The sequence below is a fragment of the Plectropomus leopardus genome, chromosome 22 (genome assembly GCF_008729295.1).
Source record: "Plectropomus leopardus isolate mb chromosome 22, YSFRI_Pleo_2.0, whole genome shotgun sequence".
Classification (NCBI taxonomy): Eukaryota; Metazoa; Chordata; class Actinopteri; order Perciformes; family Serranidae; genus Plectropomus; species Plectropomus leopardus.
Window position 1 is genome coordinate 4,336,805 of NC_056484.1, and position 121,896 is coordinate 4,458,700.

At 37.6% G+C, this 121,896-nt stretch overlaps 3 protein-coding genes across 3 annotated transcripts in view; 1 reads left to right on the top strand and 2 right to left on the bottom strand.

The window, feature by feature from the left end:
- Nucleotides 1–3,607, bottom strand: part of syt10 (synaptotagmin X) — a 13,390-nt gene extending 9,783 nt beyond the window's left edge. Inside the window, exons 1-2 of the mRNA XM_042511433.1 lie at nt 3,406–3,607; nt 1,510–1,903 (exon numbers count right to left, since the gene is read on the bottom strand). Of these exons, the coding sequence (XP_042367367.1) occupies nt 1,510–1,903; nt 3,406–3,607 (596 nt within the window). The remainder of the gene's footprint in view (nt 1–1,509; nt 1,904–3,405) is intronic.
- Nucleotides 3,608–55,475: 51,868 nt separating this feature from the next.
- LOC121961393 (liprin-beta-1-like) lies at nt 55,476–92,762 on the top strand. Its single transcript, XM_042511370.1, has 25 exons — nt 55,476–55,581; nt 66,209–66,288; nt 68,508–68,713; nt 70,152–70,232; nt 71,426–71,539; nt 72,264–72,374; nt 74,518–74,610; nt 77,508–77,625; nt 79,515–79,576; nt 79,681–79,747; nt 80,457–80,575; nt 80,792–80,865; nt 82,021–82,066; nt 83,047–83,191; nt 85,239–85,374; nt 85,458–85,580; nt 85,778–85,928; nt 86,642–86,750; nt 87,277–87,365; nt 87,515–87,637; nt 87,766–87,891; nt 89,502–89,690; nt 90,498–90,656; nt 90,816–90,881; nt 91,433–92,762. The coding sequence occupies exons 2-25, from the start codon at nt 66,225–66,227 to the stop codon at nt 91,508–91,510; spliced, it is 2,649 nt and encodes an 882-aa protein (XP_042367304.1). The 5' UTR covers nt 55,476–55,581; nt 66,209–66,224; the 3' UTR covers nt 91,511–92,762.
- LOC121961396 (NADH-cytochrome b5 reductase 3) lies at nt 92,763–121,652 on the bottom strand. Its single transcript, XM_042511375.1, has 9 exons — nt 121,529–121,652; nt 121,127–121,252; nt 120,905–120,977; nt 119,921–120,027; nt 119,714–119,843; nt 119,533–119,616; nt 118,265–118,350; nt 118,013–118,112; nt 92,763–93,584 (listed from the first exon to the last, which is right to left on the bottom strand). The coding sequence occupies exons 1-9, from the start codon at nt 121,547–121,549 to the stop codon at nt 93,412–93,414; spliced, it is 900 nt and encodes a 299-aa protein (XP_042367309.1). The 5' UTR covers nt 121,550–121,652; the 3' UTR covers nt 92,763–93,411.
- Between the last annotated feature and the right edge of the window lie 244 nt (nt 121,653–121,896).

The window sequence follows — 121,896 nt, forward strand, 5'->3', positions numbered from 1 at the left end:
TGTGGGCTTGAGCAAAGAGCATATTGTAGGTGTTTTTGTCATTATAAGGAAATAATCAGTGAGATCAAGAATCACTTTCCAAAGAGCAGCTGGAAGACAGTAGGCGTTGTAATCTTTAACCTTGCCTCTCTGTATCCCTGGTGGGTGTATAGGTCATGAAAGACATTGGTCTCAATATAATTTAATTAATGAGCCTAACGACAAACCAAAGCAATTGTCAATAACGGCCTCCTCTGAGAAACTGAGCGCAGCTGCCTGGTGCGTCTCACCAGAAACCAACCTTCCACCATGACAGCTCCCACCCCACAGCAGTGCTAATTATGGACGTTCTAGTTTAAACACAGTGCCGGAAAACAAAGGGAAGCGAGAGCTGGTTGTTTTAATTACTGTGGCTGCTTCCCACCATTTCCACATCAGTTTGTCTCTCGGACGTAAAAGAGATTATAGGGTTCTAGCTGAAGCGAGGAAATATATCAGGAGTCCCGATGATGAGATTTTGTGCGGTCAGAGAAAAATGCTGGAATGTTACAACGTACATTTACTCAAATAATGTATTATTGTATTATAGTATTTTCTTTCATTCTACTTTATACTTTTACTGCACTATATTTCAGAGGGACATATTGTACTTTCTACTTCACTGCATTTAACAGAACTCTTTAGTTACTTTACAAATTAAGATTTTCGCATAAAAATAATTTAAAATAAGATTTAAATGCCGTTTTGTAATAAATTACATATAAACGTAATTACCACTTTGTCCAACTACAACAATTAGTTAATTTATCAGTCTACTGACAAAAAATTAATTGCCAACTATTTTGATAAATATTTAAAATAATATAATAATGCCCCCCCCCCCCGTTTTTAAATCATTACATTTTTGTTGTTTTATTTATAATTCAATTTTTTTGGGGGGGGGGTGTTACTTTTTTTTGTTTTGAATTTGGGTGGTGTTTTAATTTTTCTCCAGTAATTTTTATTTTTAAATTTTTTTAAGGGTTTTGAAGTGTTTTTTTGTAATAATTTTAAGGTTTTGGTGGGCTTTGTTGTTGTTGTTGTTGTTGTTGTTTTTTTTGTTTTTTTTTTTTACAATTTTTCTAAATTGGGTTCTTTTACTTTTAGCACATTTTTATGATTATATTCACTGTGTAGTATTAGTACTTTTACATAAGTAAAGGATCTGAATACTTTGTCCACCACTGTCAGAAAGTGCAGGAGGCACACAATTCATCATGTGCAACTGTGTCTCAAGGTCAGCGTTAAGCCCCTGCTGCTCTGTAACACGTGCCAAACCATGTCGAGGACAGCGTCACGAACTGTCAGGACTGTTTTTGCATTTGTGTGTGCTCCTGTTGCATGGATTGAGGACACAAACCAAAGGAGGTTGAAAAACGCTGCCATTGTCCTGTGATTGTCTGCACCAGACAAATAGCTTTTGATGATTATGTCCTCATTGTATGAGCAGACAGGGAGGGGTTGTGACTGCGGTGGGTTCGTGTGAGGTACCTGGAGGAGGAGGTTGGCTCTGTGGTCTGCCTCTGGATCTTTGCCTGCTGGCTGAGCTTCTCCCTCAGGGCTGTTTGCACCTCGGCGGGGATGTCCGGAGACGTCTGGCTTATCTTCATGGCCGCCTCCAGGAGCTTTACAGTACTCCGTCCGTTCACCTTCACCTCCAGCGGGTACTTCTTCTCCACCTCCGCCGCTTTGCACTCATTGACCGGCGGGGAGCTGGGCGGAGGCACGTCGGGGAACCCCACGTGCAGGCCATTTTCAACGTGGGCCGACAGAGCCTTGCTCCTCCAAATGGGCCAGCACAGCTTCCAAAAGACAAAGAGAGAGACTACCAACAGGGCGAGGCCACAGAAACCCACGACCACAGCAAGGAGACTAATAGAGATGTCTACATGTAACCATGGAGAGACCCATAGAGGAGGACAGAGACACAGAAAGGGAAGAAGCAAGCAAAATATGACGGACAAACATGCAAGGGAGAAAGAGAAAAAAGGAGAGAAAGCCAGCTGTAAGAAAGAGGGGGCAGCATGTGCACCTGTTTGTAAAAGCAGGACAATATAAAGTCATTTAAACCTTGTCAAAGAGCTGCAGCATCAAGAGAATCACACATTCAGAAAAGAAAGTGGGAAAAAAATCTGCCCCCGATATTTCCTCCAGTTATTGACATTTAAACGCAAAGTTTGCACAGTCATATGCAAAGAAGATAAATTCATGCAGCTTTTCAAAAACCTGTTAAAGCGGAAAGCGATAAGATTTCAACTTTTCACCTCTACCCCCACCAAGCATCCTCATCTCGTATTATGGTCGACACCACTGTCGCAAAACTGGCGAGATCACGCTTTCCTCAGAGCTGAGCACAGCATCGAAGAGAGAATTAAAAAAACATGTTTACTGGAGAGGTTAACTAATTTTGTAAACCGATAGCTTATGTTACGTAGCATTACTTGATTTTGACCGTTGCTATGGACTCCATTCGTCACTGATCACCAACAGTCAGCTGCTTTGAGTAAGAACTCAGCCAAAATATAGGTTTGAATTGCAGGGTAGGGGTTTTACGCAATATGGTTGGAAGATTTTAGCTATGTGGCAACTTTTTACCTAACTTCATGGCATATAGTATAATTGCTTATATAAATGTGACTTTCATTTTATATTCCCTACAATAAGTCATAAAACAGATCAATCAACCTGTTATCGGGGCTCTTTTTCTTTTGCTATGCAGAATTTCTGCAGTTATGCTACTTGTGCCACCCTCTGCCATTTCCACTACTACTATGTACAGTAATGAAAACTGCAAAATCACTAGTTAATTAGTTAAAATTACTCCTCTGCCGCAGTTTGCTTCCTGCTTTTGTTGTGCAGTGGTTGACACACTTCCTTTTGTGCCATAAATCAATCCTTCATTTTTCCCAGGAGATCGTACCAGGTGGCTGGCTGAATTACAAAGTGAAAGCTGAGCTAATGGCAAACCAGTTTCAATGCAGCCTTTTCATTGTTCTGTAGTCATTACATTGTGCAATTAACATTATATTCCCAATTACATGTTCAAGCAAAAAACAATCTCTGGAGACTTTAATTAAACTGACATTGACTGTAAAGTGAAGATTGGAAAGGAGACGGGAGAAAGCAGAATATCACATCTGTTTTCCACCTGTTGCTGTTTCATCAGTCTAGACTGAACTGCAGCAAGATGCGTAACAGGTAGAGAAACACTTTTTCAACAGTTTAGCGCGAAAAAAATACAAAGAACTAAGTGGTGTGATAAAGTTTCAACAAGTGAGAGCTAATGTCTCCTTTTTTCCAAACGCTGCAACAACTCATTCTTTTCGAAAGGAAAAGTGTTAATTTAGGGGGTTTGGGGGAGATAAATAATGACTTTATTGCATTTACCTGTGTGTCCTTTACCTGGTATGTTGCTCTCCAGAGGAAATATGTCCGCGCATTTCTCCCGGTCAACGTGTCCCGTGAGACAGAGTTCCGTTACGATCTGGAGAGCCCTTTGGCACAAGGTGATGCTGTCCTCCGTCCGGACACTCATGTCTCTCCTGTTAAGCCATTGCACGCCGGAGGAGCCGGGAGGGCGGTGGTTCATTTGGGCACCTTTTTTTTTTTTGGTTTTATGCACTGCAGAGTGCAGCCCGTCCGCGCGAGACAGCAGGGAGGCGCGCTGCGTCCTGATCCATATCCAGCGCGCAACGAGGAGCGACTGACCACACGCGCTCCCGGTCACTGCGTTTGAGGAGCAGGCGGCGGGGTGTGGGAGTCCACCCCTGGCTGCGTCCAATAGCGACGCGCATCAAGTGAATCCGGTTGGTTGATTGCAGTAATGAGATTACTTTTCTACTAACGACTACAGAGTTTCCCCCGTGGCGACCTGTGCGCGTGTGTCCGCCCTTCGTCCAGCACACGCTGCTTTATAGACTCCGGTCCTCCCAGCCCCCAACAGTCTTTGTCCCCTGCGACCCTGCAGAGTGTGAAGAGGGTGATAAATAGAAGATAAAAGGTGGAAGGAGTGCAACAGGTGCTCAGAATAACTTTTATTTTGCAAACATATAAAAGCATCCAGTGTTTTTATCATTGCCTCAGTAAATCAGGTCGAGTTTCACCAGTCATCAGAGCCTTATTATTCTGTTTTCAAAGAGCCACGTGACAGCGATATCCCCTAAAGTGACATAACACTTTATGTATTGCTTATATATATGTGGAGTGTATCTCTCTATCTGTATTTATATATACAGTATATAGATAGATGGATGGATGGATGGATATGTTTTACTCTCATTTTTCACAGGTTGAAGTTAAAGATCTAAGACATTTTTATACTCCAAATAGATATATTACACTCAAATTTTGGTACAAAACCCCCCGAAAAAATAGACAAAGTTAAAGTTATTATAGATTTGACTGATTTTTCTTGTTATAGATATCACATTAATATTGTTATTGTGAACTTTTTTGGCCATAGTAACCATGTAACCATGAAAAACTGATACCGATGCTTTACATGATATTATACTTACTTTATTTTTTATAAATTTGTATGTATACTTATTTTACATACTTATATGACTGCATTTATATTATGTTTAGCATATATACATACACCACAACAATCTGACTCATTGAAGATTTATTTTTGCAGTGATACTCTTTTATAGTGATACTCACTCAAAATTGTACCCAATAGGGTGCAAGGTGGCCCGCTGACCAGTTTTGTTTGTTGCATCATATAACTAAAGTGACATAACAACGCTTCACCAATCACTGACTTTACTAATAACACTGATGTCACTTTAAACACAAAAGTCATTGATGGTTGGCTCGGACAATTTAAATTACCCCTACCTTATTAAGACGAGGTCTGTCATAACTCCAGATGCATGATGAATTGACTTGTTAATATTGTTGATATTAATTCATTTTAATTTTAGGCCATTTTTCTGTTCTATATGTAAAGAGAGAGCACTGAAATGTCTAATTGGCCTCAGAAAAGAACAATATCACCAAGACTCCAACAGAGAAACATCCTAAATACTTTGATGTTCAATTCATTTTACTTAATTCTCCACCAGCATATAAATATTAGAACATTAAAAACAGCGTAAAACACAAATTACATAACATCATTGTCCCGACAACATTGTTGCCTCCTCTGCAGGAGCACAGACTTTATCCACCCCATTTTCACTGGGTGCTTTTATTATTTACCTTACACTTCATGCCAATGGGGGGCACAAACCCTGTAGCCAAGGGAGGCTGGAAATTGCACTGGCAAAAGAGAGAACAACAACAGCTGCAATGAAAGAGTGATGAATACAGCCATGGTTACACCAAGACTTTTCCCTGAAAGACAGAACAATGGAAATAACCCAGAAAATAAGCAAAAAAACCCACATTCAAACCAGCGCCACATGATAATTTTTTGCACCTTGCATTTCTAAAAATGTTACTTATCCTCACAATGAGTTTTTGTTGTTCATGTCAATGCATTTGAAACAGCTTGATTTTTGCATTTTTAGCTCCAATGTGAAAGCAAATATTAAATATTCTAACCTGGTCAATGGGAAAAATGGAAATCCAGTGGGTCCATACAGCCTTTCCATGCATATAAAGTGATATATACACATGTATGCTGTACATTTTAAATTGATGTCAAAGTATTATTGGGGGTTGGAGCGTCCCTCTGCAGCTTTACGTTCACCTCCTGTGGACTCATTATGTATGACCAGATTGACACATTACGTGTCTCTCCATCTTTTGGAGCATTACCTCTTCTGATACGTGTGTGTCTTCCAGGATTTATGTACCACAACCTCTATTTCTCAGCCAGACCTAAAGACATTCATGATCTCCAGTCCAGAGGATGGATTTTAAAGATATTAGTGATCCCCCTGACTTTTTTTCTATCGACACTGTGAAGTTGACATTTGTGAACCAGAGTGAAATCTGTCAACAGCTGTTGGATAAAGGAAAAACAGGAAAACGAGATCATTGGTGGTTTTATGTAATCAAACCAACAAGTTCTTATCCCAAGTCGATACATACTGCCACTTTGCAGTGGACGTCTGCATTTACATACGATGCTCTAGGTATCCTCCTGCATCTACTTTTAACATTTTGGATTGCTGTGATGTGAACAAAATCACATGGTGGGATGACGCTGCACATGGTTATGTTTAGGCAACAAAAGCACACGGCAACCAACGCCAGGACTTCAACAAAATGCTGGCATGAAGGGTTAGGATTCGGCTACAAGGGCACAGATGATTAGGTTTATGATATAGAGGCCGGACACCGGACTTTTGTGTACAAGTCAAGTTTGTACAAGTGTGGACAAGTTTGAGATCCATCCACAGTCCCTCCTGCCCACCCTATAGAGACCTTAATGCTCCTTATATTTGTGCCAGAGTGCAATCCAGCACTCAGACTGAGTATTTCCAAATGCACCCTCAGAAGCCTCCAGACTACATTGAAAAAAACAGTTATTTTACTTCACTGAACTGGGCAGCTGTGGCTCAGAGGTACAGCAGGTCGTCCTCTAATCGGACTGTCAGTGGTTCGATCCCCGGCTCCTCCAACCAACATGTCAAAGTATCCCTGGGCAAGATACTGACTCCAAATTGCTCCTGATCCTGCATCATCGGAGTGTGAGTGCGTATGAAAGGTTACTGAGTAGCAGGTGGCATCGTGTACGGTGGTTTCGACGACCTGTGTGATTGTGTGAGTGAAAGCACTTTGAGTGGTCATAAAGAAAAGTGCTATACAAGTGCAGTCCATTAACCATTTGGTCTACTGCTGCCTTCTATCAACTATTGTGTAAGGTAAAGGGATGAAAATACTGTAATATAGTGTAACTTAAAGCTGATACTGATGTTTTAGGTGGCTAAAATACATTTTGCTCTGGCCCCTGTATACTACACTACATTGTTTAGCTTCCATGCCAGTAGATTTGGTTTATCCATGATAATAGTAAAGCAACATAATGCATAGAATAAACACAGTTGAAACGTCAGGTAGGTTGGACCACTGTGTTTAACTATATCTCTGAAAAATGTATAGTTACGGCTGAAAATGACAACAGAAATAAACAAGTTTGTAAATTTTACATATCTCCGCAATTGAAATCAACTGCCGTTTTTCTACTCCGAAGTGTGTTGTTGCTCTAAATACTGCAGCCTGGATCTTTAATTAATCAAACCAAAATCAGCCAAAATTATATTGTCATCAAGCACCATCATCAAGTCAAAATTTAAATCTGCCCAATATGTTTATCAATATAAACAGTTTAGTTTTGGCTGCCTGTGTGGCTGCAGACTCTTGTTTCTGTAGGATTTAGAACGACACTGCTGCGTACGTACACAGTCAAAGTCATCACTTCTGCCCACTTTAGCTCGTTTCTGATCACAGATTAACATCCTCCATCAAAAATTGTGCCCACTTTCCTATACGGGGGATGTATCACTTTTTTTTGCACCATGGTGCCTACATCACGAAGCTAAAACCTTAAAGCTGTTTGGCAGACCTTCAAATTTGGGAATTAACCAACAGAAGGGCAAAATAATCAACTGCTGTACTGAAAAGGAGTTGGCTAGGCAGACTCGATTCCACATCATGCTATTGATATGAACCACATGTGCATGCAGCCTGCAGGTTTGGCAGCCCGAACCATGTGGACTATAATGTAATCATTTAATATGACGGTGCTCTTTAGAACACCGAAGGATAATTAAAACATCTGATTGGAAGCCACCTGTGGCATTTTGCAGTCATGGATTAGGTCATTATCCATACTATACCAAGCACTGCGTCGACCTTTCATGAAGCGCTTCTGTGCATTCAACATATCTCTTGTTCCCAGAGTGTTTTATTACCCATGGCAGTTTATTCTCATCCTTGAATGCTTGACATGAGGGACATGAATCCAGAAGGGGCTGTCTCCTAGACAACACTACATGTATTGTCAGTAAACTCTCTGAGAGATTGGCTTAATGTCTTGAGTTAATGTCCTCCGTTTATGTTCAGAGTATTGTGGAGTGAAATAAACAGCATTTGTGCTGCAGCCGAGCCTGCTGGGACATTTGAGTACTGCCTCGAAAATCATCTCCGCTTTAAAATACATCTCAATGGCAGTTATAGGTTACTAATTGGAGTGCTGAAACAAAGGAGGGTGATGAAAGGTTAGTGAGTGATTATGTTAATGTTAACTTGTTAACTCAAAAGCAATCACTGCCCACACGTATTTTCTCCCAAACACAAACGAAAGTGAATTTAGTGCACCAACTGTGCCTCTAAACGATGTGAATTTCCAATTATCCCATCAGGAAGGATTTATGTTATAATCATGTCTGCATTGCAGTGTTGGCATAAAAGGTTTGATCTAGATAACTCAGGGGGAAATGTTACCATTTGTTCTCATTTTAGGGCCTACAAGCCCGGAGAAAAAAGTTCTCTTACATTGAGGTGTATGGTTAATGTTTGTTCGAGTCCAGGCAACTACAACAAGGCTACACGAAGACGTTTAGAGAAATATTAATAATTTAAAAAAAACAAACTTTGTCTGATAGTAAGAGAAGGACATAAAATAACAGAATCTCAGATCAGTCGCCAGAAAAAAATGTTGGTATTATACATAAAATGTCACGGATACAATTTACACTGATACTTACACTGAAACATTGTTTTAACAATGCTGTGTTTGGACACAAAAAACACTTTGTTATTGTGAGGAAAAAAAAACATATTCTTACTTAAAATACCTGATCTTGGGGGCACAATCCCTGCTGGGAAAGCAGTGATGTCTCAGTAAAAAACAACCACTTTTTATGCCACTGTCTTGGCAGGAAGCAATGTCGATGTAAAAAAACAGTGACGACTTGCTAAAAAAACACCCATGTTTGGTGCCCAAGCCACAGCTGGAAAAACAGCAATTACTCGCCAAATCATATTCGGTTTTAATTTTTTGCTGATCTTGAACAACGGCCTCCAACATCGACGGAGGCAGCTCGTGTATTACATCACTTTGATAAATTGATGTAATACATACGACCTGGAAAGGTAATGTTTTTTTGGTTTGCTAAAAGGTGAATTGCCAACATTTTCTTCTGGCAACTGCGCAAAAAGCTCCAGGTGGCATCTTCAGATGTTTTGTTTTGTCCAACCGAAAGTCCTAAACCCCAAAATATTCATTTTACTTTCATGTATGACAAAGAAAAGCATCAAATCCTCTCATTTGAGTTATTTGAACCTCCAAATATTTGACAGTTTTACTTTGAAACATTGCTATATTGACAATTTTGTGACAGGACATATGGTATTTTTATGCTTTAACTTATTTTAACCTAAAGCATGATCTTTTGTCTAAACCTCCAAATAGTTTTGTTGCCTAAACTTAAAAATGAAACAAATCTATGTTAGTCTATGTTAATTTTGAAAATAGACTGTTATGCATTTAACAAGCAGAAATTCTTCATCGACCAAGCGTCAGTAGTTGATGAATTGGGAGTGAAAGTATATTGGTTGTGTGTGAACTTAAGAAGTGGCCCAAAGATTAGCAAGAAATAAGTAAGTAAAAGTATCTAAAATTAAACAAACAAAACAAAAAAACCAAATTGCATAGTAACAAATACTCAAAGATTTAAGAGGTTTGAGTTATTTGTGAAAGGTGCTGAAACTGATGTCGATCCAGGTTAAAGGGTCAAGCACCATTGCAATTGTTTCATAACCTTAATTATGTCATTATCTCAACTTAAACCATGATCTCTTCCAAACCAAGTCATTTTTTAGGCCCAGATATCTCTAAAAACTTAACCATGGCAGACTCCGATCAGAAAACATTTCTGTTTTTTGCAGCTCTGATTTGAATAGAGGGCAAAGACAAATGGAGGGCAATTACAAATGACTCATTTTGTCATTTAATTGTTTGAATTATGTTTTCCTAAATAATGTGAACAGACAAGTGTGGCAGTCAGTCATGTGTATGATAGTCAAACACTTTTTTCAGTCTCTTTTGTCTTTGTGGTGGCCTCAGTAGAGGTTATTTAAGGCTTTGAAATTGATTGAAAGCAACACACTGGCTTTCTTCATGTCTCATAGATTATTACCTCTCTCTATAAATCCTCCGTCTCTAAATCTGATAGAATTTCTCACTGACACTTTGAAGCCTTTATCTTTCCATTGGCAGACGACTTATTAGATAGATGTACTCGGACAGTTTTGTTCAATAATTGGTCGCTAGAAGACTAAATTATCTTGAACTGATGTTCACACAAATCACATCAATCTTGACTGCACCACCGAGTTTTTATACCTATTATTTAATACAGATTGTGGTTTTCTGACAGTTGTACTCTATCTTTTCTCTCCTGGTAAAACACCAGTGTGTTTTTATATGTATGAATACATTCATATTATACATTATACATTCATATCTCTTGGAATTTTAATTGATTTCCAATATTCATATAAAAATTGTGAGAACTCTAATTTGGTCCATACTGAGAATTTCTTTTTAGCAAATTAGATGCTTCCCACACATCATTGAACAAATAACTGGCTAGACAATGAGATTAGGAGACATGGGCAGTGGTGTAACAGGAGCACCAGACATGAATTTGCATCTTATGTAAGATTGTTAAGGTTTTAGAGATGCTTTCAGTGAGTCCAAAATCCACCTCAAGGTTAAATGCAGCAGAAAATATTCAAAACAGTGAAGGTGCCAGTGGAAATTTTGTAAAGGAACCTGTTAAAGAAAAGATTATATCTCTGTTTCAAACTTTGTCTCTGTCTGTTGGGATGTGCAAGGACAGAGTCTGAGAATGTCAAATGTCATGGTAAATGTCAGAGGAGTTGGCCACCAAGATGGCAGTGAGAGTGTTTATATCTCTGATGGAGAGTACATAATGTTCAGTTTCTTCTGCTTACACAGAGGGGTGGATGATATGGACAAAATCTTATATAAAAATGTTATGTCATGGTAACAGTATATATCATACTATAGTAATTGTTTCCCGTAGATGTTTTTTTCAAGTCCAGTGGTAAACACAGTAAAAAAAAAACCCTAAACAGACGCCTGGGATGACTGATGGTGTGGTTGGCTTCAGTCCAACGGCACTGGGAATCAGCAATTTAAATATTTGCGTTCAAATTTTTGTTCACTGTATTTTAAAAACTTAAAGTGAACACAACAAGGAGAGGATGTCTGCACAAGCTATGTAAACCTACAAAATAATAGTACATCATGAGCAAAATGTGCATAAATTACTGCTGCACTTAAGCTTTCTCGGCTTTGAGAAAAATATCACAACATCATTCTCCTTACATGTCTCAGTTAAGAAAAAAGTGAATATATGGGGTTGAATGTTACACATTTTTTCTTTTTGGATGGTGGCACTATGGTCATTTTGCTAACCTACAACCTCCTTTTCCTCACTGCACTCATTTAAACCTGTAATCCCCTATTCTGACAGTGAGAGCAACAACAACACAATCAACACTTGCATGTGTCATAGCTCGCTGTAGTTGATTTAGTAAAGCAGAATTATTGACACAGGGTGATTTATTTTGAAATTTGACTAGGTTTGCTGCCATTGTTTTCTGTGACTTCCTGCGTGACTTGCTTTGCAGCCTGAAGCAGTCTTTGTTCAGTCTTTAAATGCTGCTCTAAAACAGTGGATTAATTGTTTTGAGTGTCACATGACCAACACAAAATGCCTCAATTCACTATCGGGGTTTAATCCATGCACTTTGGAAAGTCTAGAGAAGCATCACAATTATCTTATTTTATCCACGGGTAAGTTAGCAGAGCGCTAATTGAGAGGAAATCTCAGGATGGCAAAAGCATGACTCGCCCTCCTCTGTGTCTGATTGGCTGTCTAATATTCTTTCCCTGAACCTAATCAATTGTTAAGCGTTCCTGCTTTAGCGCCCTGACCGTAGTCAGCGAGCACAGCGGAGATTTGTTTACCTCCAGGGCTGAAGTAACATCAGGGTTAACTCCCTTCACTTTAACCAGCAGCTGGAAAACAACACAGGGGAGCTCCGCTTGGTCTTGAGAAGCAGCAGCGTTTATTAACTGAAAACTGTGACTTGCACTGCACATTTTCTGCCAAGCGGACCACTTTTACTGCTAGACACTCTGTCACTGGACCATTTACATCATACGCTCACACATACACACACTGCCCTGTCACTAAAGGAGCCATGCCACTCTTATAACACAACCTAACTAACGAAGGCACGGAGTACTAGCCAAGGGCGGGTCATGACTTCTACCTCCTAAGTTGAAAAATACAGTGTATTTTGCCGTCCATCGCAAACGTTTAGGCTTGGCGGGGGTCTCGTTGGCCTGGCAGTGTGCCAGTCTTTTACCATCTGGAAAACTCCAGGTCAGGCTCTTAGTGTGACTCTTGTGCCTGCTCTGTGCTAACTTTCAAGGGCGTGGAGGCATGTTACCTCTGATGTTGCTAAGCAACCATAATCAGCACGGTATCATGGCCTAATTACAAGAAATCCTGCGTTTGGAACCGATCATCCTCCAGGCATTCAGTGTGCATTAAAATATTATCTGTGGGACAGACGTAAACCTCTTGGTAGCCCTAAAATGTTCACGTTCTCCACCATATTTACAGTTGCATAATAACTGTAGAAGAAGAAAAGATATATGTCAGCTGTGATTAGTTGTTTCTTGTCAAATGATTTGTGCTGCATGTTGCTGCATTCCTAAAGTTGAACTTTGTCTCCTGGCTTGGGAACACTTTTGTGCTGCAGTGGCTCGGCTCTCGTTCTTGTGAGTTTGCCCTCTGCATTGAAAACAGTGGGTTTAATGCCACAAAAAACACAGCATGGTTATTGGCCCCTAACCACTTAAATCCTAGATTGACATCAGTTTTCTTTTGCTTTGTTCAGACACCTTTCGCAAGCTGTTCGACCCTTCAATACCAAATTCGACCAAATTCAGTCAACACGGAAACCGTAGCAAAATGGTGCGAACCTTTTTCAAGTTAAATGTACCCTTGGATTTGCAGAGTTGCATGAATCACGAGATCATGCAACAGTCCAGCAACATAACCCGCCCCAGTCCCAGGAACAGTTCTGCGCTTTGAAGCCAATTTGTCTTGGTGGCCAAACCTGTCTGATAACATTTTGAAAGTCTAGAAAAGCTGCAATATTAAATCATTTTATCCTGGTTTAAGTTAGCAGAGTGCTAACCCGGTAGTTAGCAAAAACAGCAAAAGTCTCTATGTGTGCTTCCTCTCAACGATGTGAAAGATCGGGTAACTTTATAACTGGGAATTTAAACTTTTCTGGCTGCAAGCGCTACTGAGCACATTTCAAAGGAATAAATAGGCCCTTCCTCAACAGCTGTATTTAAGCTGAATAGGCTGTATTTTCATACATCCACCAGCCTGCCCTGAATAGCTCCTGTAGTAGAAACAATATTGCAAAAGACACATTTCTACCATCGCACTCAACCGTCACATGGTCCAACCCTACTCACACAAGAGGCTGAGCAGCCGGCACACTGAAGTGTCTCTTTTAGTTAAATCAAGCAGAGCGAATACAAGAAGAAACACTGTTTGGATGAACTCATCAGCATTTTTTTTTTTTGGCATAAACAAATGAACACATCAAATTAAAAAGCAGGCTGTTCATCGTCTTCACTGTTATGATGTTGTTGTGATATTTCGGCGAAAGCAGGCAGCCAAGGAGCCTCGTGGGGACAGACATGCTCTAAGAACATGGTCTGTTACGTTGGCTGACATTAAGGGAGCCTGCGAGTAAGAAATGATTTTATCATTAACATTCATGAGTGGGAACATGGGTGGCTTACAGGGTGCTGCGCTGCTGCCTAAAACAAAACACACCCTGCACGCAGCACCCAAACTGCAGCCGTAATTGATTATTTTGGAGACAGTGAGAATACATCAGAAATCTGAATTCATCAGCACAACTTGGCGAGGAGAGCCAGTCCTCTGTGAATGTCAAGCACACTGATTGTGGAAAAGAGAAGCACAAAGAAACACTGGGGAAAGTGTTTGACCCTAAAGAGCTGGATAGTCTCTCTCGGTTGTTTCTTACCAGTTGTGACTTCAGTGTGATAATTTCTCCTGTTTGTTTTTAGTATTTCTTGACTTGCCTCCCTGTGTCAACCACAGAGGCGTGATGTGTTAGGCTGGATCAATTTGTTACTTAACAGTTTGATGACACCCTGGTCTGCACCCGTAGCAGGCTCCCTAAAAAGACTGTTTGTGTTAATTATTCTCACAACACTTGAGGCTGCTGAAGCCGGGATTTGTTGGCTCTGAGAACCATTTGGCAGATTTATGAGCAACATGACAAGGGATTATTTTCTTATGTTTACTCTCTCCAGAGAATGGTTGCCTCCATCTCAATATATTTTTTTTAAATGAGAAAACACTGAGCTGGTTAAATACAAGAAACAAAATGAGGAGTATAAGTGCTTACTCTCAATTGCTGGTGAAAGTATGAAAATGAAGGAGGTTTTTATACAACAAGCAGATGAAAACAACACTTGTAATGTTGTGGACTTTAAAGGGATAGTTTTTAGTAAAGGAAAAGAGAAAAAAATAAAGGTTTCAAGGCTGCATATAATAATGTGCACACAGCGCTTGTGTGGACAGGATTTCTTTTTAGATAAAGGACGAAAGTACTCAGTTAAACAAAAATCAATGTGGACTAGGACATATACTAAACTACAAATCTACCGAGTGGTATGCAAAGTATCTGTAATTCACTCTACATTGACAAACTCCAAAATTAAAATGCTCTTACATGTACTGAATAGTGATAAAAACTGATAAGTACTCTTACCTGATAATAAATCTGTCCTTTTACTTGAGTCACATTTTGAAGTCAAGAATAAGTAAATGAGAATACTTCCACCACAGGCGCATCATATTGAAACATAAGCGGTGAAAAATGTTTGTTTCACACAGTAAAGTTCAACTGTAAATTAATCTACTCACAAACTCACCAGTTATGCTGCAAAAGAAAATAAAATGCATCAGTAGCTTAGTGGTAAAGTGAAAGTCTGACTTGTGGTAAACCTCTTAAAAAGACATTTTTCATTCCCCTCATGAAGCCGGTCTGATTTAATCACGGATTACCTAATGGCTCTTTGGTTTAATTAGGCCATTTAAAGGTTAACTGCCAGGTCTGCGCCCACAACAGTCGGACATCTTTCACCACCGTGAACCTCCTGCACCAGTCCTGTCAGTTAGACCTGCGACTGTTACATGGTGCCTTTTTTTCCCTGTCTGCTCTTTTATACAAATAATGAGTTACCCAACGCCCATTCCCTGCATGTCGCCTTGCACATTAATGCTTACAGACATGTTTTTCACAGCGGGTCTCCATAGAGATGCTCATATTTGTTCTCCCACTTTGTGGCACATGCATCCAACATAGGATTCAATGAAATGATTTTGACTAAAACAAGAAATCAGTACATTTAAGCTCCTTTTTATCTGCTTGCTTTTCACAAAAAAGATATGTCTAGCATGCAGCTATGCAGCTTTGCATCTGTGACATATAAGGAAGCAGTATTTCATACTCCATGTGGGTTTTTTAGACTCTTCTGTTATGTCTCTTATCAGTTTTATTTATTTCTTGTATGGACTGGTATCTGAAATAATGCTGCATTCGATTTATGTCTAAAGTTGGAAGTCTGACCTGGGAATGACTATAGTTGACTATAATCCAGTACAAAAAGCCAGGTTTCAGCCAGGTTATCATCAGCATTTAACTCCAATCACTGCTGCACATAAGTGCTGCCTCACAGAGCTGCTAGATTCACTGTCGACTCTTAGTCTTGTTAATGTCTGACTGGTGAAATTCGATGAAAATTGCATCTGATAGCTGATAGCCACTGATGCATGTGTGTTTTGTTGTCTTTTGCATGCTGTGCTCCTTCATAAAGCTTAGTTTATACAGTATGCAGGTGTTGTAGCAGTTCTTTTTATTTTCTTGTAGCATTTTAACACCTGAAGAGGTAGAATTGAACAAAAAAGAAGATAGCCTTTAAGAATTATGCTTGCCCAGCAGTTAATGTGCCGCATTTCTGTCTCTCTCTAAACTGTTGACTGTGAAAATAAAGCAAACTGGCCAAATCTAATAAAAACTAGACACTTGAAGAGCACAGCCCTCCACCAAGTTCAAAGAATATTTCTTGTTCCTTACAGGGAAAATTGGTTTGCAGCCAGGATTCAAACAAAATACATTAATACTGATGGACAACAACAACAAGACATAGTTTACGGAGTGGCTTCAGAAATCTTTAAGCCTCTAAATCAAAAATACAAAAACAGATGAACAATCTGTGTAAATTAGCAAATGAGCAATTAGTGCATATTGACAGACAATGGTTAACATTGGACATGTAAACAGCCTCAGGGACAAAGGAAATATTATACTGCTTGGTATTCAGAAGGACAAGGCGAAATGTTAAAGGTATTCTTTGCAGGGGTTGTCCTAGGACTGAACCAAACTCAGAATTATGCTAGTCGAATCGGATTTGGCTGTTCATGTTCACGTAAAGTTTGAACAGGCTCCGTGGGGATATTTTCACTGACAGAGGCCTTAATATAATATAGTTAAAAAGCTAAAAGCACTAACGATGGATCCCAAATGCGCAACAACATTTTTTGACGACACTAGATATCAACAAAAGCCAGAGATTAGATCGTATTAACTTACTGTGAGCTGTAAATTCACATATACGGTATTTAACATACTTTAAAAATGGAATAAAATTTCTCCTTAATCCTGCGACATCTTTTGGAGTTTAGGAGTCTCACAGCCTGGAGAATGCAGCTGCTCCATAGTCAGATGGTATAACAGCAGTTACTTCTGTATCTTTGCCAGCAACTGAATTCATTTATGTTTTCCGGATTGAAGTAAATATTTTAAGTTGGTCAACATTTCTCTTCTTTCAGTGTGGCTTCTTGCCTAACTTGATTGATGGACGTTGTTCCTCACACATAAAGTAATAAAATAAAATCCAACTTCCTATAGATCACGCTCAAAGTTCACAATGTTCCATGCTATAATAAGCCAGAGTATGAATTAGTCAGGTGTCTTTTCTTCTCGTTGTCTTTGTGTCACACTGGCGTGCACGCACACACACACATGCACTCTCACTACGGATGCACTCGGGGTAGGCTGTAGCTGATCACGCTGAGAGCTCCTCACTGCGATGTTCGGAACAATTACCTCTGCCTCGCTGCCACTCAGGACCCCTCAGGTGAAGTCATTATCTTAACCAGAGGTTGCTCACTACAGTCACAATTAATTCACATTAACAGTGGAGTCTGGGCCACCGGGGCCATCTGGATCCATGGCTTCAATTATACTCATTAGGTCCTTGAAAAAGGGCTGGTTTTTATTCCAGAGGCTATAAAGCAAGTGGCCACTTTGAGGATGCTTTACAAAAGATAAGCTAGTTGTAGGTGATGTTTGTTGGTAGGTGCTTGAAGTAATCTTCTAATTCAAGAGAGTCATTTGATTCATTTGCTATCTCAAAACCTCTTAAAACCGTGAGGAAGTCTCTGTGTGGCAGAATTGTTTCAGTATGTTATAAGTACAAACTGCACTCAGCCTGTAAAGATAACCATCTTACAGAGGACTGTTTTCTCCTACATCAAGAACATATATCTTCTATCTCTGTGATTCTCATCCCAACCATTAACTTTATTTGATGACATTCATTTTCTCATGTTCAATTATTTATTAGATGCACAGGAAATTTGGCACTGATGGACCTCAAACAATGAATCCTAGGAAGACTAGGTTTCTTGTGTTACCTTTAGACGCCTTTCACGAGCGTTTAAACCTTTGAAACCAGAGAAACATGATTTGAAACATGTTTTATTACTATTATTATGCTGAAGTATAACTGTAATATTATCTTAATTACTCAAAATGTAAAGTTACTAAAAATGGCAACCATCATTTCAGATTCGGCACTTCAAAGCTGATACCTGGTTTCCAGCTTGGCAAACACTTTCTTTGAAATCTAATAAAGAAAATATAGAAAGAAAAGGACCAGCTTGCCAGTTACTCATATATATACATATATATTTTTTTGTTTGTTTGTTTGTTTGTTTGCTTCATATTAATGCACACACAGCTTGCAATGAATAAAGGAGCAAAGAGTCTGCAGCATGCTGTCGGCTCTGTGGGTCTGCTATAGTTTCCTTTGCCATGATATATCCTGCTGTTTAAACACTGTGGTGAGAATCAGTGTTGCTTATCTGTTTCATAGATTTTTCATGGTAGTGTCTCACAGTGTGTGTGTGTGGTCGGCTGAGCACCAGGCAGAAATATTGTCGTGACTCTTTATAGACTGCGGATTTTGGACAGCCCGTTATTTCAAAGTGCAAAGTGTGTAAAGTTTGTAGTTGTCAAAGACTCTTAAAAACAATAAATAGATTAATTCAGAGCAATATGAAGATCTGCTGATGTTTACACAGGCAACGTCCTTTTTCAGGGCCGAGGATAAACTTTATTAAATATTTCCCCGAGCAACGTTAAATACCAAATAAGGGCTGAGCAATATATTGATATTACACTAACATTGTTATGTTTTACAACAAGTAATTTTGGATATTGCAGTATCCTAAGTGTTTTCTTTTCCTAGTTTTAAAAGCTGCATTACAGTAAAGCAGCGAACGATTCCATCTGACGGATTCGAAAATTTTTGTCTTAATTTTTTATGCTTGTGTTTTCGGGCTAGGAAATCTTAAATAATCACAGCTTTGCTTCACCTTAATAATTCATGGGTTTTTTTTTAAAATTAATTTATTTTTTTTATTTTACGTACTTTGACTTTGAAATAGCCAGTCTGACCTCAGATCACTGTATTGGTGATATCAGTGTGCAGTCATGTCTCTGTAATAAAGTCAATCAGCGGGGATGTTATCAGTGAGGCTTAACCTGGCTGTCTAAACAAAGATCCTTATGTTAACTTCTTAAAGAAAAAAAAACATGAAGACTTCATGCACTTTTGTTTCGTCACTGAATTTACCATCAAAAGTGAACAAATTAAAACTTCGCTTGACAAGAGAGAACATGAAATCTTGATCATTCAAAATAAAACCATACATGCTCTTCCCTCCCACACACAGACAGAAGTGTGTGCTTTGCATCTAATGTATTCTCTGTCAGATTAACTAATCAATAACGAGGTGGCCGTGCTTTCACTCCTGCCAGGAGATGGGACTGAAATGTGTTGCTGTATAATTCATGGCATTTGATTTTTTTTTTCTTCTTCGCATTGGTGATTTAATTTTCTAATCACCTCCTGCTACTCTTTCACCCTCAGTCCCTCCAAATATGACTCTCGGGGATACCAGAGCCGCATCTGAGTTCTGTGCAGCATTAATTATTGATTTATAGTGAACAGTAAATGGTGCAAAAGCAGATTTTGCAATTATCTGCCTCCGTTGTTGTTTTCGCCTTCGTAAAAGTGAACGCATACTTTTGTATTTTCCTGGTTTTATGAGTCTGATCATTTCCACTCCTCTGTCCAGAGATTACCTAAGTGCAGACATTCACAATTCAGTGGTCTTTGATTGAGCTGTTGTCATGGTTACCTGGATGTTCGATAGATACGGGGATGGACCGGGGAGTGAATCTCCCCCACTTCTCGCTGAGCTATAATTAAACACAATTTAGAACAAACCGTGGCGTTAATCTCTCTTGGTTGGTGGGCGGCGGTGCGGTTGTGGGTACTGCAGGGATGTTGGAGAGAGCGTGTCAGCCCGCTCGACAAACTCCAAGGGAGATCCTCCGGAGAATAAACCGATGGCATGCTTAGACGAATGGTGCGAAAACCTTGCATCACTGGACACAGTGGCATTAATTGTATCCCCTCTCTCTTAACCCTTTAATGTTCTGCTCAGCTGTTTGGTAAAGCACATTTTGAGTCACTATATCTTAGTGAAAAATATGTTGAATTGAACTAATTAAGCTATTTCTACCATTTGGTTTAGGGACATTATGCTAAGAAAAGCTACAAAAATACGGCCAAGTTCTAACAATAATGTCCAGTTACTTCCAATTACAGTAAAACATATTTCATCTAAAACAAATCTTGATGCTTTTTGGTGGCAAATTCAGTAAATTCTAAGTAACACTAGGATTCTGGCAACTACATTTCATTCAGCAGAAATAATCTTATTTCATCACATATTTGATGAAAGTTATTATATCAGTGCGACTTTTCACCATTTCTTAGATGTTTTCAAAGTAGTGTAATGGTAAATATCTTGAATACATACATGGAAATAATACTAGATGTGGTAATACTGCTAATTCCGTGGTCACAAATTGATATATGTTGGTATACAAACATGCAACAAGCATTATAACAGTACATGGTTTTTAATTTTTTCTTTATGTTTTGCCATTTTCATGAAGGGACATTTCGCCTGTTTTGTAGAGGCCTATAAAAAATGTGGTCTGTAAAAAATAAAAAAAAATAAAAAAGATTTTTAAAAAAACAGTAAAAAAAAAAACTAAAATAAAACACAATAAAATAATATATTGATTGTAAAAAAAAACCATTGACTTTTGTTATTAAAGCCCCAAATAATTAAATAATAATAATAATATGTCATATTTTTTTCTCAGTGAGGACATTTAGGAGAGTTACATCATATAAATGCATTGTTTTCATTGCTGTCTCACACATCATGTGGATAAAATTTGATCAGCTTAGTTAAGCAGTGACGCTCTGAAGAGAAGAAGCATTGTGATACGACAATCTCATGAGTTTTTTCTCAATTATGATGTAACTGTAGACATTTCGGCAGATAAATGACTTGATCAGATAATCCCCGAAAGACCGCAAGAGAAAAGAGACAACAATAACTTGTTGTGTTCAGAGGAGAGCAGACGAGAGAGGAACATATAATCCCCGATAAAGTCACCCAGCCGCTGCGACTTTATTAGAATCCTGAGGAACATTTGACAGAAATCAACAGACACAGAGCTGCTTGCACTTCAGTGTCTGTCTACGCTGACAACCCCCGACGAACACTGACGACCTATTCTTAAACCCTCGCCCACGCTCAAACACAGATCCATGAATGAAGCCGCCTTTAAAGGACTGCTCTTCTTCTCTTGTGTTTTTTTATTTTCCCAAGGTTAATGAAAAAAGGAACTGAGGCGCAGCGTCGGCTGGGTGGTTATTATCAAAAGACAAGGCTAAGATGCACCCTGGCGGTTGCGTAACGGTTGATGCTGTTATGTAACACCTGTTGTGCAAAGTGCAGCACCTGCTGTGATGGACACACATGATGTGAAAACTTTATATTCACTCAGAAAAAAACCACCACAGATCATCTAGCAGTTTGTTCTCTATTTCCTTCCTCATGTATAGTCTGGAGTATGGCATTTAATAAACTGAACAATACTTTTAAGCACAATAAATTGATTGATTTAATTTACATTTAAAGGGTAAGTTCTGTATTTTTCAACCTGGTTCTTATTTTTCCATGTTTTTGTGTCTAATGGGACCAATTTTTGAAATTGGTCCAGTATTGAATGAGAGTGCTGCAGAGGGCAGCCGTGAAACAGGCTGTTATGTAACCACTTGGAGCAATTGCACACGGTCAAATTACGTCCACTAAAAGTTTTTGGCACCGACAGGCTCACAATTATATTCAAAGTGTCTGACAACTTCATGGAAAGGACTCCCACAGAAGAGTTATATTCTTTTTATTTGACCAGAAACAAATTGGTAATGTCCATTTCCCATTCGGGTAGACTCCATTTAAGCAAGTAGTCATTTTAGCGCGTGTAGAGACGGCACGTATTTACACCTAACTGGATGAACTGATTTCAACCAAAGCAGCTGATGGTTGTTGGAACAGTGGAGAGATGAACCAAGATGTTTTATTGTTGGGTTTCTGTTGTTTCTTATAATGATAAATTGCTGTGTATTTAACCCTTTGATGCCTACGTTAATTGGCCTATTTTTCTTTCAAAACATGGGAAAAAGACAATGAGACACAAAAGAAGAAATGACCCAAAAATGACAAAATAGTTTTGAAAGGACAGGAAAATTACCCTTAAAAAAAACATTTCCTTAGCTTTTAAAAACTTTTTTTCTAGATCTACTTATTTCCTGCACTTTGCAGAACTATATACAAACACACACACACACACACACACACACCATACATATGTTTATTTATTTTTGACTAGTGTAAAATATGAACTCTGTCTATTCTCTAGACTCCATACATATTTTACATCACTTGTTGATTCCTGCTTCAAACACACAGCGAGTCTGTGAGACAACCCGATGATGAAACCAGCACCCCGTCTTACCTGAGGCTCGGGCCTCCTGCTGGCAGCCGATGATCCTATCTGGCTGTCTGCACCCTGTGTATGGGCGAGCCGCAGAGATAGCGTGCCTATAGGGAGAAGCAGCTCATCAGCACATCACCTGGGACAAAAGGGCAAGCAGGGGATAACACTGTTGTGTAATCACAGCTAACAGAGACACGCTTCAGTCTCGCTCTATCTCCTTTTTATCAGTCTGGATTATCAGACTCGGGCTAATGGTTTTGGGGAATGGACGAGGCAGGGACCTGAAAACCAGCAGTCTAGGCTGTCAGGTTCTTCTCTGTTTAACTTTCAGGCTTTGGGAGGTTTGAGAGGTGCAGAGACAGAAATAGCAGGTTTAGAAAGGAAAAGTACCAATGCTGCAGGAGATATAAGTTCTTCATGGCTGATTTATTTTATTTCCTTGGTAAAATGGTGCAGATAAAGTAACTGTCCAAATTTGTTGTTGTTTTAAAAGGAATTGAAACTGAGTCCCCGTTAATGACCAACTTTATTCCTGATTATATTTTTGGTGGATATTGCAATCTTCACAGGTGAGGTGAGACATCAGTTTGATCAAGAAATCAATTTTTGCTACCGCCAGACTGCAGGCAAATCAGATGTTTTTCTCAGATCAGATCTTTAGGATGGGCTGACTGTTATTGCATGTTTGGATCAGACTTTTGCGCCCAGACATCACCGTATGTGGTTGCTGTGGTAATGAGTGAAGCATCAGTAACTACAGCTCTTGACGTGGAAGCTCGAGAAATAGAGGTCAATCATTTCACCCCTCAAGAAAAAAAAAAGTTTTTACATGAAACTGCTCACAGCAAAATCTGTGGATTATTTGGACTAACCGGGTTATGATTTCTGGAAAGAGACATTGCTGTTGAATTTTTCAAATGTATGTTTTTGGCGCTTTGAGCACTAAAAGCCGAGTGTCCATTATGTTGCGGAGAATGCAGACATCTCCACGGCCGATATCTCCAACACTCGACAAGCCACACCAGAACAATCTAGACTGATAAACAGCTCTACACGTAAGAGAACAAACTGTCCCTTTAAGTCAAATATCGAAGCACTTCCTCCACCGCTGCACTATGGTGGTTTTGTTTTTTACTTGGAAAGTAAAAGGTTTGTCTTGAATATAAGCTTGAGTGTTTTTTTCCTCTTCATTTTTTCCCTCTCGGCCCGAATCAAACTGTCACTCTTTGAGTCTGACTGACACTTTCTTTGAATTGCCATCAATACAGCTAAGTGCTCCTCGCCTCAAACCTTCTGAGGCAGTTCGGTGTGGTATTAGCAAAATGATGGATTCAAAATAGCCTTTTTGATTACTTTTCCACCATCAGTGGAAAAGTATCTAGCAGTTTTTACACACTGCTACACACAGTGTGCCATAAAATGGAAGAAATGTCATTTGAAGCCTTGCCTGCATATGTGAGAGATCATGCCTTGCTGTTAGATAGGTATGCAGAGCTATCAATTAAATATCTCATTAAGTCTTTAATATTGCCTAGGGCAGGCTTCCACAGAGGATCAAGACATTTGCTCTCCTCATTAACCATTCAAAACGACAATGTCTTTGCCTCTGGCTACCACAGTCCGACCTAGAAATAGCCAGCGGCATGGAAAAGTTCCCATAACGTAGAGCGCACACTACAGATTTTACTTTTCCTTTGCTCCTGACTTTGAAAAGAGTTATCTTTACTCACTCAGACAAACATGAGTCATGCCATCTGGAAGAGGCAACGCAAAAGAATTAAAAACCTCGCCACTATCAGTTTTCATTTCAGGCGTCTTGTTATATTGACCCTGATAGATTTAATTAAACCGTGATGTTATCCCACTCACTGGTGGATTATTACAAACATGAAGCCATTGGCTGTCCTTCTCTCTTGGATGCTTTTACTCTTTCTGATCCAGTCCAAAAAAAAAAAAAAAAACCCCAGCTATCTACATTTATCAAGGTCACACAGGACTCTGCTTGTTATTTTAAATGTTTGTAAGTGTTTGCATGATGCCCAGTTACCAGAAGCAAATGTTGGCATCATGTCTTTCTGCAAACCACAAATATGTTTGCATCTTCAATACTAGCAGATCGACATTTCTAAAGTGACATAGAATAAGAGATGAGTTTGTAATGAGATGACTTTGCAAGGGTCAGCTTTTTAGCCACCAAATGTGGGTGTTTTTAAGGACTTTTCGCTGCTTTTCCAGAGGGGACAAGGGGCATAAAAAGTGGTTGGCTTTTAATGAGACTTTGCTGCGTTTCCTCTGAGGATAATGTCAAGAAAAGCATTTTTCTCCCAAAGACATCACTGTTTTTCCAGATTGTGGCACAAAAAACTTAATTTGTGGAAAAGAGCCCTCAGAAAATTCCTTAGCACTGTTATGAGTGACATGTTGCTGTAAATATGCACATTTCAAAGTGGATTTCAATAGTTTTCTTATTTATGAATATGATGCCATCAAACCAGTTCCTGTGAGTCTGTGACATCCTGTCACAACTTTCACAGCTGGTAGTTATTTTAAAGCCCTTCCCAAATGTCTTAAGAGTCATTGTTAGTGACATTTTGCCTTAAATAGGGGCGTGCATGTCAAGGCTGAGTTCAGTGGCTCGCAAATTTTTGAATTTATTGAACTACTTCTCATGCCTCTGTGACTTCCTGTCACAACTTTCACAGCTGGTAGTTGCAAGAAAGAGCCCTCAGAAAATCCCTCTACATCATAATGGGTGACCTATTACCTTAAATGTGAGCATTTAAGGTTGCAATTTCATTTGCTTGTCAATTTTTGTGTATATTTTTGACATCAAACCACTCCTTGAGTATCTGTGACATCCCGTCACAACTTTCACAAAATTTTTCAGTTTGTGCAACAAAGCCCTTAAAAATCCCTTAACATCATTATCAGTGACCTGTTGCCTTCAGTACTGAAACTTTCACAGCTGTTACTTTGTGAAAAAGAGCCCTCGGAAAATCCCTTAGCGTTGGTATCTGTGATTTATGGCCTTAATATGCACATTTCAAGAGTCTGCAGTGAACACTGAGACATTTTAAGGTTGTGGTTTCAATAGCTTGCTTATTTATGAATATATATCGACATTGGGATGTTTGTCCCCCTCAATACAGCTTATAATTACGGCCAATAAGCTGTCTTCGCCACATTAGTGTGGGTGTGCTTTTTGTGTGTACTTACATGCTGACATGTTTGAGCAGCTTCTCCCTGAATTGTCAGGGACTGCTGGATGTAATTTTGACAGTATGGGTGCAAACACGCCCACAGGCTCTTATAGCTGGTGTCAGCTTGAATCAACGTGTTTATGTGATTTATGTTCTTCTTATAGCCAAATTATGCATTTTGCACTGTAGCATGTGGTAAATAGCTTTGGTCCTGACAATTTCGAGTGTGGCTCAAGAGTTATTGCTCTGTTGTTGTTCTGTTGTGTGTACCAGCTGTCTGCTAGCTGCTGTTAATCAGGGCAAATCTGTGAAAGGAAACTGCAGGATTTTGCTTTTGCTTGACTTTAAAGTTTCAGGGTTTTATTGGTAAAAACTAAGATGTTGTGTACTGCACAATGCACGAAATTCATATAATAGGGAATCTGTTATCAATAGTGAGTCAGTCATTTTCGGAGAGCAAGGTTAAGAGTGCCATTTGGTGGCTGTTTACTGTACTGTAAAAAGCTTAACTAACTAACTACACACAAAAACATCAGATTAAGGATATGTAGTATACAGTCAGACACCAAGGTAGGCTAAAAATATGTGTTCGATTTGTGTATTTGATATATACTGGTAGGTTAATTATTCGTGATATGTTGATATATTGTTAGCATAACATTAGCAAGCTTATCTTTGTCCGGATGATTGATAAGTTGGTATTTGTCTTGTAGATCTAAAGTTTCAGTACACGCCTGTTTGTACCTTAGTATGTACACAGGGGCGCCAAAGTTTGGTGGTAATGCCAAACATCCAGGCCCCTACGGAGTATGCCGGGCTCTGACAGCAGTTTTCTTAGTGGTTGAACAGTGGTATTACGACTTCGAGGTCCGTCATATGAAACCATGTAGTTCAAAAATACTTTTTCCTATAGATTTACATCATGAAAGAGACATTTCTAAATCAAAAGATACATTGTTTGAGCATTACAACCGTAGCGAAATGACTTGTTTTGTTATTTGGATATGATACATTCAGTGCGATAATATTTTGAAAGTCTAGTCTAGGATAAAATGACGTGAAAAAAGTCAAAAGTCAACTTCAGTGTGACATCATTTTGCAGAAACACTTTTTACTTCACGTCAAAAGTCAGGAACAAAAGGGGAGATATTTTGTCAGATACTGAAATGGTGACTATAATCTTGGGTGTCCACCTTGAGACTGTACTGATTGTTATTAAAGATATGGATATAAACTGTAAAGGCTACGACTGGTGTGCGGAGGCATACTACTAGGAGGCGATAATTCTAGTTTTATGAGCCATATCGCAGACAACAATTTCTTTTTTAAAAACTTGCTCATTTGATAATTTGTGCCCTTTGCTGTGTGATGTAGTGTGACTGCTCATCTTGCCTAAAGCCCAAAATGCTCAGTTTTATCAAAATATAATAATTTCTTCTGACATGAGCTGAGGCGCTCTAAATTTGAAGAGAAGCATACGCTTCTGCTATAAAGTCCTGCTTTGTGATGTGAATTTTTTTTCTGAATCTGACTCTGCAGCATTTCATCAACATATCAGCCTTAAAGTCATTTTATCTCTGACCAGTGCCGCATCATCTGCAAAAGCAAACAATTCAGCATCCTCAAATTATTAAAAAAAAAACCTTTGGAGTATGGTGGAAAGGTGAAAGGTCCCAACCTCAGAGATGTCGCCCGTTCAACCACAGTCCAAATACAAACACGCCTGATGAGAACACATACAAACACTTTGGTGAGCTTCAGCAGTAATTTGTGTGTTTATGTCACATATATCCTCCCCCTGCCACTCCTGTATGTCTGCGTGCTTCATTACTCCTCATCTCTCCTAACCTTTAAATACAGATGCACTCGCTCCCCTCCCGGCCAGCTGGGTGGTTCTCCTGCTGCCTTAAAGGTTAATAGATTTCCCACCCCCTTGTGCAGCGGAGGGCACCAGGATGGGAGTCATGGTCATGTCAAATGTACTGTATGTCACATTTGTCCCATTGAGACATATGTAGTAAAAAGCAGTGTGACATGCGTTTGACAGGAGTCTGATTCTTGAAGGATTTATGAACACATTTTTGACAGATTTTACACACACGACAGCACATTAAAATTACTTAAATCTAATGCAAAATTAAACCTAAAAGCACCGTCCAGCTGCTTGAGTATATTTTCTCTTTGTGCGCCTCATTTCACAAAGAATAAACTTCAAACTGTGTGTTTTGGTTTGTGGGCAGGGTGGTCGCCTCACTAACCATGAAACCATGGAGGGACTCCCACTGTTCCCCCGTACAGGCAGGAAAGACCGAGAACACACGCCACAGAGAGAAGAAAGAGAAGGGACTGAGCTATCAGAAAGGGCAAGATGAGAACCGATGGGGCAGATTGATTTCTCTCAGTGAGACAGCCGCGCTGATGATCGTGTATAGTATGTTGCGTTACATGAGCGTCTTGCCACAGCTCAAGGGAACGACAGAAGGAAGCAACGCATAATTGCAAATACAAGCAATCGGTAGTGACAGGGTCAGAGATGTGGGGCCACTGGAAACTGGGGGTGAAAATTCTGCACTGGAGAGTTTCACCAGGAAACCCGGTCGTTCTCTGTGATATGAGTGTCTCACATCACTGAGGGCTTGTTAGCCGTGAGATGCCAAATGACGAAATCAATTTATTTTTTTATCACAATACTGTTATGGCTTTCAAATGGTTTCAGATTGACATTGTTTGGTTGTGACAGCAGACATGAATTTTCATTTCCATTTTGTTCCTTGATTTTTGTCATATTTTGCAGCAGTTCTGCTTTTGCAAAAATCCTTGAGTGTGTGAGTTGAGGCGCTCGGAGAAATGGAGGTGAGAAAAACAAAAGTACCTGAAATTAATTTTATACATATTTGATGAAACTGGCAGACAAGACGATGAGATCATGTCTTACTGACTACATTTTCATCAACGTTAACCCAAAGCTTAAACAACAGAACATTTTGTATCCTGACAGGATGAGAAAGGCAATTATTGTGATGACAATAATGATCAGCCCAGTCGCCAGAAGACAATATTAACCGTATGTTTCTGAAAACCACAAATACGTTACACTTGCACATTTCACACGGTCATATATCAACGTTTCTAAAGTGACATGAAATTTAGGCTGACTTTGGGAGGGGACTGTGGATGGCACATGACTTGGCGAGACACCTGTCAAGCTGCAGACGACTGTTCGAGACCAAAAAAAACCCAAACTCAAAGTAGTTGTTTTTTAGAGAGCCATTGCTGTTTTTCCAGAGGCTTTTTAGCCAACAAATGTAAGTGTTTTTTTAGGTGACAGCACTAAGCATAATATATATATATCCCACCTAAATTTTAAAAGTATTTCAATAGTATTAACAACTCTAGTATTATCAACTCTTTTTTCGTTTGATATCATTTAAAACTACTCCAAAGTTTATAACAACAGATAGATAAAAACATCATGAAATTTGAAAAAGATAATTTTGGATCATATTTCTGCTGCAACATGCCTGTTTATTTGGGAGGAAAAACTAAGAAAATAAGAGTCAAATAAAAGAAAGAAAGAAAAATATGAGACCATCCTAAAGAAGTCCTTAAGAGAAATTGAGCATGCAATATTGTGCACATTTTTAACAGTGATATGGTAATGACATTACAAGGATTCTGTTTTTTTGGTTTTTTTTGTTTTTTTTAAAAACATCACTAATACCTACATTTCTTATAGGATTAATAAATAAAGTGAATGAATGAAAGTTCGGCCAGAAAACCTGGTTATTAGTTTCATTCAAATCTAGTTTGAAAACATCTTTTCACAGGTAAGTGTAAAAGTCAAATCACTTCTTTCGTATGGACACTAGATTCTTCGTGCCATCATTTGTTGAGCTCGTTGTAAAGCAGAATGAGCATTGATTTGTGTGAGTGCCAACTGCTCTGATGGGAAAAATGCACCATTTATTTCAGCGCAGCCATTCATTAGCAGTGGAGCTGTCCTGGCTGTCTCTCTTAATGGCAGCGCTGATTACATTCTTAGCTCTGTACTTTTTTCACGTCATGTTCGCGCTCATGAATCTTGAAAAATCTATCCAGCAGAGTCATTTCTGTGTATTTTGGCGGCACTCTTTATGAGAACTATTCATTTTGTCAGTGGTCGTCTTCGTTGATTTGTGTCTGATTTGATGCTTTTTCTGTTTCCAGACAAATAAAATAAGGTTATGTTTTGGGACATTACAGTATTTTGATTTAAATATGATTACAGACCATCAAGTGGCACAATCGCCACTGGAAATGCAGCCGATATGTTTACAATATTTTTGCAGCTTTACCTTACCCTCAGTGATTTCCAACAGGGAACTGAAGCCACTTTATCACTCGCTTCAAAGCCAGACTCCATTGAGAAAAACAGTAATTTTACTTTGTTGAACACAGGAGCTGTGGACTACTGCTGCCGCAATCAGTTATTTTGTTTGTGTATTTGTGTGACTTTGGTGTTTCAAAGGGTTAGTTTGCGTTCACCAAAGTCACACAATCACACAAACTAACTCACTGATGGAGGCAGCGGTCGACCAGCAGCTCCTGTGTTCAGTGAGGTAAAATTACTGTTTTTCCTCAATGAGGTCTGGTGGCTTTAACAAGAGCATAATTGGAAATTGATGCTGTTAATGGCTCTCACTTTGGAAAGGGCTTTCTGACGGCACATAAAGCATTAGAAATGTCATAAATATAGCATACACTTAATCTAATATCAATTTCTGTAAAATACATTATGCTGCTATACCATAGCAGCATTAGTTTTCTCGTGCTTTGTTCAGACACCTTTCAGCAAGCATTTAAATCTTTGAAATGTGAGCAAATGGTTTGATTTCAATGTCCAGCAAATAATTTAAAAAAAGGTCTTGTTAAAGGTGAATCCAAAATTAGCTTTAAAAAAAAGAGAAAATCATGAGAAATTTATCAGATAACTAAAAAAAAAAGAATCAAGAAATGGTTATACAAAATTAGCTTACAGAAAAAAAAAAAAATTATTGTTATTGTAATTATTATATTTTATCACTTTTTATAAGATATTTTCCATTTTTGTTGTTTTACTTTTCTTGTTTTACTTTTCCTTCTTGTGCTAATTTCAGGTAATTTGCCTGCAAATCTTTTTAGTAAATTGCTGTTAATTTCTGGATCCTTTCTTGATAAGTTCCTCATCGCCTTTTTTCCATGTTTTTGTGAGAAATCAAGCCAATTTGCACAGGTTTCAAAGAGTTATACAACTGAACTATACGCTGTGACAAGCCACAGGGAGTATTGGTAAAAAATAAACATGTCATTTCATCTTCCTTTTCTAAAAGGCCATTCATACAGTGAATACCTCAGTTGCCAGTCAACAAGAAAAGGATGCAGTCCTTACCTGAACTGCACTGAACTGAATTTACTTTCTGATGTTGGGCAGCTTCTCCCAACTCGATTGCACTCAGCTCAAGTTGGTTTCAGCGCTGATTAACATTAGTTGCCAGGCATTCATCTGATACCTTAAAGGTGCTTCAAAAAATTCCAAAATGTTTCATGTTGTGCAAAGTGGCATGACGCAAGACATGCTGGAAATGATTCACACTTTGCCCCGATTATGCCATTTTTACCAACATTTGAAACCCACGTGGCTCTTGTGATCACAGAAGAGGACTCATTATCATATCAGGATCACAGGTTCAAAGCTGTAGGTGAGCAGGAAATGTTCAATGACTTGAAAGCACTCTGGACTGAGAGGCCACGCATGTTTTATTAAAAACTGAGTCATGAGTCACAAAACGGCTTTGTTCGAACGCACTTGTTCTCGTGTCAAGAACATTCACGTCATCATTTGACCATTTGGCTGTGATAAACTTGGCGACGAAGGCGGGGAGCGAGCCCGTGTCTCTGCAAGAGTTCTCTCTGCTCGTAATAAAATTGCTCACTGAGTAGACAAGCCCTCATTATACCCGTGTGCAGTGTACTCGGCTTGATATGTTTTTCTTTGGCCTCTAAAATTACTGTCTAACAACATATTTTGCTATTTTTTAATTATTTTTTTTTTATGTCAGCTCAATGACAGGTGTTGCACTAAGTCAGTCATATCCCACACCTACTAATTTTTGAGTTGCAAATGTGTTTTTTTCTACTGCAATCTGTTTATTGAATTTTTAAAAACAGAACAGTTAAAAGAGACAGTAATAACTGGTCAGTCCATTTGAGATGAAACAAAAGCCTAAGTATTAAGTAAACTAAAATTCATGCAAAACCACAACAAGATGAATACTACAAATCAAATCAGTACCAAGACAAAAACAAAGTACTAGTAATAATTAAAACCAAAAAATTACATAAATATGTGTGTATTATGATAAAACTAACATATTATATTAAAACATAATATAATGGTTGTTGATTGGACAACTGCCTGTCACATCACAATTTCATGTCCCCAAAATACATGTTTAATAATTCAAGGACATCTGCTTGAAAAAGCGGCCCATCATCATGCAAAATTTGTGTTAATTTTGAATTTAATCCTTAGAGCTCAGCCTCTTAACGTCTAGCAAATTCACACTTACCTTTCATCGTGAATCTCTGCTGATTAAAAAATGAGAAAATCTAATGTTATTTCCTTGCCGTTGTGTCGCCTTTGTTTTATTTTGGGAGTTGGTATTTAGATTTATGTGTGTGTGTTTCTCTCTGGCTCTATATCTGACCTTTTAAATACCGTTTTGAGGATGAGAGAAGCCTGGAACAAAAAGTGTAGACTGGAAACAAAAAGCAGTTTCATTCGGTTTTTGAGAAACTAGGCATGTGGGAGTGGGCTGAAACTTTGCGCCGCTAATAGAGAAGTATCAATCATAGCTGTAGTACTTTATGATAGTTAGGGTAGTACTGTCTTAAAATGCCCTGGAGTTTAAATAGATATTCCTTTTGTTTTATTGAACCAAAAGTTAGAAAAAATAACTTTGTAAGTATAACTGTTTAGATGTAAACTTTTAAAAAATGCAGTCAAAATCCTACTCAAGTGGAAGTGCAGAAGAATTATCAGTGAAATGTACATAAAGTACCAAAAGTAAAAGTAGCCGGCCCGATGTCGGCGTGTTGGCATTGCATGTTTGTGCAAAGCCTGGATACGTTACAGCTGCACACAGGGAGCAGATACATTGAAACTTTATTTTTCAACATTTACTTTACATTTTATGTTGAAATAAACTTAAAATTTACTTTACTTAATGATTACTTCATAGTTCAGCATTTACTTAACATTTGATAGCCTGGTAATGAAAACGGCTGGCACTTTATCACATCTTGATTTCTCACACCAGCCTTTTCATGTCAGCCAAGCCAGCTTGTTCTGATTTGGATGTTGTCAAATACCGCCACTTTTGCAGTGCTTTCACCAAAAGATCCTTATGCCAAAATCCACCTTTCGCATCCGAATGTTATGCTGCAGGACTGTGCCCGCTGATGGCACTTGCTGCAGCTGCATGATACACGGACAGGCGTCGCCAGGTCAAAATGCTGCTGGTAACGACATCATTCAAAGAGCAGGTTTCTGTACGGCTGAGGGCGGGAGGGGTGGTGGTTGGACCCAACAAACCTCGGACTTTCACACTTTTCCTGTGTGAATGTGATGGTTTTTTTTTGTGCTTGTTGTCTAAACTGAACCATCTGCGCCAGCATGTGCTTTGTTGACGTCCTGGCGTTGGTTGCCATGTATGTAACCACGTGCAGCGTCATCCCGCCATGTGCTTTTGCTTACATCACAGTAGCAGTATCCCAGAATGTAAAGAGCAGACAGAAGAATACCTGGAGCGTAATATGTAGACACCAAAGCATGAGAATGTGTTGGCCAAGCAAAACACTTTTTTGTGTTTTTTTTTTTTTTTTTGTAATTCTTTTTTGGTAAAGTTTCACAATCCAAAACCACTCCTTTCATCTCCACCAATGCATTGTATTATTGTATGTTGTCTATGTATAATTTTAATCTGCAAAGTAACTAGTAACTCCAACTATATGTCGGGGGAAAAAAAGTACAATATTCCCTTCTGAAATGTTGTGGAGTAGAATTATAACGAGCATGAAATAGTACTCTAGTACAAGTACATCGAAATTGTGTTTAAGCACAGTACTTGAGTAAACGTACTGACTTACTTTCTATCACTGTCCGTGAATCATTTAACAAACAAAACTTTGATTCTGGGACAAAAGGTGGCAGAGGTGGTGTCTTCTCCTTTGTTGTCTCCTGCCAGCTGGACTTTTAAAGAATCACAAGTGCTGCCAACATTCCCGAGCACAACACCAATACAATTACTGGATGTCTGCTCACTTCCCCTTTTTGTCCTTCCAAATTGCATCACAGCCTCCACCACCCAAACCTTTCACTGGACCTGAGAGCTCATTTTGATGGACCAGTTGTCAAGCTAATCAAGGTGTCCGCGCCGCGGTGCTCTCAGTGTGGTGCTGAAGCCGTGACTGGAAATAATGAGCTGAGATTCCGTCTGCGACCCACAACGCCCTTCTCCTTCACAAATGTCAATGTCAGCAAACGAGGACACTTGTTTCCCGCAACAACGCGACATGTTTAATTGCTAAGGAAGTAGCTTTGGAGATTACTAGTTGCCTGGAAAGCTTAGAAAGCTGATACGTCATTGAGGTTAGGGGTTAATTGCAAGGGAGCTGAAATATGACCGAGTACACGTGTGTCTGCGGCAGAATCCCATTAACAGAAGCGAGACGTAAATATCAGTGCTGACATGTTTGAGAAGTTCTATCATTTAGGTGAGATATAAAACGTTATTTATGCCATACAACTTGCGGCATGCAAACACAAGCATATTAAGTAAATTAATGCAGGAACAGCGCACCAGAAGAAAATGAAAACCTGCAATTACAGTTTGTATTAGAAACAATTTTCTTGCTCCTTGGAGGCAAACCTGTATTTGTTCTAAAAGCCCCTAAATAACATACATTTTGAAGGTAACATAAGATGACTTATGACTGTAGACTGTATAAAGAAATAGTGGTCATAGCTGCTGTGACATTACCATTGGTTTTTTGACTATCATTTGCAACCCAATTGTCAAGAATGTTTTTGCGATTGTATGTTTCTGCAGATATGTTCGATGTTATTATATTGTTTATTGGGTGTTAAAGGATCCCCATTAGAAGCACATGAATGTATTCCTAGTCTTTCTGGGGTCCTGCAAATTGAAATACAGTACAAACATAAAATAAAAGTACAAACAACTTCAAATACAAAAACATAACACTAATACCTAAATGAAAAGGAAAAAAAGGAATGAAGTAATGATCGTAATGAACAAAAACACCTACATACATCTTTTCTGGAGCTTCCAATAGTACTTTTGGTTGTCGAAACCTTTTCTCCAGTTTTTTTCCGCCTGGCATTTTGCCTTCATTTAAAAACGTCAGTAGAGCTGCAGACAGGAAATGCAGGGTGAGAAAGAACATGTTGTCCTGTCGACACGTGGTGCCAGATCAGTAGATGCTCATACGTATTACGTGGAAAATAAATAACTTGTTGCTTGTTGGCTCAGTTCAGGTTTTTGGTTGTGAAATCATTCACATTTCTTCACCTTGGCTTCCACACAGTGATGGTAATGAATGTGCATCAGTGAAAAGCACACAGTGAATGAAACACCTTAGACACGGACAAGACTAATATAGAACAGCTGAACACGATGTGCTGAAATCTTTAAGAACGAGTGATTCAGACTGCAAAAGAGTCTGTAGGTCGAATCTTGCTAGATGAGGAGTTTCTTCACTTCTGTGTGTGTGTGTCTGACTTACTGACGTCAGATGTGCGTGTGTGCCAGACATCAAGAAACGGCGAGCCAGAGCTGAACTTTAAAGGTGTCTGTCGAGGGTCTCTGGAATCAAAGTACAGGGTGTTGCTTTTCATTACACAAAAAGAGGCAGGGAGAGACTGGGCATACAATGATATTTCTCCAAAAAACACTTCTTTTTCCACAAGTTGAGACACTTTTCTCTGTATTGATGTGTTGTAACATCACGGCCACCAAGCGTACATTGAATGTCAAAGAAAAAAACAAGGCGTTCCCATGTGTTCACGTCCAAATTCTTTTACACTTGTTGACATGAGAAACCGCCACCATAGCTGGATCACTGCGATTGTAAGCTCAGTGTGATGAAAGTCTGTGGGCGCCAAAAAACAAATGAATACATCCAGCTGTCAGCAGTAGCAGCTCCTGTAACATCTGGGGAACAAACTACAAGTCAGAGATACTCAACATGCTTTGCTTTGGGGGTCACTTGCAAAGTGATAGGAGTAGCCCCATACATGAAAGGATTTTAGGACATTTCTTGGATTTTAGGATGTTTCTCAGATTTGAGGAAATATTTAGGATTTTAGGGTGTTTCATGATTTAAGAAATTTGTAGGATTTTGGGACATTACTAGGATTTGAGGACATTTCAGGGATTTTAGGATGTTTCTCAGCTTTTAGGACATTTCTATGATTTTAGGACATTTCATAGGTTTTAGGATTTTTAGGGCAGTTTAGGATGTTTCTCAGATTTTAGGACATTTGTAGGATTTTAGGTCATTTCACAGGTTTTAGGATTTTTAGGGCAGTTTAGGATGTTTCTCAGATTTTAGGAAATTTGTAGGATTTTAGCATGTTTCTAGGATTTTAAGATGTTTGTTGGATTTTAGGTGATTAGGGGCTTAGCTAGGACCTTTGTGAGGGGGTGCGGAGGATTTTCCTCTAGCGCTTTTCTTGACAAACAAGCTTTATTTTGATGCTTTTTATGCATTCTGGCACCTCATGTATACTAAAAGTACAAAATAATTCCCAGTGTGAATCACTTTATTTTCATTGTGAATTAGAAAATTGTTGGTGGGCCAACCAGCACAATATTGAGCAACTCCAATCAATATTTAATTATTGATTAGAGTCAACAGCAAAATTTTCAAAATACCACTTGAGATGGTTTTTCATACGCCATGCGTAAAATGTGAAACCCCTGTTCACCCTGTCGTATCTGCTGCCTCAGTCCTGAAGCCGCTATAAAGGGAAAAGCCAAAGGGAACTTCAGCAGGCATTGACAAGCTGCCACCGAGCTGACACAGTAAAACCGGAGGCCGATTCTTTAAAGCAATACAGAATGAGAGTGTTGCTGACCCCCGGTCTGTGTGTCAGATGCTGCTGCTGCCACAGGCTGTTAATATATAATTGAAGGATGAGATGAATCAGTGGCTCAACCCATCAATACCACTGCATCTCCAAGTACTATTACTTAAGGATCAGCAGCCAGGCAGGGATACACAGCTGGCAGACACATTGATTTTTCACTGGTTGAGCTCCATTTTTTTTTCTGGTTGTTGTGTTTGAATTAAGAATAGTATTATTGATTTGATTAGGTAATACATTCCTACTATATATCTAATTAAATAAGGATATATTATATATGAAAGTCATATTTTTAAGGGAACCTGTTATGCTTTTTGCTAGTTCCTGTCTGACATTGTAACACTATACAAAAATGAAAACTGAAACTAAACTGATGTCGATCTGGCTGTTAAATTAACTTAAACCAACAAATGTCGCCTTCATGGTGGCCCTGTATTCAGGGGATCGTCAAAGGCAGGATTTATCCTCTGGTTCAGCTCTGCCCCCCAGTCATTATGTTTATATTCAACTAATTTAAAACAGTAAATTTGTTTTGAGATGTCACACTGATTACAAATATTGTTTTTCCATTATCAGAATGAGCAAATTTTGCTGATTAATGCGCCTGGCAAGTTGTAAAAATGTTGATACTCCATGTATTAGCAAAACGTAGCATTTCATTTGTTTTGTTCTTCCCTTTTTTTAAAATGAACATTTGACCAATATCACAATCTTTTTCTTACCTTATCCAAAGTACTTATGTTGCCTAAATCGAACCACAGACAGAAGGTATTCTGGTGTCACAGTCCTGCTCTTTGTATGTCCGCTTGTGTTTAACTCAAAGAAACGTCTCTGAACACAATCCAGGCAACAATTATGTTGTCAGCACAACCTAAGTACCGTATGAACACGGTACATAGATAAAGGCATACTGTAATCATTCTGCATGTCTCCAAATCCTTTGTGAGAAATAATAGTCTCTGGGGAAAAAAGCTTCAGTTGAGTTTTTCAGATTTAATTAAAAAAATGTTTTGAGGAGCACCAAAAAATACTATTCACCATGTGCTGTGTTTACCAGTCTAATTATTTTTATATTCGATTTATTTGTCAGTCTCAGTCTCAGGGTTGTCTACTGCTCAGCCATATAATTGTGTAGCCTTGTTTGTATTCTGTGAGCTCAGCGGTGTTTTGTGGCAGTAAATAAAGCGATGTCTTTGTAAGAAACATTTTATGTGGCAGTATGACCGGTGGAAATGCAGCAATATCTGTAAAAACTGACTGCTTTTTGTAGCAGAATATCAGATAGAAATGCAGCTATGTCTGTGAAAAATAGCAGCTTTTTTATGGCACTGTTCTATTTGAAATGCAGCGATGTCTCTTTAAAAAACAAGCCCATTTGTGGGCGAATTTCAGATAGAAGCGCAGCTATGTCCTGGTGAAAAATAGTAGCTTTTCATGGCACTATTATGTTGGAAATGTAGCAATGTCTGTAAAAAGCAACCGCTGTTTTCCAGCTGGAAATGCAGCTTTTTTTGTGGCAGTATGCCTGGTGGAAATACAGTGATGTCTCAGTATAAACAGCTGCTTTTCATGGCAATATCTGGAAGGAAATATAGCATTATTTCGGTAAAAAACAATCCCTTTTCATGGCACTACCTCCTGCAGAAAGGCAGTGATGTCTGTAAAAATCATCCCCTTATCATGGCAGTATTGTTGCAGGAAATGCAGCAATGTCTCAGTTAAAAACAACCCCTTTTTGTGGCAATATTCCCACTGGAAACACATCAGCAGATCGCTAAAAAACACCCACGTTTGGTGGCTAGATGTTGCTGTTAACACGGTGATTACATGCTAAAACCCAACTGGTTTGGTATTTGTTGGGCTGTAACAGTGGTCTTCAGTGGTCTGCTTTCCACCATCACCTCCTTCTCCCGATGACAAAGTCAGCGTATACACAACATCACTTTAGAAACATTGCTACGATACGTTTAAAATGTTAAAATGTCACGTTCTTGTGGTTTGCCTACAATGCCAACATTTTCTTCTGGTGACTGAGCTGTACATTACCGTATAATGTATCTGATGCGTTGTCTTTTCCCATTTAAAAAGAAAAACTAAAAAAGATACATATCATAAAATAAAGAAACTTAATTTACCTCACTGTGTCAGGGTTAAAAAAACAGCAGCTGCAGTAACACAGGCTTTAGATCAAATCACGGTGGTAAAGAGACGCTGTTTAGCTACAGAGCTATACTCTCAGTTTATTCTTGGCTCCCACCTAATGACACACAAAGCCTGACTGTGACTGAAAGAGAGTTGTGCATACACGCGCCAGCAGAGAACCGCTGGGAGTAAACTCCACAGAGACCTATTACTGTGTCCCAGGCGTCCTCAGTCTGATGTTTGCACTCCATGAATATTTGTGCCAAGACGGACTTCTGAGTTTAGCTGCTTCTGCAACAGGCACCACAACAAATGAGTAGATTTAGGAGTTGATAAAATCTTTGAAAATCCAGAACGGCACATATAACTGTAAATATTATCCCGTGAGTTTTGCTTGAATTGTTGAAAAGAGCGTTTTTACATATCTACTGGAGAAAAGAGACGCCTCTTTTGAGAGAGAGAGGCTGATAACCTGCTGATAAGTTATAAAAACCATGCGGGCTACAAGAGGACATCAGCAGGAATCATGCAGCATTTCTTTCAACACAGTGGTTAGGCTTACTGGAGCTGCGGCGAGCTGCGGCGAGCTGTCTAGACGACGGCTGACCTTTCTGTTGTGACTAGTGTTTCGCTGGATTTCAAAGCTTTGTGCTTGTTTTTGCAAAACGTAACCTGACTGGTCACAAACCCATGACCTTTTTTTAAAAACATTTTGAAACATTTGTAAACAAAGCATGCATAATTTATCCTGTTTATCACATTGTTTTATTTCTTAATTATTTTAAAATAAGAAAGTTATATGATAATGTATTCTATCATTATTATTTAACCCTCTGAAACCTGGACCGTCATTACTTTTCCTGTGCTGCATTTACACACCTTTCACAAGTATGTAAACCTTTGAGCCCTGAGCAAATTGGTTTTAATGTGTTTTAAAAACATGGAGAATAGGAAATAAACAATTTGGCACAATTTGTCCTGTGATTTGGGGATTTATTTTTTAAAAAGCTAGTGAAAAAAACGTTAAATTAAAGTTAGATTTAAGGAATTACAGAATTATTATAATTTTTTAGCACTTTTTTTATCTCATCTCTTTTTGTTTTTTACTTCTCAGCTTTTTGTGTGTTGAGTTTTTTTTTATTTATTTATTTATTTATTATTATTATTATTATTATTATTATTTTGCTAATTTTCAAGGAATTATTTTCTACATTTGATTAATTTTCTTGTGTCGATGTGTCATTATTTTTTCTTAAATTGCACATTGCCTTCTTCACATTTTTCAATGAAATCAATCAATTTGCCCATGTTTTAAAGGGTTAATGTGTGTGGTCTATTTTCTGTTTATTATCCAGCTGAAGATTGACACCGCCTCATAATATTTAATCCTTTGATACAAACTGTCATCAGACAGACCCTGAGCAAACTTTCCAAACTTTGCATCAGAGCACAACCCTGTTTACCGCATGATATTTTCGTACACCTACACCTTCAGAGCTGCGTTTGAGATGCGCACGCTTGGTTTTTTCCCCGACTCCAATCCAGCACCACCTGTCGAGTTTTTCTGAGGAGTTCAAGCTGTCACCAACAACAAAAATTCACACATGTATTGCTGCATTTCACATTTTGAAATGTGCCCCCTCACATTTAGATTATTTCCTGTGCAGGAAATCACATCACTGCAGGAAACAGCAAGAAAAAAAAAGCACATGTAATAATCAAGAACAGATGAAGGACAGAAAACAAACACAAGAGCAAAACTGCTGAAAAGGGTTCATTCCAGTTAAAGTTCCTCTTTGTTGACACAGCCTGTCTGAGTTTGGTCTGGACGCAGATTATTGTGGCCTCTGCCGTCTTGTGAGGCTTTAAAAGCTCTCGTATTACATACATTCTGATTAGCAGCAGCAGTGTTTGTCGTTATGATTAAAGCCCTAATCTGTAATGTGTTCATCATAAAACAAACCCTCCGTAGCACCAGAAATTAATAACCTAGACTGTATAATGTTGACAGAGTTTTCAAAGCCTTGTTAATCATTTTTAGTTTCAGAATAGCAGGTTTCAATGTGTGTACGATGTTATACTACTTTTGGACAAAGTCAGGCTAGCTGTTTCCCCATGTTTCCATCCATTATGCTAAGCTAAGCTAACTGGCGCGGCCTTATATTTTACAGACAGATATCAAATTATTATCAATCTTCTCCAGAGAGCAAATAAGTATATTTCCCAAACTGCTGAACTGCTTTTTTAAAGGAGCTCCACATGACATTCAGAGCATTAATAAAGCAGCAAACACTTTTTTTCTATGTAAAGACATAATGGCATAATGGTGCCCTCACCAGGGAAAGATGTGCTCCACCTGTGTGTGTGTAGTAGTTTGTGCTTCTCTGTTCTTTGTTGTGGTGGGTGGTGTGGCCACTCGTGCACGTTAGTATGTACCCTGTCCCTGTGTGTGTTTCCCACTGGCTTGCTGATACTGGGACAGCATCAGCAGTCAGCACTGTTGCCATTGTTGGCACTGCTGGATACACAGCAAGGACTTGCACAAAAAAACAGCCACGTTTTGGGGCACAAATATTGCTGGAAACACAGCGACAAACAATTAAAAAAGACAGCTGAGTTTGTGAGCAGAAACATCGCTGTTAACATTGCAATGGTGTCACGTTTTTGGGCGTAAATACTGCTGGAAATGCAATGACTAAAAAAGCAGTCGTGTTTGGAAGTTAGCGCTGCTGGAAAGTGCTGCAATAAAACTCGGAGAGTAATAAGATGAACATTGCCAAACATGGCGAACAGAGAAAGGGTTAAAACAGTCAAACTAAGAGGCTAAAACAAAATGTGCATACAAAAGGTCAACAAGATTACAGAAATAAACGAATAAAGAGCGACAGAGCCGGCAGATCTCAAACGATAGTTAAAGAACTGAATTAATCAATTTTAGAAAATTAAAGAATAAAAGCAATAGAAGACATTAAGAATAATATAAGAAGACAACATCACATTGGAGGGAATAAAACAAAGATAAGAAGATAAAAATAGATAAACATGTTGCCACATAACAACAAACATGGCCGTTTAGTAGCTGATAACAGCGTAGCTGTAGGCTTCTAACCTATATCTATAACACTAACCATTACCAATACTAATGCTGAGTTATAACATCGAACCGCATAAACTCAGACAATTTAATCAATGTACTAAATCTACTTCTGTCGTGCACAGTGTTATTTTTCTGAGCTTGTAATGAAACATGCATTATATCAAGAGTAGATTATTGTGAGACAGAAATGAGAGACGGGTTAGTAAAACCAGAAAAAGGACTTTTCTTCTTGAAGAGGTGATTTATTTATTATTCATTCACACCTTATTTAGTCCTCAATAACCTCATAAATCTGTGCAATGCAAAGGAAATATACAAGGTGTTCCACCTTTCTGCTGTTATGTGTTTCAATGACTTGTAGAGGACTAAGTCTCTTTAACAAGAAACACATTTCATCCTGTCAAAGCTAATATCAGCTCTTTATCCCTCTTAGAAATTATGTAATATTATCACAATGGAAGGCAGAGCTGGTGTTTACTGTACACATGGGTTTATCCCTCAGCCGCTCGGAAAAAGAGCTCAGCCTGCAGGAGATTTAGAGCAGAATTCCCAGAGCAGGACGCCGAGGAACACCTACGCTTAACCGATTATTTAAATACAGGGATTTCACAGACAACTATCAGTACTAAATATTCAAACTGAAGCTTTTCAGATCTGCTCTATTTTGTCACTTGTTAGAAAAAAAAACAAATGCTCCCAAAAGAGCCAGAATAGGCGACATTTCTATTTTAAGTGGAAGATGTGTAGTGGCACGGATATTTAAAATGATGGCCCCTGAAGAAATCAGTGCTGCAGTTTAATAGTCAACCAATGTGTTGTTTTTATAGTTTGTTTGTTTTTAAAGAGACTAAATGAATGATTTTAGAACAAAATGTGATTACCGTTGGTGTTAAAACGTAATGGAAAAACTAAGGCGCTTTGGCATCAGGCTTCACTTTGAGGTTTCTTATGTTTACAAAGTGTTCATCTGCAGTGGAGCTGCTTTGAAATGCTTTTTTTGGGTCCAGTGCTACTATAAACACTTTACTGCAACGTATTGTCATACAACAGTTCATATGAATGTCATATAATGTAATGTATATATATATATATATATATATATATATATATATATTATTTGCACATTTATACACACAATGAGAAAATAATGTTAAAATTTCAAAATAAACAAACAGAAAGTAAATACTTAACATAAAGTTACATAATTTAGGCTTAGGAAAGTAAAGTTATGTAGATTAGGTTTAGGAAAAGAATTGTGGCTGGGCGTCGTGTCCTAAAATATTTCAAAGTTTACTTTGTGTTACTTTAATATAACCACTGCTCTCCTGGAGGAAAGTCATGTGTTTGTTTGACCCATCCACCCCCCAATTATCCACTTATAAAGTGGCTGAAAATGCCAGCAAACAGTTGCCTATTTACATTTCCAGTGATAGTAATAAAACATTTATGACGGGGTCTTTAAGTTGTCATATGTTTTTTATTTTTATTTTCAGCCATGAAGCTGCAGCCACTTAAGATTTTATGTTTATCGTAAACATAATAGTTGTTGTGGCAGAATCAGGGTGGGCAAGTTTTATCTACTCCTCCCCTGAAAAGCTGTAATTGTGGCGTTCACCTTCAAGTACCCGTTTAAACAACGCACAAGTGCAAACACATGCACACAATATATGAAGTGTCTCTTGTTTGAAGAAGGACGAATCTTCCAGGATGAGGCAGTAATGTGATCTCCTGTAGTACAGACAGACAGCCCAGTGCAGGCTTGATATAAACATAATTACATTTATGACAGAAACTTGCCACATCTCATCAGTCAGCGGAGGAGAGAGAGGACGGGCTGATCCGTTTTGTTGTGCGTCCAGAGAGTGTTGTGGCGATATCGCTTCATCCACTTCCAACATATTAGGCTTCAGCTAATTGAATGAATTGAATGAGGCTTAAACCACAGCGAGAGTCCTCTCACCACTCCGCCCACTCACAGGCTCATCTGTAATCACATCCTGTAATTACAGCCTTCGCAAGATTGGAGGATTTTCATATTAAATGTTTTGTCCTCTTTAAACACGTCTTCATACGTATGATATTTCTGTTTTACTTCAACAGTTCTAGGTATTTATCAGTGGTGGACTGTAACTATGTGTATTTACTCACGTGCTGTACTTTACTTAAAGTCCGCTGTATTTTTACTTTACTTGAGTATTTCTATTTAATGTGACATTTTACTTCTACTCCACTACATCTCAGAGGTAAATATTGCGCTTTTTGCTCCACGACATTTGTCTGACAGCTTTAGTTTCTTTCCAGATTACAAATTTCCATCCTCTTCCTGTCTTGTGGAAATCATGTATCTCCATGTGTTGATGTTCATGTTAATGTTGAATGTTTGTGGTAAACTGAAGCATAAAGTTTTCCTTAATGTGAAGAATAACTCTGCAGCTTCTTAAGACAAACAAACAATTTTTACCACAAATTCAAGATAAGACAAGGTGAGTTCATGTACAAATGATCATTTTGGTAGTAAAGTACTCCTTAAATTAAATTTTGCTGATATTATTTACAGTACATGGTTAAGTAAAGTTTTGAATGCAGGACTTTAATTTGTATTGGAGCTTTTCCGGTGCAGTATTAGTACCTTTCCTTAAGTAAAGGACCTAAATACTTCCACCACTGGTATTTGGCTTATTACAGACTTGCTTAAGGAGCTAAATTAAGACAGATTCCTAATATTTATCACACATATCCATCACAGTTGCAGTGTTGTTACCTTTAATTACTTCCTTTGGGGAAATAGACCTTAACTGCAGAAACCGTGATCAGGATGATTAATAACAGCTGATTGATGCCCCGTATGTGGTTTCATACTTCATACTAAATCCCTCACCCTTCTGGCACACTCACTGACAACATCCGACGTCTTCATCCCCGACTCTCGTCCAAATCCATTATTCACACAGCATGATGTGGGTGTCGGTTTACTGGTACCAGTACTGAATACAAACAAGCAGAAATAGAACAGAGTGTGGGAAATAGCACTGAGCATATGTACCTTTTGATTTTGCATTTATTGCTCAGAGAGAGAGAGTGGAGGTTTGTTTATCAAGCTGTGCTCACCCTTTAGGTGAGTTTAAACTTAGAAACATCAATCTTGTCCGCCAGGACAGTTTTATTAGATGCCAAATTTAGGGGGAAGTTTTGGCAAGAGTGAGTTTCAGTGAGGAGTCGGAGTGAAAGCCAATTCACTGCTGCCGAACAAGACAAAACGCCAAGTAACTGTAATTATAAACAGACATCGGACAGACCAGAAGCATGAGTGAATCTGTGAGAATTACAAAATATTGACTAACAGGCATTTATAGTCCATTAAATAGCTTTAAGATATGTGAGAATATTTTAAAGAGGCAAACATTTTTTCACATATTTATTTAGCATATTAACATATAAAACTACAAAGAATCTAAGAAATGGAAAATAAGAAAATAAGAAATATGACTTACACAAACTTGAAAAATACAAACTGTAAAAACAAAAGAAGTAAAGTTAACAAAAAAATTAGATATGAACTTTATATTATACATTATACAAAAAAGATGAATGACGTGTCAGACCTGAAAGGGTTTTCCTAATCAAAAGTCGAATCAGAAAGTCTGAGCACAGCGGTGCTGATCAGAAAGCTGCTTTTTGTGTGACAAAGAGAGATGGAGAGAGGACAGAGGAGATGTAAACTGGAATATTGCACAATGTGTCTGTAAATTATAACAACTTAGTCGGAAAGCTTCTTTATCTTCTGATAAGCTCACCTGAGCCCGCAGGTCTACCCACGGGACCAAAAAGCTGTTGGTCACATCATTATAAACTTAGTTATTAATATATGCTGTGAAATCTGAAACCTTACCTACAGACAATCTACACGCAAAACTGATGGAGAAACTTCACATGATGGCAGTAAAAAATGACAGAAGCTTAAAAGTAAAGATTTATCAGGAGAGCTTACCCATGAATTCGGTTCTTTTATGTAAAATAATAACCCAGACCTTGTTTATGTGTGCACATGGTACAGTTACTCACTAATTAGACATTTTCTTGAGACAAAAACATCCGCCTGCTTTATCTCCTGCCAGGTGGAGCGCATGGAAACCTAGCAACAGGCTGCAGCAGTCTTAGCTCAGCTCTGCTCTCAGGTTATCGAGACCCAGACAATGAGACTTGCATACATGTGAGCACGTCAATCGCAACTCTCGGCTGGGTAGACAGGACACGGTGTGCCAATGGAGGCGCATTACACGCCCCATTGACCTCGGCACATTCAACCCTGTTGATCATTCCAGTGCAAAAACCCAGATGAGCGCATTTTGTTGATGTTCCCAAATTGATCCAATTTTCTATGACACTGTGTGGGTTAGAGGAGCCTGGCAAAGCTAACCGGATTTAATCAAAAAGCACGCAAGCAAATGATTCATCTGTTAAACTGTATCCCTTTGTGCTTGAACTAAATATACACCTTCCAAAGCCTTTTTGTTTGTTTGTGTCTGAAGCTTTTATCGCTCCGTCCCCTGTTGGAAAACATTACCTGGAAGGAGACAGATAAAAGATGTTGTTTGGTTTGTTGCTTCTTGGCGAGGACAGCGCAGCACGTTTCTGAGGAATCATGGGAAATGCTTTAACAGCCTCTCAGAGGATGGTAAAAAAAAAAAAATCAAACTGAACAATATATAGGCAGGATGTTTTCTGATTTGTTGTGTGCTTCAAAATACCTTTTACTTACTGCAAGAACAACAGTGTTTGTGCAGAGTTTCGCTCAGCAGCTGGTAATATCAGTTCCTGTACAAAGATTTCATCTGTTCATTACATAAATCAGTGGTTCCCAACTGATGGGTCGCAGTCCAAAAGAGGGTTGCTGGTTCATTCTGAATTTACTGCAAGTGTCATGTGAAACTGTCAAGTTTGTAAAAAAAACACACTTTTCTTTTAAGTACGGTGAATTTCCGGCACAGGGCTTTTATTTTGAAGTGCCGTTTCTGTTTATTCTTGCAACACACTTGATTGCTTTGTGTTCTAAACTAATTTCGAAGTCGTCAAATACCGCCGCTATTGTTGTGCTTCTGGCGTGAGACCCCGATCCCAAAAGTCACCTTTTTTGTCTGCATGATATGCCGCTGGATGGCGTTAGCTGAGAACGTGGCCAGAGAGAGCCGTTCGGGGTGTTATTATATGCCACCGGACAGCCGGATGGCACCTGCCGCGGCAGCATGATGTGCACACGGTCAGCTTCAGTTGTGAACGCAGCCACAGAGTGAGGAAAAGAGAAAGGCTGTCTCAGACAGCGTCTTCATTCAGGATGGTGGTAGCCTGAGGGTATAGAAGCTCTTCCTGAGGCTCTCAGTGTCAGTCAGTTATCCACGCTTTAATGTTGGTTGCATGAGGATGGAAAAGACGGTAAAACTTTGTCACTGGCAAACTTTTTCAGCTGTGGAAGGAAAAGAGTGTCTTCACTGAGCCTTACTGACATTAAGGCAGCTGTTTAGTCGTGGTGATGGAGAGCGGTGGATAGAAAATGCCATCTGCAGAAAAACAGCCTCATGCTGTGATCAGGACACGACGACTAAGTGAACCACAATAATAGTGCGTTGTACGTATCAGAAAAACAGTTTTTTTCACCACTATGAAATCCTGACCACTACCTCCATAATGACTCTTACATAATCATAGATATATAATAAATAGAGCATGAACATATGCATCCTCCCACATACATCTGTTGTCACTTGAATTATGTGATTTTATTGTGCTGTATGTTTTACATTTGCACCTTTTGCCAACTTTTTTTTTCAATAATCTGCATCCTGTGAATTCTGATTTATAGTTAAAAGTTGTTTTTCTTCGTATATACAGAGTTTGTCTTTCAACCGCCTCTTTGCAGGACAGCCATGACTTCATTGTTAGCCTCCTGACAATTGGGATGATTATAGGATGTCAAGAGGCTCTCCCTGGCTGGTGGAAAAGGCTATTTGTGGTGTGTTCCTTTCTTTGTTAGTACAACTTGAACTTAAGAGGCAGAGGCAGAGGGGTCGGCATCTGTAGGGCTGAATGACTCTTTTCAGCAGCCTGGGAATTGAAAAGCAAAGCTCGACGCCTGCAGTCAGTGGTGACAGTTGCTAGCATCTTGTCACAGTATGTAAATCAGTTGTCACATGAGATTAGCCGTGTTTAAATCCCACTTGTGCTTCGTGTAACTCCACATAGGCAACATGTAATGTGCACTCGATTGATGCTCAATGTGCAGAGAGAGATGGTCAAACAGAATCACCCAGTTGTTGAATTTTGGGATTTTGAAGAATGATAATGACCCTTGCAGATGAGTGAGAAAGTGATGATTTGAAGTGATGAACACAGCTTTACCAAACAGGCGTACATTAGACCCTTGATTTGAACCCGTCACTGAGGGGAGACTCGGGACCTTTGGGGACCCTGCCACCTGAGCTTCCATCTCATTAATTATCTGTCGGGTGTGTTACATAAGAACCAGAGTAATAACAAAGGAATGTGATCTCCCGGCCCTCATCAGCAGGGAGCTGCATGATGAAATAAAGCCGTCTGAGCAGCGTCTTTTCCCTCAACTCTCGGCTAATGAAGGGATCACTCATCCTTTCAGAATTGATCTCGGCAAAATCCTGTGGGCTCGATGGCGAGGAGAGTTTGAATGTTGTCACTGCGGCTGCTTTAATTTTTTTATGGTCACTTTCAGACTTAAAGGAGCTCTTCAGTATCCGTTGGTCTGCACTCAGCACTAATACACTCAGCTACATGGGCTGCATGAGAAATTGAAATAGCTGATTGGGGTTTTAAACTGTAAACAGAACGAGCTGCTCAGAATGGATCGCTGGCGTTCAAATCTTGAGATATATAGTGGTTGAAAGCTTTATAAGGCAGCGGTGCAGTGAACTATAACTTTATTTTATTGCACATAAAAAATCTATCATGTGTATTTCAATAACAAGAAACACAATTCATGCAGTACTTAATGATTTGGAAGTTAAAACATTAACTTCAGACAGAAATGTGAAGTTGCGTCAATTTGAAGACACAATGTATGTAAGAAGCTGAAGTTGACATGCTGTTCCTGAGTGTCCAAAACTGACAGTGGAGGGGTACCTCGAGCGTCATGATTTGATGTGTAGGGCCACTGAACAAACGTCAATATTGTTTGGGAAGGAGAATGTATTGCCTTCATTTGTTTAACAACGTAAGTTATTTTTTCAGATTAGTTTTTCATCTCCTTCCTGTCCAGTGAAAACCATGTATCTCCACTTGTGTTGTTTTTAATTTTTTGTTATAAACTGAAAAATAAAATGTTTCTTAATGTGTTGAGAAAAATCTCCTACATCTAGAGCAAAAATAAACTATTTAAAATCCCTCTTGGATCAGCGGGAAAATGCATCCTCACAAAGCTGAAGACAGCGCTGCTTTTCTGACACCACGAAAAGTTGAGTTATTAGAAATATGTCGTTCATGTGATGATCTTACATAACATGATGTATTGCTGTAGATTAAACTAACCAGCAGGATATAAAGTTAAAAACCTTAAGCATCCACAACAGTAAAATACAAGAATATTAATCCAAAACCATCAGATAGAACAGGAAAACACTGACAGGAAACTTTTAAACTTAACTTTTTATACTTTAAGTGCACTCTACTGATTATACTCAAATACTATATATCTTTTGATACTTTGACTAGAACAGACTGACAGACTTTTTTTTTTTTTTTACTAATTTCCAGCTTTGGGGTAATTTTCTTTTCATTTCTGTTTTTGAAAGAATTTAAGCCAATTTGTTCTGATTAAGTAAAGTTTTGAATGCAGGAAGTTTACTAGTAGTGGAGTATTTTTCCAGTGTATAATAATAATACACTGGGAAAATACTCCAATAATAAGGGAATAACATCGTGACATAGTAATAAATAATACGGGAAAAACATACAACACACATAAATAGTTTCTTTCCATTTTCCTCCAGAGAGTAGAGACAGCTCCTGCAGTAGAAATAATATGTAAGGCTTCACATAAAAGCAGAGCGAGAGCTGCAGCAGCAACCGAGAGGAATACGAGGCAGTTATAAAAAGGGAAGACTCTGGATTTACAGTATGTGTCCTCATGCATCCTTTTCAGACTCGAGCTGAGCTTTTGTCGTTATTAGACTTTCTACTCCTGCTGGCAGTAAGAGCGCAGTGAAGGGTCAAACACAAATTGAACCTCTCCAGCTGTCCTGCACAATTCTTATCTTGGTGTGCTCTCAGTATTGTGCTTCGACATTTATCCAACAATATGTCGGCGTAAAAATGGCCAAAACGATGGATTGTTTTCAGTATTTTGATTGCCTATTGATTTTTAGACTCTGTAGATGTTGTGCACTGAAAGCAGTGGTGCAGCTACAGAAAAAAGAGCCCACTGTGAGATCTCTCACACAACTCACCATGTGGAGGATTCAATGCAGCTTTCAGGACTGACTCAGATATGAAGTATAATTTCTATTTGCTCTGCTGGTTATTAATGTAACCTGAGTGCTTCCAAATCCATTAATGTGCACTAACAGAAGCACTTGACCTCAACCTGGTACCTCATGCTTCAGTTCACTTCAGCCATGTTGGTTTTTAGTCACTTCTGGGTCTCTCACCACGCAAAGAAATTGAGCAGATTTTCAGGATTTCATCATCAGTAAGTGCTGTACTCGAGAAGATCATAAAAGACTAAAGGAGGCTGTAAAAAACGACTTATTGCTCTTACTGCTTTGATCGCTGTATGATGAGGTGCGGGAATATGTCTTATGAGAGTCATTTGTGAGATCAGTTAACATACGTGGCAGCAGACATACTGACACATGTATCCACAGAGAGGTACTGAGGCTGCTATTACTGCAACATACTGTGTATATGGCAGTGGTTCTCAACTGGTTGGTTTCACGGGCCCATTATGAATGGACCACAAATGACTCCATGTAAAGTTTGTGACAAAAAAAACTCTACTAGTTTAGAATTTATGAGTGAATTGCAGCACAGAGCTTTTATTTTGAAGTGTGGTTTCCTGCTGTAGAGTGAGAAAGGTTTTTTGTATTTAATTGCTTTTTCGTGGTATTATTTAGCCTGTTTTATCTTTTTATTATTATTTTTTTATTTTTCAAAGATAATTTATATTTACATACAGTCCAAGAATTATAAAGGAAAAGAAAAGAGTCAAAAAAAAGAGTCAAAGTAAAAAAAAATAAAAAATAGGGAATAAGAAAACCACCAAAAATATTTTAAAAAATTCCTTTTTTAAAAAAAAAGAAAAAAAAGATTTTTTTAAAGATAAACATTGGCCAAGAGTTTTTAAAACTCAAAAACAATTGTAAAGGAAAAAAAAATCAGAAAAAAAAGAAAAAGAAATGCCAACTTTTTTTCAAAAAGAAAGCATGCCAGTGAGTTTGGAGGGCATGTTTAAAAAATTAAGCGTTTCTTTCCCCTCACAGAGGTCCGGGGTAAGCCCCCAATGTCCTCAAATTCTAGAAACACCCCTGATTTTAACTAATCGCACTTTATCTTGCAGTATGTTTTATTTCATTCTGTTTTAAGCCCACGTGTTGTTTACAGTTTGTGAAATAAAATTGAATATGTCCTAATTTCTCTTATGTGTGGACCGTGGACTAATGACGAAGGAGAAATCTGGACCCAGTGGCTAAACCAGTTAGGAACCATTGCTATATATACCATTATCAGTTTGTTTCTCAGCGAGTCAGTGCTGTTTAAGCTCATACTGTCATGCCCTGTTTTCTGCAGACTGCAGTCACGGAGACAAATTTCCTTTAGTTATTCTGCTTCAGGGACAGCCGGTTACATCATGTCTATCGTAGTGCACTTGTTGTATTATGAGGCAAAGTCAAGGCAGCTTCCTCTGTACACACTCCAGAGATCATGAGCACACCTCTAACTCCACCTGCTGGTCTGTGTCTTTGTCTCAGCCCCCCACGTTGGCCTCTAACTGATGGAGACACTGTGTAAGAAAAAAAAGAGAGTTACAGCGATATTTTTCTGAAATACATCAGCTGATTATTCTCTAATAGACTCAAAATGACTATGACCTTTCTTGCTAAGTACAGGGCTTTTAATTCACACCCTGTGTAATGTGATTTACTGTCAATTGGCTCCCACCAAACCCACCCACACACTGGACACTTTATTATAGCTCCACTAACTCCTTTGTGAACTGCCCTTCAATTATTCCATCACTCCTTTTCTTGTTCTTGCTGAGGCTATAAACACGGTAGCAGCCGTTTATTCCTGGTACTATAATATGTTTACTTTTATATGTAGTTTGAACAATCAGTTGATTCAGTTTCTCCTTTGTAAGCCTTTTGTTGTCCATTATGTTTATATACTGTCCTGTATGTTGTGTATTTACTGTATTTTGTATGCTTTTTTTTGTTTGTTTGTGTTGCATTGTAGACACAAAACAAGACAAGAACGCTTTATTAATCCAAGAGTCCACTTAGGAGTTAAGATTAGATCATGTAATCTTGGTTTTGATCTATATCAAACCTTAAGTGTGTGATATTATTTTTTTTTTTCAATTAAAAAAACCCCAAAACAAGACAACAAAATTATCCTGATCCCAGCCCAAGGGTGAATTTGGATTTCAGGAACAAAGTCTAAAAATGTTTTTAAATTGGTCTGATATATATACATTTATTTATATTTTTCACTTGATAACAGTTATTTTGATAAAGAAGACATTGAGCTGCCTATTAAGCATTCTACTACAAAAATATAAAAATAAAAAATAAATACATCCCATAAAATAATTCCCAAATAGCTGTCAGTATCAAACAAAAAAAAATTTAAAGTTACAATCGGGAAGATCGCTGTTTTGGTCCTTTTGGCAGCAATTATGGTGGTAATTGCAATGTGTTTAGTGATGGACTGCCTACATGTGACCACAGGTTATTTGTTTTAGGTAAAAAACAAATCACCAGTTTTCACAGATAAAGAAAAAAAATTCAAAAAAAAATAAAAAATTCTGGAAAACCTTTTATTTCCACCTGATTTACTGATGGAAAAAAATAATGAAACTTAGGAAAACAGGAACTTGTAAAAGCCTTCTACTTTCACCTGCCAAAAACACAGGATAAAAGAAAAAAAAAATCAGACTTAGAAAATGGATGACTAGATTTTTTTTTCTTATTTGCGTCTCAGGGTTTCCATAAAACGGACTAGAAAAAGATGTAAAAATGCTCAAACTGAAAAAATAAAATCGAAGATTAGTCATTCTTCACATTGATGAGATTACAGTTTATATCAATGTTAACCTGAACTTTTATCAGTTATGTGATGTCTAAATATATTGTCTTATTTTCATTATTTTTTTAAATAGGGAGCAAATACTAAAAGTCCATCACTGTGAAGGTTTATTGCATATTATTATGTTTTTTTCCCAGTGTTGGAAGAAGTATTCAGATCAGATTAGATGTAATTTGCAGGTGAACTGACATTTTTTGGATGACATCTGAATATGCAAAGAGGATAATGACTATAGCAGTATTTCCTTTTGAAAAGCGGTGAAGTGAAAGTATAAAAGATAAAATAGAAATACTTGCTAGGTAAATGTACTTAGTCACTTTCTACCACTGGTTTTAACTTGTGTTATATGAGGTAAGACATAGTCTACATAAACAGATTCCTTTTACACAGTGTCTAACTCAAACCATCAAAATGCAAGTGAAAAGATGTGGAGAAAAGAAGCATCTTAATTCAAATTTAAAGCATTGAACATTTGAGAGGAGCCACATTTAAGATGTCACCACCTGTTTTTTGTCTTAGTTGTTTTTTCGAATAATTTATGGAAGCCCTAAGCGGCCATACATTCATACATTTTTTTTCCCCTCTGTTTTCTTGAGATAATGGAATAAGTTCTTGAAATATTGAGACATAGAAACTGTGTTTTCCCAAGATAACAACATAATAAATTTGAGATTGTCGAGACAACAAATTAATAACATAATAGTAGGATATTCATTTGGAGAATTTATTTGAAACATCATACAGTGTAGCAATGTGAGAGGAGCAGGAGAAAATCGATCACTGCATCACATGGGTGTTAGTTAGCTGGACAGACAGCTGTTGTAACACTGATATTTTTTATTAGTTTTTATATCAGCAGTACTTAACAACATCAACGAGGCTACTGTGTCCAGGATTTTATAGTTTTATTGGTCTTGTGGATTGGTTCACGTTTGTTTTAAACAGTGCCAAATAAGTGAATTGTGAATATTATACATGTGTAGCTTATGGCTTTTTTTTTTTTTTTTTTTTTTAATTAAAACGCATGCGCAATGAAAAGTGTGTGAAATAACAAATATTGTTTCCGGTGTGGACTTTCAAAATAATGCATATATTAATCCTAAATTCTAAAACCTTATATAATTTAGATAAATTTAACAAAAACTCTCAAACTTTGTTTGCTAATAAATAAAAATAAAAACGACAGAATTACTGTCCAAAATGTACAGGTCTTTATGAGGGTGTCCGAAACGAAACAATAAGAAAAAAAACTGAAGTTCAGTCCGTAGAAACAATAGCCTATATATCAGAAAATAAAGAGAGAAGATAACAAATGATGATGTGCTTTGTTCTGTTATGTTTATGTGTTATGTGTTGGTATGTATGTTGTTGCTTTTTTTGTGTGTTTTTTTTATGATGGTTGTATTGTTTATATTGAGGTGTCTGTTTTTCTTTCTTCATATGATGTTTGACTAATCCAAAGACTTAAATAAATACTTTAATGAAAGTAAAGTTTGAGGAGAATCAGAATAAAATAAATATATTTTTTATTCGCTCCTTAACCCCTCAGCACCTGGATCAACATCAGTTTTCCAGTGCTGCATTCAGATGTAGATTCAGAGGCTTCATGAGCAGTTAAACTTTTGAAACTTGAGAAAATTGGTCTGATTTCTTTTGAAAACACAGGGAAAAAGGAAACAATCAAAACAAAAAAAGAAATGTCCTGCAAAATGTTAAAAAAAAAGAAAGAAAAGTAAAAGGTGACAAGGACATGACTTTTTAAGATACGTACAGAAGAAAATATATATAAATCTTATAATTATATTTTTGAAATTATGTTACAGAAAAAAAACAAAGAATATAAGTAATATTTCTTTGTTTTTGTTTTTCACTTTTTTAAAGGTAATTTTTTATTTTTTATCTTTTGGTCATTTCTTGTTAAGTTTGTCAGTGCCTTCTTCCCATGCTCTTTAAAGGAAATCAAGTAAATTTATTATCAAGGGGTTACATCTGCTTGTAACCCCGCCAGTTTTTCTCAGGACCTGTCGTGGATCCGCTACCAACATTTTTCTGCTTTTATTTTGAAGGATCGCTTCCCGGAAGTGTCGCCGCCGTGTTTCCAGCTTGACGCCGCTCTAAAAACGGCTCTTCCAGTTTGGATGAAAACTTCAGTTCACAGACAAACTCAATGGGAAGGTGAACGCTAACCATGACGCTCCTGTGAAAAGTGGCCAAAGTGTTTGGAGTAAAGCCGCCGGAGACTGCAGGATCCCAGATTCAACATTTCTCGGTCGAAAACTGTAAGTTTAACCGAAGTTTAAGTACACTTTGGAAGCAGAGTTGGTTTTAACCGTTTGTTTGTCCAAGTTTCGTCGGGCTGCTAGCTTAATTGTGTTGACGTTACTCTTGTTAATTGAAGTTGGATTGATAGGAAGTGTTTATGTAGTAAACATAACTCAGGTTAGCTTAGCTGAGTTTTGCATGTTAGTAATGTTTTGTATGGGCAATGTTACCAACAACATTTACAGAAACTGTGGTGACTTTAAAGAGATTAGTTGTTGTTATTGGGGTTCATTGTTTGAATTTTATTGACGTTTTTTAAATTTAATTTTCTGGCTTTGGCATCAGAAGAAATTCCCATAGCCAGTATCATTTGGGGTTTTTATTATTATCTTATGGTTTTGTTTAAGGCAGAATCACTCAACTAATGTTACTAAACAGCTGCATTACATGGGTTGTAATAATGACAAAAATATTAAATAAAATGAAAAGATACATGACATTATACATTAATTATACATATATATCATATACAATCCACAGAGAAGAGCAGAGAGGAAAAAGCTCATTTTTACTTATATGTAATATTTCAAGTTAATGTTTTTTAATAAAAGGTTATATACGAATGGGCAACGGTACTTACAATATTTACAGTAGTTGTGGGGATTAAAAAGAGATTAATACATGTGTTTTTGGATTGCTATTTCATTTTTGTCAAAATTATTATTTAATTGTTTTGCTTTAGTATCAGAAGAAATTGCCATAGCTGCCATTGTTGTCATATTTTTTATTTAATATTTTATTACTATTATTTATTATTATTATTATTATTATTTTATTTTTATTTTTTATTTATTTTTTTTTTTTTTTTTTAGATTTTTCTGCATTGGATACTTTTAATTTTGATTACTTCTTCCTGATTTTACTTGCTTACTTTTACTTAACATTTTCAATATAGATATTAATACTTTTACTAAAGTTAGGAAACAGGGTACCTCTTCCACAACTGCTTTTAATGGTATAGTAGTTTGTCCCATTAAGTTGGATTACGTAGTTTAGCTTTGTATGTGGAAACGTGTTTTTTTAATTTAGCCACAGCTAATTTATGCATCACATGTCCATTAAGCCAAACCATGAATCACTGCGGTGAACCTCGAGTTTGGCTCCCACCCACATTTACTGCATAAAAGGCAGTAGCAGTCAACACAAAGCTAGCAGTTTAAAGCTGCTTCTGATCCAGTGTCAGCTCCTTTTATTATCAATCTCAGACTTCTGCTGCCTCCTTTGTTTGGGTATACCTCTGTAGCATAAAGCTGTTCAGGAAAAGCCTCCCTCCTGAGGCGCTGCGTGACCTGCTGACAGCCTTCCTCCCTGCATACGTCTGATGATGTCTTGGCTTCCGGGCAGAAAACTGAAAGCATAACAAAGGATTTTATTTCCCTCTCTGACAATAACCATATTTGTATCTTGCCACACTCTCATGGTTAATGGTTGGCTGCTTGGAAAGTCCATGCTGTTGCACACTTGCTTGCACAGCCATATCAGATGTTACACTGGCAGGGCTAGCATAATAAACATTTTCTCACAAATCTAATCGCCTTGCACCGATGAATGTGTTTCCCCAGGCAACAGACATTTATTTGTTGCTCAGTAAGGCAAAGAGGAGCGCAAAGTCCATTATTGGCATTTAGGGATGTCCCGATCAAGTTTTTTTGACCCCGGTCTCGATCAGAGTCATTTGATTTTGAGTATCTGCCGATACCAAGTTCTGATCAGTTACTTGCACTTCAAGTACTTTGAAGTTATTAAAATCAATTCAGTGTATGTGCTTGGCAGTTTATTAGCTCTGTAATGCAATATAAGAAAAAATGTCTGCATCCAAACAGTTCCTTAGGGTTTTTATTTCATTATTACAAAAATAACAAAGTGAAAAATATCATTTTTTACGGCTCTTATCACAATTTCACTTAGTGTAGCATTTGTTTTTTTTTCCCAGTAAAATAAGAAAATAAACAAAGTAAAATATGTCTTTAGATATAGATTTCAAATTCACTTAGTGCAGCATTGTAATAGAAGCACAGAACACATATACTCATATAAATGAGTAATATAATCACAATTCCACCTCAAAGAAGTGTTTTAGCTTAATTTGAACATTCTCAGTAACAACAAATAAAAATCAGTCACAATTCACGGGGCTTGATACCAGTCCTTTCAATCCGATTGGGACATGCCTATCGGCATTATTTAGTAGCAGTAAACCTGTAATGACATCAACATGGAACAGACCCCAAAGTTTTCTATTTTTAAGATGTTTATTTTTCTTAAAGTGATGTGTCAATGACCTTTTTATCTCAGCCACCTTTTTTTGACATTTGCATTCCTTGCATTCTTGGTACAGTACTCTTGTGGTTTTATTTTGAAAGAAGAGAGCTGTCACATGATATATAGGGATGTTTACAAGCGCCTTATTGAATTAAAATCTGAACTTAATCTGAAACATTTGTCTCACAGGGATATAATTAAAGGGTCCAGTTTTAAATATGAACTGTACACGTGGCTTTTGGAGTATTTTGGTTTTGTTGGTGCAGTCAGAGCAAAGGCTTGCTGGGAAATGGCCATTTCTAACTAAAAGGGAGACATTTCTCCAGAATGTGCCAGGAAACGCTTCCTGACAGGGCTGAGTGACGGTTTTCCTGAGTGTATGGACGCCTCTGTGTTTGTGGTGTCACTCTTTTTAGGCACTATTGTAGATCTCAGACTTCAGAGTCTCAGTTTAAGGCAGCAGCTGTGAAATTATGCCCAAAATAAGACTTCATACCCAGAGAGGGCTGCTTCTGTGCTCAGACCTTGATAACAAAAGCTATGAAAAGTCAGTTTTTCTTGGCTTGTTGTGATCTCTTACTCAGTTCCTCCTGCCCATTTCCACAATCCCACTTTATTATTTTCCCCCTCTGATGTGATTTTTGACTGTGATGTAGTTAAGGGCCACATGGAAAAAACTGCAGAAACTTGGGATCAGTGTTGTGGTGCTATCATGTGAGTTTTTGAAAGACAGAGAGTTGTTTGTGCAGTGTCTCAATGTGACCGCCGCTGCACCAGTTTAAAGTCTAGCCCGTCGTTTCTGTCAAACAGTCAGACCTCACAGCAGCAGCCCAAACTAAAAGTCCACTGGACCATCTCTCAGGGGGGAAGTGTAAACAAAGGCAGGGTGTTTGGCTGGTGGTTGGGTTTCACGTGGGATTAACTTCCACAGGTCACGCTCTAAATCCACGTTACCTCTCAAAGTGCTACTGTAACTATGACCAAAGTGATGCAAATAATTGAAGTTAGAGCTGAAACAATTATTTGATGAATTGATCAACCAGTATTTTGATGGCAGTCTTAGTTGAAATTATTTTTTGCCAATCAAAATAATCTTCTCTAGTAAGAGAATTTGCTGCTCTTCTTTGTTTCACATGATATTTGATAATGTGACAGCATTGTAAGGTTGGCTATTGGTGCTCTCACAAAATCGCAACATAATTTTGTTGTTATCAGTGTTGTGGACATAATAGTAAAGTTGGTAAAGGCAAATAAGACCTTGTTCATGCTGCCAGCCTGAATCAGGTTTTTGGCATATTCAGATTGTATCTAGCTAGATTTCACAAAGTCTGTACAGCAAAATACCCCCGAAATTCAGTTTTTTGCAAATTGGATCCAAACCACATTTGGAGCCTTAAATGCGATTCTAATCAGATTTCTACAGATGCGTCTCAGTATGCAGTCTGGCTGCTCAAATTGAATTTCAGTGACTTTTGTGTGGCCATAATGTATTTATTCACTGAAGGGGAGCTTATCCAGCTACGCTTAATAAAGTGAAATATATCTGGAATATGCCCAAAAGTTAACGCTAATCGTCTTGCAGCTTCATTGAGGGCTCCAGTGCTATTGTGTCCCTTTCAGAAGCGATGTCCAAAATCTTGGATAATATTTAGTCTCATATCACAGCACGCTGCTAATTTAATGTCAATATATTGCAAGGCCCTGTATAATAGTAAACTACAATAAATATTTTTGGGTTTTGGATGATTTAATGGACAAAAGTAGACATTTAAAGACATAGCCTTGTCATTTTCCCCAACATTTAACATACAAAACAATTCATTGAGAAAAAAAAGCGGATTATTCAGTAATGAAAATGAACCCTAGATTAAGCTCTGCATAGTGTACTATCTGCAAATGCTGTGATTAAAACTATGCTACATAATCACTACTGTTTATATTACTGCAATCACTCCTACTGCTACTAAACAACTAGGAACTATTCTTGCTAATACCACTGACAGTCATCTTAAATTAGGTTTATTTATTCATAAATTCTTACAGAAAACAGGATATGTCTTGGAAGAAAGAGCATAGTGTGTGGGGGTCTTAGGATTGTGTAGAAAACTTTGAAATAACTTATGGTGCTATCCAGTGTCTTGTTATTGCCTGTAAATTCAGCAAAGGATTGTCAATATCTCAAACTTTTTAAATTGAAACACGAGTGCACCACCGGCTTCTGGATAATGAAATCTGACTTTTTCATATTTCTCTTGATTAGTTTGTGAGCTGGATTGAGTAACGGATCCAATGTCTCTTTAATCAAATGCCACTGGAGGCCAGTGGTTAAAGACTACTGGCAGCATCAGAAGCACACAGTTTATCTTCATAACCGAGCAGAAATAGAGAGCACATTATTGAAAGTTGTTTTGATTGAGAGTTGTGGTTAACCTTAGACGGAGGAACAAACGATGCGAGAGAATTTAACTATTTATCCAGCAAGCGCTGATGTAGTCCTCCATACTATGACCAGTTACTTTACTGTAACAATGCTGCTTCTCTTGCTGCTTTGAGCCAATTAAATTCTGAAATGCACATCTGTACCACAGCTGGAAGTGAGCTATTGTAGCTCAAGCACCAGCAGAGGCATGTGTTTGTGTATATACATATGTGTGTGTGAGTGTGTGTTTGAGCCAGACCACTCAGCATAGGGTCAAGTAATCCCAGCCTACTTTTCTTTTCTGAATGTATTGTCCCTCCCCCTCCCCCTCCATATTATTGGTTCTCTACATCTGGTTGATGTTAAAACCACCTTACAGCAAAGTCCAGTTTGACTTTCAGACTGATTTGTCTTTCTGTAAAATAGACTTGGAAATATTACTTCTGTCAGATACATTTAGAAAGATGGCATTGATGCTTTTTGTAATAAGCTTGGATGAATGCTCTGTCGGGAACAGAGCCACGAGTGAATGTTGAGCCCCAAGCCTCAAAGTTGGACAAAGAAGTCGGTTTGAAGAAGCTGTCACTTGTCCTTTTTATTCACCACGTTTGTAGAAATGTCCTACTTGGCACCACAGCAAGCTCGTGCTGGCTAATGAGAAGTCACTTTGTCTTGACAGAGAGATGCGGGCAAAGCTTTTTCAGAATATGAAATCTGTTCACCCATGTGGTTTCCCTAAAGCGTATTTCTTGTCAGAGTTAAAAGAATTTGAGTGAAATGCACAACCTCTGTACAGTATCAGTTAAAGAATAGTGGTGGCAATATGTTAGTCCATCTCTCGGTACTTTTTGACGCGACATATAGGTTTTCGCTTTCATCGCGCCGTCCGGAATGAATTCGCTTTTATTTGCGTCTTTGCATTGACTTTGTTTGTAAACTTGCTGCGCAAAACACTCGCTTTGCATTCGGTTTGAACGCGTGATTACAAGTTTGCTCTCATTTGCCTCGTCCAACCACAAACTGATTGACTGATCATTTATTCACTTTAAAACTCAAACTTAACAAACTGTTGCTGAGGGGAAAAAAATCTTAATGAGAGTTCCTCCTGTGCTGCATTCATGGACCTGCAAAAAACTCCCAAAATCAGTTTGGGAGAGAGCAACCACACAGATAAGAACTATTTTATGTGGTGGATTAGTATTCATTTCATGCTTTAGTTGGTAATTGTAGCAGCATGACAAGTCAAAATAACAGTCACCCTGAACATAGTTATGATGTCACTCTGTCTTGTTGTGTCTTTAATAGTGTTTGAACATCGGCGCTCTGTGGAACAGATGAATTAGATGTATCAGGCTTTGGCTGCTCACTCAGCACATGTTGTAGGATCTATTAATTGTCAGTTTTGGTCTTTTGAGGATATTAGTGAACAAACGGAAAAATGCCAGCAGCCTGATAGGAATGAAGTCCACGGGGTGTTGTCTGAAGGATGGAGGGAGGGAGGTCACAGAGGTCAGCGGGGATGTCAGTACCAGGCATTAGTGTTTGGTTTTTGGGATAAGTAACCTGCCTAGGAATGTGTGTAGAGCTCACTCCTACACTCGGGCATTATCAATCATTGTTACAGACACTTCTTCACATGTGTGGAGAGATGGACCCTCATCTGTAGCTGGGCTTTTTCTCTTGAGGTTTTGGTCATAAAATTCCTCATGGATGACCTGCTCATCACTGATGCGAAAAGAGGTGGAAAATACCCCAGCCTGGCATTTTAAAGGGTCTGGTTTTGTGAGTCTGAAGAATGGGCAGACGAGTTAACGTGGCAAGTTTCAATGCCATTTTCTGCCACATGACCAGCCTAAGAGTACACTCAATTGCTGTTTTGATCCTTTTTCAGACATAAATTGAACCTGGATTCTGAATTATTGCGTGGGCTGATAAGATGCTCTACTTTCCACTGAATTGGATTTCTCATGAAACTTGTAATACCAGTTTTGATGTGGCTTTTATCACAAGACTGCAGAGGCAGAAAGACAGAGAGCTTCAATTATGGTAACACACAGTGATTTGTTTTATCTTTTAAAATGCTTTCATCCTATTTTTCTCTACAACCCGTGGTCGCATCATGACCGGAAGACTGCACGAGATAGTTGAGTAGAACATAAGATACAGCGCGCACTGCTGTTTCTTTCTCCGTGTCATTTGTTGTTTTCTGCATTCACACGGAGAGAGAAAATATTTGTATTCTCAACAAAAAAACATCTCTTTTTGGAAAAAGGAACAGGCTTTAGGTTTCTCCCAGGGGTGAAACAAGCAGCTGACCAAACACAGCTTCCACCCTGGTGAGAGTGAGTGATGGTTTCCCGTTAAACTCTGGAAATACCTGTGGAGGAAAAAGTATTATTTGAATCCCCCACGAGAACTGTAAAATTTAATAGGAAAGCTGTTGTTGTATTATAAAAATTAGGGTATTGGCATGCTTCTTGACCAAAAGTCCTGCTTTGTCCTTGAAATTACATCCATGTGTGTAGTTACATCCCCAGAATTCAACTGAGATGTGATAATAAGGGTTCAATATGTAATTTTCTGCCCGCGAGGGGTTTCTCATTGAAATGACAATAACAAAACAAAAAGTGACTCTATTATTGCAGTCAGTTTCTCCCGGCTAAGATTCATTCGTTCTTTATCATTTAGGAGGCTTTCACTGGAAGTCGAATGATCCGCAGAGGTCTCCTCCCCTCCAGAATAAACAAACCCAGTGACTTAAACTGGTGAAGACACTAAATAAAGCACATTAAAAAATCAGTTTTTTAGTGATGCTGTTCAGCATGGCAGGTGCTGGAGCCGAGCTGCCGCTGACGTTTGCTCCGCTTGTTTCTCTGATAACTTTAGATCCAGACATCTCATTGCTAAAATCCTTTATCCAGGTAAAACATCTTGTTAAAAACAACCAATATTTTAAGTATATTGCACAAAGCAGTATTTCTCAGGCGCTGTTCGGTACTTCACAGATGGGCCGCTACCCCACCACCAGCTACTGTGTTTTGTTTTTTTTTCTTTTATAACTTAAAATCTGGATGTTCAGGAGGTTTTTACACAAAACTGAATTATCCACAGAAGTCTCCTCTCCAAAATAAATGGACCTGGTAATCTAAACAAGTGAAAAAAACACTGAGTAGTGCAGTTTTATGTTAAAAATAAGTGTTTCTCCAATGCTGTTTGGCACGACAGGGGCAAACGTTTGTTCAGCTTGTTTCTCTCATAACTGAAGATACAGACTTCCAACGACTAAAATCCTTCATCTGGTCAAAACAGTTAAAAAAATACTTAGATCTAAAAGGTGTAAAAAAAAAAAAAAGGCTTAAAACTGGATAAAAAGTCAGTTTATGACAGCTGCTAACAGGCGGCCAAATGACACAGACCATTTCCTAGATTAAAAGTAGATTTCTCTGGGTTTGAACTTTGTTGGAAATTAGGGTTACATATTGTAAGCATTTTCCCTGATTGGTTATTGGTAAAATAATGATCCATTAACCATTATTTGAAAAAAGAATGCTTATATTAAACAATACCAAATGGTTTTTTTCCCTCAATCAAAGCTCAAAGCAACGTATTGCATACACTGTGACAGCACTGTATGCAAATGATCGATTAAATTAAGTTTGGGATAATGCACACAACTAAAAAAAAAAACGTATATCTATGTATAAAATTGGTCTAGCTGTTTTTGGACATTGTAATGCAGAAAAGTTACATATATCTTAAATGAGATGTTTATGGAGTAATGAATACAAAGCCCTGTGTGTGATGTTTTGGAAGAACTTGCTAACCTTTCTGTGGAGTGTGTCGTTGAAATTAAGCATCAGACTTAAGGCCCCTTGTTTTAACAGCAACCCCCAGCTCATATTGAGGCCATTGGTTTAATTACGCTTTTAATGCCCACGATGTTTTACCCTGCTGGGTGTGACACTGTGACCCCTAAGAGAGAGGAAATGAAGTAAACTCTGCAGCCCCCCCCCCCCCCCCCCTTACCATGGGACCTCTGAACAAGTACAGCCACTGTTTTTATGTTGTTAGTTCTGGGCTTCAGCTGCCCTCTCCTCACACTGTATACCATCTCAACCCCTTTAAATCAGATTTGGTTTGAAGTGATAAGTGGTCAGTGCAAGTAAAGTGAAGGCATGTGATAAGTGTTTGAATACGCCAGGCATGGGGATACTGTCCAACTTTGTTATGGAAGTTTGAGATGCCGAGCATGCCAATGCTACGAGGCCTGAGACCCCTGGGAGAATAGTGCCATTATTCCGGATAGGAGCCTGCCCATGAGCACCCGTGACCGCCGGAAATAAGGCTTGCTGGGTAATAAGTCCTGGAGATCACTTTGTTTTTTGTCTCTGAGGGAGCTTGTTTTTTGTGGCACAGACTGCAGGGTTAATTTGATGCAGCACTCATTTGAAAGGGAAGAATGAGAGCTTGTATTACAACAGGATTACTGATAAGGCTGTTATGTGTTTTTCAGATGGAAATGTTAAAACATGTCAGCAGGCTGTGTAGTTTAAAACTGATGCTTGTACAGGAGTGAACAGTAAATATAAAAAGGGATTAGGCCTGGCTGCAGCTAACGCTTATGTTAATCGTCGATTAATCTGCTCTGTTTCTTTGATGAATCAGTTAATTGTTTTCTGTATAAATATCAGAAAATGTTGACAGTCATGATTTCCTTAACCAGCTGTTTTTGCAGGGAGTGTTTGAAACTGGTGTGACTTGTTGAGGGATACTGTCATTATGCGCAGCTGAATATCCTGTTAGTCACTTGTGTCGACTGCTGCTTTTGCATGTTGGTGTCACAACATTTCTGGATTTTGTTCTTGAGAATGTTTGTAGATACTGTTGACTGAGCTGGCCTTAACTTTATCTTATTACGCTTTTGCAACACCTCTGTCGTCATTTTTAGCAGTAACTGCCGTAAGAGTACGCTCGTGTTGTCACAATACAGGAATTTCTAACTTCAATACAGTACCTTAAAAAATATCTATATCCGATACTATTTTTAATACCACAGGAAAAAAAAATGGCATTGAGGGCATACATTTTTAGTTTTTATTCATAAAGATAAATATAACGAGACTATAACATGACAATGACTAATTTCTCAGTTAGTAGCAGAGAATAGAAGAATGACTGTAGCAAAGAAAGAAATGAGAAAGTGGAGCTACTGTTGGTGTATCGATACCATAAAAGAAGAGTTTTAAAACCAATTCTGTTAATCAGTATCAATATTTATCAATACGTCTTTATTATAGCGATTAGCTAGCCCCCCAGGACATGCACACAGGGACATGAACCTGCAGCTATACCGTCTACCACAACAACAGTCAGAGATGCTGTGATTACAACACGTACAGACGCAGCACGACATCATTCTCTTCTGTTGTTTGCTGCTATATTAATACTCTGATTGTTACTAAAATTTCCTCAGAACATATAATTTAATGAGATGATCTCATCACAAGGCTCCTCTGGTGGTTGTTTTGGAGCTTTTGATCAAATCACAGAATCATTTTTAGCACATGGATGTTGCCCAGCAGTCATGAAAATACACTGTGGATGATTACATTTCTATTTGTCAGAGCACTTTAAGGACACATTGGAATACTTGTACCTCATCCTGTTTTAATTTGAAAGACTTCAACCTTTCAGAGGAGTTTTCTTGCTTCCATAGACACATATTTTTGGTTTATTTAGGATTTGGTTAAAAAAAATAAAAATAAAAAAAATAGAGGGAAATCCCCTTCCCCTTATATTAACACTTGTTAAAGCGGACTCTTTAATGTCAGAGCTTTGGCAAAGTTCTTTATGGACCCTTCCCATCTTCTTTCTCTTAGCTCTCTTCTTCTTTTCTCTTTCAGATTCATTGAGCACAAGATGATGTCTGACGCCAGCGATATGTTGGCAGCAGCCTTGGAGCAAATGGATGGGATCATAGCAGGTAACCACACTGTACACTTGGACTTTAAGACCATAGCACTTTTTAAAGTGGGCATGGCGTACTATGGGGTCTTTCCACATCTGGAAATCATTGAATTGCAGACTGGGAATACTATGTCCAGTGGACACAACGTGCCCTTCTCCTTCCACTTCTGCCTGCAGTTTAATGCAATCCGCCTGAATATACATAAAAGTTCAGAATAATGCTGAAATTGTGCTGCCGGATCGCTGGGCCTTTCTGCCTGGAGTGCATTCCTCCACCATGAGAAATGAAAGAAAGTTTCCATTGTCCCCGCAATGACGGAAACTAATGATTATTCAAGCTCTGTGAGTTTGGAATACAAACTGAAGCTTGGGAAGTTTTGGCCGCTCCGTGCTTGTGCCGCTGCAGATGAGCAGAGCAGGCTTCACTTTCAGAGTCCCTACTTTTCCGCTGATGTGTGTAATTATAGCGCTGACCTTTCCAATGGGAGCAAGGCAGCTGATCACATGACACCCCCTCACCCCCCCCCCAAGTCCCCGCTGTTTCCGCAGATACCACGGCCGTCATCATGCCCTCCTCCCTCGCTACTGCGGGGAAGCCATGATTGTTTGGATATTTATTTATCTAGCTCCCTTTTTGAACTGATGGACATCTTCATTATGGCTGACATTTAAGACAGATGACAGATGGTGCGGAGTCGGCAGCACTCGATCAGTATGCAGTTCAGTCAACACGCTGCATTTGCATCCAAGAAAAATCTGAAAATATGGTTTCCACAGAAACAGACGAAGATTTAATTGGCATTAATTGGTTACACTGTGTCACATGATGTTTGGTAGAATTCCTGTTAACATTTGTTTGTTCAGGATGTCTGCATGAGTGAGTGAGTGTGTGTGTGTGTGTGTGTGTGTGTGTGTGTGTGTGTGTGTGTGTGTGTGTGTGTCTGTCTATGTAGGGATGGAGGGAATACCAATGAGTACCAAAGTATTAGTATATCATGCTGTTATTTTGCTGTAATTGCAAACTTTAGTAAGAATAAAAATCATTAGTAAAATATGCTCAGTGTGCTCAGTACCTAAGATTCAGTGCCCTCAGCAGTTTACCTCTGAAGTTTTAATGCAATATATAGATTTTTTTTATCATAGATTAGGCCATACATTAGATCATGTTTACTTGATCTAATGTAAAACAAAAATGAGATGAGGTCACGGTTATTTAACTCGATTACTCATTGACTTTGAAAACATCATCTACTGAACTTAACAAGCAAACTTTCTAACTGGATTTTCTTGAACTATAAACACAGTTCAACTAAATAGCACATTTTAAAAAATGTAAAAAAAAAACCAACAACAACAACCCCGATACAAATACATAATGTATAAATAGAAATACAGTGCAAGAGGAGTGAGAGACACCACGCTGTTGGCAGAAGAGCCTTGGGCTGCAGTTACTATAAGCAGCAAGCATGAGAATAAATTAAAGTATAATATATTTGAATATATTGATTGATATATCGATTTTTCCCTGATGGTTCGAATGAGTCACTAAATTTGTCACCTTTCAGTCACTCAAAGGGTCTGAGATGTTGCTAAATCTCATGAGAGAGTCGCCAAGTTGGCCCCACTGAGTTCACAGCTGCAAAGGAAAGGGGGGGGGGGGTTTAAGTGGCTAATGCTGTGTGCAACAACTGATAAAATTGTGTGAATTATTATCAAAAAACTTGTGCGTTTAGGTATTTATATGTAAATGTATAACTACTGGAAGGGAAATCAGGCTTTCAATATACCAGTGTTTGAGATTCATGAAACAAAACCCTGAGTATGCATGTTATAAATCCAAGGAAAAAGAATCCGTTTGCGTGTTTTGGTTGTACAGTCATGAACCTACACACAGTTTTGTGTATCTGCTCTGTTTGATTAATGGCACTCACAGTGGATGAAGTGTGGTAACATGTGGCGACAGACATCATTTAAATGTCAGCTCTGGCTAGTCATTTCGCTCCCACCACACCCACAGTTCAGCACCAAAATGTGGCTTAGGCCATAAATCCTTCCTATATTGTCAAAGCATGACATTTTTATCACATTTTAAACACACTGGATTTTGTTTTGAATCACATGGCAGCCCTATGAGTTAATATAATTTCACAACTTCAGTTTATGATTTGTGTGGCATAAAGAATGTTTCTAAGTGTCATCTCACATATTATTAACTCTTCATCTCCATCTCCCCAGGCTCTAAGGCCATGGACTACTCCAACGGGCTGTTTGACTGCCAGTCGCCCACTTCACCTTTCTTGGGTGGCCTGCGGGTGCTGCACCTGTTGGAGGACCTGCGGGGAGTGCTGGAGCTCATGGACAATGAGGAGAGGGACAACCTGCGGTGTCAGATCCCTGACTCCACTGCAGAGGGGCTGGCAGAGTGGCTGCAGGGACGAATGGTAAAAGTCCATTTTGTGTAGCTTTTTATGTGTTTTAAGTGTTTGAAACAAAAGATAAATATGCATATTTTTATGAACTTACATTTCTCACAAAGGCGTCATTTACACTTGTCATTTTAAGTGCTTGAAAGCCAGATGAGATTTAATATGGCCCAAACTTCTGTACTTAAACAGTTAATAACAGTTACGCTTGCAAGCTAAAAACTATCCATAAACTAACACAAACACAGGAATGAATTGTATTAAATGACAAGTCAAGGCAGATTTATAACACAATTTATCTACAAGGCAGGTTTAAAGTGCTCTACAAACAAACCTTAAAAGATTCAGACTTCAGTGTAACTTCAGCTGTTGTTATCACAGGCTGTTGACATAGTTGCACCTTAAAAGAGTTTAACAAATACTTTGATCCCCGAGTGACCATTTGTATGTCAGGTACTCACCTTGTGCTACACTGTCTTCAGTTTGTGGGAGAAGCTTTATCTTGCATGCCTCCACAGTAAGTGAAGAATCAAAAAATTGGGATTTTTTTTTTTTTAAGTAAAAAGGGGTCAAATTTTACAATAGCAAAATCTATATCAAAACATCTGTTTACAAGCTCTCATAACACCTGCATTAACAGAACTGAAAGTAAAACTCCTTCCTCTCTTCAAAGCCAGACTCCCATTTACAAAAGCAGTCATTTTTACCTCACTGAAGTGGGAGCTGCTGCGCTTACACTGCCTCAATCAGTTTGTAGGTTTGTGTTTTTGTGTGACTTTGGTAAAACCAAACTTTATTTTTGTGCAGATCTCATAAATCATTTTATACCTTTTTTGTTGCAGCATGAGTGTGTTTGTACAGTCCAGATTCATGAGACAGCCTGGTATGAATTATCCTCTGATCTGCTTTGCATCTCTTTATCATGCTCCACATCTCATACCGTGACTCTATTTATTGTAAAAGTGCTGTTACGGCATGCTTTGTGAATGATGGAGTTTCTATAGGAGACCTGCTGCAAATAGTTTCCATCCTCCAAACTCACTTCGATTCAGGCTGAGGCTCTTGTTTTTCTTCCCTCACGGCCTCATCTCTCCATGACTGATATTTGAGAGTTTGCTTTTGATTCAATTTTCAAATCACTTTCATGTGAGCACATTATTGACCCTCACATGTTTCTCTGAAAACCCTCCAAAGAACAAACCTTCTGAGTTCATTGTCAGCGAGGTTATATAGTTATACACTTCAGTGGTATGCCCTATTAGAATATCTATGTGGCTCGAGGCTGGTGTGTATTTTCATTTGGACTCCTCATCCATATTTCAACATGACAGCTGAAGGCCGCCCCCTCTTTTTTCATGAGCTTTCCACTAAAAAGAAAAACATTATTTAACTGATGCAACAAATGTAGTAATTTGCTCAAACAACACAAATCATCACATATTGTTTCTCGTTTCAGACTAACGGCCACAGCTCAGAAGCAGTCTACCAAGAACGTCTGTCACGACTGGAGAGTGACAAAGAGTGTCTTATTCTTCAGGTTTGTGAGCACAAGTCCTCATTGTAGCTGCAATGTAGAAGAATAATTCCTCTTGAATAGGCAATTGAGTGGTTTTGTACATGGCTACTGTTGAGTAATTACCATGTTCTCAATGCTTTTTGTTGGTTTGCATGTTTGTTAGTCTCTCAAAAACTACTCAACAGGCTCTTAAGACAATTTGCAGAAAGTTTGGTAGATTTCAGCAAATGATTAGTTTTGAATGCAGATTTTGAGTCATATTTTAGCAGTAAACAAGCCCCTTTTACACCCCCCCCCATACTGCAGCAACAAAGTGCTTTTTTTACACAGAAGCAAACATCTTCTGCCTAATACCACCCCAGTGTGTGATTTTAGATAGCATGCTGGCATAGGGAAGTGAAAGAGGTGCGACAGGTGTGACGCATAACTCAACAGTGACATAATGACATAGGCATCAGCAACACCTTCTATACAATAACAATGGCATAATATATGTCAATAACAATCATTTACTGATCCTTACATTATATAGTGGTTAATCTCGTCCTCAGCTCAGGTATAAGGAGCTTTAAACTGACCACCTTGTGCTAATGCAACCAAATTAAGATGATACGCACATACCTATTCAAAGTGAATCTGTAAAAAAGGGTGTACTTCTACCAAAAGATGATGCAACAGCAATTTGATAAAATGAAAGGTCAAGGCTACCGTCACTCTCCATGTTTCTGTATGTCAACAAATACCATGAAAAAAGCAAAACCAGCAATTTAGCAGTCCGTCTCTCAACACATTGAAACTTCCCTGCCCTGTCTGTGGCCTCACAGTCATTCACTCAGACTGAAGATGTAAATCTCGAAAGAGAGGTCACAAGAAGTACATAGTTGTGAAATGTAAGCGTAAATGTCTATCCGTCGCTATTTGTCAGCCCTGAGGTAGTCTGGCGACCTGTGCAGGGCCTCTCGCCCACTAACAGCTGGGATCATCTCCAGCTCCCTTTCCCCAATGACCGTCAGGAGGATAATTGGTCACAGAAAACAGGTGGAAGGATATAGATGCTGACATCAGCTATTCAGCATGATTGTGTTTTAGTATGAAAACATTTTCTATTGTCAAAATCATATTTTTTAGGTGATTATGTGGCCTGCTGTATTTGTCCTCTAAGTGCATTCTGGTTTAAAACGGGTTTTTAATATTCATGTCTTACTATTGTTCAGGTAAGCGTTCTAACAGATCAGGTGGAGGTGCAAGGTGAAAAGATCCGAGACCTGGACAACTGCCTGGATCATCATCGGGAGAAACTAAATGCTACTGAGGAACTGCTGCAACAGGTACAAAGTTACTTTACCTCGGTACTGCAGTTAAATCAGTCAGTATGTTTACACAATGTTAGAAAAATACAAGTTATTGTGTAAGTCCGACAAAACTGGACTTTTAAAATACATGTCAACGTTTTAGTCCAACTGAAATCTTACAACGTCGAATTTCTTGAAATCTGACTAACATACCTGGATAATGCAGTTTGGGGTTGATTTACTCTGTCATGTATGCGCCTCAATTGGACCTGAACTGGCTGAGGCATTCTGCGCTTTCTCCTAGTCGCTGGGTCGTGACCTGGAAGTTGAACAGCATAAATTCATAGAAAAAAGCTGTGAAAAACAAAAGAGGATGAAGGGAAGAAAGGAACCACGTAAAACCTAGAGTACATACAAAATGTACAGCACGGAAAAGTTATCCATTTTGTCCCTGTTTGACATACAACCTTTTTGCCGCTTATAACTTGTAGGGTATGTGATGTAATAGTTCAACCAGAAGACGGTCTGACAGCAACTACCTGAAAAGGAGGCGGTGGAGTCCTTCAATAAATTGATTCTCCCCGGTGCTTGTATACTGGGACAAGGACAGTAATCCAATTTAATGGCCTAATCGAGCTATAACAGTAGCTTGACTAAACTGTCCATGTAAACAAACTGAGTCATCCCAGCCCAATTCAAAACTCTGATCTTTCCATGTGATGTTCTAATGCAGCTTTATCAAGTGAGCTTTGCTCTACAGGAGTTGCTGAACCGGTCAACACTGGAGACGCAGAAGCTGGAGCTGATGACCGAGGTGTCCAGTCTAAAACTGAAGCTGACGGCTGTGGAGAGAGATCACAGGGACAATGAGGTACGACCCCCCCGTCCATAACACGAGACAGCTGAAGGTCTCAGATGCACCTGCATCTTGTTTCATGTGATGTGTGACTCTGAATCCTGGAAGCCTCCCAGTCATTGTTTTAAAGTCACAAAGGTCTGTCTCACTCCACTGGAGGAATCTGTCATGTGGTGCAGGATGAACTTCTTTAAGGGTTACAGAAGAGGCTTAAACACCCCTTGTGCTCCAGCAGCTGCTTCCTGCCAGAACCCCCTCCCCCACCCACACCCGCACCCACCCTCTCCCCCTCTCCCCCCTCTCCCCTCTCCCCTCTCCCCTCTTTCCTCTCTGAGGGGCTAAAAGTCTGTGAGAGTGTAAATCAGCTGATACAGTTTAAATAAATACAGCAATCCGACTTTGTCAGCATTTTATGTGGTGTTTCCAGACAGTAAAGGTCTGAGGGGAGTCGACTGAATTTAATGCAGCTGAATGTGTTTGTTTTCCTTTCCATTTAGCCTCCATTAAGTTTTAAATCAAACCCTAAAAAACACACCATGTCAGTCCCAGCTAAGCAATGCTGACAAAGTCGGATTGCTGTATTTATTTAAACTGTATCAGCTGATTTACAAGTCAGAAATCTCAACTTTTCTTGTCATAGTCACAATTCAGTTTTCACATACATACTGTTAGAGTTGTGTACAGTGATAGCAGTTGGTCTGTTTAGGTTAAACATTTATAAACCTGTATTGAAACGGTATTAAAAAGTGCTCCAAATCTGCATCATGATCATCAAATTCAGATTTTTTCATTATTAAAAGTAATCCAGGTGATTTTTGTCTGAAATCAATGGTTACAGTGCAAACAGGAACTGCCAGCAGCTGATGCAGCATCACTGTGGTGGTCTCATGAAGCCCACAACTCAAACACACTTACAGACCACACATTGTAATTTGCAGCTAGTGTGTTACCACTATAAATACCAGTGCCATACCAGAAACGCCTGATTAATGAGTGGGTCAATGATGGACGTTATTGTCCCTCAATGCATTAAACCTTTTCTTGTTTATTTGCGTGTGCTCACCAGTGACGTTCTCAAGTTGCAGTTATATCAGGATTGCATCATTAGTTAGTTAGTGAACAAGAAAGTAACAAACTTACAATATAATACTATCTGCTAAAACAGCATTAAGATTTGTATAAAGTACATAATTTATGCAGTTAGTATGTAGTAATTAACTGGGAGACTTAACACACATTTGATGTGTGTTGAAAAACATTTGGACAGAGACAAAAAGTCCAGTGTTACTTATTAATTTTTTTTGTAGCACTATTACCATTTCTCCATTTTTTTTTAGTTTTTATCTTTATTTATTTATGCTTGTTTATATTTTCTATTATTTTTTTAAAAGTATTAATTGTATTATTTATAATTTTTAATCTTTATTTGTGCTTAGTTATTTTTAATTTTTATTAATTTAATTGATTTATTATCATTTTTAATCATATTTCATTATTCATTTGCATTATTAGGATTTTTATATTTTATTATTTATTTATTTATTTAAAATGTATTTTAAATGAAGTATTTTTTACTTTTTTTTTTATTGCTGTGTCTCTGTCCCTCCATAAACAGAGATATTTACCTACAGATATTTACTTGTGTGGACATTACCATTGAAACACCTACCTACTGATTCATGTATGCCATGTACACTCACAAAACAAAACTGCAATTAAAAAAACTTTCTTTTTCATAAAAAGTGTATATATTGTGCTTTCCCTGAAAATGCAATAAATGAATAGAGCTCAAAGTTTTAAATGAATGGATTGAGAATGAGGAGAGAGTAGTCCCTAACTAACAATACATCACATTTAATGACAGTTTCTCCAAAGCCCAGGGCCCCTACGCTTTAGCTGACTGGGATAAAAGCAGTTTCACAGTAACTGACCATGACGCTGCCTTTTTGTCCACTATTTGTCTCCATGTGTGCACTGAGCTGCTCAAATTCCCTCCGGTGGGACATCAGTCTGAAAATAATATTAGGTGCTTTTGGCAGGAATTCTCCCACTGTTAAAACATTTCTGAACTCTCTCCCACACAGTCTCCATAAACCTCCCAGTGCAGGTTTCCTCTCTGAGTTTAATGGCTAATGGGAGTTCTCTTTCTCCACCCCAGGGCATGTATCAGGAAGTAACGGACCTGCGGTTCAGGGTGACTGACATCGAGAATGAAAGACTGCAGTGTGAGAAGAAACTCAAAGCTACCAAAGTGAGTGTGCTGAAGGTCCAGACAATTTATTCTTAAATATTTGACTGACAGGAGATCTTTGACCTTTGAAATGCATCATTGAAAACCTTTTGATTTCCCCTGTGACATCATGTCTCCGCTCCCTTTACCTCCCTTTTCTTCTGATTTATTTTAACATCTTTCTGCAACATGTTAATCTGCCAAGCGTCCAAAGCGGAGCACAGAGCGGTTCACTGGAGATGAGGTGACCAGGGTTTAATCTGCAGCCTGTACTCTTCTCCTTTCTGCCCCTTTAAGATCTTCTAAACCTGCTCCTTCTCCACTGCTGCACACTGCTTTCCTGATTTTCACCACACTTGCTGTAAGTGCTTTCACCTGTATCGATTTCAGGATTAACACCAATATTAACACCTGTTAATATTTTGTATTAACACCCCAAGACTGAGAAATCAAAATGTTCATGTTTGTTCAGGTCTCTGAATGCTGCTGTATCTTACAATAAGCATTTTCCTCTCAATGCTGTGACACACCTACCCAACATTTGAGAACTAGAGGCGATGAAAGCCCCCTGCTTTGTTGCCCTCACATAGCTTTGTGTTGGCCAGAAAGTTGCACAGGAGCACACGAAATTGACAGCAAATGAGCATGTATGTTCTGCGCCTGCGTGCGAGGAGATACCCCTCCAACCCAGCAGACGGTGGTCTTCTGTGTTCATTTAAAACAAAGAAGAAGACCGGCAGTTAGCCAGCTAACGTGAGTTAGTCAGATAGCACATAAACAACACAACCCAATATTAGAAGAATAAAGCATATTTACTGTGCGCCATTGAACAACAACACAAACCACAAGGAAATGTTTCTGTTCAGGGCTCAGTTGTTAAAGAAAGACAATCTAATAACAAGTTTGTTTGGACCTCGCTCCCTCTGAACTTTCGCCCTATGTTTATATATTTTGCTTATGTTTCTCTTCTCGCGTGCTGAGCTGAACGGCCGATCAGAGTGATTTCAATCACTGAGGGGATCCACAGCCGCTGCAGCCTCCGATTTAATATGCAGAATCGGCCGAACGGCTGACTGTGGGCTTGTGTCACAGCCTTTAAAGAGACTGTTCACCCCAAAATCAAAAATAGATATTTTTCTCCTTACCTGTTGTGCTATATTTTAATCTAGATTGTTTTGATGTGAGATGCCATGTGTTGGAGATATCAGCTGTAGAGATGTCTGCCTTCTCTCCAATATGATGGAGCTACATGACACTCGGTTTTTAGTGCTCAAAGCACCATAAAAAATGTAATCCAAAAAACTCAACAGCAATGCCATTTTCCAGAAATCATTACTTGGTTACTTGGTAGTTTCATGTAGGGACTATTTTCTTTTTTACCAAACTATACACACTGGCCGTATAACTGCGCAGGAGGAGGAGAGCATCCACTCATGATCAAGAGGCTCAAAGTCACAAACATTAATGGCGTCCTCCGCTGAGCTTTAACATTAGCTAGCTCGATGTAGATTGATAATTAGCACTACAGGCAAGAAGAAAAATATGTGTTTTTCCTTTTAGGGGTGAACTGTCCTTTTTAGGTATAATTCTCCAATTATGAAGCTGCATATCTTGTTAATCGGTACATGGTCTTACTTTCAGTCAAGTAGCTGTTAGAACTGAGGTTTTGATGAGTCTTGTTGCACTTTTATGTGTGTGTGTGTGTGTGTGTGTGCTCAGTTTTTCAGTGTGTCCACAGTTTAGTGAGTAGTATAAGCTGCACTGAATCACTCCACAAAACCCACACAGTGTGTAAAATAGAAAACATGAACTAACTTAATCACCAAATGACCCACCGACTGACAAATTCTTACTGATGTTGTGTTAAAGGAGCACTCCATAGATGTTTTTCATCAGTCATTTTGAGTCCTACATACCTGCTAACACACAAGTGGCTCTGACATTTTCTTGCCCAAAGTCAATTTTTACTTGCCCCGATAAAAATGATCAGATATCAACAAAACTGAAAGTTAATTGTCATGTTTAATCTTTATTTAAGTAAAAATTAATGCGCCAATTATATATCTCTGTGCCCAATTGCTACTGCACACGTGCAGCTCTCAACAGAGATGAGAAGGAATCAAGATGGCTCGCCCTTTAGCTAACCGCATCATCAGTTCTCAAAACAAAACAAGACGATGTTTTGAATTTTATTATTTACTTGCCTGATCTGGCAAGCAAATTTGTAGATTTACTAGATCAATGTGACATTGTATTTGTCTCCGGGCAATCGAGTAATCGTCATTGTCAAGTCTTTTCCCAGTCCAACGTCTTTGTTTAGTGTATAAGCATGCTAATCATGTGCACACTAGACCTAAACTAATAGAAATAAACCCATAAACTAATAGAAATAAATTGTTGGAGTGCCCCTTTGTATAATCACACTGTAAATGACCATGTTATGCTGGAATTATTTCACAGAATTTGATAATTGGTTAATAGTTTAAGTCATTTAATAATTAAAAGTGGCAGATGTTTTCTTGTTCTGTAGTTTGTCTGTTTTAGATGTTGTAAATTGAGTATTTTTGTATTTTCGGCTGTTGGTTGAGAAAAACAAGCCAAGACTTAATCTTGTATTAAGAACTCGTGATGAACTTATGATTTTTAAATATTTCAGACATTTTATAGGCTAAAAAATTAATTTGTTAATAAAAAAATAATGTTTAGAATGAATTGGGTGCCCTGTTACCTTTATTATGATGTTAAGTATTTTCAGTGTGAGTATGAGTTTGTATATGCTCAGAAATATGGCAACTAAAAGTTCGTAAATAAAGTAACAATTCAAAATTACGTTAATTTTATCCATGTACCCAAATTTCGTTCACAAATAAAGAAATCAGAATTGCAAAGTGATGACTTAACATCCTCTCTCCTTACAGGAGGAGCTGCAGCTCCTGCAGAAGCAGCTGGAGGAGCGAGAGGCGGAGCTGAGGAGGCTAAAGGAGGAGAGCAGACTGAGGGTGGAGAGCCACAGAGGAGCTGAGGGAGGAGAGAGAGGTGGGAGCTGTTTCAATAATTGTCTGGGAGCCTCTTGTGCTGTTTCATGGAGTCTAATATTACAAAAGGCTTTATGGGGATTAGACAAATAGACATTTCACATTCCTACAACACCAGATCCCCCTCCAGCATCCTTCCTGAAGAAATAATGGATGTTTGCTTTCATCTGGATTTCAACATTAATTATTTTTCCACTATCTTGCATTTCACGGACAGTCCAAACTGTAATGAGGAGATTTGTTTTGAACTTAACTCCTTATCTGTCTGTCTGTAAGTTCATACCAAACATATCAGACTGTTTCACTCCTTCCACCCACTGCTGACTTTATCTTATCCCCTCTGATGTTTGAGGAATGCCATTTATTTTAAAGGGGAGTCTCATATACACGTCTGTGTGTAAACACAGGCTCTAGAGTGAAATCTCATATATATTATTTGTTATTTGTTTTGTCTTCGGGCTTGCTGTACAGATGCTGGTTGTTTGTTCAGACACTGACAACATCGAATCTGTGCAGCTTTGCCCCTTACCAGGTTCAGATGTATGAAAACAAAAACAGACCGCAGCAAAAACAATATGATTCTTAGACTCAGAAATATGCTATATGTTGGCTTCACGAAAATCAGACGTCAGAGTCAGGACTGGGACTGCTAGTTATTTATGAAATGGGAGCTAGTTAAATGATTTTTTGAAGCACTCTGGAGGGGAACCTTAATGGTTGTCTGGCTGCTTCTGCCACTGTTGTGTATGTTAGTGTTTATTTGGGAAATGAATTAAATGCATGTGTTGCTAATGCTGGCCGTGTTCATGCTGTATGGTTTGTATTGTAGGACCAATCACAGGTGGCTGTCATGCTCCCAAATTCCCAAATTCTGCAAACAATATAACAATACAAGATGATGTTAAAATTACAGAGTCATTGTGCAGTGGCCGCTAATGCTAAGCTTAAGTAACTGTTTTCTTTCTTTTTTCTAAACAACAGTTTTACAAAGCCCTATTTTTTCACATATTTAGAAACGGGTAGTACAACGTACAGCATATGCAAAAAACAGGAAAACATCCATAGATCATCAGTCCAGACAGTAACAGAAAAAGTAAAGACAGAAAAAACAAGGGAAAGCACCCTGCACCCAGCATTTTGTTTAGTAAATTATGTGTTTATTTTGATGATAACTTCCGTCTCCCACCACTCACCCCCTCTGTGCTGTTTGCTTGTTGCATTGGCTCCAATACAAAAAAATAGGGTTATTTATTTTTCTTTAGATAAATGACAAAAAGTCACTAACAAAAGACAAAATTTTGCTCATGGCACTTAAGCAGAGTACCTCATACAAGCACTGAGGTTAGAGAGGAGCTAAAATTAAAGCAACGTTTGTCTAACAAGTTATAGTCTGCAGTTTGATGATTGGTTTTCTGTGGTTGCGTTTCTACTTGCAACCCCTTTTTTTTATATACATGTAATCATTTGACCCTCTCTTAATGAAGAAATACTGATTTATCCATCTTTATAATTGTTAAAATCTGTAAGTAGTAAGTAGTTCTTGATTATAATTGGTTTAATTGTCTCACCCCCCCCCCCAGCCCTAATTATCTACCTCGTTGTAATGACAAGCTCTGCTCTGATAAACGCACGTCAGAGTTCATGTGGGGTTTTCCTTGTGAATAAACATGGTTTGAAATAGATTTCCAAGCTGTTAGCACATGTTGTATTGTTCGGCGCTCCAAGTAAAACACACAGAAAGTCCCTGTGTTTGATAATTTGGGGTGATAATTGAATTAAGAGTTCATGGCTGAAACAAGAGTGACTTCTTACTTCAGCTGGCTGGTTTCAGTGCCAAGGGGAACTCAAGATAAACTCCCACAAGTATGAAATATGTTTTTTATTTTCCAGATACAGAAATGTTGAAGATGAAGATGGTGCTGGAGTCGCTGGCGTCTGCCAACGATGAGAAGGTACGGTGCGATGTGAGACTGAGGTCATGAGAAGCAGCTCAGCAGCTGTTTTGATTCACTTAAATCAGTTTGATAACTGGAACTTCATGTGTGTTTATCTACAGGAACGAAGGATAAAGGAGCTGGAGGAGTCGCTCACAAAGTGCAAGAAGGTTCAGGAGCTGGTCAAAGGTCAGACTTTGTTTAAAGACACATTAATGTGACTCTTTATTTGTACCATATTTGCATTTCGTTATTTTGAAATTCTCTTTTTATTGAGTTATAACAAGGTCCAAACAGATATTCCTCATAGTAACATTATCTCTCCAAGCCTTCTGTAAATCAGTTTCATACTACAAAAGTGAATCCAAGTAAAAAATACAGAAGCCAAAAAGGACCAGTTAAGTAAATATAAGTACAGATATGAGCCAAGAAAAACAAATTTAAAAAGGGAAAACTGAACTTTATAAAGAAAAATACACAATCTTGCCAAAAATGTATGCCATATGCATGAACACAGCAAGAAAAAGAATGACACGCGTGTAACATGCGCCAAACAGTCTCTAAGGGTTAATCAGTTTACCATTTCTGTTCCTCATACAAGATACTAAACCTTATTTTAATCAGAATGTATGAGCATATTTTACATAAAAATCTTCATATGCTTTAGATATTTCATAAGTAAATAGACACACAAGATAAAGCATTAATAAATGTTCTGACAAGTAAGAAAATGTAGTTTAAGAAAAACCTTTTATTTACGTACTATACATATGTTTTGAATTTACATCATGGGGTTTATAGCAGCTTTTAAAGGTGGATAAACTTAAAAAGAAAAAGGATGAACAAGCTTTACGCTGCAGAACATCCCTGATAACACGACCCAACTTCCCTCTCACAGAAAAGTTAAAGGAAGACGACTATGACGATATCCCAGATGATCCCTCGCTTCCTGCATCCATGGAGGTGGATCAGGTCACCCTGGCGTTGGAGGGGGAGGCAGGAAGGAGCTCCGGCGAGGTAAACACAACCTCTGTCAAAACAATTTGCGCACAGGATGAACCCCAGACCGCAGACTTCCCTTTTAGAAAAGCTCAGTTTTCGGCCTCCCACTCTGAAAATGGTTTCTCCCAGAAAATTAGAGCTTCTGTTGGGTTATTATTTGTTGGGCTATGAGTTATTGGTCTGCTGCTGGGAAATTGTGTGAAATTAATCATGTTTCCTCTGTTGTTTCAGTCTATTCCATGTATAGCGGTGCTCTCTGAAATGAATGATCTGGACAGAGAACGACAGTTACAGGCAACAGAAAGGTAAAACTCAATCCAGCATGGTGTTAAATCCCTGTTTTTCTACTTGACTTCATCTCATTGGTGAAATTAAACTCACCGATTTAATTCTAGCTGATGTTTTTGATCTTTCTTGAGTTTGTAAAGACATTTCTGAACTCATACAGTGTGTCTTGAGCTGTTTGTGACTGATGCATCACATTTTGTAAGAACATGGTGTGTGGGTGACGTAGTATACTTGGGTCAAAAAACCACTGCTCGATGTTTAACCCTTAGGACCTGTTTGGTGTTGATAATTTTGGCTGTGTTCATGTATATGTCATACATTTTAGCAGCATTGTCTAAAATACACCGTGTAAACAAATTCTTACATTTATACTATTAATTGCAAAAATGCGCCACTGAAAACCATCCAACCTGCAATTTTTAATCTCACAGCCATCAAAGCATAAAAACGTGTTATTTCTGGGTGTCTTTCTTAGCTTTTGTCTTGTTTTTTCCACCTGATGATGTAATTTCTCTCCCATATTTGGCATATAAAGAAAAGACATGTTCGAGCGCGACTGTTGCTGTAAAGCTGTAAAGGCAGACGAGTGGCTTGAATGACGCCTCACATCCCCGATAGACACTGTAGTCCAATTTAACCACTTGTTAACAACCGCCGTTTTTAAGATGTGTTAAACCTTAAAACTTCAAAACTTGGGTTTGTATGGTCGTATTTTATGTTGCAGAACAAAACGTCCAAATAATATAATTTCGCCATTGCGGGTTTTCGCATTTCGGAAAATTATTTTTTTAATTTATTTTTTTTTACTGCAGCCCTAATATTTGCAACAGAACTATTTTGGGGACACAGGAAGAAATTAATCAAACAGAGTCTGGGCTCTCCATGGATGTATTACAGAGAGGTGCACGCCCACACAGGCCTGACAAGGAGTGAAAACACCTGCGTGCAGAAAGCCTGAAATTGATTGTCCGGTCGTGAAGCAGTTACAGTGACCTGCCAGTGGGTGGAAAATAGCAACGTAATTCTTCTTTGTTTATCACGTAATATAATTTTACATCAGTAATGGCAGCAAAGTAACCATCCTGCTACGTCACTCGATGTGGAGGGTATTTCTCTTAAACCGTTTGCTCTTGACTGATTCTTAAAAACTTGAATGCATGCTCTCATTTCAGTTCCTCAGATGTCCCGCAGCCGGGCAGCTCAGCCGGCACTGACCAGGTGAGAGCGGGCCACCTCAGATTTGATTTTATTTGATTTATTTCAAACATGTTAAAAAGAAATTAGAGAAATGATTATGCAAACAAGCAGACAGATAAAAAATAAGTAATATTTACAGGATAAAAAAATCATTGAATTTTAATTTAACAGCTTCCTTATTAATTGAAACTTATACTAATTAACTAAACTTAAATGCATACATCCAAATATCCAAAATCAAATATCTACATTTTTTCATGACTATTTACAGAAAAAAAGAGGAAAATAAAGTGGGAAAAAATTAATTAAGCAAAAAAACAGAACCCTGTAAACAGCTGGTGACTTTCAAACTCCCTCGTCTTCTCTGTATCTTGTGAAAAACATGTTTTTATACAGTATTTTAAACTGGTTCATGTTTGGACATTGTTTTAGCTCCACATTAAAACTGTCTCACAGTTTACCTCCACTGATTGATATACAAAAACTTTCCCTGGTGGTACGAACACTGCAAGTTTTGAAATTAAATTTTCCCTTGAACTGTAACCCCCCCCTCCTAATCCCTTAATAGTTTTTGAATATTTCCTGGTGGTGGATTATTTTTCAGCCTCAAACAGTGTGCTTGTGCCATTTGAAATTTCATAAGATCTGTAAATTTTAATTTTGTGAAGATATTGAGAGGGCAGACTACAGAGACCTGACTGAGCCGAATGCAATCTTTTTTCTCTAAAAAGCTTAAATTTAAAAAGTGAATTAATCTTCATTTTGACATTTGAGTGTAAATCTGTACAGCTGAGTTGGTTGTTTAGGTGTTGAATAATTAACTGTAAAAGCCTTCAGTCTTCATGTCGTCACAGGACACACTTTATCAGATAGTGCTGCTCTGACACCTAGTGGTTAAACATTAAACTACATTTTCTCTCTCTTTTACTGCTTAAACTTGCAGGTGAAGTCTTCTGCCTTTTCCTGATGTTTCTTCATTCCTGTATTTTTTTTCATCATAGGTCAAACCTAAAGCTGGACCCGCTTCCTCATCTCCTACCAGAACAAGTGATGACAGTTTTGGTAACAAGAAGGCCCGTTCTTCTTTCGGGCGTGGCTTCTTCAAGCTGCGTGGAGGCAAACAGACAGCCAGCGCTCCAAACCTGGGTACTACTGACTTCTTAAAGGCCATGCTTTCCTTGAATTTCTCATATATTTGTTTACTATTTTAATATGTGTTATGTGTTTTGTTACTGATCGTCATGTTTCTTTCACGGCTCTGTAAATTGTGAAGACCGCACCCGGAGTGTCAGTGCACCTGCGTTAGGTACAGTAGCACAGTGGCCTCGCTGGCCTGCAGTATGGCTGCTCTGGATTAAACAGCTGGATGTGAAATACAGGCAGTACAACATGACCCTTTAACTCACTGTGGGTGAACTTTGTAGGATCATCAAATACCAATAAAACAACTTTTCCCCCACTTTTCTCTAATACAGTGATTCTCAACCTTTTTGCTTGTGACCCCTCGTCACAGTTTGCATGTTAACAAACTGTGAAATCAAATAATCATTTTCTCTTTTATTTAAGTAACTTTTGAGGGCTAAAGAATAAAAATTGCACCATGTTTCAGAAGCTGAGTTAGGAAGGAGGAGATGGTGGCTCAGTGGATAGAGCAGGTGCACCAGTCACAGAGCCTGAGTCCTTGTGGTCGTGGGTTCAAGCCCCACCTTGGCCTTTTGCTGCATGTCCCCTCTCTCCCACTTTCACATGTCCACTCTGTCCTATCAAATAAAGGTGAAAAAAGCCTAAAAATATCTTTAAAAAAGAAAAGGAAAGTTGGGAATAAGTCATCGTTTTAAAGACGCTATCTCAGAGTTTCCCGTTCAGAGTTTCCCGTTCAGCGTTTCCCGTTCTTGCTCTGGTGTTCGCTGTTTCTGTGTATGATCTTATCAAATCATCCAGTTGTCTCTTATCCATGACTTTAAACCATCTGCAATGAACCTGTTTTGACGGTACTCACAAGTGATTTTCTGAAGCATTTCTCATTCTTTGCAAATGAGAAAATCTGAAAAAAATTTGTTGCAGTAATTAAAGGGTAACTCTCGTATTTATTTTAACCTGGAGCCAATTTTTGCCATGTTTTTGGGTCTCAGTGACTAATGGAGTCAATAATTTTTGAAATTGGTCCATTAGTGAGAGACCGTGCTACAGCCAGCAGCAGTGAAACAACCTGCAATGTATTCACTTTGTGCATTTTTGTACCCTCAGTTTAGGTCTTCTAAAATTGCTTGTTTTGCCACTGACGGCTCAGATTGTTATTGCCAGTGTTTATCAGTGAGGTCTATCTCTGTAGGGATCCTATGAATAATGCTGTCGAAAAGTGAGCTGCATGTTGTTAAACCAGAAATAGACCCAAAAGCACCTTTGCCAAACCCACCAGACTCCACAGAAAAAAACAGTAATCTTAGCGTGTATCGAGCCAGGCAGCCTTATTTCTATAGCACATTTCATACAACAGGGCAATTCAAAGTGCTTTACAGAGTAATAAAATATAAACATATTAAAGGATGGAGATTTACAAGAAAAGAGAAAAGCTATACAAATTATTTACAAGAATTCAGGGTTTATACAGTCAAAACCAGAGTTGGTGATTGTTGCAACAGTGGAAAGATGAACAAAGACAGTCTTTATGAGTTTTATTTTGTTTCTGTTGACTTTGATGAAGTGTGATTTTACGATGATAAAATTACTGTTTGTTTAAATGAAGTCTGGTGGGTTTGACAATAGCAATTTTGGGGCTGTTTCTGGTTGAACTAAAAGGATCTTAGTGTTTCATTGAAAGTTTTATTTCTGTAGAGATCATTGGTTGTCAGTGGCTGAAACAGACACTTTTAGTGGATGTAAACTGACATTGTTCTGTGACTCAAGTGGTTACATTGCAGCAGCGCTCCCCCTTAATGCTGTACCAGTTACAAAATCACTGTCTTTATTAGTCACTTACACACACAATTATTTAAAAATGGTCTAGGTTGAAAAATACAGAAATTATCCTTTAACTAGTCCTTTGCATGTGTGGTATCTGTTCGTGATAAATTCCTCATCTTTTAGTTGAACATTTGGCCGTAGTGGTGCATCTGTAAGTTGTGCTGTAAACTCTGAGCTGTCGGTGTTGTTGTTGAAGTGTGTCATTTAATGTGTCATTCATGTTTTGCAGCTGAGACAGAACGTAAAGGCACAGAGCACTTGGACTTGGCCGGTGCTCCTCCACGAAAATCCCACGATGGCGCTCCTCTGCCGTCCTCACCCGAAACCAAAAAGAAGTCCAAAGGCTTCATGAAATTCTTTGGCAGGTAACATTCAGGAAGAGATTCAGCTGTGCGTGATGTAACATAAGATTATTTCTTCGGTCATTTGTATTGTGATGCTCCCGCAGATTGAAAAGGAGTCACTCCACCTCCTTCAACCTGGATGATGCAGCAGAGATGGAGTTCAGGAGGGGAGGAGTCAGAGCCACAGCCGGCCCTCGACTCGGCTGGTCACGTGAACCAAAACACAAGTAGGTGTCGAACTGTGATCATAAATTTGAGGCGTAACCTACAGTATAATACAGTGTAAAAACTTTTCTTTTATATCTAAACGCCACTGCATATTTTGAATATGTTGTTCTTGTATCAGCAAAAGTTCTCTGTTATTATTTTATCGAGGATTCACCGGCTGATTTCCTGTGATCAATAATCCCTCTCTGTCTGTCAGTGCTGTCGATGTTCCGTTCTCACGGTGGAGTAAAGATGACGTTTGTGCGTGGCTGCATGAGCAGGGCCTCGGGTTGTATGTTGCCCAGGGTCAGAGCTGGATCAAGTCAGGACAAACACTACTGCGGGCGTCACAGCATGATCTGGAGAAGGTAGGAAAGTTACGCTTTAGGGTGTTTTTTTGTCACAGCAAAACATTTTCTTTATCCCAAATCTCTGCAAGGGCATTTTCCAAAGTGCAACATATAGAATATTGTTTTTCTGCAAATATATCGAAGACAAAGAAGCCATTAAAGAGATGAACTTTTTACCATTTCAAATAATATTTTTAGCTTTCCTAGTTCTCAAAGTATCTGTTCAATTTAAAAATCTTAATTTGGACAATTCCAAGTGTGATGGGATACAGTACTGAGGATCCCCATTGTCATTAAAATACCTGGAAAAGTAATGGAATTTTAAAATCACATTTTCCAGGCCTGGAAAAGTCACAGAATTACTAAAAATCATTGAAAGTTTTGGAAAAGTCATGGATTTTTTTTGTACATAATGAAATTTTTATAGTGATTGTCCTTGGATCCCAAAATGACTCCAAAGAGACAAAAAAAAGACCCCAAAGAGATGCAAATACACAGCCTGTGTGTCGCTGTGATACGTTTATTTGCCTTCACATATATTTCTGAATCTCTCAGTGGGGCTTTTCTCCTTTTAAGTTTGAATTTGATATGTTTGAAAAGTCTTAGCAAAGTTTTGAAATGTCTTTGAAAAGGTCTGGGAACCCCGAGTATAACTCTGTGACATTTCTCCACACTGAATTACTCGCTGCGGTCTCTAAAAACCTTCCTGTGTCTGATGTTGTGTTTGTCAGGAGTTGTGCATGAAACAGCCGCTCCACAGGAAGAAGTTGCAGCTGGCTCTGCAGGCTCTCGGGTCAGAGGACGATCTGAAGGGCAGACTGGACCACAACTGGGTGACCAGTGAGTGCAACGACATCTTAATAACAATAATTAAAAAATAAAAAAACATAACAAAATCACATGATCCCTTTGAAAAACATAGGAAGAAGGCAATGACCAACAAAAGAAGAAATGACCCAAAATACAAAAGTACAAAAAAATACTTGAAAATTAATATAAAAAATGTAAAAGAACGAAATGGCCTTGAAAAATACGGAATAAATACCAATAATTTTTTAACATAATTTCAAATGCGTTATTATTATTTTGTCTATTTAATGCCTAAATATTATAGTTATAAATAAATTATTTTCCCTAGACATTTTGCCTTTTTTTGTTTTTGTTTGTTTGTTTCTAAATATACTACTTTGTGAAACATTAACCATTTTGCTCACTGCCTCTCTTCCCATGTTTTTGTAAGAAATCGCTCCACACTCAGAGCTCAGAGGTTTAAATACTTTTGAAAGGCATCTGAAAGCAGCACAAGGAGACTGATGTCGCTCCGAGTTTCAAAGGGTCGAATAAAACACATTTCTGTTTATTTCAGGGTGGCTGGACGACATCGGCCTCCCGCAGTACAAGAGTCACTTTGACGAGGCTCGTGTTGACGGGCGCATGCTGCACTACATGACAGTGGTGAGCTTTTTAAAACCTCGTCACCTGTGGAAGCCTGTAAAACTCTTGACATTAAAGCGTCAGGAAGCATTTGTATTAGCAAAGGTTTTCTAAAGGTTCACTGAATAAATGATGCTCTTGTGGTTTTTGATCCTGCGGCTGTTTCCCAGGAGGACCTGCTGTCTCTGAAGGTGGGAAGTGTTCTCCATCACCTCAGCATCAAGAGGGCAATTCAGGTCCTCCGCCTCAACTGCTACGAACCCAACTGCCTCAGGCGACGACCCTCCGATGAGGTATCACACAGGAAGTCACAACCCAAGCTCCTCTTTTCCTTTTTTGAATGGGTTTATGGACTTATATTTATGGATTATTGAATTGTATGAATCTATATTTTTGGATTTATTTCTTTGTCATTATCCAGAATAATATCACACCAGCAGAGATCTCCCAGTGGACCAACCACAGAGTGATGGAGTGGCTCCGCTCTGTGGATTTGGCCGAATACGCTCCCAATCTGAGGGGCAGCGGCGTTCACGGAGGACTGATGGTGAGAAGGGAGCGGGCGGGATCAGATGAAATTTAGACAGCAGTGATTGGGGAATGTAGTTTTTGTCTCTCCCTGGGAGGCAGGTGAAGGCATGACCTGCCGTACTCTGACTGGATTACCCTGAACAACCTTATTCCTGAATCTGAAACAAAACCAGCCCGGACCACGACAGTAACGAGAACCAGCCAGTCAGAGGTTGAGTAGGGCAGGTTACACCTCAGCCGGTGCTGTGAGAGACAGACGACAGCAGCGAAATAACCGGCAGCGTCAGAGCACGTTCGCGCCGTGACGTCCACTAAAAGTGCTTATTTTTGCCGCTAAAAGGCTCAGATTATTATTCTAATGCTGGGTTCAGGCTGGACGCAAAAGCACTTTGGTGTGTGTCTCTGGTTGTGTGTCTGTGAGTGAGTGTGTGTGCACAAATTTAGACACAACTAACAAGCATTGTTAAAGCACTGAAGGCACATTTTATCATTTATCATGATCAAATCATTCATATCTTATCTGATATATACTTTATATCGTTCATAATAGTGTATTTAGTGTGTTTTCCTGTCAGATTCGCTCGCAGCACGCAGAAAAAGCGGAGCTCGGGCCGTGGTGCGTCCAGCGTGAACGGTCTGACAGCTCAACACTGACGCTGAAAGCAAGCGACCGATATTAGATGGAAAATCGGCGCGATTTTTGGCTGTTCCGTTGACAACGGTACGTAAAGGATCACTGTGGAGACAGACCTTTTTTAAACAGTAAGATTCTTTTTGTTTAACTTGAAACAAAATCGCTGTTTTGTAACACACCAGACTCACAACATTCAGAGTCGACGGAAATAAAAAAAAAACTCCCAAAATAGTCTTTGTTTGTCTAACTACTGTTCAAACAATCACCAACCTTTGTTTGTTTAAAATATTCTTTAATGCAGCCAGTTAGATGTCAGATTATACTGGCTCTAGACACATTAAGAGTATTTTGTATTTAAATGGAGTCTGGTGGGTTTGGTGAGAGCGATTTTGTGGCTGATTCTGGTTAAACAAAAAAAGGATCTTAGTTTTTAACAAAAAAATCGATTTCTGTCGGATCCTTTCTGTAATGCTGTCAGGAGGACTGTAGCTGCAGTCATGGTGCTAAATACTGGACCAACTGCAAATATTGTTCCCTTTAGTCACTTAAGACACAATAACATAAGAAAATAAGGTCCAAGTTGGAAAATACAAACGTTACTCCTCAAAGGCAAATGGATTTAACGTATCGTAGCTTATTGTAGTCCATAGCCCAAACATACAGAGAGAAGTTTCATGTTATGACGGCGTACTTAAACCTCCTCCTTAAAATTAATGTCTAAATTAAATACTTCAACAAAAGAATTCATATGGATACATATTGCAATAAAGTGTGACGTGGTGTACAGTGTGTTCAACAGTTATAAAAAGCAAACTTGCGTCACTGTGCTTGTTTTAAGTGCGCGCGTCTGCCGAGTGGAGCTGCAGGCAGCCTCACTTTATGATTCAGCACTGAAAAATATTCGCAGGTGCTCCTCTGCATCTTTGTTCTCCGTTCTGACCGTCTCCCTTTTTGACCTCTCATCGTGATGTTTTCTCAAATGTCTGCACAAGGTGTTGGAGCCCCGCTTCAACGTGGAAGCACTCGCCCTTCTGCTCAACATTCCCCCCAACAAAACCCTGCTGAGACGCCACCTGGCAACACATTTCCACCTGCTCATCGGCTCCGAGGCGCAGCGGCTCAAGCAGGACTGTCTGGAAAACCCAGACTACACCGTCCTCACCGCCACTGCCAAGGTCAAGGTACGTGTCCGTCTACTGAATCACAGACAAATCTAAAATGTGTCACAGAGGACACGTAACGCTGATTCTAGTCTGGATTAACGGGCTGGTATGATTTTTTTAACACGTTTTTTATGGCTTACATCAGTACGACTTTTTTTTTTTATCACTTTCTTATGACAAACGATACCATGACAAGATTATCATTTTTCTAATGAAATCCAATACTATGACATTACTATCATAAAACATACACACGTACTGTAGTATCTGTACATATTAAACATAAAGACATACTATGCTGTGATGTTTCTCATCACCTTTTAAATGACATACTACATTTGAATCAGTTTTTAATGGCATACCATAATATGACATTTATATTACTTTATTTGTTGACATTTATTCTATGACCTTTATCTTTTTTAATGACATACTAAGATATTTTTATGTTTTCTTCAATGACATATCTCAACATTTTATCACTTTTTTAACCAAATATTATCATTTTTCAACTGCTTTTTAACAATGTGCCATACTAGGATATTTTTGTCAATTTTTTATGACATATAATACTATGACATTTTTATCACTTTTTAAATGACATACTATGATTTTTTTTCATGTTTTACTCCTCTGTTGATGAGTTTTGTCTTGTTTTGTGCAACTGTTTTAAGCAACAGCGATATCTTAATATTTAATTTCCAGAACACATGAAAGACATAAAAAAATTCAGTTCATTATTTCAGCTGTACTTTAAATTAAAATAAAATAATTATAAAATCTCGTGCTGGCCGAACGCTTACGGTTTTCTTTTTCCTGCGACAGCCGAGACGCCTGTCATTTGGAGGCTTTGGCACTTTGAGGAAAAAACGTCAGGATGATGGCGAGGAGTACGTCTGCCCCATGAACGTGGAAATGCCGAAGAGCAGCAGCTTCCAGAGGGGAGTCCGAATCTACGAGGGACAGCTCGACCACCTGGAACAGGCATGAAGCTGTTTCCTCTCATAGCTTCCTACATATAATTTGATAATAAAGTATCATAAAAAGTTACGTTGGCTTGTGATGGGAGCATTTTTAATGGAAGTTTGTTTATTTTGTAGGTGGGTTGTGTGTTGCCTGACCCCTCTGTGTTTGTTTTGGCAGATGGAGGACTCCGAAGGGACTGTGAGACAGATAGGAGCATTTTCTGAGGAAATCAACAACCTAACGGTGAGACACTGCCGCTGTACGACCAGACGAGAGCTTCTGAAAGTTCTGATGGCCGAGTGCCCGTTTAAGGGAAGTTTGGGATTTTTCTAAGTGGGGCTGTATGAGATACAGCAGACGGGGGTCAGCGTGCTCCCGTTTAGGGTCTCATACAGCATCACTTCAAAAATCTTTGAAGACATTTGATATTTTTTCATCGACTTTTGTTATTACATACTATTTTTTTTTACAGTTTTTATGACGTACGACATGCTGACAATTTCTATCGCTTTTTTCATGACACATTACACGATGACATCTTTTAAAAAAATATCAATATCTAAGTTTTTTTTATAACTTTGTGACAATATACTGGCTTTTTTTTCTCCTTTTTTATGACATACTGTAATCTACGACATTATATACTATCAAATTTTTACGACAAATGAAAGTATGACTTCAAAAACGCGTATTGTACTAAGACATTTCCATCACTTTTTTTAAGGCAGACTATGCAGTGACTTCTTTTTTTTTGACCAGATTTAAGTTTAAACTTAAGTCTTTGTGTGTTTCAGAGCATGCTGAAGGAGGACGAGTTCTTTCAGGAAATCTCCGTAGACACAGCAGAAACTGATCACAACGTTGGCGTGTGACTGAGACTGTGAAAAAAGAAGAAACTGTGCCATCTACAACCCTCCTCCCACCGAGCTTTGTAGAACATGTGAGACCTCCACTTTTACAGTATTTTTATCTTTCAGACGTACAGCCATAGCTTTCATGACCATATATATTTATTGAAGCAGAATATAATGCATGAACTGAAAGTGCAAGATTTCATTTCGTACCTCTCCTTATTCAAGCTTTTGTATTTTCAGTAATCAGTGAGGTTAGCATGATTGCTAGTTTTTATTTTTATTTGTTTTTAGTGTAGTACTCAAGTTTTTATGTCCCTCAGCTGCAGTCCGAATCATCTTTGTCTGTAGTACGTTACGTTCCTTTGTGTTATCTTTTACAGTGAGTTCATTTTAGGTACCGCAAACATTCACCCATTAACTTTAGTGATATCGAGCCGGACTGTTTTACTTTCCCAGATTTTTGGATCTCTGTAGATTTCTGCCTCCTCTCCAGTTCAATGGAGAAAACTGGGATTTTGTTTGTGGTGCTCACATCACATAACATTTACATTTTTACTGTTTTTGTTGCAGTGCATCTTTTGAGAAGGAAATCTCAGAGGCAGATATCTTACAACTTGAACCAAAAAAAAACTGCACGGCTAGGTACCACTAAAGGAAATGAGAAAATGTTTTTAAAAGAATGATCAAGCATTTTAAGAAAACACATTTGCTTTCTTTCCAAGGATTAGGTGAGGGGATCAGGCTACAGCCAGGAGGTTATTAGCTTGGCATGAAAACTCACTAGTTAACACAAATCTCTCTGAAAAAAAAAACAAAAACTCGCTGTTCACCACAAAAGTTAATTCTCCCTAAAACAACAAATTGACCAAATAAGATGTTTGAAACTTTCCTCTCTGCTGCCAGTCTTTATGCAGCGCTAATAAAGTCCTGGCTTTAGCTCTTTATTTACCAAGCGGTAATGATTCTGTCATCTATTTCTGGCATTAAAGCGTTCTCCTTACTTTTTAAGAAATGGCATGACTGCAAGCAAACATGGAAACCAAAGTCTTTCTTTTTAAATTTTTGGTAATAAAAACCACGAAAATGCATTTTCTTTGTCAGCTCAATTAACAGTGACAGTTCAGCCACATAATTGATCTGTTTGATTTGGGGGTGAAATGTCCTTTAAGCAGCTCAACATTGTTGTGATCAGACACTTGTAAATGAGGATGATTCACAGGTTTGACAATGAGTCCACCAAAGTACAAAATAAAAATCAAAGCATAAAGAATTCAGTAGCATTTTTTTAATGTTGCATATTCAAACACGATGAGCCACTGTTGCCAGACTTGCAGCAAAGACTTATTAGTAACCACATCACGTTCCAAAAAATCACTTAACATGTTTTAGCAAATATTGACATCTTTGACATAACAACAGATATAGAGGGGCAGATGTAACTGTAAAACATTCGCAACAGCAGTAATGGAATAATGAATATAATTCTGTGTAGATGAAGCCAGTGGTCACAAATCTTATACTGTGCATAAAAAAAGCTTTGCAAGTGTTAAGGCACTCAGTAAGCAGCCAGTAAACCTCAACTCCTCTGATATTGTTTGAAACAGAGTTGGAATCACATCCTCATTTTCAAGCTCTCCATCAAAACATTTTTACTTACATCATCTGCTCTTCTTACTTTTTTCAGTCTCAAACAAGCCCAAATATGTACCATTTGCCACCCCTTTCATTACACTTCCTGATTACATTTATTGGTCCGTGCTGTAATTCTGCTGCATGATCAATATCATGGCATAAATAGAGTATACCTAGTGCAATACCCACTGCAACTATATGAGTGCTTTAATGCTTTCAGGGTAGAGCGTATAATAAACAAACGGCCTATTATGCCCAAACCTCCTTTCCTCGATGTGGACGGATGTCTAGAAGGTGAACCTGCGGCTGCTGGCGTGGCCGACTTTGTCCAGATTGGGGTTGCAAGCGAACTGGATCATTGGCGGAGGACCACACATCAGGATCAGAGTGTCATCACTTGGAGGCGGCAGGTGTTCCCTCACCATGTCTTCACTGATGAAGCCTTGGCTGTATTCCCAGCCTGAAACAGAGAAGTTCCTGAAGTTTAACATTTTACACATGACTTTCTTTGTGCTATTTTGGATGACGCAGAATACTATCATATCTTGCATTTTCTGGTCATTTTCAAAAACATACTACACAATGACATTTTTGCAAGTCTTTGTTGTTTTCAACATGGTGTAATATTATGTTTTTGGTCTTTTTTTAAAAAACATTCTATGCTATAGCATGTCTCTGCATCTCTGCAAGTTATTTTATGTGGTTTTATGTTTTAAAATATTGTGACAAGTCATACCATAGCATAGAATGTTGCAAAAATAGCCAAAAACACCATAATATAACATGTCTAAAAAATGACCGAAAAAGCAAGGCTATAGTATGGCAAAAATGTCAAAATACGACATGTCCCAAAAACAGCCGGAAGCCACTTTAAACCAAATAAAATAGCCTTCCGAAACACGTCATAGCAAAGAAAGTTGCAAAAAGTGCACAAAACTATATAATTTCTCACATGGAAAAAATGACCAAAAAAGCAAGGCTATAGTATGGCAAAAATGTCAAAATATGACATGTCCCAAAAACAGCCTAAAGTCACTCTAAACCACATAAAATAGCCTTCCGAAACACGCTATAGCAAAGGAAGTTGCACAAAGAGCCCAAAACACCAAAATTTCTCATGTGGAAAAAATGGACAAAAAAGCAAGGCTATAGTATGGCAAAAATGTCAAAATATGACATGTCCCAAAAACAGCCTAAAGTCACTCTAAACCACATAAAATAGCCTTCCGAAACACGCTATAGCAAAGAAAGTTGCAAAAAGAGCCCAAAACACCAAAATTTCTCATGTGGAAAAAATGGACAAAAAAGCAAGGCTATAGTATGGCAAAAATGTCAAAATATGACATGTCCCAAAAACAGCCTAAAGTCACTCTAAACCACATAAAATAGCCTTCCGAAAGACGCTATAGCAAAGGAAGTTGCACAAAGAGCCCAAAACACCAAAATTTCTCAATTGCAAAAAATGGATAAAAAAGCAAGGCTATAGTATGGCAAATTGTCAAAATATGACATATCCCAAAAAAAAGCTGAAAACCACTTCAAACCGCATTAAATAGCCTTCAAAAACACGCCATAGCAAAGAAAGTTGCAAAAAGTGCCCAAATCACCAAAATTTCTCATGTGGAAAAATTGACTGAAAAAGCAAGGCTATAGTATGGCAAAATGTCAAAAAATGACATGTCCCAAAAACAGCCTAAAGTCACTTTCCACCGCATTAAATAGCCTTCTGAAACATGCCATAGCAATGAAAGTAACACAAAAAGCCCTAAATACCCAAATTTCGCATGTGGAAAAAAATGACCAAAAAAGCAAGGCTATAGTATAGCAAAAATGTCAAAAAATGACATGTCCCAAAAACAGCTGAAAACCACTTCAAACGACATAAAATAGCCTTATGAAACACGCCATAGCAATGAAAGTAACACAAAAAGCCCAAAATACCAAAATTCCGCATTTGGAAAAAATGGACAAAAAGGCAAGGCTATAGTATGGCAAATTGTCAAAATATGACATATCCCAAAAACAGCTGAAAACCACTTCAAACCACATTAAATAGCCTTCAAAAACACGCCATAGCAAAGAAAGTTGCAAAAAGGGCTCAAAACATCAAAATTTGGCACGTGGAAAAAATGACCAAAAAAGCAAGGCTATAGTATGGCAAAAATGTCAAAATATGACATGTCCCAAAGACAGCTGAAAACCACTTGAAACCACATTAAATAGCCTTCAAAAACACGCCATAGCAAAGAAAGTTGCAAAAAAACCCCCAAAACACCAAAATTTCTCATGTGTAAAAAATGGACAAAAAAGCAAGGCTATAGTATGGCAAAAATGTCAAAAAATGACAAATCCCAAAAAACAGCTGAAAACCACTTTAAACCGCATTAAATAGCCTTCAAAAACACACCATAGTAAAGAAAGTTGCAAAAAGGGCTCAAAATTCTATAATTGCTCATGTGGAAAAAATGACCGAAAGAGCAAGGCTATAGTATGGCAAAAATGTCAAAATGTGACATGTCCCAAAAACAGCCTAAAGTCACTCTAAACCACATTAAATAGCCTTCAAAAACACGCCATAGCAAAGAAAGTTGCAAAAAAAAAGCCCAAAACACCAAAATTTCTCATGTGGAAAAAATGGACAAAAAAGCAAGGCTATAGTATGGCAAAAATGTCAAAATATGACATGTCCCAAAAACAGCTAAAAACCATTTCAAACCACATTAAATAGCCTTCAGAAACACACCATAGCAAAGAAAGTGCAAAAAGGGCTCAAAATTCTATAATTGCTCATGTGGAAAAAATGACCGAAAGAGCAAGGCTATAGTATGGCAAAAATGTCAAAAAATGTGACATGTCCCAAAAACAGCCTAAAATCACTAAACCACATTAAATAGCCTTCAAAAACACGCCATAGCAAAGAAAGTTGCAAAAAAAAGCCCAAAACACCAAAATTTCTCATGTGGAAAAAATGGACAAAAAAGCAAGGCTATAGTATGGCAAAAATGTCAAAATGTGACATGTCCCAAAAACAGCCTAAAGTCACTTTCCACCGCATTAAATAGCCTTCTGAAACATGCCATAGCAATGAAAGTAACACAAAAAAGCCCTAAATACCCAAATTTCGCATGTGGAAAAAAATGACCAAAAAAGCAAGGCTATAGTAGGCAAAAATGTCAAAAAATGACATGTCCCAAAAACAGCTGAAAACCACTTCAAACGACATAAATAGCCTTAAAACACGCCATAGCAATGAAAGTAACACAAAAAGCCCAAAAACCAAAATTTCCGCATGTGGAAAAAATGGACAAAAAAGCAAGGCTATAGTATGGCAAAAATGTCAAAATATGACATATCCCAAAAACAGCTGAAAACCACTTCAAACCACATTAAATAGCCTTCAAAAACACGCCATAGCAAAGAAAGTTGCAAAAAGGGCTCAAAACATCAAAATTTGGCACGTGGACAAAAAAAAAAATGACCAAAAAAGCAAGGCTATAGTATGGCAAAAATGTCAAAATATGACATGTCCCAAAAACAGCTGAAAACCACTTGAAACCACATTAAATAGCCTTCAAAAACACGCCATAGCAAAGAAAGTTGCAAAAAAAACCCAAAACACCAAAATTTCTCATGTGTAAAAAATGGACAAAAAAGCAAGGCTATAGTATGGCAAAAATGTCAAAAAATGACAAATCCCAAAAAAGCTGAAAACCACTTTAAACCGCATTAAATAGCCTTCAAAAACACACCATAGTAAAGAAAGTTGCAAAAAGGGCTCAAAATTCTATAATTGCTCATGTGGAAAAAATGACCGAAAGAGCAAGGCTATAGTATGGCAAAAATGTCAAAAATGTGACATGTCCCAAAAACAGCCTAAAGTCACTCTAAACCACATTAAATAGCCTTCAAAAACACGCCATAGCAAAGAAAGTTGCAAAAAAAAGCCCAAAAACACCAAAATTTCTCATGTGGAAAAAATGGACAAAAAAGCAAGGCTATAGTATGGCAAAAATGTCAAAATATGACATGTCCCAAAAACAGCTAAAAACCATTTCAAACCACATTAAATAGCCTTCAAAACACACCATAGCAAAGAAAGTTGCAAAAAGGGCTCAAAATTCTATAATTGCTCATGTGGAAAAAATGACCGAAAGAGCAAGGCTATAGTATGGCAAAAATGTCAAAAATGTGACATGTCCCAAAAACAGCTGAAAAGTCACTCTAAAACCACATTAAATAGCCTTCAAAAAACACACGCCATAGCAAAGAAAGTTGCAAAAAAAGCCCAAAAACACCAAAATTTCTCATGTGGAAAAAATGACAAAAAAAGCAAGGCTATAGTATGGCAAAAATGTCAAAAAAAATGACATGTCCCAAAAACAGCTGAAAACCACTTTAAACCACATTAAATAGCCTAAAAAACACGCCATAGCAATGAAAGTAACACAAAAAGCTCAAAATACCAAAATTCCTCATGTGGAAAAAATGACCAAAAAAGCAAGGCTATAGTATGGCAAAAATGTCAAAATATGACATATCCCAAAAACAGCTGAAAACCACTTGAAACCACATTAAATAGCCTTCAAAAACACGCCATAGCAAAGAAAGTTGCAAAAAAAGCCAAAAAACACCAAAATTTCTCATGTGGAAAAAAAATGGACAAAAAAAGCAAGGCTATAGTATGGCAAAAATGTCAAAATATGACATGTCCCAAAAACAGCGAAAACACACTTCAAACAACATAAAATAGCCTTTAAAAACACGCCATTGCAAGAAAGTTGCAAAAAAGCCCAAAATACCAAAATTTCTCATTTGGAAAAAATGACAAAAAAGCAAGGCTATAGTATGGCAAATTGTCAAAATATGACATGTCCCAAAAACAGCTGAAAACCACTTCAAACCGCATAAAAATAGCCTTCAAAAACACACCATAGCAAAGAAAGTTGCAAAAAGTGCCAAAATCAAAATTTCTCATGTGGAAAAAAATGTGGAAAAATTGCAAGGCTATAGTATGGCAAAAATGTCAAAAAATGTCAAATCCCAAAAACAGCTGAAAACCACAAAACCGCATTAAATAGCCTTCAAAAACATGCCATAGCAAAGAAAGTTGCAAAAAGGGCTCAAAAAACTATAATTTGCTCATGTGGAAAAAATGACCAAAAAGAGCAAGGCTATAGTATGGCAAAAATGTCAAAAAATGACATGTCCCAAAAACAGCTGAAAACCACTTTCTAAAACCGCTTAAATAGCCTAATGAAACACGCCATAGCAATGAAAGTAAAAACACAAAAAGCTCAAAAATACCAAAATTCCTCATGTGGAAAAAATGACCAAAAAAGCAAGGCTATAGTATGGCAAAAATGTCAAAATATGACATATCCCAAAAACAGCTGAAAACCACTTGAAACCACACATTAAATAGCCTTCAAAAACACGCCATAGCAAAGAAAGTTGCAAAAAAAAGCCCAAAACACCAAAATTTCTCATGTGGAAAAAATGGACAAAAAAGCAAGGCTATAGTATGGCAAAAATGTCAAAATATGACATGTCCCAAAAACAGCTGAAAACACCACTTCAAACGACATAAAATAGCCTTATGAAACATGCCATTGCAAAGAAAGAAACAAAAAAGCCCAAAATACCAAAATTTCTCATTTGGAAAAAATGGACAAAAAAGCAAGGCTATAGTATGGCAAATTGTCAAAATATGACATATCCCAAAAACAGCTGAAAACCACTTCAAACCGCATTAAATAGCCTTCAAAAAAAACACGCCATAGCAAAGAAAGTTGCAAAAAGTGCCCAAAAATCACCAAAATTTCTCATGTGGAAAAAATGACTGAAAAAGCAAGGCTATAGTATGGCAAAAATGTCAAAAAATGACAAATCCCAAAAACAGCTGAAAACCACTTTAAAACCGCATTAAAATAGCCTTCAAAAACATGCCATAGCAAAGAAAGTTGCAAAAAGGGCTCAAAAAACATCAAAATTTGGCATGTGAAAAAATGACCAAAAAGAGCAAGGCTATAGTATGGCAAAAATGTCAAAATATGCATGTCCCAAAAACAGCTGAAAAACCATTTCAAAACCGCATTAAATAGCCTTCAAAACACACCATAGCAAAGAAAGTTGCAAAAAAAGGGCTCAAAAATTCTAAATAATTGCTCATGTGAAAAAATGACCAAAAGAGCAAGGCTATAGTATGGCAAAAATGTCAAAATATGACATGTCCCAAAAACAGCCTAAAGTCAACTCAAAACCACATTAAAATAGCCTTCAAAAACACACCATAGCAAAGAAAGTTGCAAAAAGTGCCCAAATCACCAAAATTTCTCATGTGGAAAAATTGACTGAAAAAAAGCAAGGCTATAGTATGGCAAAAATGTCAAAATATGACATGTCCCAAAAACAGCTGAAAAGTCACTCTAAACTACATAAAAATAGCCTTTCCAAAACACACCATAGCAAAGAAAGTTGCAAAAAAAGCCCAAAACACCAAAAATTTCTCATGCGGGAAAAATGACAAAAAAGCAAGGCTATAGTATGGCAAAAATGTCAAAAAATGACATGTCCCAAAAACAGCTGAAAACCCCTTTAAACCACATAAAATAGCCTGCCAAAACACGCCATAGCAAAAAAGTTGCAAAAAAGTGCCCAAAACTCCATAATTCCTCATGTGGAAAAAAAATGACCGAAAAAGCAAGGCTATAGTATGGCAAAAATGTCAAAATATGACATGTCCCAAAAACACTGAAAACCACCTGAAACCACATATAAAAAGCCTTCAAAAACACACCATAGCAAAGAAAGTTGCACAAACAGCGCAAAAACACAAAAAAATTTCGCATGTGGAAAAAATGACCGAAAAAGCAAGGCTATAGTATGGCAAAAATGTCAAAATATGACATGTCCCAAAAACAGCTAAAGTCACTCAAAACCACATTAAAATAGCCTTCAAAAACACGCCATAGCAAAGAAAGTTGCAAAAAAAGCCCAAAAAACACCAAAAATTCTCATGTGGAAAAAATGACAAAAAAGCAAGGCTATAGTATGGCAAAAATGTCAAAATATGACATGTCCCAAAAACAGCTAAAAACCATTCAAACGACATAAAATAGCCTTAAAAACATGCCATAGCAATGAAAGTTGCAAAAAAAGCCCAAAATACCAAAATTTCTCATTTGGAAAAAATGGACAAAAAAGCAAGGCTATAGTATGGCAAAATGTCAAAATATGACTATCCCAAAAACAGCTGAAAAAACCACTTCAAAACACATTAAATAGCCTTCAAAAAAACACCATAGCAAAGAAAGTTGCAAAAAAAGTGCCAAAAATCACCAAAATTTCTCATGTGGAAAAAATGACCAAAAAAGCAAGGCTATAGTATGGCAAAAATGTCAAAAAATGACATGTCAAATCCCAAAAACAGCTGAAAACCACTTTAAACCGTATAAAATAGCCTTCAAAAACATGCCATAACAAAGAAAGTTGCAAAAAGGGCTCAAAACATCAAATTTGGCATGTGGAAAAAATGACCGAAAAAGCAAGGCTATAGTATGGCAAAAATGTCAAAATATGACACATGTCCCAAAAACAGCTAAAAACATTTCAAAACCGCATTAAATAGCCTTCAAAACACGCCATAGCAAAGAAAGTTGCAAAAAGGGCTCAAAATTCTAATTTGCATGTGGAAAAAATGACCAAAAGAGCAAGGCTATAGTATGGCAAAAATGTCAAAATATGACATGTCCCAAAAACAGCTGAAAAGTCACTCTAAACCACATAAAATAGCCTTCAAAAACACACGCCATAGCAAAGAAAGTTGCAAAAAGTGCCCAAATCACCAAAATTTCTCATGTGAAAAAAATGACCAAAAAAGCAAGGCTATAGTATGGCAAAAATGTCAAAATATGACATGTCCCAAAAACAGCTAAAACCACTCTAAACTACATAAAATAGCCTTCCGAAAAACACGCCATAGCAAAGAAAGTTGCAAAAAAAAGCCAAAAAACACCAAAATTTCTCATGCGGAAAAAATGACAAAAAAGCAAGGCTATAGTATGGCAAAAATGTCAAAAAATGACATGTCCCAAAAAAACAGCTGAAAACCCCTTTAAACCACATAAAATAGCCTCCAAAACACGCCATAGCAAAGAAAGTTGCAAAAAGTGCCCAAAACTCCATAATCCTCATGTGGAAAAAATGGGACCAAAAAAGCAAGGCTATAGTATGGCAAAAATGTCAAAATATGACATGTCCCAAAAACAGCTGAAAAACCACCTGAAACCGCATAAAATAGCCTTCAAAAACACGCCATAGCAAAGAAAGTTGCAAAAAAAGGGCGCAAAACACCACAATTTCGCATGTGGAAAAAATGACCGAAAAAGCAAGGCTATAGTATGGCAAAAATGTCAAAATATGACATGTCCCAAAAACAGCTAAAAACCACTTTAAACAACATAAAATAGCCTTAAAAACACGCCATAGCAAAGAAAACAAAAAAAGCCAAAAATACCAAAATTTCTCATGTGGAAAAAATGACAAAAAAGCAAGGCTATAGTATGGCAAAAATGTCAAAATATGACATATCCCAAAAACAGCTGAAAACCACTTCAAAACGCATTAAAAATAGCCTTCAAAAACACGCCATAGCAAAGAAAGTTGCAAAAAAAAGCCAAAAACCAAAATTTCTCATGTAGAAAAAATGACAAAAAAGCAAGGCTATAGTATGGCAAAAATGTCAAAATATGACATGTCCCAAAAACAGCTGAAAACCACTTGAAACCACATAAAATAGCCTTCAAAAACACACCATAGCAAAGAAAGTTGCAAAAAAAAGCCCAAAAAACACCACAAAATTTCTCATGTGGAAAAAATGGACAAAAAAGCAAGGCTATAGTATGGCAAAAATGTCAAAATATGACATGTCCCAAAAACAGCTAAAAACCATTTCAAACCGCATTAAATAGCCTTCAGAAACACACCATAGTAAAGAAAGTTGCAAAAGGGCTCAAAATTCTATAATTGCTCATGTGGAAAAAATGACCAAAAAAGCAAGGCTATAGTATGGCAAAAATGTCAAAATATGACATGTCCCAAAAACAGCTTAAAGTCACTCTAAAACCACATTAAATAGCCTTCAAAAACACGCCATAGCAAAGAAAGTTGCAAAAAAAGCCCAAAACACCAAAATTTCTCATGTGGAAAAAATGGACAAAAAAAAGCAAGGCTATAGTGGCAAAAATGTCAAAAAATGACATGTCCCAAAAACAGCTGAAAAACACTTTAAAACGCATTAAATAGCCTAATGAAAAAACACGCCATAGCAATGAAAGTAACACAAAAAGCTCAAAAACCAAAATTCCTCATGTGGAAAAAATGACCAAAAAAGCAAGGCTATAGTATGGCAAAAATGTCAAAATATGACATATCCCAAAAACAGCTGAAAACCACTTGAAACCACATTAAATAGCCTTCAAAAAACACACCATAGCAAAGAAAGTTGCAAAAAGTGCCCAAATCACCAAAATTTCTCATGTGGAAAAAATGACTGAAAAAGCAAGGCTATAGTATGGCAAAAATGTCAAAAATGTCAAATCCCAAAACAGCTGAAAAACACTTTAAACCGCATTAAATAGCCTAATGAAACACACCATAGCAATGAAAATAACAAAAAAGCTCAAAAACCAAAAATTCCTCATGTGGAAAAAATGACCAAAAAAGCAAGGCTATAGTATGGCAAAAATGTCAAAATATGACATATCCCAAAAACAGCTGAAAACCACTTGAAACCACATAAAATAGCCTTCAAAAACACACCATAGCAAAGAAAGTTGCAAAAAAAGCCCAAAACACCAAAATTTCTCATGTGGAAAAAAATGGACAAAAAAGCAAGGCTATAGTATGGCAAAAATGTCAAAATATGACATGTCCAAAAAAACAGCTAAAAACCATTTAAAACCACATTAAATAGCCTTCAAAACACACCATAGTAAAGAAAGTTGCAAAAAGGGCTCAAAATTCTATAAATTGCTCATGTGGAAAAAAAAATGACCGAAAGAGCAAGGCTATAGTATGGCAAAAATGTCAAAATATGACATGTCCCAAAAACAGCTGAAAACCACTTGAAACCACATTAAAATAGCCTTTCAAAAACAACGCCATAGCAAAGAAAGTTGCAAAAAAAAAAAAAACACCAAAATTTCTCATGTGGAAAAAATGACCAAAAAAGCAAGGCTATAGTATGGCAAAAATGTCAAAATATGACATATCCCAAAAACAGCTGAAAACCACTTGAAACCACATTAAATAGCCTTCAAAAACACGCCATAGCAAAGAAAGTTGCAAAAAAAGCCAAAAACACCAAAATTTCTCATGTGGAAAAAATGGACAAAAAAGCAAGGCTATAGTATGGCAAAAATGTCAAAATATGACATGTCCCAAAAAACAGCTGAAAACCACTTTCAAAACCACATAAAATAGCCTAATGAAACACGCCATAGCAATGAGAAAGTTGTAACACAAAAAGCTCAAAAAATACCAAAATTCCTCATGTGGAAAAAATGACCAAAAAAGCAAGGCTATAGTATGGCAAAAATGTCAAAAAATGACATGTCCCAAAAACAGCTGAAAGCCACACTCTAAATCACATAAAATAGCTTGCAAAAACGCCATAGCAAAGAAAGTTGCATAAAAAGCCCAAAATACCAAAATTTCTGAATGTGGAAAAAATGGACAAAAAAGCAAGGCTATAGTATGGCAAAAATGTCAAAATATGACATGTCCCAAAAACAGCTAAAAACCATTTCAAACCGCATTAAATAGCCTTCAGAAACACACCATAGCAAGAAAGTTGCAAAAAGGGCTCAAAATTCTAATAATTGCTCATGTGGAAAAAATGACCGAAAGAGCAAGGCTATAGTATGGCAAAAATGTCAAAAAATGACATGTCCCAAAAACAGCTCAAACCACTTAAAAACCACATAAATAGCCGTCAAAAACATGCCATAGCAAAGAAAGTTGCAAAAAAAAGCCCAAAATCACCAAAATTTCTCATGTGGAAAAAATGGACAAAAAAGCAAGGCTATAGTATGGCAAAAATGTCAAAATATGTCATGTCCCAAAAACAGCTGAAAACCATTTCAAAACCGCATTAAATAGCCTAAAAACACACCATAGCAATGAAAGTAACAAAAAGCAAAAAAAAAATACAAAAATTCCTCATGTGGAAAAAATGACCAAAAAAAAGCAAGGCTATAGTATGGCAAAAATTGTCAAAATATGACATGTCCCAAAAACAGCTGAAAACCACTTTAAACCACATAAAAATCGCCTTCAAAAACATGCCATAGCAAAGAAAGTTGCACAAAGAGCCCAAAACACCAAAATTTATGGCATGTGGAAAAAATGACCAAAAAAGCAAGGCTATAGTATGGCAAAAATGTCAAAATATGACAAATCCCAAAAACAGCTGAAAAACCACATAAAATAGTACATAGAATATGTCCAAAACACGCCATAGCAAATAGAATTTTGCAAAAAAAATGGCCAAAAATGCTATAATAATATAGCATATGAAAAAATACAACAAAAATTCCAAGGCTATAGACATTTGAGCAATCTGTAAAAGGAAATCACATTTGGAGGGCTGGTCCCAAAACTCCCCCGCAGCAGATGATCGAAAGCATCTACCCAAACATGACAACCCAAGCAAGCAGGCGTAAGCTTCTTACCGAATCCTCCATCCCAAGGTCAACCAACGAGGAGAGACATCAAGTGGAGACGTGACGGACTTCCAGATTCCAGAAAAGAAACAAAAGAGCAAGGCTATAGTGTGTGCTTTTTGTCAAAATGTGCTTGTGTGTTTCTGCTGAATATTGCCTAAATCTTTTGTTAGACGGTCAAATGTAACTCCTGTAAAAGGCAAAAAGTGAGGTGCTTTTGATTTACGCTTTGAAAAAATTTTTGTCTTTGAAAAAAGCCTGCCTTGAGCAGTTTGTCAAAATATTTCAATCATCCCTGTGTGTTCGCCTTTTCATCCCTCTTAAATCTGGTGAGTTGCTACAAAGAAATGCAAAAAACAATACAAAAAAGAAACAGGTTGCTGGATAAAAAAGAATTGTCAGGTTGCTGCTTGGCAAAAAATGAAAGGATCAAAGTGAAATATAAATCTCAAAAAGAACCAAGGGGTTTGTGACAGAGGTACTCTCAGAGCGTCCCCCAGTAAGGGACGGACCAGAGATGCTCCCTGAGCCCAAAATACTGCAGGATTGATCTCTTGGTCTGGTCAACCATGAAAAAGCAAGGCTTCTGGGTATTCATTACTGTCAAAAAAATATCCAAAAAAGCTGAAAACACCTCTAATAAGCCACTAAATCTCCGGTCTTAGGTGGCATTCAATATTTAGTGTCGGAGTAAGGAAAAAGCACAGACTCCGAAAGAGAAGAGCTGGGGCTCCATGAAAATGTCAAAAAATGAGAAAACTGAAAGCAAGGCTATAGTATGGCAAAAATGTCAAAATATGACATGTCCCAAAAACAGCTGAAAAAAACCACTTTAAACCACATAAAATAGCCTGCCAAAACACGCCATAGCAAAGAAAGTTGCAAAAAGTGCCCAAAACTCCATAATTCCTCATGTGTGAAAAAATGACAAAAAAAAGCAAGGCTATAGTATGGCAAAAATGTCAAAATATGACATGTCCCAAAAACAGCTAAAAACCATTTCAAACCGCATTAAATAGCCTTCAAAAACACACCATAGCAAAGAAAGTTGCAAAAAGAGCCTAAAACACCAAAATTTCTCATGTGGAAAAAAATGGACAAAAAAGCAAGGCTATAGTATGGCAAAAATGTCAAAATATGACATGTCCCAAAAACAGCTAAACCACACTTAAACAACATAAAATAGCCTTATGAAACAAGCCATAGCAAAGAAAGTAACACAAAAAAGCCCAAAACACCAAAATTTCTCATTTGGAAAAAATGGACAAAAAAAGCAAGGCTATAGTATGGCAAAAATGTCAAAATATGACATATCCCAAAAACAGCTGAAAACCACTTAAAAACCGCATAAAATAGCCTTCAAAAACATGCCATAGCAAAGAAAGTTGCAAAAAAAAGCCCAAAACACCAAAATTTCTCATGTGGAAAAAAAATGGACAAAAAAGCAAGGCTATAGTATGGCAAAAATGTCAAATATGACATGTCCCAAAAACAGCTGAAAAACCACTTCAAACGACATAAAATAGCCTTGCCAAAACACGCCATAGGAATGAAAGTAACACAAAAAGCTCAAAAACCAAAAAATTCCTCATGTGGAAATAATGGACAAAAAAGCAAGGCTATAGTATGGCAAAAATGTCAAAATATGACATATCCCAAAAACAGCTAAAAACCATTTCAAACACATTAAATAGCCTTCAAAACACACCATAGCAAAGAAAGTTGCAAAAAGGGCAAAAAATTCTATAATTGCTCCTGTGGAAAAAATGACCGAAAAAAGCAAGGCTATAGTATGGGCAAAAATGTCAAAATATGACATGTCCCAAAAACAGCTGAAAACCACTTTAAACCGCATTTAAATAGCCTAATGAAACACGCCATAGCAATGAAAGTAACAAAAAAAGCCCAAAATACCAAAATTTCTCATTTGGAAAAAATGGACAAAAAAGCAAGGCTATAGTATGGCAAATGTCAAAATATGACATGTCCCAAAAACAGCTGAAAACACACTCAAAAAACTGCATTAAATAGCCTTCAAAAACCAGCCATAGCAAAGAAAGTTGCAAAAGGGCTCAAAACATCAAAATTCCTCATGTGGAAAAAATGACCAAAAAAGCAAGGCTATAGTATGGCAAAAATGTCAAAATATGACATATCCCAAAAACAGCTGAAAACACACTTGAAACCACATTAAATAGCCTTCAAAAAAACACGCCATAGCAAAGAAAGTTGCAAAAAAAGCCCAAAAACACCAAAAATTCTCATGTGGAAAAAAAATGACAAAAAAGCAAGGCTATAGTATGGCAAAAATGTCAAAATATGACATGTCCCAAAAACAGCTAAAAACCACTTCAAAAACGACATAAAATAGCCTTATGAAACACGCCATAGAATGAAAGTAACACAAAAAGCTCAACATACCAAAATTCCTCATGTGGAAAAAATGGACAAAAAAGCAAGGGCTATAGTATGGCAAAAATTGTCAAAATATGACATGTCCCAAAAAACAGCTGAAAACCACTTCAAACTGCATTAAATAGCCTTCAAAAACACGCCATAGCAATGAAAGTTGCAAAAAAGGGCTCAAAACATCAAAATTTGCATGTGAAAAAAAAATGACCGAAAAAGCAAGGCTATAGTATGGCAAAAATGTCAAAATATGACATATCCCAAAAACAGCTAAAAACCATTTCAAACCACATTAAATAGCCTTCAGAAACACACCATAGCAAAGAAAGTTGCAAAAAAAAAAAAGCCCAAAAACACCAAAATTTCTCATGTGGAAAAAATGACAAAAAAGCAAGGCTATAGTATGGCAAAAATGTCAAAAAATGACAAATCCCAAAAACAGCTGAAAACCACTTTAAACTGCATTAAATAGCCTTCAAAAACACAGCCATAGCAAAGAAAGTTGCAAAAAGGGCTCAAAACATCAAAATTCCTCATGTGGGAAAAAATGACCAAAAAAGCAAGGCTATAGTATGGCAAAAATGTCAAAATATGACATATCCCAAAAACAGCTGAAAACCACTTGAAACCACATTAAAATAGCCTTCAAAAACACGCCATAGCAAAGAAAGTTGCAAAAAAAGCCCAAAACACCAAAATTTCTCATGTGGAAAAAATGACAAAAAAAGCAAGGCTATAGTATGGCAAAAATGTCAAAATATGACATGTCCCAAAAACAGCTAAACACCACTTTAAACAACATAAAATAGCCTTAAAAACAAGCCATAGCAATGAAAGTAACAAAAAAAGCCCAAAATACCAAAATTTCTCATTGGAAAAAATGGACAAAAAAGCAAGGCTATAGTATGGCAAAAATGTCAAAATATGACATATCCCAAAAACAGCTGAAAACCACTTTAAACCGCATTAAATAGCCTTCAAAAACATGCCATAGCAAAGAAAGTTGCAAAAAAAGCCCAAAACACAAAAAATTTCTCATGTGGAAAAAATGGACAAAAAAGCAAGGCTATAGTATGGCAAAAATGTCAAAATATGACATGTCCCAAAAACAGCTAAAAACCACTTCAAACGACATAAAATAGCCTTATGAAACACGCCATAGGAATGAAAGTAACACAAAAAGCTCAAAAATACCAAAATTCCTCATGTGGAAATAATGGACAAAAAAGCAAGGCTATAGTATGGCAAAAATGTCAAAATATGACATATCCCAAAAACAGCTAAAAAACCATTTCAAACCACATTAAATAGCCTTCAAAACACACCATAGCAAAGAAAGTTGCAAAAAGGGCTCAAAATTCAATAATTGCTCATGTGGAAAAAATGACCAAAAAAAGAGCAAGGCTATAGTATGGCAAAAATGTCAAAATATGACATGTCCCAAAAACAGCTGAAAACCACTTTAAACCGCATTAAATAGCCTAATGAAACACGCCATAGCAAGAAAGTAACACAAAAAGCTCAAAAACACCAAAATTCCTCATGTGGAAAAAAAAAAATGGACAAAAAAGCAAGGCTATAGTATGGCAAAATGTCAAAATATGACATGTCCCAAAAAACAGCTGAAAACCACTTCAAAACTGCATTAAATAGCCTTCAGAAACACGCCATAGCAAAGAAAGTTGCAAAAAAAAGCCCAAAAAACACCAAAATTTCTCATGTGGAAAAAATGGACAAAAAAGCAAGGCTATAGTATGGCAAAAAATGTCAAAAAATGTCAAATCCCAAAAACAGCTGAAAACCACTTTAAACTGCATTAAATAGCCTTCAAAAACACAGCCATAGCAAAGAAAGTTGCAAAAAGGGCTCAAAACATCAAAATTCCTCATGTGGAAAAAATGACCAAAAAAGCAAGGCTATAGTATGGCAAAAATGTCAAAATATGACATATCCCAAAAACAGCTGAAAACCACTTGAAACCACATTAAATAGCCTTCAAAAACACGCCATAGCAAAGAAAGTTGCAAAAAAAAGCCCAAAACACCAAAATTTCTCATGTGGAAAAAATGGACAAAAAAGCAAGGCTATAGTATGGCAAAAATGTCAAAATATGACATGTCCCAAAAACAGCTAAAAACCACTTCAAACGACATAAAATAGCCTTATGAAAAAACACGCCATAGCAATGAAAGTAACACAAAAAGCTCAACATACCAAAATTCCTCATGTGGAAAAAATGGACAAAAAAGCAAGGCTATAGTATGGCAAAATTGTCAAAATATGACATGTCCCAAAAACAGCTGAAAAACCACTTCAAACTGCACATTAAATAGCCTTCAAAAAACACGCCATAGCAATGAAAGTTGCAAAAAAGGGCTCAAAACATCAAAATTTGGCATGTGAAAAAAAAAATGACCGAAAAAGCAAGGCTATAGTATGGCAAAATTGTCAAAATATGACATGTCCCAAAAACAGCTAAAAACCATTTCAAACCACATTAAATAGCCTTCAGAAACACACCATAGCAAAGAAAGTTGCAAAAAAAAGCCCAAAACACCAAAATTTCTCATGTGGAAAAAATGGACAAAAAAGCAAGGCTATAGTATGGCAAAAATGTCAAAAAATGTCAAATCCCAAAAACAGCTGAAAACCACTTTAAAACTGCATTAAATAGCCTTCAAAACCAGCCATAGCAAAGAAAGTTGCAAAAAGGGCTCTCAAAACATCAAAATTCCTCATGTGGAAAAAATGACCAAAAAAGCAAGGCTATAGTATGGCAAAAATGTCAAAATATGACATATCCCAAAAACAGCTGAAAACCACTTGAAAAACCACATTAAATAGCCTTCAAAAAACACGCCATAGCAAAGAAAGTTGCAAAAAAAGCCCAAAACACCAAAATTTCTCATGTGGAAAAAATGGACAAAAAAGCAAGGCTATAGTATGGCAAAAATGTCAAAATATATGACATGTCCCAAAAACAGCTAAAAACCACTTCAAACGACATAAAATAGCCTTATGAAAAACACGCCATAGGAATGAAAGTAACACAAAAAAGCTCAACAAACACCAAATTCCTCATGTGGAAATAATGGACAAAAAAAAAGCAAGGCTATAGTATGGCAAATTGTCAAAATATGACATGTCCCCAAAACAGCTGAAAACCACTTCAAACTGCATTAAATATAGCCTTCAAAAACACGCCATAGCAATGAAAGTTGCAAAAAAAGGGCTCAAAACATCAAAATTTGGCACGTGAAAAAAAAATGACCGAAACAGCAAGGCTATAGTATGGCAAAAATTGTCAAAATATGACATGTCCCAAAAACAGCTAAAAACCACATCAAACCACATTAAATAGCCTTCAAAACACAGCCATAGCAAAGAAAGTTGCAAAAAAAAGCAAAAAAACACCAAAATTTCTCATGTGGAAAAAATGGACAAAAAAGCAAGGCTATAGTATGCAAAAATGTCAAAAAATGTCAAATCCCAAAAACAGCTGAAAACACACTTTAAACTGCATTAAATAGCCTTCAAAAACACAGCCATAGCAAAGAAAGTTGCAAAAAGGGCCAAAAAACATCAAAATTCCTCATGTGGAAAAAATGACCAAAAAAGCAAGGCTATAGTATGGCAAAAATGTCAAAATATGACATATCCCAAAAACAGCTGAAAACCACTTGAAACCACATTAAATAGCCTTCAAAAACACGCCATAGCAAAGAAAGTTGCAAAAAAAGCCCAAAAACACCAAAATTTCTCATGTGGAAAAAATGGACAAAAAAGCAAGGCTATAGTATGGCAAAAATGTCAAAATATGACATGTCCCAAAAACAGCTAAAAACCACTTCAAAACGACATAAAATAGCCTTATGAAACACGCCATAGGAATGAAAGTAACACAAAAAGCTCAACATACCAAAATTCCTCATGTGGAAAAAATGGACAAAAAAAGCAAGGCTATAGTATGGCAAAAATTGTCAAAATATGACATGTCCCAAAAACAGCTGAAAAACTTCAAACTGCATTAAATAGCCTTCAAAAACACGCCATAGCAATGAAAGTTGCAAAAAAGGGGGCAAAAAAAATCCAAAATTTGGCACGTGAAAAAAAAATGACCAAAAAACAGCAAGGCTATAGTATGGCAAAATTGTCAAAATATGACATGTCCCAAAAACAGCTAAAAACCATTTCAAACCACATTAAATAGCCTTCAGAAACACACCATAGCAAAGAAAGTTGCAAAAAGGGCTCAAAATTCTATAATTGCTCATGTGGAAAAAATGACCGAAAGAGCAAGGCTATAGTATGGCAAAAATGTCAAAAAATGACATGTCCCAAAAACAGCTGAAAACCACTTTAAACCGCATTAAATAGCCTAATGAAACACGCCATAGCAATGAAAGTAACAAAAAAGCTCAAAATACCAAAATTCCTCATGTGGAAAAAATGACCAAAAAAGCAAGGCTATAGTATGGCAAAAATGTCAAAATATGACATATCCCAAAAACAGCTGAAAACCACTTGAAACCGCATTAAATAGCCTTCAAAAAAACACGCCATAGCAAAGAAAGTTGCAAAAAAAAGCCCAAAACACCAAAATTTCTCATGTGGAAAAAATGGACAAAAAAGCAAGGCTATAGTATGGCAAAAATGTCAAAATATGACATGTCCCAAAAACAGCTAAAAACCACTTCAAACGACATAAAATAGCCTTATGAAACACGCCATAGAAATGAAAGTAACAAAAAAGCTCAAAATACCAAAATTCCTCATGTGGAAATAATGGACAAAAAAGCAAGGCTATAGTATGGCAAAAATTGTCAAAATATGACATGTCCCAAAAACAGCTAAACACCACTTCAAACGACATCAAATAGCCTTATGAAACACGCCATAGCAATGAAAGTAACACAAAAAGCCCAAAACACCAAAATTTCTCATGTGGAAAAAATGGACAAAAAAGCAAGGCTATAGTATGGCAAAAATGTCAAAATATGACATGTCCCAAAAACAGCTAAAAACCATTTCAAACCGCATTAAATAGCCTAATGAAACACACCATAGCAATGAAAATAACACAAAAGCTCAAAAAAATACCAAAATTCCTCATGTGGAAAAAATGACCAAAAAAGCAAGGCTATAGTATGGCAAAAATGTCAAAATATGACATATCCCAAAAACAGCTGAAAACCACTTGAAACCACATTAAATAGCCTTCAAAAACACACCATAGCAAAGAAAGTTGCAAAAAAAGCCCAAAACACCAAAATTTCTCATGTGGAAAAAATGGACAAAAAAGCAAGGCTATAGTATGGCAAAAATGTCAAAATATGACATGTCCCAAAAACAGCTAAAAACCACTTGAAACCACATTAAATAGCCTTCAAAAACACGCCATAGCAAAGAAAGTTGCAAAAAGTGTCCAAATCACCAAAATTTCTCATGTGGAAAAATTGACTGAAAAAGCAAGGCTATAGTATGGCAAAAATGTCAAAAAATGACATGTCCCAAAAACAGCTGAAAACCACTTTAAACCACATTAAATAGCCTAATGAAACACGCCGTAGCAATGAAAGTAACACAAAAAGCTCAAAATACCAAAATTCCTCATGTGGAAAAAATGACCAAAAAAGCAAGGCTATAGTATGGCAAAAATGTCAAAATATGACATATCCCAAAAACAGCTGAAAACCACTTGAAACCACATTAAATAGCCTTCAAAAACACGCCATAGCAAAGAAAGTTGCAAAAAAAAGCCCAAAACACCAAAATTTCTCATGTGGAAAAAATGGACAAAAAAGCAAGGCTATAGTATGGCAAAAATGTCAAAATATGACATGTCCCAAAAAACAGCTAAAAAACCACTTCAAACGACATAAAAATAGCCTTATGAAACACGCCATAGGAATGAAAGTAACACAAAAAAGCTCAAAATACCAAAATTCCTCATGTGGAAATAATGGACAAAAAAGCAAGGCTATAGTATGGCAAATTGTCAAAATATGACATGTCCCAAAAACAGCTAAACACCACTTCAAACGACATCAAATAGCCTTATGAAACACGCCATAGCAATGAAAGTAACACAAAAAGCCCAAAACACCAAAATTTCTCATGTGGAAAAAATGGACAAAAAAGCAAGGCTATAGTATGGCAAAAATGTCAAAATATGACATGTCCCAAAAACAGCTAAAAACCATTTCAAACCGCATTAAATAGCCTAATGAAACACACCATAGCAATGAAAATAACACAAAAAGCTCAAAATACCAAAATTCCTCATGTGGAAAAAATGACCAAAAAAGCAAGGCTATAGTATGGCAAAAATGTCAAAATATGACATATCCCAAAAACAGCTGAAAACCACTTGAAACCACATTAAATAGCCTTCAAAAACACACCATAGCAAAGAAAGTTGCAAAAAAAGCCCAAAACACCAAAATTTCTCATGTGGAAAAAAAAATGGACAAAAAAGCAAGGCTATAGTATGGCAAAAATGTCAAAATATGACATGTCCCAAAAACAGCTAAAAACCACTTGAAACCACATTAAATAGCCTTCAAAAACACGCCATAGCAAAGAAAGTTGCAAAAAGTGTCCAAATCACCAAAATTTCTCATGTGGAAAAATTGACTGAAAAAGCAAGGCTATAGTATGGCAAAAATGTCAAAAAATGACATGTCCCAAAAACAGCTGAAAACCACTTTAAACCACATTAAATAGCCTAATGAAACACGCCGTAGCAATGAAAGTAACACAAAAAGCTCAAAATACCAAAATTCCTCATGTGGAAAAAATGACCAAAAAAGCAAGGCTATAGTATGGCAAAAATGTCAAAATATGACATATCCCAAAAACAGCTGAAAACCACTTGAAACCACATTAAATAGCCTTCAAAAACACGCCATAGCAAAGAAAGTTGCAAAAAAAGCCCAAAACACCAACATTTCTCATGTGGAAAAAATGGACAAAAAAGCAAGGCTATAGTATGGCAAAAATGTCAAAATATGACATGTCCCAAAAACAGCTAAAAACCACTTCAAACGACATAAAATAGCCTTATGAAACACGCCATAGGAATGAAAGTAACACAAAAAGCTCAAAATACCAAAATTCCTCATGTGGAAATAATGGACAAAAAAGCAAGGCTATAGTATGGCAAAAATGTCAAAATGTGACATGTCCCAAAAACAGCCTAAAGTCACTCTAAACCACATTAAATAGCCTTCAAAAACACGCCATAGCAAAGAAAGTTGCAAAAAAAAGCCCAAAACACCAAAATTTCTCATGTGGAAAAAATGGACAAAAAAGCAAGGCTATAGTATGGCAAAAATGTCAAAATATGACATGTCCCAAAAACAGCTAAAAACCATTTCAAACCGCATTAAATAGCCTTCAGAAACACACCATAGTAAAGAAAGTTGCAAAAAGGGCTCAAAATTCTATAATTGCTCATGTGGAAAAAATGACCGAAAGAGCAAGGCTATAGTATGGCAAAAATGTCAAAATGTGACATGTCCCAAAAACAGCCTAAAGTCACTCTAAACCACATTAAATAGCCTTCAAAAACACGCCATAGCAAAGAAAGTTGCAAAAAAAAGCCCAAAACACCAAAATTTCTCATGTGGAAAAAATGGACAAAAAAGCAAGGCTATAGTATGGCAAAAATGTCAAAATATGACATGTCCCAAAAACAGCTAAAAACCATTTCAAACCGCATTAAATAGCCTAATGAAACACACCATAGCAAAGAAAGTTGCAAAAAGGGCTCAAAATTCTATAATTCCTCATGTGGAAAAAATGACCAAAAGAGCAAGGCTATAGTATGGCAAAAATGTCAAAAAATGACATGTCCCAAAAACAGCCTAAAGTCACTTTAAACCACATAAAATAGCCCTCCGAAACACGCCATCGCAAAGTAAATTGGACAAAGAGCCCAAAACACCAAAATTTCTCATGTGGAAAAAATGGATAAAAAAGCAAGGCTATAGTATGGCAAAAATGTCAAAATATGACATGTCCCAAAAACAGCTAAAAACCACTTCAAACGACATAAAATAGCCTTATGAAACACGCCATAGGAATGAAAGTAACACAAAAAGCTCAAAACACCAAAATTCCTCATGTGGAAATAATGGACAAAAAAGCAAGGCTATAGTATGGCAAAAATGTCAAAATATGACATGTCCCAAAAACAGCCTAAAGTCACTTTAAACCGCATTAAATAGCCTTCTGAAACATGCCATAGCAATGAAAGTAACACAAAAAGCCCAAAAATATCAAAATTTCGCATGTGGAAAAAATGACTGAAAAAGCAAGGCTATAGTATGGCAAAAATGTCAAAATATGACAAATCCCAAAAACAGCCTAAAGTCCCTCTAAACTACATAAAATAGCCTTCCGAAACACGCCATGGCAAAGAAAGTTGGACAAAGAGCCCAAAACACCAAAATTTCTTATGTGGAAAAAATGGCCGAAAAAGCAAAGCTATAGTATGGCAAAAATGTCAAAATATGACACGTCCCAAAAACAGCTAAAAACCACTTCAAACGACATAAAATAGCCTTCTGAAACATGCCATAGCAATGAAAGTAACATAAAAAGCCCCAAATACCAAAATTTCGCATGTGGAAAAAATGACCGAAAAAGCAAGGCTATAGTATGGCAAAAATGTCAAAATATGACACATCCCAAAAACTGCCTAAAGTCACTCTAAACCACATAAAATAGCCCTCCGAAACATGCCATCGCAAAGTAAATTGGACAAAGAGCCCAAAACACCAAATTTCTCATGTGGAAAAAACGGATAAAAAAGCAAGGCTATAGTATGGCAAAAATGTCAAAATATGACATGTCCCAAAAAAAGCTAAAAACCACTTCAAACGACATAAAATAGCCTTATGAAACACGCCATAGGAATGAAAGTAACACAAAAAGCTCAAAATACCAAAATTCCTCATGTGGAAATAATGGACAAAAAAGCAAGGCTATAGTATGGCAAATTGTCAAAATATGACATATCCCCAAAACCAGCTGAAAACCACTTCAAACCGCATTAAATAGCCTTCAAAAACACGCCATAGCAAAGAAAGTTGCAAAAAGTGCCCAAAACACAAAATTTCTCATGTGGAAAAAATGGACAAAAAAAACAAGGCTATAGTATGGCAAAAATGTCAAAATATGACATGTCCCAAAAACAGCCTAAAGTCACTTTAAACAGCATTAAATGGCCTTCTGAAACATGCCATAGCAATGAAAGTAACACAAAAAGCCCAAAATATCAAAATTTTGCATGTGGAAAAAATGACCAAAAAAAGCAAGGCTATAGTATGGCAAAAATGTCAAAATATGACATGTCCCAAAAACAGCTAAAAACCACTTCGAATGACATAAAATAGCCTTCTGAAACATGCCATAGCAATGAAAGTTAACACAAAAAGCCCAAAACACCAAAATTTCTCATGTGGAAAAAATGGATAAAAAAGCAAGGCTATAGTATGGCAACAATGTCAAAATATGACATGTCCCAAAAACAGCCTAAAGTCACTCTAAACCACATAAAATAGCCCTCTGAAACACGCCATCGCAAAGTAAGTTGGACAAAGAGCCCAAAAAACACCAAAATTCCTCATGTGGAAAAAATGACCAAAAAAGCAAGGCTATAGTATGGCAAAAATGTCAAAATATGACATGTCCCAAAAACAGCTAAAAACCACTTCGAATGACATAAAATAGCCTTCTAAAAACATGCCATAGCAATGAAAGTTAACACAAAAAGCCCAAAATACCAAAATTTCGCATGTGGAAAAATGACCAAAAAAGCAAGGCTATAGTATGGCAAAAATGTCAAAATATGACATGTCCCAAAAATAGCTGAAAACCGCATTAAATAGCCTTCCAAAACACGCCATAGCAAAGTAAGTTGGACAAAGAGCCCAAAACACCAAAATTCCTCATGTGGAAAAAATGACCGAAAAAGCAAGGCTATAGTATGGCAAAAATATCAAAAAATGACATGTCCCAAAAACAACTGAAAACCACTTTAAACTGCATTAAATAGCCTCCAAAAAAATGCCATAGCAAAGAAAGTTGCAAAAAGTGCCCAAAACTTTTTTCATGTAAAAATGTCAAAATATGACATGTCCCAAAAACAGCTAAAAACCACTTCAAACGACATAAAATAGCCTTCCGAAACACGCCATAGCAAAGAAAGTTGTAGCCCAAATGACTGTATGACGTGTCCCAACAACAGCAACAGCCGAAAACAACATTGTATAGAATGTCAAAAGTGGTCATCTGAGATGCCACACTGTACTATGATGGTTTTGTGGTATTTACGGTCATTTTGATGACACACTATACTATGACGTTTTTGGGTTATTTTTGACGACATATATTCTACGTTGTTTTCAGCTCTTTTTTTGACATGTCACGTCTGACATTGTTGGACATGCTTTACTATGTCACTTCATAAATGCCAAACATCACTGTATACGTCAACGGGACAGCTGCAATGTGGAACTGAAAACATGTAGAACATTTAAAGAATTTAAATATGTCTTTATAAAAAACACATTGTTGGACATGAGCTGGCAGAACAGAGAGGGACATGGTAGCTGCAGCAGCTGTTGATTTTAACCAACAAATCCTTCAACTCCAAAGATGCAGCAGGATCAAGGACAAAAGTAATTTTGTTTTTTAAACTTGGTTTAGACGTCACAATATACTGTTACTTTTTATTTCAGTACGGTACCTTCAGGTGCTCTGTCCACGGTGAACCACAGCTTGAACCGGTCCGGATTATTGACTTGAATCTCTTCCAACTCTGGTCTCAACAGGATGTCTTTCTCCGTCTGTGACAGGAAGAACCGCGTTTAAGCGCTCTACGTTCCACCTTTATCTAGTACGAACCACTCCTTCCCAATTACACAGGAAAACAAATACGTTACAATAACACTGACTTCAAACACCGTTGCATCGTGGGATACGGGCTGATGAAACTTACCTGGTTAGCAAACAGTAGGTGACACACCGTCTGGTCCTGAGGATCCTTCATCACAGCTGTGATGAGCTGCAACATGGGAGTGATCCCTGAGAGGAGACAGAGCAGGACGTGTTCATGTCCTTCGCTTCAGACATGGATCCTTCAAAGTACACACAATACGGGGCAAAAAGTATGTGGACATCCGTGTACTACGGTTCCAACAGAAAACTCTTCAAGCCTTTGAAAACGTGGCTTAACTGTTTGGGTATTACTCCAGAATAAATATTATGACAAAAAAGCAATAATAATAGATTAAATAAAAACATGTTTAGTTAAAAGTTATTACAACGGTTAAAAAACTCAGCCGACCTGCTTCATTAAGACTGTGTGGGTGTGGTCGGATCAGATAAGACTGACCACACTAACCACAGAAAACTGTAAACATTACTGCAAACTCTGCCAAGTCATAGGATAGCACGTCATAAAAGGTAAAAATGGAAAAAATAAAAACAAACAAAAAAGGCTAACAGAGTTATGTCATAAAAAAGTTTAGAAAAGAGTCAAAGGATATAGAATAATTATAAGTTAAAGAGTTATAAAAAGTTTTTTTTTTAAATCTTATATAGTATAAATATCCTATAAAAATGTTTTCAGTCATAGCAAAAATTAAAAAATCATAGTACAGTATACCATAAAAAGTACAAAAAAGAATTAAAGTCATAGCATTGTATGCCATAAAACAGTGAAAAAAAGTATTGTTTGTAATGAAAATAGTTTAAAAAAGTCAGTACAATATACCATAAAAGTTTTTTAAGTTACTACTTTTTGTCATATATGTTATTTTATCTTTTAATTTATGTTTTATTTTATTTTATGTTTTATTTGTTCTGTAGTTGTTTGTGGTCTAATTCTTTGTATTATTTTATACTGACAACATTGGGCCAAGCATATTTTAAAGTCACAGTATAATAAAAAAGTGTCAAAAATGTCTTTGTTTAGTATGTCAATAAAAAAGTGATCAAAAAACATCATAGCACAGTATATTATAAAGTGATTCACAGTATAGTATGTCATATACAGAGTCATCAAAGAAGCCAAAAAGTTTTTAAAAAAGTCACAGTGGATGGATTTCATTTTACGCTAAAGGGGCCACGCAAAGTTTTCCTGAGGGCCACCATTGGCCCCTGGGTCACACTGACAGAAAATAATTTCTGCCATCAATCATAACTAAACTGGAGGATCAGGATCAGGATCAGGATCTGGATCTAGTAGTCTAGAAGTTTCCATACCTGTCCCTCCAGCGATCATGCCGACATGTTTGGCTGTCGTGGTCTCAGCTGGGGACTTTTTATCTGGTTGAATTGCAAAAACGCCTGTGGAGGGAAAGTTGCAGCATCAGATCAGGCAGCTGAAAGTCGGTTAGGAACGTTGTCTCTCCTCACGCCGTTTACTCGGACATCTGCTGCTTACCTTTGCCTTTGTAAACAAGAAGACCGCTGGGTCCTCTGAAGTCAATAGTGTCGTTGATCCTGAGGCTCTCCAAGTACTGACTCATCTTCCCCCCCTCGGGGAATTTAGGATGGACATCTTTAAAGTAAATCTGGCAACAGGAGGAACTAGTTTAGGAAAGTAAATGGAAATTCATACATACACAGAGAAAAACTGTTAAGGCCCTACCTTCACCACCAGGTCCACAAAACCTTTGTCATCATCACTGGACACCGGCGTGTACGGACGAACGACCAGCTTCCCGTCTATTCTCGCAGACAAATAGATATGCTGCCCTGAAGCAGAAACACGCAACAATGAGTGCCTCACTTTAACAACAACAATAATAATAATAATTATCATTATTATTATCATCAAAAGAAGAAGTAAAAAATCAGCTGTCTTTGGGCATGTTACTGTTTTTTTTCGTCTCCTCGCAGATATTTATTTTCTTCCACTGAACAAAGGCAGCTCTCTGCATCATCTCTCATTACCTCATCTTTGTTTGTGCAATAAGTTCTTGTCTTAAGTAGTTTTGTTCTTGTACAGGTATCTATATGACACCGCACTTCGAGTTCATAGTGTCCAATACAGTTATAATTAAAATAGGGGTTGACCGATATTTTTTTCAAGGCCGATACTGATGATAAGCACTTAAGAAGACCAATAACCAATTATTTGGAACCGATATGCATTTAAAATTAAAATTAAAATATTTCTGTCAAAATATAAAATTTGGAAGATGCATTGCAAATTGCCTTCCCTTGTGTTGGTTGAGCATAATAATAATAATAATAATAATAATAATAATAATAATAATAATAATAATAACAATAATAATATAAATATGAATAATGCATAACTGTTATAATGAATAAATAAATAATAAAATCTAAGTTATATAATATTATTTATATTTATAATATAAATAATAATATCAACAATAATTTGCTTTCTTTTATTAATTAATTTTTATCAATGATTAAAATAAAATGCAAATTCAGATAGTCAGTAAAATGCCAAATATTGTCCTGATAATTGGCCAGGTCAACAATCAGTCGACGCTTATTTTGGAAGGAGAGTACATAAAACAGGAGCCAAAATGACAGTCTCATAATGACTGTGCTGTGTGTGTGTGTGTGTGTGTGTGTGTGTGTGTGAGCAGATACTAACCGACAGGGAGGCCGAGGATGTGTTCAGGGGAAGGCAGGGCAAAGCGGAACTTCCTTGTGTCATGGCTGACAATCTGCACACACAAAAATAATAGATAATATCTTTAAAAAAAACACCAAAAACAAAAAAACATCACAGAGCAACAGTGGTGCTTGAACGCACCTGCTGCGTTTGCAAAGAGACAACTGTGTGCACCTGTTATATCTGCAAATAAAGAGTTACCTGTTTGTCCAGCAGCCGCAGCGCATATTTAACGTTGGGGTCCTCTAAGGTGAGCGCAGGTCGCTTCTTTGAGAAGAAAAGTCTGAAGATCAGGTTGATGATGCTGTCAAAGCCGCCTCGGATAAGCTGCGACAAGAAGGTCAAAATGACTCAGACCACCACCAGCTAGCATTAGCTACCAACTGTCTGAGACCTCTGCGGGGCGTTGTCTCACTAAAGTCAAACCTTTTTTGTTAAATCCATAACAGGAGAAATGAGTCATGGGCATTCCTGTGGGCAGAGGCCGAGGCAGCTCAGAGCTCAGCTGGGTTGCACTGTTTGCTAATGTGAGCCTGACCTAACGCAGCACGGTTTACTAACATTAAATAAAAAAATGGCTACTTTTCACAAATGTATACTTACGCCGATGATGTAGGACAGCATTTTCAGTCAGATCTGGTCACTGAAAGGTTGTTTTTTGACGCAGAAAGCAGCAGCACCGGAGGAGTTCACTGCAAGCTGTCACGGTAGCGGGCGTGACATGACAGCCGTCAAGCTAGCTGTGGCTAACACACACATCCGGTCATGATTTTTCAAAATAAAAGAATTGCGTCAAAAAATAAAGCGTCTTTTTGTAAATTATAGCCAGAAAAGCAGTAATAGCAATACAGTTACTTAGCTGAATAAATTATATATGCTTTCTGTTTGTTTATTCACCATCAAACAACTCGGTTTTTATATTTTTTCCCACACAGGAAATGTGACTTCCGGTATGTAACGGCTAACATCTG

Bases quoted from the DNA above. Each gene is read 5' to 3' on its own strand.
- LOC121961393 (XM_042511370.1), top strand. From the start codon at position 66,225: ATGATGTCTGACGCCAGCGATATGTTGGCAGCAGCCTTGGAGCAAATG. The intron at 72,375-74,517 runs GTACGACCCCCC...TCTCCACCCCAG, and splicing joins GAGATCACAGGGACAATGAG to GGCATGTATCAGGAAGTAAC. The intron at 85,929-86,641 runs GTAGGAAAGTTA...TGTGTTTGTCAG, and splicing joins CACAGCATGATCTGGAGAAG to GAGTTGTGCATGAAACAGCC.
- LOC121961396 (XM_042511375.1), bottom strand. From the start codon at position 121,549: ATGCTGTCCTACATCATCGGC. The intron at 119,617-119,713 runs GTAAGCAGCAGA...TTCCCTCCACAG, and splicing joins TCTTGTTTACAAAGGCAAAG to GCGTTTTTGCAATTCAACCA. The intron at 93,585-118,012 runs GTACCGTACTGA...TCTCTGTTTCAG, and splicing joins CGTGGACAGAGCACCTGAAG to GCTGGGAATACAGCCAAGGC.